The following is a 144,179-nucleotide window of genomic DNA, read 5'->3' on the forward strand; positions in this document are numbered from 1 at the left end:
ACACAGGCCGTTCCCCATTCACAGGCCGGCATCTGGAGCTCCTACAAGAGCCTTTGTCCCCACCGTACAGCTCCTTTGGGCCTTCGAGCCCATTTGCTTCCATAAAGAGAAAGCCCATCTGCACACCAGGAGTCTTTTGCAGAAAACACAGACAGTTCAGTCCGTTTGGAATGGGATGTATCCGTCACTGCCGTGTGCACAGCTCCCTTGAAGCTCAGCTCATGTACTCCTTTCTTGGTACTATGGCCTCCTGTGGCTGCCGCAGGAGAGACCAAGCTGATAATAAATCGTCAGCTCAGCACTTGAAGGAGCATGTGAGATGAGATCTGACAGCTGGACCTCACATTTCACATGGAAGAGGCTGTACAAGCTCCTGGGTCTGGAGCAGTGCTTTGGCCACAGTGAATCAACAGGCTTTTTCATGGCTGAAGCCTTCTGGCCATAGTGGGGGTGTGAGTAGTGATGTCCCTCAGGTGTCCTGAAGACCCATTATGTGCAGGCTCAGAGTGCACAGAGCAGAAAAGGCAGAGGCCTGCCCCACAGGTGGTCACAGACCAAAGACGAACAAGCCAGCCAGAGCACTACAGCTCATGAGCTGCTTTGATGGATGAAGGGTGGGGGGACAGGGGCAGAGACCCAGTTCTGCTGGGGAACTAGTGAAGGACAGAAGATTTTCCACTAACACTTGAAGGGTATATCATTCAGATGTGGGTTTGGCTGAAGTTACAGGAAACCCGGCCAGGAGAGGCTTAATCTATTACAAAGGCATCTCTCACTCAGTGTTTACAGATGTGAGATATGGGAGGTCCAGAGGTGGTCTGGTGGCCCAAACATGTCTTCAGTGACTCAGATGCCACCATCTCTGCACGTCACCATTCATGGAATGTTGGTGTCACTCCCTCAAGGTTGCATGATGGCTGCCTCCACTCCAGCCATCACATCTGCATAGTTAGAACTCAAGTGGAAAGCAAGGGGCTGACAATTTCAGACAGCTGTGGTTCTTGGAGCAGACTGACCCAAGGGAACCACACAGAAAAGTCCCCTTCAAGACTACTGTCCTGGTTAAGACAAGGCTCAGTTTGTATAACAAAGTTTCCCACCTGAGAGTGGCAGACAGAAGTTTGCATCTCTCTCCCGCTCACTCTGGAGGCAGACAGTCCAGGGCTGGTCTGGCAGGGCTGCCCCAGGAAGCTCCTCTCCCTGATGCCCTGTCGTCCAGGGGAGTTGCCCTCATCCACACCGTCCAGCATGGAGGTCCAGCCACATGTTTACATTCCCAGCAGCAAGGCAGAGGGAGAAGCAGAAGGAAAGCCTCCTTCTCTCTCCTAGGAAGTATCCCAGAAGTTGTACAGATTGCTTTCCTTCCCATCCTGGAGGGAGAGGGTGGTCGCACTCCCAGCCTAGCTGCAGAACAGGCTGGGAATTCTGTAGAGATGGGCAGTCACTTTCCCACCTCTAAGTCTGCTGATAGTTTGCTCTGAGAGAGAAGAGGGCGAGGTCATGGGGAGCCAGCTGGATGTCTCTGCCACACCCCTTTTAATGTTCCCTCCTACCACCCACCACTTCCTATCCTGAGTTCTTGCTTGATGAGAGATTGTCCATGACAAAATTGCATCAAGTAATTCCTGCTTCAGGAAGCAGCTGAAAATCGTGGGCCAGTGAGTGATTTTCAGCAGATTTGCTGGCAAGTCGCTGGTGGGACCCCGTTACTGACTCTGAGCCTCTCTCTCTCCCACCGCGAGCCCACTGTGCACAAGCAGTCAGAGGCGTCTTGTCCAATGGCAGTTGATCATGGCCCTCCCTGCTGGGGATCCCCTGCTCTTCAGAACAAAATCCAAAGCCCTTCCTGTGGCACTGAGCTGGGATCCTGAGGGAGATCAGAGGCAGCCACTGGGCCAGCCAGCCAGCCAAGGTCAGGGAAGAAGAAAGTCTCCTGAGCAGAGCGTTGTCACTGGAGGGAGGCGACTGCTGTCCAGGCCCTGAGCTGGGGGATGTTTAAGTTTGAAGGCTTAGAGCAAAATGCATCAGTGCGGGTGGTCCTGGGCACAAGGGGTTTCCTCAGCCTCGCCCCCCACCTCTGTCCTGTATGCCCTAACACTCCAGCTTCCTCCTGCCCTCATGCCTCCTCTCCATTTCACTGGTCAAATCAGAGATTGGGGCCCCATCCTGATGGGGAAACGGGAAGTCCCAACTCCTGCCTTAGTCAGGAAACTCAACTGCTCAGCTAAGGGCTGCTTTGGGGCCCACACCCCAGCCACTTCTATGACACCCCACACAGGCTGGTTCATGGGACTTTGCTATCCTACATCGGACCTCTTGGTTCTAATTAACACAGGCCATAGGACCAAAAGTCCCCCTCGGTCCTTCTGAAAACGCTAGGTAATGTGAGTGTAGGAAGGGAAGACACAATTTCTGCCTTTCTGCCTTGCAGTCCGGCTCACAACCTGTTCCCTTTGGAACCACATTCCTTGCTGTTGGGAGTTGCCGGGATCATTGTCTTCAGTCATCTTTCCATTAGTTGTCCTGATTAAGTCCCAGCATGACATCACTACACGCTTCTCAACCTGGAGGATGTATAGCCCCAATTCTATGCAGGGAGGTGCACAACAGAGCATCTGAGACATCTTTCTGGAGCATCAGTTTATTACAAGATTTGGAAGAACCCAGTACTTTAATAAGAACCACTCACACCCCACAACCATGGAAGAAAAGAGCAGGGGTGGGGAGAATGGCCCCTGGTCTCTGACAGTCCAGTCTCTGAAGTTTCACCCGGCGGAGGGTGAGAGGTGGACCTGCAGTGAGGGCGGCTTCTCCTCTAGTCCCCCCAGGGGCTCCAGGTCGTCCTCCAGGCTCACCAGGTATTTTGGGTATGATGCTTCTTAAGGCCACATAGACATGCCAGGTACCATCCTGATTTGAATCCTGAGAAGAAGGCTTGGGCAGGTGGCACTCCTCCATCGTCCGCCAGACCCAGTCCTTTACACGCCGTGTAGTTCTTGCACTGCTCCCAGCCGCAGCCGTTTGCGTCCAGCCTCTGGCCAATCTCCCGCACCATGTGGCCGGCCTCCCTGGTGCTCTGCATTTTCTGATTCAGCGTTTACTATGCAGGGAGAGCGGCTAGAACTTCCCTGAGTACTTGACTGTGGCCCTGCTTTGGCCGTCCACAATGTAAACATTATATTGGTTTGACTTGGTTTCGTTTGACATGTTGTTTCTTGGTGGATGGCCAACAGCATAGGTTTCTTAAAATAAAAGTCAAGAACCTCCTAGCCACCCGCTTCAGCCCTGCCGTTGGCCCGAGGAAGAGCCTGGGGTCACACCATCAGGATGCCCAGTACGGCGAGAGTTTTCCAAATTTGTTCCTTCTGGGGCCCCACTACTGGTGCTGCTACTGTTGCTGTGGGTGGAGTGGGACCCCTAAGGGCCACGCTGGGGATCTAAGCAGGGTGTGGCAGGTCTCGACTCTGGTCTGGGCTTCAGAGTGCTGGGCCTGGGCTTCGGGCTGGACTGAGGTGCACTGGTCCCAAAATCTATGTGAATTTGAGGAGCACTGGTCCTCAAATCCATGTGTGGTGGGGAGTGCTGGTCCGAGAGTCCAGGCTGGGTTGGGGAATACTGGTGCTGGATTCCCGGCTGTATTTGGGAGTCACGTTTGTCGACTGCACACTGACTGGTGAACTGGCTGGCTCTTTGGCCTTCTGGCTTGATGGTTGAACCTTGCGGGTTGGAGAAGGCTCAGGGCTGCTCAACTCCGAGGAATGGTAGGTCTTTACTTTGATTATGTGTCCCTTTGCCTCACGTTTTGTGGTACTGAGAATTAGATACGTGGCCATCAGTGGGTCATAACTACTGTGTGTCACTGACTCCTCAATCTGCTCCCGTTCAAACCCCATTTGTATCATCCTCTGGGTCACCCAGGTGTCCTTGTTGTCCCAGGGTGGCGCAGTAGAAGGCCTGAGTTCGTCCTTTTGGCCCAGGTTTAGCCATCTCTCCTTCATCACATTTTCCAGTGTTCCTCTGTCACTGTGGTTGACTGTCATTAATTTCTTCAACATCCTTATGCAGTCCAAAGATAGGTAGGAGGGGACTTGGAAATGCCCTGTCAGCATCCCCTCCCATAGCTGATAGAAGCTCGTTCCCAAGAACGGTAGGGTCCCAGTGACCATCTGATAGAGCAGCACTCCCAGGCTCCACACGTCTAATTTTGGGCCATCAGAGCCTTGGCCCAGGAAGAGCTCTGGGGCAATATAAGGCACGGTGCCACAAAATGAGCTCAGCTGATAGCCGATGAATTCTTTGCTCAGGCCAAAGTCTATAAGTTTTGGGTTCCGTTCTGCATCCAGGAGGACGTTCTCTGGCTTCAGGTCCCTGTGTACAATGCCCCTCTGGTGGCAGGGCTCCACGGCGGATACCAGCTGCCTGGAAATACCTTGGGCCTCGTTCTCGTTCAGGCAGCCGTGGATCGTCAGGTAAGTGTGCATGTCCAATCAGTGCACACGCTCCAGAACAAGGTCCATTGTGGTCTGGGTTTCAATAACCTCAGATAACTTCACAATGTTAGGGTGGTTCAATACCCTCAGGCAGTGAAATTCTGAATATTTAAAGTAGCCCTGCTGTTGAATGACTTTCACAGCCACCTCTGACCCCGTCAGAATGTGCTGGGCCAACCTCACCTTGGCAAAGCTTCCCTGGCCAATGGTGTTCAGGAGCTTGTAGTGGCCAATATCGGGCTCCTCGTTGGTAGAGATGGCTGTCAGTTCATGCGACATGGGGACGATAACTAGCTGATACACTAGCTGATGATACTAACTATCATTGCTAACTATGCTAACAAATAGTACTAACTATGCTAAGTATGTGAACTAGTACTAACACTGCTAACTATGCTTACTATGATGCCAATAAACTATACTAACTATACTCTCCTGATTCTAATACAAAGAATGCTAACTGTGCTTACTAACGATGCTAATAAAAGTGAACAATGCTAATTGTGCTAAATGTAATAACAATGCTAACTGTATAACTAAAAATCTTTTAATCAAATATATGGTGATGGAAGGAGAACTGACTCTGGGTGGTGAACACACAATGGGATTTATAGATGATGTAATACAGAATTGTACACCTGAAATCTATGTAATTTTACTAACAATTGTCACTCCAATAAATTTAAAAAATAAAAAAATAAAATAAATCTTTTAAAGAAATAACAACAAAAAGAAACAACAACAACAACAAAACAAAAACACAAGAAAAAGAACAAGTAAAATAAAAAATAGAGAACAATGAGAAAAGAACCAAGAAAGCAAATTAAGTAAAAGAAAAGGAAAAAAGAAGACTGGAAAGAAAAAAAAGAAGACTGAGAAAAGGGAACAAAGAAAAATAAGAATATGGAAAGTTGTAAAAAAAAAAAAATGAAAATGAGGGAAAGTGTAAAGATAAAAGAAAAAAACTAAACAGAATAAAAATAAAACAAGAGAAAACAAGCTAACTGGTCCAGTCCAACAGGTCACCACAAATCAGCTTCCTGGGCTATTAACAGGCAAAACCTCAGCCCAGCCAGGACCTTATATAGGTTTTGTAATTCCATCACAGTGGTACCTGATGATGTCAGAGCAAGATATGAACACTCATGGCTGGGCATGAGCCACAGTGGTTTTCTCACTTACTGGTATTAAAGCCCTTTTCCTCTGAATAAAAAGCAAGACAGTACCCTAAAGAGCTTTTTGTTTCTGTGGAATATTGAGGGCTGATATTTACTTCATTAGAAATTAAAATTTGTGGGATGCTCCAGTGACCTTTTATTTATAATTTGAAAATCTTGTATCCTTTAATATCCTTTATAATGAACTGGTAATCTAGCAGTCTGGTGTCCTGAGTCCCGTGAGCTGCTATAGCAAATTAGTGAAACGCAAAGAGGCAGGGGATGGGGGGGTGGGGGGTGGGGCGTGGTAACCTATGATTGACAGCCAGTCAGTCAGTAGCAAGGTGACACCCTGGACTTGTGATTGGACTGAACCTTTAACCTTATCTCCTGGTAGACAATCTGATCAAAGCCATGGACCTCACATCCTCCACTGCAAACCCAGTCATGGAACCCCTGTGCGCTGGCCTCAAAGGAACAAACCACAGACAATGGTGTTTGGGACAGCTTGGCCTGGCTTTCACATCTTTTGTGTGCTTTTGCCAAGTGTCTGAACTATTTGGGGGTTGTGTTAGCTTGGAGAAAGAGCTCGCCAATGTGTTTCAAGGGTGAGGAGCTATATATAGCCTAGGAGATGGTGCCAATCCTAAAAGGTGACAATGTTTATTGCCACCCCTGGCTGAAAGTAGATGAGGTCTGTGTGGTCACCAAGGCCCGGGAAGTGGGAGAAATGGGAAGATGCTGGTCAAAGGGTACAAAGTTATACTTATGTAGGATAAATAAGTCTAGAGATCTAACGTACAGCATGGTGACTCTAGCTAACAATACTGTAGTATATAGTGGAAATCTGCTGAGACTAGAGTTCAGGTCACACACACACACACACACACACACACACACACAGAGTTACATGTCAGGAGATGGATGTGTGAATTAGCTTGACTGTAGTAATCATTTCGCTGTGTTTGCAAACACCGTATTTCCCCAAAAATAAGACCTAGCCAGACAGTCAGCTCGAATGCGTCTTTGAAGCAAAAATTAATATAAAACCTGGGCTTATTTTACTATAATATAAGACCAGGTCTTATATAATATAATGTAATGTAATATAATACCCGGTCTTATTTTACTATAAGACTGGGTCTTATACTAATTTTTGCTCCAAAAGATGCATTAGAGCTGATTGTCCGGCTAGGTCTTATTTTCAGAGAAACACAGTATATTGTGTTGCACACCTTAAATATATATAATTTTTATTAAAAAAAAAAAAAAAAGAAAACCCACCCAGGTAGCTGTACCTGGGCTCTGTCACCTCTACAATGGCAGGAATGACACTCCCACTAAGGCCTGGTCTAACCTTTAAATCACTGGCAATTGTTGATTTGTTCATCTTCTAAACAAGCCACCACTCTGAGAGGAAGAAGCCCACACAGCCCCATAAAGGCGGACCCAGGCCCCTGGCCATCACTGAGCTGAGCTCCCAGTGTCAGCCATTGTGAGCAGGGCCTCAGCTGATGTCACATGGGGCAGAGAGGGGCAGTCCCCTGGGTTCTGCCCAAACTGAAATCTTGAGTAAATAAATGAAGGTCGTTGTTTTAGAGCACTAAATGTCAGGGTGGCTTCTCCCTCAACAGATGACCCAGACGCTGCCTAACCGCTCTCCCCACACTTGCTCCAGTTTCTCAAATGCCCCCATGTCCTGTTGGAGACTGAACATTTGTCTCCTCCAATTGAGATATCGAAGCCCTAACCCGCAGTGTGGCTGTACTTGGAGATGGCGCCTGGGAAGAGGTGCTCCAGTGAAATGAGGTCATAGGGGTGGGGCCCTGATCCAGTAGGGCTAGTGCCCTTACAAGAGGAAGAGACACCTGTGCTCGCTGATGTGCAGCCTCCAGAACTGTGAGAAAGCAACTTCTGTTGTTTAAGCTGCCCCTCTGTGGTACTTTGATCCTGTAGCCAGAGCGACTGATACACCCTTTCCAGCCTCAGAGTCTTTGCACACACTCTTCCTCCTGCCTAGAGTGTTTCACACAGTTAACACCACCTGCCCAGCATTCACTCTCAGCAGTTGTCCCTAACGAGAGGGGCGTCTCTGACCACCCTCCACAAACTCAGCCAGGCCTCCCCACTTCATCCCTCTCACGGCAGCCTGCCCTTCCCCCACGGCCCGCTCCAGGCTGGGCCTTAGATTTCTTTGAATCATGCTTTGATTACTGCTGCCCCCACCCAGCTTCAGCTCAGCACAGGGCCTGCCACACAACAGTGCACCGTGTTACAAAAGATGGTGGCTTTGCCCAGGAAGGTGAGAGCACCCTTAACTCAGGAGTTCTGCTCTGAGGTACAAACACCAGTGACCAGGGAAACATGTGACACAGCCCAGGCCGTGAGCTCCCAGAGCCCTGAGCTGAAATGGGCCTCCTGTGTCTAACAGGAGAATGGATGAACATGGCCCACGCACACAACGCTAAACAGCCATGGGAATGCATGAGCCCCGGCAGCTCCCAGGAGCAGGGTGAGTCGCCCAGGCAACCAGTCCCCAAAGAGGGCACACATCATAATCCATCTGAATCCGTTAAAAGAGGCAAAATCAATGCCTCAGCTAAGAGGTGCCCACCTGGGAGTTACACTCTGAGACTTAGTAGGACACGATTGTCATAAAAGTTAGGGTACCGGTCACCCTGGGGAGAGGGCTTGTTGTCAGAAGGACACCAGTGGCTTCTGGGCTGCTGACAATGTCCCATTTACTGACTAGGGTGGTGAATACAGGGGTCCATACTACAGAGGTCTTTCAACTGTGTACATGCACATACATACACATATGTAGGCATATATATTTTGCATGTATCTTCTGTGTGTGTGTAAGCTCAGGGGTGGGGTAGTGTGTGTGTGTACAAAGAGAAAAGGAATGGATGGCCATCTTTGAAAATGAGTCACCAGAAACATTCCACAATGGCAGCTATAGCAATTCTGGTCCTGGGTGCTGAGCCCCAGCACAGTCTCGCTGTGCTCTGGGAGTTCCTGGTCCAGCAACGACTGGTCACCGTGAGACACTGTAGCTCTTGCTATAGTTAGTGCTGTCCCTGGAATCCCAGCCTGCAACATGACTGTGCTTGGGGAATGCCTGGAAGGAGCAGTGCATACTGAGTAAGAGAAGACGGGCATTGCTGGGGCAGCATTGAAATACAGGAGTCTTGACTTTCCTCCTAGCACTTCCAGCTGTTCTGGGCAGGGATGCCACTGGCCACACTCCCGAGTGTGCACAAATTCCTGGGAACTCAGAAGGTGCAGCCTGCTGGCTTGGCCTGCAGAGCCCTGGACGATGGGTCAGGAGAGCCTGTCCATAGGAGGCTGGGGACCCACTGTGCCGCAGCCTGCTGGTGAATGGAGCCTGGAGTGGCAGGGCCGTGCACCAGGGCTTCTGGGTTAACCGGCCTCAGCTGCCAAGGGCTGTGATCACAGGACAACCCTAAAGGGCCTTGTCACTTCTGATCTCAGAAGCTAAACAGGGCTGGACCCAGTACCAGGAGGTGTAGGCTTTTGCCGCTCACCTCTCCTTTTCTCCCTCTCCCTGTGTCTCTCTCCTTTGCACTCTCCCTCACCCCTCTGGACCCCCACAGTTGCCCCCTTTTTTGGCCACTGCTGGGGTTGCCCAGGGGTGGACTCCTCCTCGGTGGTGTATGGTGTTCCAGGGAATGGGAGTCTCAGGGATGATGCTGAGATGTTGCCTTCTGGGCCTGGTGGTGGGACAAGTTGGGGATCAGAAGGAGAACAGTAATTAATGCCATGAAACAGGATTCTTAAAATGGTATAATGGCAATTTCTATATGCTGTGTAGTGTCTACATTTAAAAGTAAAACTATATGTAGATCTACCTATGTATCTATTGTCTATCTAGGTAGCTATGTATGTGTCTACAGACACACACACATGCACATATATGCTCCTGATATATATGAGTTCTGACCATTAAGTTCACGAAATTGTTGCAACGGTGTTGCTAACCTTTTTTTTTGAGATCAGAAGGATTATTCATTATGAATTTGTACCAACAGGTAACCAAGTTTACTATTTGGAAGTGCTGAAAAGGCTCTTGAAAACTTAGACGACATGAACTTTTCACCAATTCATGGCTCTTGCATCACGACAATGCACCAGCTCACACGGCACTGTCTGTGAGGGAGATTTTAGCCAGTAAACAAATAACTGTATATGAACACCCTCCCTACTCACATGATCCGGCCCCCAATGATTTCTTTTTTTACCTGAAGATGAAAGAAATATTAAAGGAAGACACTTTGATGACACTCAGGACATCAAGTGTAATACAATGACATCTCTGATGACCATTCCTGAAGAGTTCCAAAATTGCTTTGAAGGGTGGACTAGGTGCTGGCTTTGGCGCATAGCTTCCCAAGGTGAGTACTGCGAAGGTGACCGGAGCAATATTCAGCAGTGAGGTATGTAGCACTTTTCATAGGATGAGTTCGTGTACTTAATTGCCACACCTCGTATATTGCTTAGAATGAAAAATTCTTAAATCAAACAAAGCAATGAATCGTAGGTGAGCCTTGAAACCACGAATCTAAGTGTAAGAAGCCAGATATAAAGGCTATATATTGTACGACTGTATTTCCATGAAATATTCAGAATAGGTAAATCCATAGACACAGAAAGCACATTGGTGCTTGCCAGGGGTGGGGCTAGGATGGAATAGAAGTGACTGTTTAATGGATATCGGGTTTCTTTTTGAGATGGTAAAAATGTTGTTGAATTAGATAGTGGCGATGGTTGCACAACTTTGTGAATAGACTCTAAGTCACTGAATTGAACTCTTTAAAAGGGGTAATTTTGTGGCATGTGAATTATATCTCATCTAAAAATCTGTGCTGAATGAATAAATACACATATATATAAATATGTTTTGTAAAAGAGCGAACGCAGGCATGCCTATTATTTGGAGTGCTTTCTTTGCTTCCTGCACTGTTAACCTCTGTGGAGATGGAGGAAGACCTCCCAAAGGAAGACAGCACTTGGAGAGCTTGCCCTGTGTAGCAAGGGAGTCGGCCACCACCGCCTGCCTTTGGCAGAGACCGAAAGGCAGGGGAAGGAGTGAGAAAGCTCCCTGGTGTAGACAAAGGAAGGCACACGGTGATAAGAGGTCATTGGCATGGCTAAGCTGGAGGTGGGCTGCCTAGAAGATGGGCATCCTACCTGACTGCTAAGGGGAACATACCTGGCTTTCCTCCATGTGGTTCTAAGTTGGAAGCAGGATTCAAAATGAGGAAGCTGTCAGTCATTGGCTGAGTCCTGAGCAGCTGGGCTGATTGCTGTGGAGACTGTGGTCTGGCCCTCTGGGCTGATGGCTGCATGCAGGCTGTGGTTCAGGTGCTCACCTGCTGGAGCGAGTGGTTCCCCGGCTCCCGGGCAGATTTAGGAAACACCATGGACTGAAACCCTTCCTTTGTCACTTCCATAGTCAGAGACTTGTTTGTGGATAAACTTCATTCAGTTATTTAGTAAAAACAATTAAGTGCAAAAAATGGTAATGATTACAATAATGTGTAACAGTGGTGGTTTTTATTATCACTATAAACCTTCGGAGTTTTTTCCTCATTAACTTTCAAACTGCAATAAATGAACCCTACAACTCCCAACTAATTAATTCATTTCATTCTTTTCTCACCCCCACCGACGCCTGGCCATCTCATCTATCTTCCTGGATTGACCTAAAAGCCGCCAGTCCAGGTGAGACCCGGCAACTGCTGAGAAGGTCAAGGAGAAGATGAGATAATAGCAAAAGCACACCGCTCCTGCAGGCTGCACAGCCCCGTCCGGTCCAGCGCTTCTCACGATTATTGGCCTTGTCATGTTTCTTGGCCTCTGGCATCCTCCGAGGCCATCCACAGGTGCAGAGACCATTCGTTTCCCTGTCTCCTGAGTCAGAGAGACATCTAAAGCTTCCCTGGAGGAGCCTCTGACCACCAGACCCTACATGGGGCCACGGCCAGGTTTGGGTTGTCCTCCCTGTTCCTCACAGGATGTCCCATGCCAGTCCTCTTTCCCAGAATGATTTTCCGTGAGTGCCTACAAGACCAGCCCCGCAAACCATGGCCAGACCCTTTGCTCCCAACTGGCTTGGCCCCGATAGTATGGGTCTGTCCGCTGCATTGAAGGAGACCCTTGTGTGTTTGTCAACCCGCAAGAGCCACGCCCAGGAGGGGACCAGAGGATCCTCAGTATGGCTATGAGTCCCCTCCGCGGGGAGTCAATCACTCATTACAACAGCTCTCCTTAAACAGCACTCACTATTATGTATGATTGCTGTGGGCCGAATCTCAGTTAGCTGGGTTTTCTGCTGCAGGGTCTCCCATGAGGCTGCATTGCAGGTGTCAGTCATGGCCACACTCACCCTCCCAGCTCCCTCACACAGTGTAAGTGAGGACTCGGCTCCTGGCAGGTTTGGACTGAGGGCATCTGTTGTCTCCTGCTATTGCCCACAGGCCATCCTCAGTTCTTTCCCCAGCTGGCAGCTTGCTGGCCTGAGGAGAAAATTGAGTCTGTTACCGTAGCAAGACTCATCATTCTATTGTAAGCTAATCAGAGGAGTGACGTCTTTGCTTCTCGTGGCTTGAAGCCAGTCACTGAGTCCAGCCCACACGTGAGGGGAAGGGATTCCACAGTCCAGGAGGCAGGGATCATTGGGGCCCTCGTCACGGGCGGCCTGCCATGTCCCTGGTAGTGGGATTCGCATTTCTTACCATGAGTGAGTGAGATGAATATCTTTGGATATTTCTGTTTATGTTCTTTGCCCATATTTCTATGCAGCAGGTCCTTTTTCTTATTCATACTAAGGGCTCTTAATATGTTAGGGAAATTGGACCTTTAATTATAATATGGATCGTAAATATATTTCCCATTTTTCTATTTGTCTTTTGACTTTACTTTTGATGGATATATATATATATATATATATATATATATATATATATATATACATATATATATATATTATGAAAGAGTGAACAGGAACGAGCTTGGGATGAGAGGTAAAGAGTTAGCAGGAGCGAACTTGTGAGTTAACAGGAATGAGCTTACAATTAACTGCTTGGCTCTGGACCCCTGGCTAGCTGTGGGAACAGAACGGTTCCCAGAAGAAGCCAATTGTAAAGCAACCCCTTGCAAGCTGACAGGAACCCTACATCCTTCATAGAAAAATACAAAACCCAACATTCTTTCTTATGGGCACAGCTGTCTACTCCAGACTCTGCCCCGGCATCTCCTCTGCTGATGTTTCCTCTCTTAAATTTTCTGACTTTTACCCCTCTGTCTGGGCACAGCTGTCTACTCTAGACACTGCCCAGCTGACTCTCCCTCCTGATTTATTTTAATAAATCTTTCTCCTGTATTTCTACATGCCTTGTGAATTTTCACAACCTGTGAGCGACCACTACATTTTTGGTGGCCCATACGGGGACACTCTCTCCTGTCCCCACCAGACTTCCTTCCTGGTGGCTCTATCCCCTCTGAGACCCACTCTCCAATGTGTTGGCAGGTCGTCCAGAGAGAACCCACAAGTGCTAGTAGGTTCTCTCTCTCTGTCTCCTCTTGTTTCCACGAGTCTCTCGCGGATCCCCTGTGAATTTTGTGGGAATGACATCTCCTGGCAGGTTCTACTCTCCAAGGAACTCTAAAGCCCTTCCTATTCACCAAGGGCAACTCCCACAGCCAAACTTGGTGTGGACTCTCTTTTTCTGTTGTGTGTCTCTCTCTCCCTATCTCCTCCATTTCATATTTTTCCGTCTTCTGGGGAAGTGCTGCTATACCACCTCCAGTGGCTTGCCAGGGCGTCAGTAGGTAAGTGGATATGCCTGGGGACCTCTGTGGGGCACCGGGAATTCCACAGGCTGGTCCATGACCCTTGACTTTAGTCATGCAGGGGATGCCCTACTAGCTTAACAGTCAGTTTCACTTACTGGGCTCCTTCTCTTGGGTACGTGTTAAGGTGCCTGCTAAATCCGAAACCTATAGTCAGAGAATCATTGTTTGGAAACTCAGGGGGAGGCCCCTTGATATCCTACCCAGCTATTGTGAACCACTTCCCTCACAGTCAAGGGAGATGGCCTCGCTATTCTCTAAGTTTCTCTTCTCGGCTTTCTTCTTAAGAATTGGGCTAAATTTGACCTCTCTCCTCTCAAAAAGACAGATTTTTCCAACTCTCAGTAACTTTCAAGATCTTGCAGATAACCAGAAATGTAAACACAGCCACTACTGCCTGAGGTTGAGGTAACTTGAAAAATAGACGTATCTTTTAAGGTTATTAACATTAAATATGGTATCTTTTGTTTTACCTGGGTTTACCAAAATAAATTCATGTTATCTCTGTTACACAATTTGTCAAGAAAATAACTTGGGTAGTAATTAACTTTAAAATCTTATAGAGTTAAGAACTAGGAAGAAGCAACTAAAATAAGGTTTTAGATGAAACTTTTCAGTAATAATTTTATGATTTGGATGCTTGGACATAGATTCCCAGCATCTATTAGTAACTTAAGATTTTAGTTTTGGTAAGTTGTGTTAACTGATAAAAATTATTGAATATCTAGGGATTTCAAAATAATGAAATGCTGAAGTATTAATTATTAGATGGGTCTGATTTCATCTATTTCTGGCTTCTTGTCACAGGAACGTTAAAAGATCAATTAAGATCTGTTAGTAAATATATCTTGCATTTTATTACCCAAGCCTATGCGTTTGAAGTTTGCAAAATATGTTCCTGTATTTGCCAATGGAAATGCTAATTGTTTGCTTTTAGTTATCAGTAAAAATTCAGGGTCTAAAGATTATGAATTAAGTAAATAAATTTGAATATCAAAAGTAAGCTTGTACAAAATTATAGTTTTCTCTTTCTGGTAAGTAAGACAAAGTTTGTTAGACATTGTTATACTACTAATATTTAAAAAGTTCTTTTTCCCTAATTAGCAAAGATTATGTGTTATCAGAATAATCTGTTTTATATTATCTTAATCAGGTCCTTAGTTACTTAAAGAAACAATCTCCACAATAGTAAGAGCTAAGTTTTGCTAATGCTTATATAAACTTCTGTATTTGGGGACTGTTCATATGCCCTCCTTGGTGTCAGATATAGGCCAATATAAGGAAGCTTGGCTTGAGGTTTTTTCTATCTGGCAGGGTATTATAATAGTTCTGGCCCAGGGTTGCCTTCCTGACAAAGGGCTCAGATCCTAAAAGGCCAGTGACTTTATTTAAATGTCCTTAACAACTGAGAGAGGCAAAGCGAGGAAAGGAACAACAAGGCCAGAGGTAGGCCAGACTTTTGGCTGCCATTATAGACAGCCCAAGGCCCAGGCCACCACAGGGCCACCCTGCCAACCCCAGAAGAGGAACACCAGGTAAAGGAGCCTGCTTTGGATGTGAAAGCCAAGACCACTGGAGTAAGGAGTGTCCTAATCCTGCAAAGCAGGTGTGCCCCCTGTGCAAACTAAAAGGGCTTTGGAGGAGGGATTGACCCTGCTCTGAAGGGAGTGGGGACCAACTCCTTCCTCACAGATTGTTGTAATGGACTGATGGGCCTGAGGCTTCCAGAGGCTCCCAAGAAGAAAGAGGCTGTTATCGTCACAGGAGTGGAACTGTGGGTGTTCCTTGTCGTGGCAGGTAAGCCTGTTAATTTCCTGATTGGTATGGGAGCCACTTAGTCTGTCTTAACCGCTCACTCTGGACCTATTTCCTCTGAAACCTGCTTGGTTGTAGGGGTAAATACAGCACCTAGATTTGGGCTCAGCCCAGCCTATTTCTTGCTAATATGAGGGGTGATTAAAAACTATGGTGACTGTTGTGATCACAAAATATGGTGAATGATGCTCCTGAGTGCCATCCACCGGAAAGGTAGGGATCTACAATACGGGAAGTGGCGAGTTGAACCTTAGTAACAGTGTGTGACAAGTTTCAACTTGTTTCGTGCAGTCAGGTGTGAGCTATGGTTGACAGGTGTGTTTTAAAGTGTGCCCTAAATCATCCATCATGACTACACTCTGTGTCATACATCACGTCTGGTATACAGCAATTTCTGTTAAGTAAAAACATCAGGTCTGTCCTCACCACCTTATTCACTGGATCTGGCACCATGCAACTTCTGGCTCTTCCCCAAAGTCAAAATGATTCAGGACATCGAGGCAGCGCAACTAAAGACACTCATGAAAGAGGACTTCAGGAACTGCTTCAGAAAGTGGCAAGAATGAGGGGTTGTTTTTGAAGCGAGGGCAAGTACTTTGAGGGGATTAATGGCAACATGTCTTTTACTGCAATAAATTTTTTAAATGTAAACAGTCACCATATTATGTGATCACACCTTGTAGCCTGTATCTTGGAGGAAAACGATCCAATCAGACTTTAAACAGGACTCTAGAAAGTTTTGTCAGGAGACCTGAGCCTTGGCTCTAACTGCTGCCCATTACTTCAGATTCCAACCTCAGTTCTGTTATTTCCTATACTGTTAACTTGGGAGAGGTTCAGCAGGCACTCAGGAAATATGGGAACCAGCACCTCCCATAGGCCGGCCCCGCTCCCTCTTATAGTCCCGTAAAACGAAGGGACCAGGAATTATTAAAAGCCTTGGAAAGAGGGGTCCCTAACAGACATGAACTCCTAAATAGTAGGGACCTTATACAGTTCTCCAGAGCATCCCAACTATTGTTGGGCTGCAGTCAGTGGCTGGATCCCCTTCCCTCCATTGAAACCTGTTTAAGTCTCCACAGGACTCTCCCAGAAAGAAGACTGTTGCACCTGTTTCTGTGAACCAATTGAAGATCTTAAACTCTTCTTCAGAAGTAAGTCAATCTCCCAACACTGATAAGTATTAATAACTAACCTGATTCCTGGAGCTGCTCTTTATGACCTTTCTCTTAAGAGCTTGTTTTCCCCTTTACTTGCACCCCACATGGGATCGCCTTTTTTCTCTTGGGGATCCTAGTTACGGTGCCTTCTCTCACCTTTACTAGTTCCCCTCCCTATTATTCTTGGGTGACTACTATTCAGATCATGCCTCTTTAACCTTCTGGTTAAATTTGTCTCTTCCAGAACCGAGTCCACTGAATTACATATGGTGCTCATCACGCAGGGCTTCCAGCCCATCCCCACTTGCAGCCCTGAAACTACTCAGCCCTGTAGATCAGAGCTCCAACTCCTAGTCTGGGGCCCCCAGCTCGGTCCAGTCCCTAGATAACACTGCCTGGATTTTCTGAGGCCCAGTCACTACACCATCCTCGATCAGCAATCTTGTAGGTAGGGACAGCTCTAGGCCCCTACCCAGCTCTGAAGTAGCTACAGAAGACAGGCACTTGTCCCAATCCCCAAAGATTTTTCATTGCCGATCAGAGTAAAGAGTTAACAGGAATGAGCTTGTGATGAGACAGGTAAAGACTTAACAGGGGCGAGCTTGTGAGTTAGCAAGAACGAGCTTAAAAGTGAGCCGCATGGCTCTGACTACCTGACTAACACTGTATCTGCAAGCTGACAAGCACCTTACATCCTGCACAGAAAAATATAAAACCCCAACACTCCTGCTCATTGGTGCAGCTGTCTACTCTAGACTTTGCCCATGGCAATTCCTCTGCCCGTGCTTCTCTTCTTAAATACATTTTCTGACTTGTGAATCCTTTCACAACCCCCGAGTGACCACGACACTGTTTAAGCCACGCAGTCTTTATACTTTGTTATTAGCAGCCAAAAGTGACAACATGGTCCATTTCCATAACCTTATCACTAAACTACCTCTAGCTTTGAAAGTTAAATATTTCACAAGTTTTCATATGTAAAACATGAAATAATTTTTTTTATTTTTATCTGTCATAAAATTTAATTTTTGGTTATGACAAGGCCTATCTAAATTTATGAATGAATGTACTAATCATTTCCAGGCTTAAAATTTTTGAGCTCTTCCAGGCATGACAGCCATATGGTATCATCAATGTAAAAGTTACATTCCTGACAGCTTTCATTTTGAACTAGAATTCGAAGTCTAAAATAAATAAGTGGTTATTTTCATATTTCTGATTCCTAAGGCTGGCTGAGATTTACTATTTCACCATGAAATATATAAATATACCTATCATAAAATTTTAATTAAACTCTTAGAAATTATTTTATAGAACATCAACATTTTCTGGGTAGGTGAAAGCTTTTATATTACATTTTTATTTTGCAAGAAAATAAATTATACAACTTAAAAAATAAAATCCAAAAATTAAGCAGTTCATCAAAATATTTCAGCCGACTGCATACAGAACCTGTTACCACTTAAAATTGTACAGCATTATCATCTCAGCATGTAGTGGCACACATTCAAATTCGTATATACCATACGAGGATAGATTACAACTTAAGAACTCAAATTTGTTCAGCACTCCAGACGACATATATGTGTAGATGACAGGAAAGCTCTCATGTAATGTTTATTTCACAAACATGACCTTGGAAGAACTTATAAGACAGCATCCCAGTCATTTACGTGAAAATAGAAAAACCAGCTTGAGTTTAAGATAGCAAATCTTTCTGGAAAACTAGCAAATCTTTCACCCAAATTGAATTTTTAAAATTTGCCCTTTGAGAAAAGGGCTAATGAACTACTGCAAATAATGCAAAATACTTGTAAACTACCCCAGTCATATTTTGTGTTACATTTTAATAAAAAGCAAAATTTAGAAAACTAACATTTCATTTTTGGAAATGTTAACATTTATGCACAAAATAAGAGACTTATGTAGGTTGACAGAATGCAGGGACCTCTCCAATAAACGTAAAAATTGGAAGACTTCAGAATTTATTTCAAGATCCTCATTAAATCACTGGAACAGTAATGGTCTAATATTCATTTTGTTGTAAGCATTAAAGTTGCTCTATAGTTTTAGTTTGTAAATTGTTTCATGTCTTTTTACTCTGTCGATGAGATGGCAACAAAAGCTAACATTTTCCAGATGGCTCCATCTTTAAACTAGAAGATAATTGCTGGAAGCTTAAATTAACCTCTGAAGAGTCATATTGCCATGCTACTCATGAAAAAAAAAGTAAGTATTTTTTCCCCTTAACTATGTCAGGTTTCCACCCTGTTCAGATAGCACTAATTTTAAGTGCACATTATAGAAACGGGATCTGACAAAGGATACTAATTGTGATTCTGCCTTTAGCAAATTGCTGGTACTTTTTTTTTTTTCAATTTAAATTAGGAAATCTACTGTGAAAACATATTCAAAGAAAATTCAATAATGGTATAGGCACCTTATGAACTAAATGATTTCCATAAACACCAAAAAGTATTAAACTTTTGTGTCCATGACGGAAAAAATGATGAAAACTTTGAATCTACTGTATTTACTGCTGTTCTATCCCCCCAAATACAATTAGGACATACTTAGCTATTAAAAAGTTTATAAAATTTAATAGAAAACTTTGTTATGGATTTAGAGTTATCCACTTTTTGTTAAATTTGCCTTTATAAATCAAAACATTATGGCTCTCATTCGTAAATTAAGTGACCCAAATGATTACAAGTTCCAAAAAAGTTCTGAGAACAATTATGATTTAAAACAAGTCTTAAACTTTAAAAAATGGCCTGTAATATTCCCTTCCATTGTTTCTTACTTTGGCATTCTTGTATTGGATAAGCAAATATGCCAATACCAAACTATCTGTTAAACATAAGGACAATTATTACAAAATTTTAAAAAATTTATCCACTGTTAGCATTAGAGAAAATGGTGAGCACTAATTGAGTTTAATTCTTCCCAATATGCTCGGTCTAATAATTGACGTATTCTACCTTAGAGCTCAAGTGTAAGATTTTAAATTATTAAGAAAATTCCAATTTCCTATGAGTTTCAGAACAGGTGTTTGACTATGACCAGCAAAACCTTACGTGTTTTAAATTTGCTTTCCTCTCTTTCAGCAGACGGCTCACAGCACCTCTTGAGATTGGGGACAGATTACTTGGAATTACTGTATGTTAATCAAGTATGACTTTCAATGCTCCAGCACTGCATTTCCTACTATCTTCAAAATCATATGTTTAAAATTTTACTTAATATCAAACAAAATATAAAGTAATTTGCAAGAAAATTTGAAATGTGCACCGTAATAAAAATCCACGTTGAGCCATTCTTTCCCAATGGGGAATAAGTTTTTCTCTTTGAAGTTGTCACGTCCTTAAATCCTAAAATCTACCCTACTCAGGGTATTCAGTCACCAGCAACTAGGAAATTGCTACTTTAGATTGACTACTAAAGGAACAAGGTAAGTGTTGCCTTCTGAACATTTTAAAAATGTTTATTTTTAAAATATATAAATATGTATGTACATATATTTGGCAAGCTTACTGCTCGTATTAAAACTGCAACAATTTTGTTTATGCTTTTCAGGTCTTACATTGTAGTTTTTCTCTTCCTCCTAGGTCACCAATACTTATTACTTTTAAAAACAGAATGTCTTCCTTTCCAAAAACCTGAGGCTACAAATCTCTAATCAAGAGACTTTAAAATACCAAAATATTTCTATGCTACAAATTAAGAGATCAGTTACATAACTGTATTATATGAGAGCAAGAGATTTCTGCCTTGTTTTAATAAATTTGGGTATAGCATAATAAATATTAGGTATTAAGTATATTAAGTGTGTTTATTAACATACTTAATGTTTCCTTTGCTATTTTGACTCTGCAATCAAAATGACCTATCTCCATACATTTTCTTAAACAACTGAAGCAACAATTAATATAGGCTTCACTTTTTCAAAACAAGCTCTCCAGACATATAAGATAAAAAACTCATTATCATTTAACAACCAACAACTAAAACAGCAGTTTCCTGCTTAAAGAAAGCCAACATTTTTAAGTTGGTAAAATTTAATACCATTTTTAGGTCACCATTAAAATCCAGTTATACTGAAGCAGTATTTGAACAAATAATTTGATACTTACTAAATACTTATCTTCTCACCTAACCTGCCCTTTCCCAATCTTGTGTAGACCAGCTCACTCCTTTGATCAAAAGAAACCAAGAGTGCTATTTCTAGTTTTAATTGCATTTTTAAAACAAAACATAACAGCATTTTTCAGTGCACAAACATAACAGCACTTTTCAGTGCACAAATTCAGTGAAGATCCTTCGTTGTGCAAGTACATTTTTGTAAGAGAGGAAAAAAAGAGAAAAGCAATAAGAACCCCGCCTTCACCCTTCCCAACTGTATTGCTTCTGGTGGGTATAAATCAAATTTACTTTTAAAAGTTCATAAAGGGCTCTTCATGAATGCAAGTTTCTCCACAAAACAGCATGCCGTCAGAGTTTGCAACATGAAGGTATAATGCCGTCATGCTAACTAATGTGATTGGTAAAATATAGTTGTTTTGTTAGGTAAGGCAGAGATTTTAACAGTTATGTAATCAAAGTCCAAATAAACCTTCCTCCAGCACAAACTGTTACAACTTACTGCCCAAGCACTCCAAAATTTGGGTTCTTAATATTGTTCATGATGTTCAAAATTATGCCATATATATGAAAGTGTTGATATCAGATTCATCTCTTCTGATGTATTTGTGCTCTATTAGCCATTCTATTTGCTCTTTAATCATTTTCTTTTGTGGCAAGAACATGTTTTTCAAAATTTCTACTAATTCAGTCTGCAGCTGAGCATTACTAATTTTCTTTCTCATCTTCATTATTTGTATGATAGCTTCCTAAAAGAAAAAATAAAAATGAAAAAGTATTACTATATTGTTTTAAGTAAAACAAAACAAAAAGTGACTTTTATGTATTTCATCCTCTATCTAATATCCATCCAAAATTATTAGAAATCATCAGGAAATTAATCTTGAGACTAATATCTTTTACTAAACAGAAATAGTTTTTTTCTCACTATAAAAGAAAACCTGATTATAGAGATTTAATAAATGAGGAGAAGCAAAATTATAACCTCTGTGCTATAACTAATGTTTTGGCCAATTCCTTTCATTCCTTTTTCCATACCATGTGCATTGAAAAATTTTATCTTACCTGTGAACACCATATGTATATAAACTGGTAATGTGTTAAAAAACCAATTAAAATACAACAAACCCCTTACACATACTTACCCCTTGTACTCAGTTATTTGTGTAGGAGGCTGATAGTGTCTGCTTTAAAAATCAGTCATTACTACTCTCTATATATTTACCAGATAAATAAATTGTACTTGTTATAAATATTATCTTCAGTGTGTACTGATTCAATGAAATGTTTTAACTTTTTTCAGGAGTAAGCATTTTTTCATCTAAGTCAATTTTATCAATATTTTTCCTTGATGGTTTCTTAATTAATTACTATTAAGCTTGTAATAGTAATAATTAGAAAATTATTAAATATTCTTTTCTCTTTTGCCTTTTGCAGTACAAGCTCTCTCCTTAGCCAACAAAAGGCATCTATCTGCCTTGCTGGAGATTAGACTTATTTATAAAGGAAATGTGAAAACAGAAAATAAGGTAAGAATTACTTTTAACATTCAAAATGGAGTTTTGTAGCAAAGCATTAAGGCTTGGAAGGCAGGCACTACTGAGTCAGCATAATTCAACTTCCCTTGTCTAGACACGAGGATTCCTTCACTGTCACTAGGAGGTCAGGGGAACACCTCCCATTCTCAATATATCCAGATGCCAAGATCTTGATCACGGGGGTTATGTCAAGAGTGCAAATAGAAAGAACAGGGAAAGACTATCCCTTCAGGCGCTTGAATATTACAGGACCCAGGGAGAAGGAGAGGAACCATTGTAAATGTCCCAATTTCTCCTCTTCTAGATTTGCTAGAGGTTAAGATCACAGGTTGTGTTAAAGAAGTCAAGAGGAAAAAACAAAGCGCAGGGGCTCTAGCTCTGTCCCTATTTAATATACTGGAGGTCACTTGAATAGTGGAATGTGACAGAAACAATTAGCACTCCTGAATCTCTCAGTTCCCACACGACACAGAGTTTAGAGCTGATGGACCTGCCATGGGTCCTTTAGTGGCAGGAAAGGGTGATCCTGCAGCAGCAGATGATAATGCCAGTGTTCCATGTAGGCCAAGGGCGCCACACAGAAGAGCTGGCATAGTCTCAGAGAGCTCAAGAGCCCAGTAAGAGCAGAGGACAGGCAGTCAGAGTAGGGAAGAGACTATGTGGTCCTTACCAACTGGAAAAAGAATAAATCATGGTTCATCTGCTACACACATCAGCAGGAGATAGCAACAGAAAGTCAAAATCCGATAGGTGACAGATAAAGCACTCCATTGCTGCCAAGAGCAAGAACCCAGGACACTGTCACCATTGTGTAAATATGATGATCCCTTTACTGCCACTATGAGGTTAAATGAATTCCTCTCACTCTCAACACATCCAGAAGCTTTCTGTGAAAACAGCCAAGAATGGGGATGGGTGGAGTGGGATAAGGGAGAAATAAGCAAGTCTCAGTATTACCTAAAGGGACAGCTTGGGTTACTGGATTGGGCATAACTATGGATCAGTTTAAGACAAAACAAAAAAACCATTTTCTCTGCACACCTTACAATGTAACTATACTTGCCATCCCATTATACATCTGGGATTTATACAATTCTAATCCAACTGAAATTTACCCTGGTGCAGCCATAAATTAGGAATATATCCTGATTTCCCCCCACAAGAGTACAATTTCCCAAAACTTCTTATTGAATAATCCATTCCCTTTTCATGGGCCGTGGAAATGATTTCCTTTATTGTAAAGTTTGTCTAAACTTAGATATAAGGTTTAACTCTGAGTTATTGTCAATCTGCTTGTCACATTGTTGTCTTTTTGTAGATATTTTAATAAATTTTAATATTGGGCGAGGCAAGTTCCGCCACCACCACCACCTTATTTATATTTTTGAAGGTTTTCAATCACTCTCAACTATTTATTCCTTCTGATAAAACTGAGAATCAATCTGTGAAATTCCAAAAACATTCCTAGTTGAATTTGTAAATGAAATTCAGTCAACTTGATAGTAATATGAGAAAAATTCACTCATTAAGTTATTTGGCCTCATCATTAAAGACTGTTGAGCAAAAGAAGCCAGATACCAAGAGAACATACACTGTCTGATTCCATTTATAGGAAGATGAGAACAGGCAAAACTAAGCAGTGATGGGGCCAGCCCGGTGGCTCAGGCGGTTAGAGCTCCGTGCTCCTAACTCTGAAGGCTGCCGGTTCGATTCCCACATGGGCCAGTGGGCTCTCAACCACAAGGTTGCCAGTTCAATTCCTCAACTCCCGCAAAGGATGGTGGGTTGTGCCCCCTGCAACTAAAGATTGAACATGGCACCTTGAGCTGAACTGCCGCTGAGCTCCTGGATGGCTCAGTTGGTTGGAGCGCATCCTCTCAACCACAAGGTTGCTGGTTCGACTCCCACAAGGGATGGTGGGCTGTGCCCCCTGCCACTAGAAACAGCAACTAGAAACGGCAACTGGATCTGGAGCTGAGCTGTGCCCTCCACAACTAAGACTGAAAGGACAACAACTTGAAGCTAAACGGCACCCTCCACAACTAAGATTGAAAGGACAACAACTTGACTTGGGAAAAAAAAAAAAAAGTCCTGGAAGTACACACTGTTCCCCAATAAAGTCCTGTTCCCCTTCCCCAATAAAACAAACAAACAAACAAACAAACAAACAAACAAAAACTAAGCAGTGGTGACAGGCATCAGATAGGTTGGAAGTAGGCAGATTGGTTGGATGGAAGGCATGGGGAAATTACTGGCGTGACAGGTATGTTCTGTATCTTAATTGATCTGATGGTCACATAGATATATGCATTTATCAAAACTCACTGAAAACTATACTTTGAATTCTATGCTTTCTTCTGTTATTTTCCTCTTAAGTTTTAAGCTTTGTATATTCCTAATTAGAAAAGCAATTTTTATGTATTCATATTTTCTCTGCTCCTTTGTCGTATTATATGATCTATAAATAATAAAAAATTTAGTCTTTTCCTCTTATGTGTTTCGTATTTCATTGCATTGGCCAGTAGTTTCAAATAATATTAAATAAAAATAGTAAAAGTGGGAAAACTTGATTTTAGTAAGACTGTTTCTAAAGTTAAAGTTGTCATATATTAGCTTACAATAGGTATTCTTTATCACGTTCAGAAGGTATCACAATTCTAGCTTTAAAATGTTTTTAAAAAGTTTCTCAATTTCACATTACAATGGAATTACAAGTCTTAAATAAAATTAAAAATATGTCAATCCTAGAAATGTAATTTGTTGCTGAGTTACATTTATTCAGGTGTGGTCAAAGGAAGACATAACCTAAAACCAAGGTTTTGCCCAGCCAACAGAACCTACCAGAGTCCACCAAGCCATACAGACAACATCTCTTTCAGCAGCTAAGAGAATGCTGTCAATACAATTTTTAAATTCCAGTAAAATGAATATTAGATCTTCCTTACAAAATGTCTGAATACCTACATGCTTTTAAATTCAAAAAAGGTTTGAAGATTAAAAAAAAAAATCAACAAAGTCAAATTTTTTCAAAATTTAGACATTCTGTCTTAATATTACAAACCTGGGTTCTTAGTATTCTTAGTTGAACTATTCCTTCATTCTCTTCTTCTCTCATTCTTTCTGTAGTGAGCTGCAAGCGTCCAATCAAGTTGATTTTACCCCTTTTCTGAACTTTTGCATTTTTTCTAGAAAAAACATTTAATCAAATATTTTACAGTGAAAGGCCTTTTAAACATATTATAGAAACAATGTCTGAGATAAGAGTTAGAAATATTCTAAAAAATAATATCCAGAACTGTTTAAAGGAAAAGTAACAAATGAACAACACATAGCTTTATTTAAAATGAACCCTACGATTTTCCTAAAACACAAAAAGGTTCTGTTAATAAAATATGGGTGACTATACTCCCTGTAATAACAAACTTAACATAATTTATACTGCCATGAAATCGATTAGATAATTGAAGATATACGGGTTGTAATTCAGCATTATCTTCTAACTAGATGTTAAGGACAAAAAATGCTTTGCGTGGATAACACTGCTTTAAAATGCAATAGGATGGTTTACTTTAAAGATGAAAAGCATTATAGTAGAATGTCAGACACCAAAATGTATTCATGAAAAATATGTAAAGAAGTAAACATCTCCAGTTCATTAATATGTTTGACAACTAAATGGCATCAATCTAGAGTGATGACAGTATATGGATGTGTTTTAAATATCACGTAAGGAAAATAATTATTTTGCTAAAAATGAAGCACTAAAATTCAAACAAGGTAGTTTTATTTTAGATCAACCAACGTAAAACTTACATTAAACTGAACTCCTGGTTCACTGAGAAGAGTGTACCTTCTGTAAAGTCTTTGGGTGAGTTGACTTGAGGTTCGTACAATAAAACTTGCCGTTTGAGCTTTGGGAAAGCTACTAAAGACTATGAAGAATAAAGAGGAAACAATTAGCATCTATAAATACCACTAAATACAAAGATCAATTCTCCAACATGACCAATATAGGCGAGAAAGGATTATAAGCACAAATTCAGAATTCAAACTTTTATTCGGTACCTCCATGAATATAACAAAGTAAGTGCACAATAAGGAGGGAATGAGGAGAAAAGAGCTGGTTATAAGGAAGCTATAAATGTTCTCTTTACAATATAAGACAAGAAACTAGAGGAACTGATCACGTATGACCCACAGCAAACACCACCTGCCAGTTATGTACCAGCTGTTTATCTCTAGGTAATCATTTATGCTGAGAATGTAGGTATGAACAAGGAGGCTAATGAAGACATTTTACGAGACTTCAAAACGACCACAGTTGTCTTAGATTTTTGGTCGTCTTAAAATCTTTGAACACATTCTCATTACGAAATCTTTCATCACACTCCTCACCGGTAACCAACGCAATTTCACCCCACCCTTTTTTGGCCTGTCTCCATCTTAGTAACTTGCTTGTTTTCAATTTCCTTTTTTCCATAAATACCTCATTAGTGTATTTTTCTTAATTAAAAGTCACTTGAGTGTGTAATGAATTCATAAATTAATTATAAGCAAGCCAACACGATTTCCTGTTATGTGAGAGGATACACTTTAAAAAACAAAACACATAAAACAAACCCATAAAGTCCTTCTTAGCTCAGCATCAGGGAGTTCAGTTGCAAGTTTTAGATTTTCAAAGCTGATTTTCTCTCTGGGTCTTTGGTTCCATGCAAACAACACAGCCAGCTGAAACGTTGTTACCTCCAAATCATACTGACCTACTTCATTCTTAAATGTTATCTATGATAGATAAAATAATTAAAAAACCAGTAAGAATCTCTTCATAATGATGATCATCTATCTACCATCATTATCTCTTACATGAGCTTATATATGGCAAAGACTGGTAGCTGTCTTCCAATATCCATTCATTCTTTTTTACATGGTAATAAAATTTTTAGCAGACCTTAATGATTGCTCAAAATAATGACTCATCTCCCAGAGATTCCTGGAGCAAAATTTAGCCATGTGACTAAATTCTGGCCAATGAGATATAAGTGGAAATATTGGAGGAAACTTCCAGAAGTTGCCCTTAAAGGAAATATACCCTCATCTTTCTTTTGTACTGGAAGACAGACATAGTGAGGGTCATATTGGATTCTGCAAACAAGGACAATGCCTGAAGAATGGTGATATAACCAGAAGCCTATGTCCCTAACAAGTTCAAGGTCCAAGGCTACTGGACCTGCTCAAACTTTTACATTTGAGAGAAGCAAAGATCTATCTTGTTTAAGCAGCTCTTATCTGGAGTTCTGCTACTTTCAGCCAAACCAATAGCTGAACTAACACAATCTACTTACAATTCCATTTGACATGAGATGATGCCAATGCAATTTTCTACCACTATGATTTTTTTTGTAGAATTCTTCTACTTCAGGTATCAAATCCTCTAGTTCAGTAGGAAGTGAGACAAAGACTTTCTCAGAACTTCTTGACCAGGCACCAGCATTCAAAATTTTTATATTAACTGAATCAGCTATAGGCAAGAATATTAGAAAAAAAGTAGATAATGTTAACAATGGATAAAACTCAAAATAAATATACATACACACAGGGTAAGCTTTTGGTGAAAAATAAATATGACTATAAAGTTTTGTTAAAAAGTGTCCTTTTGTTTCCATAATAAGAATTAGCAAATCTAAATTGTTTTGCAAGATGTCTTCAAGGAATACGGTCTTTGTAACATCTTTGTATGTATTACTGCCAAGATTTATTTTCAATTTATTGGAAAATAAAGATACTCTTTTTTAAAGTTTAAATATATATATATATATATATATATATATGTATTATATACATAAATTATGAAATAATACCTGGTAAAGCCAATTTATTATTTTTGTGCATTTCCTTAAAAGCTTGATTCAAATCTTCAGATACTTTTATGTCCTGAAACATTCTAGCAAGCTTGTTTACATAATCTGCTGGCATACCAACTTCCTATGAAAACCAAAAACAGAAGATTTAATAAATAATATACAATCTGATATACTACTAGTAAAAATTTTAAAGGAAAACTACATCTTAGATGCTTTAATACAAAATTCTTCCTCTCTCTTTTATTACAATGTTTGTAGTCTAATATCTATTAAATTTCACTCTTAATACCAATAGGGTAGTACAAGCAAGCCTGGTTTTCTTTGCATGATTGAAATATGCATGAATTTCAGTTACCACAGAATAGATAAATAGCACCAGTCAATTCACTCACAATACAGTTCAACTCTCAGTACCACTATATGTTAAATGTCAGTAATGCGTAAAGTACAAACTTCATCTCTAGCTCCTCAATCTACAAATCACTATACAAATAACAAAGCACATCATATCAATGATCAATCACAATACTTCTTTCAACAATCTGTTAGTCTTCTGTTGATTCAGTTTACCCAGACGGCAAAGCATATAGTTTTATTGTATCCTTGTCTTTCAGTGATAAATCCATATGACATTAACAAAAATGGCCAACAAAAATGATAAACTTGTACCAATGAAAATAATCCTGGAAGTTAAAATAAAACAGAACAGAGCTGACTGTGGTTGTAATGTTGATACTGCCAACGTTGAAGACTATAGCAATTTAATGAAGGTAAATTGTCAACATAAATGAGAAAAAGATAAGTGACAAAAAAAGATAAGATGCCCCAGAGAAAGTGACACCAGCAAAAACTTTCATGACATTGAAAGACCAAAAGACCAAGGGCTGAAAGCTGATCCAAACTTATAGAGAGTATGACAACTCCCCAAGGCATACAAAAGATGCTCGTTCTGTATTGCAAATTACATGACAAGAAGGCAATTGCTAGTCAATCTATTCTTCATTTTAATAGTGTTATTGAGATATAATTCATCTACCACAAAACTCACCCTTTTAAAGTGTACAATTAAGTGGATCTTTGTACAGTATTTATGGAGTTATGCAACTGTCACTGTTGGACATATATATCACCCCAAAAAGAATCTTTATACTTATCAGCAGTCACTCCCCTGATCCCCTCCCCTAGCTCCTTGGGAACCACTAATTTACTTTCTGTATCTACAGAATTGGCTATTTTGGACATTTTGTATAGGTGGAATCATACATTATGTGTTTTTTGTGTGACTGGGTTGTCAGCATAATGTTTTCGAAGTTCATCCTTGTTGTAGCATGTATCAGGACTTTATTTCTTTTGATTGCCAAATAATAGTCCATTGTATTTATAGACCACATTTTATCTTTTCATCAGCTGACTGACATTTTGGGTTTTTTCCACTTTTCGGCTATTATGAATAATGCTGCTATAAACATTCATTGTACAAGTTTTTGCGTGGTCATATTCATTTCTCTTGAGTGGAATTACCTAGGAGTACAACTGCTGGGTCAACTCTATGTTTAACTTGTTGAGGAACTACATAAGAGTTTTTCAGTGTGGTTGCACCATTTTATACTCTCACCAGCAATGCATGAAAATTCCAATTTCTCCACTTTCTCATCAACATTAGTGTGTCTTTTTTATTTTAGCTATCTTAGTGGGAGTAAAGTGGTACCTCATTTTGGCTTTGATTTGCATCTCCCTAATGATCAATGATGTTGAGCATCTTTGCATATACTTGTTGGCCATTTGTTATCCTCTGGGAAGAAATGTCTATTCTAATCCTTTGCCCATTTTTAATTGAGTTGTCTTTTTACTGTTGAGTTGTAAGAGTTCTTTATATATTCTAGATGCACTATCAGAAATATGAATTGCAAACATTTCCCTAACTACTCTTATCTTTTACAAGGAAATAAAATACTTTAACTCTGAAAGTTTATGTTTTAAATTAGTGTACTAAATACATACTAATTTTACTAGTTTTTTTCTTTCTCCTATATAGTTATAACAGAAAGACAGTTTAATATTTTGACAAAAATTTCTGAAATCAGTCACAAAACTATTATCCCCACTGACTGTTAATATTAAGATCTATCTGCATGGTTTCAGTCTGCAAAGTAATTTTTACTATCCCACAGTACGAAGAAACATCTGTAATTTGAAATATAAATATAAATGAAAGACATATTTTAATGTAACTTAAATTCCATTAAAACAAACTGAAAAGAAAAGACAACATATGGGAATTTTGGGAATGTAGTCACAATTAGCAATGATTACCCTAAATAAGCCATCACCTTTACCTGCTGGTTCTTTTTGCTATGTAGAAGTATTTATTTACAAACATCTCTATAGTACAGAAAATAGTTTAAAAATGAAATTATTTTTCCTGTAACCTATTTAATAAGGTCAGTTCTAATGAGAGCAAAGGTACTTCACTAAAAGCCTTTATTAAGAAACTATACTTTATTAGATATCATTTTATTTTATATAACAGATGCTATATGCTTATAAAATGTTCCCTATTTCTTCGACATTAAAGATATCACCAAAATGTATTACTTAAGGTTATATATGAACCATATTAAGCAAACCAAATATTTTAAAAAAGTACTTACTCTTAGCCACTCAACCATATTCTCTTCAATTTCACTATCAGCAGAGATGTCCAATATAAGACGTCGTGTCAAGTGAGCTTTGTGATATCTCATAAAAACATCTTTGTTTTGTACGTATTTGAGTACCAAGAGCTGTACAGAAAACAATGTTACTGTCAATTTACATATATGTTTAGCCATCTCTCTCATTTACACCTCTCTATATCTCCCAATTGTCAAAATTCAGAAATTTATATAAGCATATACAGAGAGAGGCCTACTAAATTGCCCATCTCTGAAAAGTAACCAGTCCTGATACACTATGTTTTACTTCTAAAGTTAGCAAATTTTGAAACTATAACCAAATAACTCGTTCCTAGAGTTCCTAGAAACATCAAGTTCTCGTTCCTAGAAACATCAAGTTTTCAAATTTTATATAAAACATGGTAAAATTTTACATGAAAAGCAATGGTTCCTCCCAACTTTCTCTTCTACAGATCTTCTTCACCTTTTTCTGACACTAATCGTCTAGGCCTTTTAGTCTATACTTTCTCTATATCTTTATTATTTTCCTCTTTGTATTCCTAGACTTATATGACATTACACTAACAACCAGGAGACAAACAAAAATGAAAGCATCTACTCTCACTCATACCTGGTTATATATTTTGGACTCTCACAAAAACAGAAGTAAAAACTCCCAGTCTTTCAATAATCATTCCAAACACCATCAGCACCATACTCCCTGCCCTCCCACCCTTTTTTTTTGGTCCTTTAATAGGTACTAGAACTTAATTACCCAAAAAGAATTGATCAAGGGGAAGAATTAAATGCTGTTTCCCTTTCTGGAAGCTATAGAATAAAAATTTTCAGTGGGAGGTGGCCAGTTAGCTCAGTTGGTTAGAGTGTGACGCTCTTAACAACACATTTGCTGGTTTGATCCCCACATAGGCCACTGTGAGCTGTGCCCTCCACAACTAGATTGAAACAACTACTTGACTTGGAGCTGATGAATCCTGGAAAAACACACTTAAATACATAAAAAATTAAAAAAAATTTTTTTTCCAGGAAGAAAAATAACTGCCTTATAGAGACCTTGCACTGTAAAACTTCATATTAGTTACACATTTTTAAAAACTTGATACTATCACAGAGAGTCTTATGAGCAAAACACGAATTCAAAGTAAGGTAATTAAAACTTTTGAAATTAAGAAAAAAGATTTCTGTACCACTTCTTTAAGTTTTGCTTCAATCTCTTCAGAGGTTAGTTTTTTGCTTAATGGTGTTTTTCTTAGCAACATGTCACAGTAATTGGCAAGCAGTTCAGGGCATTTTGATTCAGGCTGAGTTTTTAATCCCACCCTAAAAAAACAAAAGCAGTTAATGAAAAATGATTGATATTTGCAAATATTTTTTTACACAGCCAATTTTTCACAAATTTATTATGTGATCAGGGTTGGGACTAGGATGAACAAGAAGACACCTAGGGTGCATGATTTAAGGAGGCACACACTCAAGAGTCTCATAAGCATGCTTGTAGGACCCTGAGGGTGAGACCTCGTTATATTTTGTACCCGAAGTGTCTCCTTGCCTCATTCTACTGGTGGCCATGCCAATGATCTTTAAAAGATTTTATTCAGACACTTGCTAAAATACTTTTGAAAACTGTGCAAATCCATGCATATTTATAAGTTAAAAATTAAAACTTTTCATTATTAATGTTAAATCTGTGACTTCACTCTTTGAAATGTTTCCAATGTAACCTAAATTCTATGGTGATGTGATAGCGACCATCACCCATTTTGAAAAACTGTAAACAAATTTTTCTTAAACAATGAAGAACTTGTTATCTTTCAGTTAATCAACAAAAATCTACGACCAATGTATGGTACCTTTATGCTTGAAAGTCTTGTATTTCTCCTTTATCCTACTTCTTTAAAATATGTATACGTACGTTCAACATTTAAAAATTGTTTGTTTATATAAAATTCAAGGGTTATTTTACCAGAGTTGAGTTATCCAAATTATTTTAAGCATAAAACTTACCAAAACAACATAAAAAACATATGAATATGTAAAATTTTACTGTATGTGAAACTCTTAATGAGTGGATGAAACTTTTTCCCTTCCAATTATAAATCACAATCCATTTTATTTTTACTTTTTATTTTTCTAAATTTATGTCTTTGCCCTGAAAAATCTTACTCAGGTAAGTAGATAAAACTGGAGGAAGTTTTTCTTATGTTACTCATTTCCTTGAGTACCTCCTGAGTTATTTCCTAAAAAAATACATCATAATCTAACAAAAAGTTATTTTTAATAATGCATCAAACTAGTCATCAATTATGTCGATGGCAAAGAATTGGAAACGATCTGACTTGCAAAAGAATCTGATACCTAGTCATTAGAATTTTATTTTTTGTACATCAATACCAATGTTTCAAAAAATATTCCTTTCTTATGCAATTTGGAGGCTTTTAAAAATATTCTGAGGCAACGTATCTCAAGAGAGGTATGCCTTTATTAGCAAATGGAGGAAGAGTAATTGTAGAAAGAAGTGGACATGAGAAATGGCAATGCTTCCACCAGAGGGCTCAATTTTAGAAAAGAGTAGATGTGGAAGTTGAGGATTTAGAGAGAAATTATTTCCTTGAAAGTATCCGCACTGGCATACTCTAGGCAAGTCTTTCTGTGTCTCGCCAGGTAGACACATGCCAGTCTGAACCACTAACTTACTTCACAAGAATCTATCCATCTCTTCCAATTTATTCGCACTGCCAATGCCTAGCTCCTGCGTGAACTACTGTCAGCTGCAGTGGTCTAGCTCCCTTCCTCCAATTCAACCTGTTGGGAAGACAGCTGTCAGGCTTTTTGTTGTTTCTTTGAAGGCACTGTGTAATTTTACCCATCTCTGACTGTTTCAGGTTTTTTTGTTGTTTTCAGTTTTGAGCTGTTTTACTATGATGTACCCAGGAATGCTTTACTTTGTGTTTACCCTGCTTGGGATTCAGAGAGATGCCTGAATCTAAGAGTTGGTATCTTAATCAATTTTGGAAAATTTTGGTAAACAACTAAATCTTCAGTTATTGCTTATGCCTTCCTTTCTGTTTTCTATGATCCAATTCCATATTATACCTATTTCACCTTTACTCGGGTAACAATTTTCACCTGTTTGTCCATTAATATTAATACTTAAGATTATTATTGAGATGGCATTATTCACATACCATCCATTTAAAATGTGTAATTCAATGGCTTTTAAGTATACTCATTTATAAGGTTGTGCAACCATCATCATAATAAAATTTAAAACATTTTCATTAGTTCATTTCTTTCTAAAAATATTTATCTTTTTACTGTAGTAAAATATATTAAGCATTTTAACAATTTTTAAGTGTACAATTTAGTGGCATTAAGTACATTCACAATATTCTGCAAATATCACCACTATCTATGTCCAGAACTTTTTCATTATCCCAAACAGAAACCCTATATCCATTAAACGATAACTTCTACACCCTGCCCATACCCCTTCCCTGGTATCATCTATTCTACTTTCTCTATCAATGAATTTGACTATTCTGGATACCTCATATAAGTGGCATTATACAAAATTTGTCCTTTTGTGTCTAGCTTATTCTATTTAACATAATAGTCTCAAGGTTTTATTCATACTGTACCATATATCAGAGTTTCATTCCTTTTTAAGGCTGAATAGTATTTTGTTGTATGGATATACATACTATATTTTGTTTATCCATTCATCAAATAATGATTATTTGGATTATTTCCATTTCTTTGGCTACTAAGAATAATGCTGCTATAAACATTCACGTACAAGTTTTTGAGTGGATGTATGTTTTCATTTCTCTTGGGTATACACCCAAAAGTGGAACTGCTGGGTTATATAGTAACTCTATACTGAACTTCTTGAAGAACTATCCAACTGTTTCCAAAATAGCTGCACACCAGCTATATATGATTCCAATCTCTCCAAATCCTTACCAACACTTGCTAACATCTTTTTAATTCTAGCCTTTCCAGTGGGTGTGAGTGGTCTACTGCTGTAGTTAAGCGACTAGGCTTAATTATTTTAAAGAACTTATCTGTTAACTCAATATTCGGCTCATCTGAGAATCTGCTTCTAAAATGATTTTTCTCTTAGTTGATGAGAAGTTTCTCTGCTTTCACAGGACTAGTAATGTCTGAATTATCAGGACTGAATACTGGGCACTGCATAGAAAAGCATCTCTCACTAAGAGTGGGTTCATCCTTTTTTCTGCTATGAAAGAGGCTGATAACTCTAATCCAATTAAGAGTGGAGTTGGTTCAATCAATCTACTTCTGTCTGGTTAGCCACTGAATCTAAGGAGTGTCTCTCCTGGGTTTTCAATTACGAGACTAGTGGGTTTTGTCATTCTAGTCATGTGTGACCACCAAAAGCTCTACTGTCACTCAGCAGTATTCCTCAGCCTTAGACAAACCTAATTCTTAGCTGCTTCTTTTCAGGAAAACACAACTCCAAACCTCAGCTAACTCTGAAAGGTTCTCTCACTTCCAGAAGTTTCAAATCTTTTGTCCTAGTTGCTTCTGTAGCTCTTTGCTAATATTAAAATTACTGTTTTCTAAATTTACCTGATTTTTCTGGTAGTCCTCAATGAAAACATTGGTTGTTCTGAATGGAAAACCTTTTTCATTCCTCCTCAGAAGTAAGTCTCCCAAATAACTGTACACTACTATCAGTTTTATTTCTCTAAAACATTACCTCCACCACTTCCAAGAACCACAACATCCATGTCCTGATGCCTGGACCAGCTAGTAATAGTCCTTTTATGCCACAGAAATTTTCTACTTTAATCTGGAGCTAAAGGTAGGAGGACATGGTAACAGAATCAGAAAGTAAAGAGAAATCAGCAATCTCCACTTGTGGGAATCTAGATTGTAGAGACTCTTTCACGTGTGTAAAATGACAAATATACAATACTATTCTCTAGAGCACTATCAGTAATAGCAAATATCAGAATCTACCTAGTGTGGCAATAAAGGATCAATTAAATAAACTACGCTAAATCTACCAGGCCGAATGCCATGCTACTGTTAAGAAAAGTGAAGGTACGAAAAACCCGCTGCGAACACACAGTGGTGAAAGACTGAGAGTGTTCTCCCTAAATTCAGGAACAATACAAGGCTGTCCACATTTCCCACTGCTGTTCAGAAGTTCTAGTTGAGCAATCAGGCAAGAAAAAGAAATAAAAGGCAGCCAAATTAGAAAGGAAGAAGTATCTCTATTTGCAGATGTCATAATCTTGCTCATACAAAGTATGAAAGAATTCACAAAAAAGCTATTAGAGCTAATGAATGAATTTTAGCAAAGCAGCAGGGTACAAGATGAACACACAAGGATTAGTTGTTTTTTTATACACCGCCACTGAACAATCCAAAAGAAAATAAGAAAATAATTCCATTTAAAAAGGCATCCCAAAGAAAAACATACCTAGGAATAAATTTAACGAAGGACATGAAAGCCCAAGCAGAGTGAAAGAGCCATCCATGTAGGATTAATTACTTGGGGTGTCAGAGCGTAGGCTAGGTAAATTAGACATTGTCTAGAAAGGCTTAGCATCGGGTGTCAAAGCCCAAACAGCTAAAGGGTGTCATTGACATGGAGCGGCCAGGTATGGCGTATGAGAGACCAACAGGTAAGGAGGCTGGCTGTTCACATAAGGGGCAGGCACTACGGTTTCAGCAGGATGAGGAAGGCAATCGTGCAGGGGGTGACTCTGCTTGGGGAGTCAGAGCCTCGGCAGGGTGAGGAATGGATCCACAAGGAAACAGGGCCACGCACTGTAGTTATAAAGGTGTATGTGTATCTTGAAATTCGTCCACTGAGAGGGCCTAGAAGCAGTGACATCCCAATAGCAATGAATATACCTAGCCCAGATCTTGTCCACTAAATATCATTGCCTACTAAAAGGAACTGGGGCTTTGTGAAAGAATGGCTGATTCCAAGACTAGGCAAGGGAATGCACCAAATGAGTAGAATTCCTCACATGCCAAAAGGAAAGGAAGAGTGTACTGTTAAAAGGACATGAAATCAGCTCCCATTAGTGAAATCTAGGATCATTTCAAAACTAAAGTAAAGAATGATAAATTATAACCTAATGTTAAACTAGAAAACCATGAGTCCAAACTGATATGATAAATAAATGTATAAACTGAAAACATGATGAACAATGAGATCTTTACGTAGTTTTAAAGCAACAATCACAAGATAGTTATAAAGAGAAAAACAATAGCTTTGCAATGGAGAAGTCTGCAGACACCAACTAAATCAAGTGATCAAACTACACAAGATCAGTAATGGGATAAATCAAAATCATATACCCTCGGATAAGGTACAAGGACAAGAACAAAGCTTCACTTCTGCCAAAGATACAAAGCTGATTCTAATTAAAAGGAAACATCAGATTAACTCCATTTCAAAAAGGGACATTCTACAAAATAATTGGCCTGCAATTTTCAAAAGCGTCAAGTTCTTGAGAATCAAAGAAAGTCTGAGAATGGTTCCAGACCAAAGAGAACCAAAGAAATATAATGACTAAATGTAACACACGGTTCTGTACTGGATCCTTTCCCTATATAAAAAACAGTATATAGTCAATCAATGAAACTTAAAAGGGTTTGCGGAATAATAGATGGTAGTATGCATCAAAATCAATTTCCTGATTTTGATAGTTATATTGTGATGATATTTGTAGAAAACACACTAATGTACTTGGAATGAGAACGACTTACTATCAAATGGTTCTAGAAAAAAACTGTTTTAATGTATTTCCAAAGAGAAGAGAGTAATAAGAAACAGTACTTACAACTATCTCTACATAAATCCAACAACTTAGAGGAAATGAACAAATACCTCGAAAAACATAACTTATCAAAACTAAAACTAGATTAAATAAAAAATCTGAAGAGCCCTGTAATGATTAAAGAAATTAAATTTGTGATCAAAATGTTCCCATAAAGAAAACTCCAGAGATGTTATCAAAATGGCGGCATGAGGTGAGCCTCTGGAAATCTCCACTGGAATTTACAACAAATTGAAAAACTATAACTCCACAAAGGACTCCCTGCACAGCAGACAGGTAAGACGAAGAGACTCACTACTGAATTCACCTAAAGGTGGGCAAACTGCGCGAGAGGGGGAGGAGGGAAGGGAGAAGTGCGGAGATGGAGCCACGGGGGCACAGGACGCAGACATAGCTCAGTGCTCTGAGCTCGCTGCATCCCGGAAGTAACGCAGCTGCAGGACAGAGAGGAACTCGGACTGCTAGGGTTCTGTTTATGGCCCACAGGGCTGAGGGGACAACATACAACACGGCTGAACCCAACGCTCATGGCAGAGACCTCGGAGCAAAGACTGAGGGAAGGAGGCTGAAAATGGTGGTTTAAGCCCTCACTGTCCCAGAGAATGGAAGCCTTAGGCACTGAGACTTGCTGCCCCGTCCCTACCCTCCTAGAGCTCACCCCGCCCCCAGCTGCCCGGTGCTAGAAGGCGAACAGTAGCAGTGTCAGATCAAAAGAACAATATTTGCAGTTCTGAGAACTGTGGACGGCAGACACAGATTCGCAGCCCAACTAGTTCCGGCAAAGGGGAGGGAGCTGTGGAAGCAGGACCAGCTATGGTGATGGTCGCCACCACTGCTCTGGGCCAGTTCTCACAACTCACCCTGCCCCTGTCCCCACCTATCTGGGTGGATCCCTGCAGGAGTAAACAGAACTGCTGAAACACACGGGCTCTGAATCTGGTGTAGGAAGAGATATGGAACTTCAAAGGCTCTCCACATCCCCACACAGAGGCGGTGCCCTATGACCCAGGCAAACTGTTAACAGAGGAGAAGCTGGCCTAGTGCAGAGAAAACATAACACTACAGTGTGAGAGAGATAAAAAGGCTGCAGTCGGAGAGAAAATAAAACATTCTACCAACACGCACTGGAAAACAAAAGAAAGACCTCTTCCTGTCACCCTGTTGCAGAACACACTCCTGTAGATGTTTAGGAAGAGAAATAATAAATCAGTAATTGCCATGAATAACCAAGGCAACAAGACAGCTCAGAAAGAAAGTGAAAAGTCTCCAGAAAAGGAACTTAAAGGTATGGAAATATGTGACTTAAATGACAGAGAATTCAAGATTGCAAGATGCAAGGAAACACAGAAAGGCAGCTTAATGAACTCAGAAACACAATCAAAGAACAACATGAACATTTTAAAAAAAGAGATTGAAATTTTAAACAATAACCAAATAGAATTTCTGGAGATTAAGAACTCAATAGAAGAAATTAAGAATGAAATAGCCAGCTTAGGTAGTAGAGTTGACCAGATGGAGGAAAAAACCAGTGACATCGAAGATAGAAACCTGGAAATGACACGGATGGAAGAAAAAAGAGACTTGAGACTTAAAAGAAATGAAAGAACTCTACAAGAACTTTCTGACTCCATCAGAAAGAGCAATATAAGAATAATGGGCATAGCAGAAGGAGAAGAAAGAGAGAAAGGAACAGAGAATATATTCAAACAAATAGTCAATGAGAACTTCCCAAACTTGTGGAAAAAACTGGATCCTTGAATCCAAGAAGCAAATAGAACACCTAATTATCTCAACTCCAACAGGCCTTCTCCAAGGCACATTGTACTGAAGCTGTCAAAAATCAATGACAAAGAAAGAATCCTCAAGGCAGCCAGGGAAAAGCACATGGTAACCTACAAAGGAAAGCCCATTAGATTATCATCAGATTTCTCAGCAGAAACTCTGCAAGCCAAGGAGGGAGTGAAATCAAATATTCAAAATATTGAAAGAGAGAAATTATGAGCCAAGAATAATATACCCAGCAAAGACATCCTTTAGATATGAAGGAGGAATAAAGACCTTTCCAGGCATACAGAAGCTGAGGGAATTTTCTAATACATGACCTGCTCTACAAGAAATACTAAAGAAGGCTATTCGACCACCATCAACAGGGACAATTTGTGGCAACCAAAACATAAAAAGGGGGAGAATAAAGGCCTGAAATGGAATATGGGAATGGAGAAAGTAAGCATGCTGAAGAAAATGGAATACTCTAAATGTCAAACTTTCTTTTACATAAACTTAAGGGTAACCACTCAAAAAAAATCCAGAACTGAAATATGTACTGTAATAAAAGAACAAAGAGAGGGAAACATCATAGAATACCACCACACAGCAATAATATACAACAACAAAAAGGCAAAGAAATAATGGGATACAGTCTTACTAGAAAACTAAAGATAGAATGATAAGAAATCCTCACATATCAATAATCACCCTAAATGTAAATGGACTGAACTCACCAATAAAAAGGCACAGAGTAGCAGATTGGATGAAAAAACTAAACCCAACAATATGCTGTTGCAAAGAGACGCATCTCAGCTACAAAGACAACCACAGACTCAAAGTGAAAGGGTGGAAATTGACACTCCAAGCAAATGGTATCCAGAGAAAATCAGGAGTAGCTACAGTGATATCAGATGAAATAGACTTCAGGGTGAAAAAGGTAACAAGAGACAAAGATGGACATTGCATAATGGTAAAGGGGACTATGCAACAAGAAGACATTAACAGTCATCAATATTTATGCCCCCAATCAGGGAGCACCGAAATATACCAAGCAACTATTAACATAACTAAAGGGAGAAATTGACCAAAACACAATTATACTAGGGGACTTAAATACATCATTGACAGCTATGGATAGATCATCCAAACAGAAAATAAATAATGAAATAGCAGCCCTAAATGACACATTAGATGAAATGGACATAATTGACATTTATAGAGCACTTCATCCTAAAACATCATACTATACATTTTTCTAGTGTACATGGAACATTCTCAAGGATAGACCATATATTGGGACATAAAACTAACCTCAGCACATTTGAGAAGATTGAAATCATACCAAGCACATTCGCTGATCACAAGGCTTTGAAATTGGGTATCAACTGCAAAAAGAAAGCACGACCGGGTCAAAGAAGAAATTAGAGGAGAGATCAATAGATACATAGAAACAAGTAAGAATGAAAATACATCCTACCAAAATTTTTAGGATGCAGCGAAAGCAGTTTTAAGAGGGAAATTTATATCATTATACAGGCCTATCTCAAGAAACAAGAAAAATCTGAAACAAATAACCTCACATCACACCTTAAAGAACTAGAAAAAGAAGAACAAATGAAACCCAAGGTCAGGAGAAGAAAGGAAATAATAAAAATCAGAGCAGAACTAAATGAAATAGAGAACAAAAAGACAATAGAAAAAATTAATGTGACAAAGAGCTGGTTCTTTGAAAAGATTAACAAAATTGACAAACCCTTAGCTAGGCTAAGATAAAAAGAGAGAAGCACTAATAAACAAAACCAAAAATGAAAAAGGGGAAGTTATCACGGATGCCACAGAAATACAAAGGATCATCCAAGAATTCTATGAAGGACTATATGCCACCAAATTCGATAACCTAGAAGAAATGGACAAGGTCTTAGAAACATATAGCCTCCAAGGCTGAACCATGAAGAACTGGAAAATCTAAACAGACCGATCACCAGTAACGAAATTGAATCAGTCATCCAAAACCTTCCCAAAAGCAAAAGTCCGGGACCAGATGGCTTCACTAGTGAATTCTACCGAACCTTCAAAAAGGATCTAATACCCATCCTGCTCAAACTCTTCCAAAACATTGAAGAAGAGACAGTAAGTACTCCCTAACTCATTTTATGAGGCCAACATTACCCTGATACCAAAACCTGGTAAAGACACCACCAAAAAAGAGAACTACAGACCAGTATCTCTGATGAATACAGATGCAAAAATCCTAAACAAAATTCTAGCAAATTGAATGCAACAATGCACTGAAAAGATTATTCATCACAACCAAGTGGGTTTCATCCCAGGGGCACACGGATGGTTCAACATACGCAAAGGCATCAATGTGATACATCACATAAACAAAATAAAGGACAAAAATCACATGATTACATCAATTGATGCAGAAAAAGCATTTGACAAGATACAACATCCATTTATGATTAAAAAACTTAGTAAAATAGGTTTAGAAGGAAAATACTTTAACATAATAAAGCCCATATATGACAAACCCTCAGCTAACATCATAATTAATGGTGAAAAACTTAAGCCCTTTGCTCTACATTCAGGAACACGACAGGGCTGTCCCCTATCACCTCTGCTTATCAACATAGTGTTGGAAGTCCTCGCCAGAGCAATCGGGCAAGAGAAAGAAATAAAAGGCATTCAAACTGGGAATGAAGAAGTTAAATTGTCACTCTTTGCAGATGACATGATGCTATATATAGAAAACCCTAAAAACTCCACCAAAAAGCTATTAGAAACAATGAATGAATACAGTAAAATTGCCAGCTACAAAATCAACGTACAAAAGTCCATTTCATTCCTATATACTAACAATGAAATCTCAGAAAAAGAAATAAAAACAATTCCTTTTGCAATTGCAGCAAAAAGAGTAAAATACCTAGGAATAAACTTAACCAAGGATGTGAAGGCCTATATGCTGAAAACTACAAGACATTTTTAAAAGAAACTGAAGAAGACACAAAGAAATGAAAAGACATTCCGTGCTCATGGATTGGAAAAATCAACATAGTTAAAATGGCCACATTACCTAAAGCAATATACAGATTTAATGCAATCCCCACCAAAATCCCAATGGCATTTTTTAAAGTAATAGTACAAAAAATCATCAGATTTGTTTGGAACCACAAAAGACCCCGAATAGCCAAAGCAATCTTAAGAAAAAAGAACAATGCTGGAGGTATCACACTCCCTGATTTTAGCTTGTACTACAGGGCTACAATAATCAAAACAGCATGGTAGTGGCAGAAAAACAGACACATAGACCAATGGAATAGAATTGAGCACCCAGAAATAAAACCACATAAATATGACAGATAATTTTTGACAAAGAAGCTAAAAACATACAATGAAGGAAAGACAGCCTCTTCAATGAATGGTGCTGGGAGAATTGGATAGCCACGTGCAAAAGAATGAAACTGGACTGCTATCTGTCACCATGTACCAAAATTAATTCAAAATGGATGGTAGATGAGGGTAAGGGGGATCAAATATATGGTGATGGAAGGAGAACTGACTCTCGGTGGTGAACACACAATGGGATTTATAAATGATGTAATACAGAATTGTACACCTGAAATCTAAGTAACTTTACTAACAATTGCCACCCCAATAAACTTTAATTAAAAAAAAAAAAAAGAAAAGAAAAAGAAAACTCCAGGCCCAGATGGTTTTACTTATGAATTCTATCAATCATATAAGGAAGAAGTTAATACCAATCACACTAATTCTTTTAGAACACACAAAGGAGTGAATAGCTCTCAGTCCTTATTATGACACTAGCATAATCCTGATACCAGAAAATGTCAAAGACATCATAAAGATGAAAATTGCACAAGGCACAAAGACCAGAAAGGAAGAGATAAATCCTTCACGAACACAAATGAAAAGTAATTTAAGAAAACATTAGTGAATTGAATTTAGGAATATATAAAAAGAACAATACATCATGACCAAGCAGAGTTTATCCCAGGAATTCAAACTGGGTTAAATGTTTAAAACAAACAAACAAACAAACAAACAAACAATGTATTTCACCACATCAAGAGAATAAGGGAAACTTATGATCATTTCAACACAGAGAAAGCATTTAATAAAAGTCAACATCCATTCAGTAGGGAATGGAAAGTATTTCCAACAAACGGTGATAAAACCACTTGCTATTCATATGGAAAACAAACAAATCAACAAACGACCAAAATTTAAACCGTAACTTACACTATACACAAACATTAAGACGGATATTAGACTTAAATGTGAAATGCAAAATTATAAAGTTTCTAGAAGAAAACAAAAGATCATCTTCATGACCTAAGAGCAGAAGTAGATGAAGGTTTTCTACATAAAACATAGGAAGCAAAAAAACAGAAAAGAAAAACATATATCTTACAAAAGACCTGTAGACAGAATACGTAAGAACTCTTGATAGTTCACTAATAAAAAGGAGCCAATACTAAAAAAAAACCAAACAGGCCAAAGATTTGAATACTTTATAAAGGAAGATACAAGAATGCGAAAAATACATGAAAAAGTGATGAACATGAGCAGTCGCGAGGGAAATGAGAATTAAAATTACATACAATGAGGTATCACTACTTACATCCAGAATGACTAACATTAAAATGACAGTATTAAACATGGGCAAGAATGAGGTCCTTTCATACTTTGTTGGTGGGAGTGTAGAACAGTACACCACTTTGGAAAATAAACCACTGTGATATGCAAAAACATGAAGCTTAAGACCACTACGCTGAACTGAAAGCTTTGCACAAAAAAGGACATATTGCATAATTCCATTCATATGAAGTCCTAGATCAGGCAAAATTAATCTGTGTTGAAATAATCAGAATAACAGCTGCCTCTGGAAGGAGGTGGAAGTGGAGGTGGGACTGACTGAGAATGGGCATGAGGTAACCCAAGGATGACGAAGATACTGCATATATCTTAAGAGAGGTGTAGGCATTTGTGAAATCTCACAAAACTGTAGACGTAAGATTTTTGCATGACTATAGGAAAATTTTATTTCAAAACATAAACACCAAATTCAATTATGACTGCATGCTGAACTATTTAGGGAGTAAACCTTATTTATGCCTGAAACTTCTTTTGAAATGTACCGTATTTTGCCATGTATAATGTGCTCCCCTGTATAATGTGCACCCACGTTTTTGGCCCAAACTTTCAAGGGAAAAAATCTTTCGTTTTAATTTTTTAATTCAAATTTTATTTGTTGATATTTAGGTACTTAGTTTTTTGTATTATAAAGGAAATTTCGCATTTATTTTGTAACATATTATGGTACTAGAAATTTTATGTTAACAAATAATTACAAAACAGAAGAACAGATACAAGGTACAAAAAATTTTATGTACTGGTAACAAATTCACGATATTTACACATCATAGAAGGCCAACAACTCTTCGTCACTGCAAGTTCAACAAAACCAATTATCGCATGCCAAGGTATTATTTTATATATAATATACAGGTATCATTATTGATTTCTAGCATTACACTTTTAACTCATAAGCATAAATAAAAGAATTAAAAACATTTATATAGATACTGAATCAGTCCTACCCATGTATAACGAGCATCCTTATTTTTCCCTCACAAATTTGGGCAAAAAAAGTGTGCATTATACACGGCAAAATACAGTATTTAAAAAGTTGACTAATGGATCTATATAGAGATACATACTTGATAAAGCAATAGAGTAGCTTTACTGTAAGTGTGAAAATTTTCATTAATATTGGGGCAGTGGAGAATGAGGAAAACCTTTATGTATTAATATGAAGAGATCTCCAAGATGCAGTGTTATGTTTCATATAGTTCGCAATTTATAAATAACACAATAAATGCCCTTTTAAACTATGTCAAAAAGTAAATACTGTATGATCCACTTGTCTTCCACTGTAATATCACTCCAATAACTTACATAGCTTTTAAAAAGCAACTAAAAATAATTAAAATAAAATTTTAAAATCGTGAACTTTTCCTTAAAAAATGCTTCTTTCAAATATTTCAGCATTATGTATAAAATTTGTTTTATAAGAAACAATTCTCAGCTAGAAATTACATCCAAATATTTTTCCAATTAACCTTTAGTGCTATTTAGCACTACTGTGAAGATACCATTACTAGCTCAGATTTATTACTATTTCACTAAATCTTGACTTCAGATTTTTCTATAATATGTATTAGTACAGATAAATTCATCCCACTAATGAGAGATCCATTTTTAAAAACGGTAAATAAAAGTTTACGTTAAAATTTATTTCCATTTTGCATCCTTATGGTAAATTGAGTCTATTCTATGTATTACAGGTAGTAACTTCAGTGACTAATGAAGAGGAAAAAAACAATGAGAGATTGTAAAAGATTAAGGAAAAAATATTTTTTCTACTTAAAAAAATAAAGTCAACATTTGTTTTGGTTATAAATGGCGATAATATAAATTTTAAAATCAAGACAGAGTTTTTAATAATCAAAGGCTGCAAAAATCATAAAAGTAAAACAAAAAACAAGAAAATAAAACTAATAGGATTAGGAAAATAGGACACCTTTGCATATCCAATAACACTCCAAAAAATTTAAGAATTCTAAATGTATCCTTTTTAAAAAACTTACCCTTTCTGCTTCAAAGGTAATTCAAGTTTAAATATGGTAGCATCATTAACAACTGCTTTATATGCCTGCAAATAATAATTTAAAATAAAATATGAGCATTCTTTTTCATATTTGAAATACAGTTAGACAAATTGTTACAATTCCAAAAATACATAAAAATATAAATGAGTTTTTATTTTTAATGGTATATTTGACATTAAATAGAATTTTTCAAGTCATTAATTTCAGCACAATCTATCATGTATGATTATCATTATTCTTAACTGGGGTCTTAATGCTGCCTGACAATCATACCATTTTCTCTCATCCACACATTATCCTACAAAACATTTTTATACTATCTCTTTTCTTCAAACCTGCAATATTTCCTCCTCCATGTACACTCTCAGCTGATAATTTGCCTTCCTATTTCACTGAAAAAACTTTAATAATCAGAATTCCCGTCTATTCCTCTTGCATCACCAACTTTTTCCCTCTCCATTGTTCCTGTAGCCTCAGCATACAAACATATTATTCTTTAAATATTAAAAATTCTCTCGTCTTTGGCCACCTTCAGCTACTGCCCCGTTTCTCTCTCTAAGTTAAACTCCTGGAGGAACTACCTTACTCTCTCCCATTTCCCTACTGCTATTTCTTGTTGAAAACCATTCTCACCAGGCTTTCACACCACTACTCTGCCTAATTGTTTTTGTCAGTCACTCCCAAACTCCACGTTGCTGAAGACAGTGATGAATCCCCATCTTATGTGACCTATCAGCAGCACTTTAGAACAGCACAACATGCCCTCTACCTGAAAGTGTTTTTCCCCCTTCCACCATACTTTCCTGGTCATGCCACTCATTCTCCTCTCCCCTCCTGAGAGATTGTTCCTCATCATTCTGATAACAAAATTTAGAATGCCCCAGGCCGGTGCTTGGATCTCTTCTCTATCCTCACTCATTACCTTGGTGATCATAGTCAGTGTCAGTGCTTTAAATACCATCTACATGCTGAAGCTCCCAAATTCATTTTTTTTAGGGCCATTTCTTCCTTTAAACTCCATTTCTTCCTTTAAACTTCCTGTGACTTTGCTACACAGATGCTCAGTAAACATTTCAAAGTTAACTTGTCTACAACTGAGTTCCCAGGGTCTCTGCAACCAGTCTCTCTTCCTTAAACGTGCTTCTTCCAAAGTCTAACCCATCTCAGCAAGCATGTGCTTATAAATTGATCAGAACAAAAATCTGAGTGTTATCCTTGACTGGTCTCTATCACATTCCACATCTGATCCATTACCAAATCCTATATAGTCTATTTTTATAATGTAATCAGAATTCAACTACTTTTGACTACCTCTATCTATTATTGTACTGGGCCAAGCTTCCATCACTACTTAATTGAATTTCTAAGTAGGTTAACTGATAGTCTTGCTTCTTCTCTTGCCCCCTTTAGTCTATTCTTTTCCCAGCAGCCAGGTTATGCTGTCAAAACATAAGTCAGGTCCGGCGGTTCTGTTCCAAACCTTTCAATGACTTTCCACGCTACTCAGAGTAAACACCAAACTCTCTGCCATGGCTTACGGAGTCTCACATGACCTGGCTTCCTGTCACCCCTTTGACTTCATTTCTTATAATTTTCCCCCTTACTCAATCCACTGTGGCCACAAGGGCCTCTTCCTTTGTTCCTGGAACATAAGTATATTCCTGCCTTAGAGCCATTGCATCTGCTGCCCCCTCTGGCTGGAACACTCTTCCCTCAGATAGCCACATGATTTATTCTTAATCACCTTCAATCTTGATTCAATTGTCACCTCAATGAAGCCTTTGTAGGCCATTCAATTTCAAATATTTCAAATCACCTCATTACCTCCTTTAACCCCTTTCCTACTCTGTCTGTCTGTCTGTCTATCTAGCTATCTAAAAACAGAAACACAGAATGAGAAAAAAAACCTACTGCAAGAAGCTGATAGTCTTTTTAGAGTCATAGAAAAAAAAAACTAACTTGGGAAGTAAAGAAAAGTAGTTGAAGGGAGAAAAACACTAATGGTTACTTCTAGTAATGGGATTATGATATTTAAAAAGATACAAGTCTAAGGACAACACTGTCTTTCATTATCATTATGACCTACTAGTGAGGATGGGAGAAAAGCGTGTGGAAAGCAAGGATAAGTCTAACAGAACTCTCACAGAAGTCCTAGGGGAGGACAGAGGACTCAACTCTGCTTGGGCTAGAAAGTGGGGAGAGGCAGGGTACCAAAGAAGTTCCAGGACATAGGTACTTTGAGCTGGGTCATAAAGGAAAGATGAATAGGAATTCAATAATCAGTAATATGAGAAAACAGAAAAACGTTCTGGGAAAAATGAGGAAGAGAGCAACTTTCTGGCTAAATTATAGTTCACAAGCCTACCCAATGCTTACAAAAACATAACAAACCAAATATAAAAAATATGGTTGCCCTCCATTGATGAAAAAATCAGAATTGCTGGGTTTTTTGGTTTGTAATTTAATAGCATAATGATGCAAATTTCCTATTAAAAGTAAATTATTACAGTAGTGTTAATATATAGGAATATATACCTTATCTCTTGCAGTAAGAAATCGTGGATCATCTTGAAATGCTTCTTTGACGAGTTTACTAAATCTATTAAATAGTGTAAGTAACTGCTCAACATATTTCTCAGAGTCCTAAAAATAAAATGTTTTATATTTGAGTTTTTAAAAAGAAAAGAATATTAAAAAGTGAGAAAACATAAACATAATTTTAGCAAAACACTATAGCTTTAAAATTTGGGAAATTTTCCAAAAAATTTTTTCTTTAAAATTAAAAGGTATTCCAACATCAGTTTTGTCATCATTACTATTTTAAATACCCAAACCTCCATTTAAAACAGTAAACTTGTTATACATCTATCATTGCCATTGTGGAAAACTTACTGTAGTAATTGTTTCAGCAGCTGCTACCATATCTGCCAGGCCAGCACTAATGATATGTTCTTCCAAGTCTTTCAGCATTGGCTCTATCCCATTAGGAACTTTGTCCATCAATGAAAACATTAAGTGTAATTCTGAAAGGATAGAACACACTCATGCAATCATTTCATCCATCAGAACAAATTTTCTCATTGATTTGTATCATGAGTCTAGAATGCCTATGATAGAAAGACTCTGGAGAAATATTAGGTGGAAGTTGACAGTATTTTGTGGATACAATTAGTTCAGGAGTTGTTATAAGTACTATAACTTCCTGAGCCACCTTCTCAATCCAACAAAAAGTATTTTTAAAAGAAACTCTTAATTACAAGTGATCATACAGTGCAAAACCCAACTCTTTTTTAAAACATGAATCACTTGACCTTGAATGCAATGGAATATTTTTTTATTCTAAGAAGTACAAAAGTTTATTAAAACATTAGTACATTTCATGAAGTAGATGCAATATTTATATGACAATACAAGGCCACATCATTATGGGGCAAAACAATCATATCATCAGATTTTGAGAGTAATGATTATTTTAAAAAAGTATATTAGAGATAATATAAAACTGTATTCACAAAAAATTTTTCACTGCTCAAAAGTACTTTCTCATGTTATACCATTTAACTGACCTTCACAAAAATCTTACCTCACAGAACTGGTTACTACTAAATAAATCCTTTTGAAGGTAGTCCAACATAGTCATATATAACTCTACTTAGCCTGGCATATAGAAATTCAAATATTTCATTTATGCCAATAAGCAGCTTGCAATTTACTACAAAATTACTTGTAAAAAGTGTATGACCTTAAGTGAATTAAAATACGTACTTTAAATGCAACTAGAGATTAAATAGGACCTTGCAATTGTACAAAATGAAATCTGGATAGTAATACATCAAAATGTTAAAAGTGGTTTATCTTCGGGTAGTTAGGGATATGAGTAATTTATAGTGTGGTTTGCAATGTACTTATTACCCACCCAAATACATCTTTATTAAGAAAACATTTAAGTTATAGATAAATCACTTTCAAAATCTTAAATTGTAAAATATTTTGGGGGAGAGGGATGAAGACCAACATGGAGTGTTTTATTGTTTTCTAAAACTATTTGCTGCGAGGTTCCACACAAAAGTCAGATACCTAGTTCTATCCGATATCATAAGTTTACCATTTAGCCTGTAAAAGCAGAATTCTCCTTCGGAGAACAAACTGAAATTCACAAATATACATGCACGCATGCACATATTGATACCTAAGGGCGATGAATTACTTAAAATAGAAGTTTATGATCTTGTTTACAGTGCTTCTAACTGTGCTGAATATTTTATCATTTTCTTTAAGCACAGTTTACTGTAACAAATGCACCTATGTATAAAAGAATGATCTAACAGCAATTTATTAAAAGTGATCTGCTTCAAAGATACCCTCTTAAAGTTATGAGAACTTTAAGTGATGTTTTACCTACTTTCAGTTTCATTTCGCTTGATCATGCCTTGGCACTCTGCTAAGATTGTCTCTTTAAAGGATGTCACCAGGGCATTTACACAGCATTCCATGAGCTGAAATATATGAAAAACTGGTCAAGGCTATTAAAAGCACAAATAAGCACAAATTTATTCCACTCCATTTTGCTTTATAGCTGCATAAAACTATATTTTTCAACAACAGAAACAAGTTAAGTATACTAAAAGTAGATTTTACTTACCTTTACTACAGGAATATTGAAGATAGAGATTCTACACTAGTTTACCAAAGTGTATTTCCCCCTAATGAAAAGGCTGTAAAACATAGATTCTCTTTAGAAGTTTTAATAAAAGTCCCCAAAGGAGGGGAGAGGAAAAAAACGACACATATACAAAACAAAATAAAAAAATAAACTTTGACAAACTCTTCTGGAGAGAACCTGTGTTGAAATTAGAGTCTAAAATTCTGAAATTATTCATACATTCATTCAATAAACCATCATTAGATGCCTACGATGTATGGGCACCAAAGAAGTGGTTAGGAGACTAAGAAGAATAAAATATAAGCCCTGCTTTGGAAGAGATCACTGTCTAATTAAGGGTGAGGAGAGAGGCAAACATAAACTAATAAATACAACTCAGTTAAGTGGCAAAACACACACACACACACACACACACACACACACACACACACACCCCAAACAAAAATAATCAAAGGAATTATGTACTTCTTTCGGGGTAGTTAAAAAGTTGTCACCCACAAGATGAAACTTAAGTTGGATCTGGAAAAATAAGAGCAAGTCCTTCAAATAAATTGAGTATTCTAAGCATAACGAGACACTGAATGGGGTAGGGAAGACACAGATAGTGGAAGAGAAAGCTAGAAAGGTAGGCTGGTGCCAGATTATGAAAGGTAGGCTGGAGTCAGACTATGAATGGGGTAGGGAAGGAAGACTCAAAGGCTTTAAACAGAGAATACATTGATGAGCTTCTACTTCCTCCGCATCATTTTTAAAAGATCGGTCTAATGGCAGCAAGGCAGGTGGTACTGAGTGGTAGTGGGGGCACTGGCAATGAGACTGTTGAAGTGTTCCAGGTAAGATGGCCAGTGTTCTCCCTGGTCCTCAGGAAAATCCCTGGCCCTCATGAAAATCCACTCTATCCCACCACTGCTCCCTTGTGTCACATTGTTATTTACTTTCCTTGCAGGTATCAAACAAAACGAATGGATTGTAAGGACTAAAGCAAGGTACACTAAAGATGATATATCTCTTCTGAGAAACAGATCATCTATATTAAGAAAGGGAATTATGTGTGCCTTACAAGTTTTGTTAAAAATTCCTCTTGGAATGGACATAATGTTGATAATTACCGAAGTTGAATTTAAGTAATGGAAATTCACTACACTATTTTTTTCTACTTTCAAAATTATGAAAAGTTTTACATACTGAAAAGATTTTTTTCATGGACCTCTTTAGAAATGCTAATGATTTTAAAATCCACGTATGTCAATTTCTGTCATAAGAAAAACAATACACATATGAAGCATACGAAGTGGTTGAGAAGTTTCTGCCCTGCCAAAGTGCGAAGCTCTGCCCCAATTTTTGAGTAATCTCATTCTATACCATTCTATATGTGGAATATGCACAACTAAACACTCCCACCTTCATCAGCAAAACCAGACGACAATAGGTAAATTTAAGTAGCGCTAATAGAGAAAAAAGAGAAAGTTCAACTGAAATAAGCTCAAAGCCCCTGTCACTTCATCTCTGTTTTACATTTCATTGGTAATTTATATTTGAACATAACCAGTTCAGTAGTAGCCCAAATTTTGCAGATTCCAAAAATCTACACCAGTGTTTTTCAAATGGTTGTGAAATCAGTTTTAATGGCTGTGTAAGCTTTTTAAAATAACATAGAACAACAACGAAAATCAGAGTGCATCACAAGTAATAACAATTAATATTATTTCATAAAACTTTTCTTTCAAATATGTGAAAACAAACATAGCATGTACTAAGCCACAATATAAAATGTATTTCTTATTGCGGGTTACGATGAGATTAAAAGGAGAGGCTAATTTAACAAGACAATTGAAGTAAACTGCAGAATTTGGTCTAATTGCTTAGATGAAAGGAGTTAGGGACATTAAAGGTTGTTGAAGCAGTTTCTAGCTTAAGAGCTTTAACAACTCATTATAATAACAGTTATCTTTTAATGAGCACTTACTCTGTACCAAGCATTGTGCTAAATGCTTTACATACATTCTGTCATTTAACCCGCATGAAAACCTTATGAAGCAGACATTTAACATATAAGAAAACAAGCTTAGAGAGGCTAAGTAACTTGCAAATGTTGTACAGTTACTTCATAAGGTCTTATGTAATATGAGTAATATGAGCTGTAATATGAGGCCTGGTAATATGACTCCACAGCCTACAACTTTCATTACTACATTAACAGAGCAAGATAATATGTAGTAATGGCTACATGCTCAGGACTGAGTTAAGTGTTGTAAGGAATAGAGAAGTATAAAACAGGTTTATACCATCAGTGATTTTACTACAATCCAGTTGGAACCATATAATTGTATACCTAAAAATGTGCGCATATTTTACATATAACAAAGGTATATGAAAAGAAGTTCATTCATGGTGGCTGGATGGCTCAGTTGGTTAGAGCGGGAGCCCTGTTCAGTTGCCTGTTCGATTCCCACATAGGCCAGTTAGCTGCGCCTTCCACAACTAGATTGAAGACAAGGAGCTGCTGCTGAGCTTCCGGAGGGGTGGCCAGATGGCTCAGTTTATTAGAGTGTGAGCTCTCAACAACAAAGTTGCAGGTTCAATTCCCACATGGGATGGTGGGCTGCGCTCCCTGCAACTAAAGATTGAAAGCTGCAATTGGATTTGGGGCTAAGCTGCGCCCTCCACAACTAGATTGAAGGACAACAATTTGGAGCTGATAGGCCCTGGAGAAACACACTGTTCCCCAATGTTCCCCAGTAAAATTAAAAAAAAAAAAAGTTCAAACTGACCAATAAAGCAAAGAAGTGGAAATAAATCCACATTATAAACTTCATAAGAACAGAGACTGCTTTGTCCATAGCTATGTATTCATGCAACCATTCATGGTTGGTGCTTGATAAATAACAAACACAACAAAGCAGTCTGTAATATGCTATTAAATCAAGTGGCAGAAACAATAAATAGGTACAGGGGGATATCAATTAAGAGGAAACTGATGAAAGCTAGAGATAATGTGAGACAATTCTGTTGCACAGCGGGCTATAAGGAATCTGGAGGATTGTGATAGGCAGAATAAAATAAAACTAGTAAGTAAAACAGTAAGAAAGGTAAAATATTACTCAGAAATAAATCTGAGAAAAAAAAATCAATAGAATGAGAAAATACTCCTTATTGAAGTAGAATGACTCTTATAGGACAGTATTAAGAAAAATAGGATAGGGCCAAAGTATGAGGGTCTTTAAAATCAGAGATGGGAAATAATGATACTATGGTTTTTCAATAAAGAGTAAAATAATGAAAGTGCTTACAAAAGATTAGCCTGAACACACAAAAGAAGAAATACAAATAGTCCAAATTAAGAATAAAGACGGCCAGCCTCATTTATAATTTACACATAACCATTAAAAAAATGTCTTTAAAAATCTATTATACTAGTAGATTGGCCAAATTAATAGACTGACAAAACGCAGATCAACAAAGATTAAACAGGGACACTGTTGAAGGAAGTAAGAATTACTACAACATTTCTGAAAATCAGTTTGGTGTTATGTAGCAATTTGCAAAAGGTGTATACCCTTTGCTTCAGCAATCTCACTTCCAGGAAATTCCATTCCAAGAGAATGCCACATGTGAGTAAGATGTATGCACAAAAATGTTAAAAAGATATAAGCATATAAGGATGTTCCAGGAAGTATAATTTATAAGAAATAAACTATAATAATAATGAATAATTAAAACGCCCAACATTAGCGGATTAGTTAGGTATATAATATTATGTGTGTGTATATATATGTATATATGTATATATACATATATACATATATATATATATATGATGAAATAGAAACAGGCCTTAAAAATGTTATAATATAGAAAGATTTAGGGTAAAAATGCATGATGTCATTTCTTTTAAAATGTTAGGGAAAAAAGAAAAGAAGGAAAGGAAGGAGGGAGGAAGAAAAGAAAAAAGAGAACCACCAAGCTAGTATGACAAAATGATGGTCATTGTTAACTTTGGGGGTGGGTATGGCGGGTTGGGTTCATTATACTATTTTCTCTACTTTTGTAAATATTTGAAAACTTTCATAACAAAGTTGTTTGTTTTTTTTTCCAAAAAAATAATAACTGATATAGATCCCTGTGTGTTGACAAATCCTTTAGACAATGATTTTAAGGTAAGCAAAAAGAAGGGAGATTGCTTGATAGAGTTCTCTCACTTCAAATGAGTCTTGTCTTAACGAGAGCGTCAATTCTTTGAGGGCAGAGACCACCTTATTCCTGTTTTGTATTTCTTCCCCATCATTTACCAAAGTACTACATACAGTCAACTCTAAATACCTTCTTGTTATTTGAAAAGTACATCTTGAATGGAAAGGATAGTGATAAACCATCTGTCTCACCTTGTATTCCCCTTTCTGTCTCCTTTTGCTAGCTTCCGTGAAGAAAAAAACTTTTTGCCATATGCTGTATTTTGCCTGAGATGAGCACAACGTCTAAATCAATCAATCCATAGCAATCTCTCCCCAGAGGTCTGCAAGGTGAAACACTTTAACTATCAATGTGCTTGATGTTTTACCTTCCTCTATAGCAAAACTCTTCAAAGATGATGCCTGACATAAAACACAACGGGCACTCAGTATTTGTTGAATGAATGAATGCATAGGTCTATGAAGATGAAAGGTGGGATAGGGAGGCTAAGTGATGGAGTAGTCTCCTTTTACTTATATTCAACTTGAACAATTAGTTCTACATCACTGAAATTTAGTAAAAAGCAACAAGAACAGTTCTGGTTTCGTTAATTGTATAATTCTGTGTAAGCAATAATTTGCTTTGTCTCAGCTATAACATAGAAGTTGAACTAAAAATTATCCTAGGTTTCTCCATTTTCAGATTCTACTTTATCGTTATCAGCTAGGTTGTTCACCATGTATGGACATCTGTAATGTATTCAAGAATCAATTCACTCCATGTGTGGTAGGTTATTTCAAACATTCATTTCTCTTGGCCTTTCCAGCTTGGTTTAGTTTTGTTGTTGTTGTTTGCTTGTTTAACCATTATAACCAGTGGTACTTGTTTCATTTCTAAATTAGTTACACAATTAACTCTTTACAGGGAACAATGAAGAGTCAGGCCAATTCACCTTGACATTTTGGATACCACCCTTAGTACTGAAATGCTAAAGGCTAACCAGTACTTACTTTACAGTTAATAATTTATGACTTGTGACCAGGTTCTAATTCAGTTTTATCAGTATTTTGTAGAGGCAGCAAATTAGTTCCTACCTGTCTTAGAACCAGTAAGCAACTTTCTCCAAACCAGAGCCCTAACAGTAAAACGATCATGCCACGCACAGTACTTAAGTATTTTCTATATAGTACTTCGTTAAACTCTGACAACATAAGTGGGTATTATCCCATTTTATAGTGGAGAAAACAAGGATTACAGAGGTTGACTAACTTGCCAAAGGGCCAATAGCTGGTAAAATGACAATGGAAATCAAATCCCCGTCTAGTTCCAATAGTATGCCCTAACCACTGTAATACACTGCCTCCCTATCAGTGCCCTAATTACTGTGACGAGATGAAGGCTTGCCATCACCGATTCCCTCTCTATTCCATTACTCTGTTGTATAAACAATGCATTTTATTCCAGTGTCGCTCTGAAGGCAGGGACCAGATCTGTCCCCTTATTCCCAACATCCACAAGGCCTGACATATTTTAGGTGCATAATAAATACTAATTGCCCCCAGGGATTACCAAGGTATGTTGGACTATTACCTAAAATACTAATAGCCATAGAAAAACGTTATTTTGGTTTAAACTTTTTTTCCTTACTCTTTTCTTACTGTTATGTATCACTTTTTGCTGTCAATAGTGCCTCTTCGGCAGCATAGCTCTGAAATCTCTTACTTGGTTTTACTAATATAGTGCTGTTCTCTGCTACAGGCCTATCAATGGTAACCAAGCTTATTAGAATTGTGTATATAATTGGATCTGAGTGGGGCTAAGGTGCTCTCCTATAAATAAAAGTAGAAACGCAGGCCTGATAATACTCTTTAATAAAACAAGAATAAGTGAATACTCTCTTAACATAATAAAATGCAATCATCAGGCCAAAAAATAGCACCATACTTAATGGTGAAAATTTAGAAGCATTCCCATCAAAGACGAAGACAACAAGGATCCCCAATGTTATTAACATTTTTCTAAAATTAACCATTTAATTATAGGTGGATTTAGTCCATTGAAGGAAAGAGGAGATGTTAACATTAGAAAGGAAGAAGCATCATTATTTGCAAATGATATAGTCAGATGCTTGGAATACCCTAAAGAATGAAATAGAACTCTTATAAACAACTGAAATTTTCAGTAAGCTGCTAAGCACTATATGAACATTACTTGAAATGAACATCTGACCTTCATAAGGCCTCGCCTCACAACTGGGTACTACCTAGGTGAGATGTGCTCTATTAACCGTCCAGAAACTTGTTCTCCTGCATATACTGAACACCAACCAGGTTTAAGATCTTAACTGACTCATACTAACTAAATTCAAAGACAGTAATTGATAAACCATAATAATTTGTTAATTTTCAGAGGAAAATTTAAGTGCCAAAAACGTACATATTTTAATCTTAAATTCAGGTGTGCATTATTGTATAGCCCCATATGAACTGATATGTAATTTTCCTCCATTAATAAGAATAGCCTAATAGGTAAGTACAGACTAAAGCATTAAGATATAGTTGTGATAGATAGATGATGTACTATACAACTGTACACTTGAAACCTGCATAATTTTACTAACCATTGTCACCCCAATACATTTAATAATAATAAAAAGATACAGCATAGCATATTTCAATGCCTGATAATTCCTCTAAGAGAGAATTTAGGACAGTAAATCTGTTTTGAATAGTTTTAGTGTGGAAAGTGATTTGTTTCTTACTAGGTATTCAAATAATAGTGTTTACATTTTATTCATATTAAATTAGAACCCAGGATTTGGTGATGTTTTTGTTTACTGTTCCTTCCATTACAACATACTTCATTTTTACGCATGATTCTCTTTGGAAACAAACACTGTATATTACAAATATATAATAAATATTATGTATATAATGGCCTTAGCTCAGTAAGGTATATAATATAGAAACGCATCTGCATTAAGCCTTAAATTCCCAGTGTCATAATTAATTCTACAGTTTTGTTGCTTGATGTTTCTTCTGCTGTATAAACTATACAGTAGTCACTGATTAATATTAATCTTTGTTAAGTTAGGAAAGTGACAAGCTTTGAAGAAAAAGATGGTTAATTATCCTTGTGGGGGGTTATGACAGAAGGTTTTTGAATTGCTGTTAATTCTTTTTTTCTGATGATTTCATGGGTATGTTCACTTTGTGATAATTCTCATAATTACATACTTGAGATTTCTGTGCACTTTTCAGTATGTATGTCATACTTCAATCAGAATGAGCACAAAATCAAAACAAAATAAAAACAAACCTATATCCCGATAAAGTAAAAATTCTTTGGAATCATGCTGTATTGCACATAGGGTCTTTGTTGAAAAATAACAAAACAAAAACTTATTTTTAAATTCTAGAATCACTCAGCTTATGTACTTGATCTCTCTGTAGCAGTACAATTCTCCCAAGCCAAAACCTCAGAAACATTATTGACTCAATTCTCTCCAATATCTAGCCCCATCCATATGAGACACTGTTCTACCTCTGGAAGTCTTTCTCTCTATCCTGTCCTTTCCATTCCCATTAATGTAATCCTTCTTGGTACTCCTAACATGTGCTTGAATCACTGCAAAAACCCCTACTTCCTATTTCCAGCTCTTCCCCACTCCAATTAAACTTTGTCACTGTCACTAGATTAGTATTTCTGAGGGATAACTGAGCATGATACACTTGTTTAACATTCAATTGCCTCCACTGCTACTGAAAGAAGCCCAAGCCTGGCTTTAAATTTCTATAGAGAGCTTCTATCAACAACCACTAAATTAGCCCCGTTTTCTGGCCAATATCAAAGTTATATTAATCTTTGAAAGAGGAAATATACTGCACATTATGAAAAGCAACACAAAACAAAACAAAAACATGGGAAAAAAGGCCCAACCCAACCTGACTCCTGAACAAAGGATAAACATGACTACCACATTCAAGATGGAAGATGCAAAAGAAAAGTGAAAAAAAAAAAGAAACATAAAACAAAAAAGAAAATTAGTTGGTTGTAGGTGAACTAAAATGTTACTTCTTTAAATGTAAATCTAAATTTACGTCCTAGGCTCCAAAGACTGAAGGGAACTGGAGGAAAAATTATTGCTATGTTTTCCTTACTAAAGCACACAGGTTATTTTCCATGTAAAAGAAAACACCCGGGACAGACATTGTAGCATGGCTACTACCTCTGATCAGTTTGTGCTTTGAACAAGGAACTTAACAATATAAAACAAACAAAACAATATGAAGACTGATGTTGTCTTATCAAATAGTATTTGATCTCACGACAAGATGAACTTTGAAAACATCCTCCCGTGAGAAGAAATACCCTCTAGTAGTAATGGTCGGTACTCACTAATTCAGTGTTCACAGCCACTTTATAGAACATAATCACTGTGAATAGTGAGAACCAACTATCTCTAGGGAGCATATTTTTCTTGCCATAGGAAAGTCACTGAAATTATTAACTTTAGATATGCAGAACACATAATAAAAGGAGACTGATTAAAAATTAAGAACAATAAATATAGTAACGCCTAGAGCAGGGATGGCAAATAGATTTTATCTTCCACGTCAGGTCTGTAAAACAATGATTTCTGAGTAAGATGCCTTTGAAAGCTGTGCTTTGGTTCATTGGGAAAGAGTACTATAATCAATTAGTAATGTTGGTCAGACATGAGAAAAGATGAATAAAGTTACTTGCATTATGTATTTGCAAGTATTTATTTGTCACCCCTGGGCTACTGTACATCAAATAATCCCATAGAATAAACAATTAAAAAATTACTTACTGCTTCGACAGAGTTACATTCTCGTCTTGTTTCTAAATAACGCAGTGCTCGTTTTTCTTCTTCTTTTAATTTAGCATCTGCCTGTCCAGAAGCAAAATAGCAATCATTTTAAGAACATCAAGAGAATAGCTCAAATTATCACATGTACTAAGTTCTGACTTACATATTTCATATAATTCTGTACACCATTTTGTTGTAAATACGAGGGTGCCTGTGTTCTATAAAATCTCTCTGTTGAATCCAAGTATGCCTTCTCAAAATTGTCCCTATAAATTTGAAGCTTATCCTCAGGATTAGAACAAAGGTTAACTGAAAAACAGAAAATAAAATTTTACTCTAATTATGATTCAAATCAGTATTTTGAGGACAATATATGAAATAACAGATACTGAGGAGTCATTATGTGCACGGGTTTGTGACAATGCTCAAGAAAACATAAAAACATGTAAGACAAAAAAATCTCCTCTATAAAAAATGTAAAAGATAACAGCACAAAGCATTAAAGTGACAAACAGTATAGATTATGTGGACTATTTTAATTTTGAGTAAGAAAGATGCTGACTTTTAACTACATCAAGAAACCATTCACCTAAGAGATGGGATTTGAAATGAGCCTTAAGGAATAAACCAGGGTTTACATAGATTAGTAAAGCAAGTAAATATTCAGAAGTAGAAAAGCACAAGGCCAAGTCAAGATATAATGATTAGGTTGTCTGAGTGGATTATAAAGTTAATAGAAGATAAAGTAGGATGGAAAGTTAGGAATGGCTGTGGAGTGCGTCAAATCTCAGGCTAAATAATCAGAATTTAGCATGGTGTACCACTAAATGGGTAAGAAAAATGCCCACAAAATAGTAGCTGAAAATTAATCTTGTGAACAGTATGTGGGTAAAATGATAGCAATATGATCACTATAAGAAGACTGTTTCAAAATTCAGAAATAGAGTTTAAAGAAGTCTAACCTGGTGGCAGTTGAAATAAAAATAAATTTCAGGGACATGGCTAATGAAAATCTAGACTTGATACCTAAAGAAATATGAAGGCAATGGAGAAAGCAAGTCAAAGATAACTAAAGGTTCATGAATATAAAAATTCTTATCGGCATAGATTTTGTGCCAGGCATTCCATATTCAGTAAAGACACAGTGTCAACAACACAGTTAATTACACTAAAGTATTATGACAGGGAGGCACAGGTACTACAGAGCACCATGAGAGGACCTAACCTAGTCTGAGAATTAGGGAAGGCCTCCAAAGGAAATAGAGGATGAGGATGAGTTAGAAGATAAAAAGGGAAGAGGAAGAATATTCTAGTCAGAGGGAACAATATATCTGTTTGAAAAACAAATAAGAATGTCATTGTCAGAAACAGAAAAGTTCAGAGAGAGAAATGTACACATGGAATTAACTTTTGTCCTAAAAATATAAGTACAACACCAGTTACCTTTCATAAGCTATAGATTCAAATTTACATTTGTCTAATTGAAATTGCTAAAAAGATTCACCAGCCAAGAAATGAGATAGAGAAAATAAATATTAACCACATGAATATGAATTTTCTACGTTTCCTAAAGCAGAATTTGTACCTTTTATGTATTCGTAAAAGCATCTACAAGTTGATGTGACTATATGCTAATAAACATAACTTTGATAGTACTACTCTGTTGTCTTAGAATTTGCATGAAAAGAAAATTATGACCATGTAAGTTCAGAACATACCATAGGATTCTCTTACTCCAATGACCAGCTGAGAATCAAAAGCTTCTCCTAATCTTTCAGCATGTACCAGCTTCATTGCACTATCTTGGAGTCTATTTTTTATATTTGAAAAGATCGATTCATTCCATGTATCAAGCATGAGCTAGGAAAAAAGAACAAAATATGCAATAATTTCAATTATTAGTATACCAAGTACCACATATACAATAAAAAATTTTAAGTACAAACACTGAAAAATGAAATCAATTTCTCAGGCCTACATTCACTTGAATACTTCAGGGAAGCAGTATATTTAAATGTGGTAAACAATTGTGAAGAACATGTGTTTCAGAATCAAACATAACTGAATTCAAATTCCAGCTCTGTTACTTATTTACCTGATTTCTCATCTGTAAACTAATGAAAATAAAAGCACAAATTTCAAGTGGTTGTTGTAAAAATTAAATATGGTAATACATGGAAAATGTTACTTCCTCTATAATTCAAAGGTTCAATTTCAAAACTAGTGGAATGTGTTTGGAATGCTCACGTGCACTTATGTTTGTGCAAAGACATAACAAATATGAAAAGAACCAATTGTAAATCTACTGGATCTTAAAAATATATATATATAAATCCATCTTACAGATATTTTCCATTTAAATGATGAAATGATAATATATATACATATTCCTGAGTATGTATTACCACTCCAAGTAACTTGGTCAGCTACAGGAAATATATTAGTAACAACAGCAGCAACATCAATAATAACAAGAAGAACAGTTATTAACATTCACCATGTTCCTAGCACTGCCCTAAGTACTTTTCACATATAACTCATTTAATCCTCACAACCTAGACATAGGTACTATTATCTCCCTTTTAGATATGTGGAAGCTGGGGCACAGAGAGGAAAGCTAACTTTGCCAAACTGACACAGTTCATATGTGGCAACACTGGAACTTGCATCCAACTACTGCAGTCCGAGAAGCTACAGAGGGTGCCAAAAAAATGTACACACATTTTAAGGAAAGGAAAACTGTATTAAAATTGTAATACTCAACATATACCGATAACAGAAGAAGTCATGTTTGACTTCTGTAATTACAAGAGGTACTCAAAATGGTTACCATCAGCGTCCAGACACTTCTGATTACGGTGAACTACTGCTTGAGCAATATTGACCGAAGAATCAACAGGTAGTGGTAAAAATTAAAGGAATAATAGAAAAACAAGAGAGGATAAAATCATGGAACTGCAAATTAAAAAGCATTCAGACATTTTTCTTTTTTGGGGGGTGAGGTAATTTCTCATATTGCAATTATTTCTACCACTGAAGAACCATTGGGTATCTAAATGTACAGTAACCTGTCAGCATTAGTACAAATTTTAAGGCTGGGGCAATAATGCCCAGGTCACTATTTGAATGTGTGAATGTCTGAGTTTGTTGCTAAAACCATCACAGCAAGTAATGAGTTGTTTAAAGTTCAAATGGCATTTTTTTTTGTTTTCAAATCTGTGGTTCTATTTGATTCTCACAAATAGGAAAATATATGATAAATGAGGACAGAGAAGTTAGGTCATTACTGATGAAGAGTTGAAAGGGAAACCTTGGACTCTAATTTCAGATCTGAGCTTTTTCCATTAAATCATCAGTTGCTACTGAGCAAAGAGCTTTAAACTAGAAACTATGCAAAATATGAAAATAAACACAGTACATACTGAATTTTAATAACTAGAATCAAGTAAAAAATTATCAAGATGACAGTAATTTAGACACAAACACAAAGATACCAGAAGGTAACCTAATAAAATGAGAGATTTTTGAAACAGAATAAAAGTAATTAGTTTACAGGAAGGTAAAAGTACAAAGAAAGAATACAGAAATAAAATATTGAAGATAAAAACTAGAAAAAGGAGAAAGTAAAAAGGAAAAACAAAGAAAGTAATGTTAGAAGGCACAGATCTACAGATTAAAACCACATAAAGAGATGAAAGAATTGAAGCTAAAAATGGATGAAAGAAAATTAATTATTAATCAATAAAATCCAGCAAGAACTAAAAAGAAATTTACATGTGAAGTAGAAAAACCCATTTAAAATCTAAATTACTTTCAAATGTTTTTAAATCACCAGCTTTCTGAAAAATATTAGGAAAAAAATGGGAAAACTGACATACCTTACGAACAATACTGTCTTCTACATTTGATTTTTTATTGCTGCCCTGTTTACCCATTAAAGTAATCTCTAGTTGACAAAAAGGCTTCGGTAAAATATCACATTGTGTAAAGAATTTTCGCCATTCAACAATATACGCTTTCAGCAAAGCTGTATCATCTTGATGGCTCAGTACTCGCTGAAAAAAAAGAATTGTACCAGTTTGAAATAAATACAGATGCTTTTAAGAGAATACTAGAACATATTCATGCCATAAACTTCAAATATTTTAGTTACTGTAAAAACTATATTATACCCAAAAGAAATTAAAATATGTTCACATAGACTTATTGTGATTATTTCACAATACATACACATATCAAATCATTGTTGTACACCTGAAACTAATAAAATGCTATGTCAATTATATCTCAATTAACAGAAACCCTGTATCTGTTAGCTATCACCTTCTTATCCTCCCCTCTAACTCCTCTTTTCCCCACCCCCTAAGCAACCACTAATTTACTTTCTGTGGCTATATATTTGCCTGTTGTAGTATACATCAGTATTTTGTTCCTTTTTATGGCTGCATACTATTTCATTTTATGGATATACCATATTTTGTTTATCTGGTTGTCCACTGACAGACATTTGAGTTGTTTTCACCTTTTGGCTATTGTGTATAATGCTGTTATAAATATCTGTATACAAAAAATGTTCACAAAAACTTGTGCACACTCACCAAGAATAACAGAAAGAGGACTCAAACAAATAAAATCAGAAATTAAAGAGGAGACATTTTAATTGATACCACAGATATACAAAGAATCATAGCAAACTGCTATGAACATTATGCGCCAATAAATTTGATAACCTAGAATAAATAAATATGTAAAAACACACACTCTACCAAGACTGAATAATAAAGAAATAAAAAATCTAAACAGACCAATTACTAGTAAGGAGGCTGAATCAGTAATCAAAAACTTCAACAAAGAAAAGTCCAGGACCAGATAGATTCACTGGTGAATTTTATCAAGCATTTAAGGAAGAATTAATAACAATCCTTAACGTCTTCTAAAAAATAGAAGAGGAGGAAACACTTCCTTATTAATTTTATGAGGCCAGCATTACCCTGATTCCCAAATCAGATAAGGATGCCACAAGAAAAGAAAATTACAGGTCAATATCCCTGGTAAATGTACATGCAATATTCCTGAACCAAGTATTAGCAAACCAAATTCTACAGCACATTAAAAGGATAATACACCATGGTGAAGTGGCATTTATTCCAATACCACAAGAATGGCACTTTGGCAAATCAATGTGATACACCACATTAACAAAATGAAGGATAAAAATCATATGATCATCTTGATAGATGCTGAAAAATCATTTGACAAAATTCAACATCCTTATATGATAAAAACTCTCAACAAAGTGGGTATAAGAGGAATGTAGTTCAACATAATAAAATCCATATGTGACAAACCCTCAGCTAACATCAACAGTGAAAAGCTGAAAGCCTTTACTCTAAGGTCAGGAACAAGACAAGGAGGCCCACTCTTACCACACCTATTCAACACAATACTGGAAGTCCTAGCCAACCAATAGGAAGAAAAAAAGAAATACAAGGTATCCAAATTGGAACGAAAGATGTAAAACTGTTACTATTTGCAGATGACAAGATATACACAGAAAATCTTAGAGAGAAACTCTACAAAAAACTGTCAGGACTAAGAAACAAATTAAGTAAAGTTGCAGGATACACAATCAAAACACAAAAATCTGTTGTGTTTCTATACACTAATAACAAACTATCAGAAAAAGAAACTACATCAAAAGAATTAAGTAACTATCAGGGAGGTGAAAGACCTACAATGAAAACTAAGACATTGATGAAAGAAAATGAAGAAGACAAAAAAATGAAAAGACATTCTGTGCTCAGGGGTTGGAAGAATTAAAATTGTTAAAGTTTCCATACACCCCAGAGTGATCCTTATCAAAATGGCGTTTTTCAAAGAAATAGAACAAACAATTCTAAAATTTGTAAGGAACCACAAAAGACCCCGAATAGCCAAAGAAATCTTGAAGAAGAACAAAGCTGGAGGCATTATGCTGCCTGATTTCACACTATTACAAAGCTCTAGTAATCAAAACAGTATGGCATTGGCATAAAAACAAACACACAGATCAATGGAACAGAATGGAGCCCAGAAACAAACCCACACATATATGGTCAATTTATTTATGATAAAAAAGTCAAGACAGGGAAAGGACAATAGGGAAAGGACAGTCTCTTCAATAAATGGTGTTGGGAAAACTGGACAGCCACATACAAAAGAATGAAACTCGACCACTGTCTTACACCATACACAAAAATTAACTTGAAATAAAAGACTTAAATTTAAGACCTGAAACCATAAAACTCCTAGAAGAAAATATAGGTCGTAAGCTACTTGATATCAGTGTTGACAGTGATTTTTTTGGATTTGACACCAAAAACAAACAAGTAGACCATCAAACTCAAAAGCTTCAGCACACCAAAGGAAACCATCAACAAAATGAAAAGGCAACCTACTAACAGGAGAAAATATTTGCAAATCATACCTGATAAGAGGTTAATATCCAAGTATATAAATAATGCATACAACTCAATAGCAAAAACAAACAAACAAAAAGAAACAATTGAAAAATGGGCAGAGGATCTACACGGACCTTTCTCCAAAGAAGACATACAGATGACCAACAGGTACATGAAAAGATGTCCAATATCACTAATCATCAGGGAAGTGCAAATCGAAATCATAATGAGCTCAAACCTCAAACCTATTAGCATGTTTATTATTAAAAAGACAAGAAATAACAAGTATTAGCAAGGATGTGGAGAAAAGGGAACTTTTGCACTGTTGGTGGGAATGTAAATTGGTGCAACCACTATGGAAAACAGCATGAAGGTTCCTCAAAAAATGATAAATAGAACTACCATATGACCCAGAAATTCTACTTATAGATATCTACCCAAAGAAAACAAAAACACTAATTCAAAAAACATACAGTTGGCCCTCCATATTCATGGGTTCTTCATCTGTGGTTAGCTGAATCTGCAGATGCAGCCCATAGATACAAAGGGCCAACTAAGGGACTTGAGAATCTGTGGATTTTGGTATCTGGGGGTGGGAAGGCGGGTGCAGAACAGTCCTGGAATCCCCCCATATATACCGAGGGATGGCTATATGTACCCCCATGTTCACTGCAATATTATTTACAATAGCCAAGAATATAGAAACAACCTAAATGTCCATCAATGGAGGAATAAAGAAAACGTGGTATATATACAAAATGGAACATTATTTGGTCATAAAAAATGTCCAAAAAATGCCATTTGGAACAACATGGATGGACCTTGAGGGGATTATGCTAAGTGAAATAAGTAACACAGAGAAAGACAAATACCATATGATCTCACTTATATGTAGAATCTAAAAGAAGAAAAACACACAAAACAGGCTCATAGATACAGAGAACACACTGGTGGTTGCCATTCCAGAGGGAGGGGGCAAAATGAAGGAAGGGGATCAAAAGGTACAAACTTCCAGTTATAAAATAAATAAGTCATGGGAATGTAATGTACAGCATAGTGATTGTAGTTAATACTATATTGCATATTTGAAAGTTACTAACGTCTTAAAATCTCATCACAAGAAAAAAATTTTTGTAACTATGTGATGTATGTTAACTAGACTTATTGTTGTGATCATTTTGCAATAATACAAATATTGAATCATTATGTTGTACACTTCAAACTAATATTATATCAATTACACCTCAAAAAACCCCAACAAAAACAAAACTTATACACAAATGTTTATAGTAGCATTACGCAAGAGCCAAAAAGAGGTAACAACCCAAATGTCCATCAGTGATGAACAGATAAACAAAATGTGGCACAGCCGTGGAATGGAATATTATTCCGCCATAAAAAGAAATGAAATACTGGCCAATGGTACAACACAGATGACCCTTGAAAACATTATCGTAAGTGAAAGATGCTAGTCATATTGTATGATTGTATGATTCTAGTTATATGAAATGTCCAGAAGAAACAAATCCATATGGACAGAAAGGAGATTAGTCATTGTGCGAATCTAGTGATTGTGCTAATTAGTGATTATACAGAGTTTCTATCTGGGTTGATGAAAATGTTCTAGAATTAGTGGGTGATGGTGTACAGCTTTATGAATATCCCCAAACCCACCAAACTGTATATTTTAAGAGGGTGAATTTTCTGGTATATGAATTATATCTTTTTTTATTTTCCATATGGTGGAGCCTGTCTCTCCACCACTGGAGTTTGGGCTAGTCCTATGACTTGCTCTGACCAACAGAATGCAGCAGATGTGACACTGTGACACTTCTGAGCCAAGACCTGAAAAGGTCTTGTAGAGCCACTATCACCTCAAAGACTGGTTTCCTTGAACATAAGAAACCACATGAGGGGAGAGAGGCCCAGATGGAAGCCAGGACCAAACACCAAGTATGTGAGAAAAGCTTTCTTGAACCATCCAGTCCTTGCAGTTCACTGCTGCCACATTAGTAAACTTAGGTGAAATCAAGTGAGCTGGTCCCAAAGTGTGAAACCACAAAATTATGAGTAAATAAGTTATGTTAATCTAAAAAAAAAAAAAAAAAAATTCAATATCCGAATAACTTCCCAAGCACTGTATCTTTATTTTTACTTCACTTTGTTATTTTAAAAAATGCTATAATAAACATTTTAATGCATATTGTCTTTCCTGTTTGGGAGATTTGGCCCATTCTAACACGGTGAGCTCACTTGGTCTAGTAAATTGACTAGTAAAATAACTAATGCACTAGATTTTCTTAAAAGTTCAAAAATCTTTTAAAATTATACACCTGTCTCTGGCACTGCTATTCTATAATTTAACTGCTCTGAATTAGTGGCACTAAATCTCATCCTCAGGTTGTTACCGAGGTCTACATTCCAAACTTTACTGGGTCACGTTACCAGTGAAACCCTTAACATATTTTCTTCACGCTAACATATTAGTGTGAAGTATATTTTTAAACATTTGTTAACAATATCTAAGATTACTCTTTATGAGCCCATTTCTAGAAACTGAAGAATAAAGCTCTATCAATTTGAAACAATTTATCTTCACCAAACGTCATGAACAGATAAGCTGATATGCTTTCCAATGCAAGTGGAAATTGCATTTCTAAATCAGCTTTGGAAAAACACAGTTTTGATTAAATTTGACGCTGAAACATTTAATTTTTCTAGGCAGATCTGAAAAAATGATTTATTTTCATTAAAATATAATTTCCTCTAAAGCTATAATTTTTAAAAATGATTAAGACTGCAGAATTAATGGTGTTATCAATAAAGCATTTCATTTCATAAATAATCCCTAACATGACATCATATTGCATCATGATAGTGGCCGCACATTAGCAGAATTAAATATATACCAATCATGTACTTAATTTCAGTATCTTCCTTTAAGTCATGGATAAAACTCAATTTCAATTTCCAACTGCTAAGCAACTAGTTTTTAACAAAATTTCTAACAGACAACTTTTACTAAAGTTGTACAAGAGACACTAACACAAAAATTCAACTAAAGAATAATAAATTCTAGCTCTCCAGTTTTCAAACTTCATTCTTTAGAAAGTTAAATAATTATGTCCTTAGGCTCTCCTTCTAAGGGATGTATTAGTGATGCCAGAATTGATTCAAAATAACACTTTATCTTTGCATTAATTTCCCCCCCAAAAAAGGTGTTAATAAAGACAAAACAAACAAAACAAGCTCTTGAATAACTGACCTAATGCCTAAATGAACATTGTCTTCATTTCAGTAATTTTAAATACTTATAAATATTATCAACTCAAGAACACTCAATTTCAATTCAGCAGCAGAAATGCAAAGGACAGTCCAAAGACTGCACTGTGAGTTTTGTTTCTTCATTTGTTTGTTTTGTTCCTTTGTTGTTTTTAGTTTTATATACCACATATCAGTGAAATCATATGGTACTCGACTTCTTCTGTCTGATTTATTTCGCTTAGCATAATAATCTCAAGATCCATCCATGTTGTCACAAATGGCATTATTTCATCTTTTCTTGTGGCAGAATAGTATTTCATTGTGTATATATACCATATTTTCTTTATCCAATCATCTATCGTAGACACAGACAATAGTTTAGTGCTTACCAGAGGGTAAGGGGGTAGATGAGGGTAAAAAGAGATCAAATACATGGTGATGGAAGGAGAACCGACTCTGGGTGGTGAACACACAATGTGATATATAGATGATGTATTACAGAATTGTACACCTGAAACTTATGTAACTTTACTAACAATTGTCACCTCAATAAACTTTAATTAAAAAAAAAAAGAAAAGATTACACTGTTAAAGAAGTATCTGGAATTGAAGAAAATTACTATTATCTTAAGAACAGGTATTAGTTGTGAGGAAAAAATAGATTTATGTGGACTGACATATGGCCAAAAATTATGGTGGTGGGGACGTCTAAAAACATATAAAAAACTGAATTTCTTATAGCACCTTTTAATTGAGGATAATAATGTACTTTCTTGAAAGAAATGTCACTGGGGGAGGGGAATAACAAATAACAATCACTTCATTAAAAAATTTATTTAACAAATATGTCAAGAGTCAATGTGATATTTGAAATTACTTCAGAAGTCCTACATTCAAAATAAAAAAAAACATTCTTTGAGTAAAGTCTTAAATAAATCTTAATATAAAGAACTTACTGCCTGTGCTTGCTTAATAAACTCAAGAATATCTTCTTTTAAAGCCTGATGAATTTTCGCTGGGCCTTTATCATCCCAGAGACAGACTGCATGCACATCCCTGTAAAAATGAAGCAGGTAAACAAATATTAACACTGGAAAAGAACAAAGACAAAACTCATGTTAAGTTTTGTTTTAATAGTTTCCATGGACCTTGCTAGAACAAGCTAAGGGTGCCTGAATCCACTCATATGAACCAAGCATTCTTTTTGTAAGTTGCCTCATAAATGCAGAGGGTGCCAAAAAAAATGTATACACATTTGAAGAAAGGAAAAAAACTATTAAAATTGTAACACTCAATATATACTGATAACAAAAGATGAATACAAATCACGTTTGACTTCTGCAATTACAAGAGGTACTCAAAGTGGTTACCATCAGCGTCCAGACACTTCTGATTACGGTGAACTACTGCTTGAGCAACACTGACCAAAGTGCCTACTTGTATATATTTTTTTGGCACCCTCAGTATATTTGTGTCTATCTTTATTTTCTTTGTCATTGTTTTCTTTAAATGTCTGCTACTTACTGCATAAAATATTTTTAATTATAAAAGTATACTCCTGTCACTTAATCCCACTCACCAAAGTGAACTATTATTAATGTTTTCTTGTGTAAAAACAAGTATAAATCCTTTTAAGTCTTTAACACAATATATACAAACTACTCTTTTTAAAAAAAATTAGTAATTTAAATCCCATTATGGAGACTATCCTAGCTTCCCCCATACATTTATTACATTTACATATCAATTACGACTGTGCCTCCTTTATTAAAAAAATAAAAATAAAAACAAAAGTCCTCAGAAACTGGTATACAAAAGCTCTGAACTTACAAGGCTGACATATTTTACCCAAAAGTCATTCATTATGGAAATATATTTAATATTAATAAATATTCAGAGTTAATTTCTTAATTACCAACTTGTATGAGAACAGAGAAACATAACAAAAGGAGTCTTATATCAGCGACTTTTTTATTCAAAGAATTTTCACAGTGATTTATTTAGTACCTTATGGAGCCCGTTACAAAAAATATCAAAGAAGTCTAAATAAAACATCTCCAACACTCATAACAAAGGCCAAATAGTTCAGTTTATATTCAGATTCTTAGGGACATCATTAATATGTCTGAGTATTACTTTGAACTTGCTTTTATCATTTGTGAAATTCAGTTTAATAGTGGTATGTTGGGCCAGTGCCTACGATGCAGTAAGCACATAGATATTTGTTAAATAATATAATAGGTAACATCTGACTGCTTACTATGTGCCAGATTCTATTCTAAATGTTTTAACTCATTTAACCTTCACAGCAACTCTGAAGGAGTGCTATATTTATCTCCATTTTACGGGTGTGGAAACTGACGCAAAGAAAGGTTATATAACATTCCAAGATTACATAGCTTAGTATATAGTGGATCCAGGCAATTGGGCTCCAAAGCCTACACCAAACCACCTCCCCAAATTTATTCTTGTAGTCCTCCAATCCACCCAACAAACAGTAGCCCAAGTGATCTTTGTAAAACTCAAAAATCACATCCAATTACTTCTGTATTTAAAAACCTCCAATGGTTTTCCATTGCTTTTTGAATACAGTACCAAATGGTTAATTGACCCCTATAATACCTCTGTAATCTCACCTCATGACTAAAGGAATCTAGAGTCTAAAAGAAGAAACTGATACAAAAATAGATTGGTTATAACTCAATATAGACAACTACTACGAGGCATATAAACACAAGATGATTTTGGAACCCAAGGAGAAGGTGAAGGTAGAAATGAGAGGAAGACAGGAAAAGGGAAGTTTCCCTGGAAGAGTTGATTCCTGAGCTTAATCTCAAAGAACAGGTAGGAATTTACCAGGAAAAGATGTAAGAGGGAGGGGGAAAATATTTATGTAGATGTTAACAATATGAGTAAAGAACTGTGGATCATTCTGGGGTTTGCACTGAATTATAAACAAATCAATGTGGTTAGCAGGTGAACTGGGGAGTGATAAGCAAGAAACTGGGCAGACTAACCCCATTATTCACCCTGTGTTCAATCACAGTCCTACTGTATCCATCACCTAAATGTGTCTCTCCAATTAGGACATTTCCTACTATCATCATGACCATAATCAAAATCACCATCATATCTTACTTAGTTTATTGTAACAAAAACTAACATGAATTAACTGCTTACTATGTGCCAGGCACTTTACATATATTGACTCATGTGTTAGTTTAGGTTTTCCGAGAAGCAGATGTGTAAGAAATTAACTGAGGGAAATGCTTCTGAGGAAAAATGGGAAATGAGCTACAGGAAGCTGTGCGGTGATGAGCCTACAATGCTGGTCTGATCCCTATAGGGAAGAGTGGAAAGGAAGGTTGGGTAGCAAGAGTCTTAGACTGCAGTGTAGTTCTAAGGAAGTTTGATAAAGCTGTTGGAGAGTTTCGGAGCAAAAGTCACTCATCAGAGGAGATACAGGTCTCCCCGAAATAGGACTACCTTAGTATCCCTGCCACACTCAAACCACTGCTGGGATAAGTCAGAAGGGCTCAAATGTGACTTGCATCTCATAAGGCAACAGGGAATAGTGTGGTAAAGGATGTAGGGTTTGGAAACTCAAAAAAAATCAAACTTGGTATTAATTTATTAGTATGTCTTCTCTAGCTCCCTTTTCTCAACCTCCAGGTATTCCCAGGTGTTGCTATATGAGGGATGAATGTCCTCAATGTGGGGAGCCATGGTTACAGGAAACTCTGAGCTTTGCAGAATGGCTTGGTTTATGCTACCTGTTTCCTCCCCCTGAGGCAATTGTCTCTGCCTGCACCTGAGGGGAGCTTGAGCTTGTAAAGCTGCTGAGGAATTTGGTGGGAGCGGCCAGTTCCCGGACACAGAAGGCTGATGCCTATCAGGGCAATTGATAAGATAATTACTTGTGAGTTTCGGTGAATTTTGTATCCTCTATGTGAAAGCTAAAGAATTTACATTTGTTATGTTAATACATACTTGCACGTGCTCAAACTGCTTATATGGGTGCAGTAAAATAAACTTAGTGTCTTCAGGATCACTGAAGTCCGCGATCGCCATCATATGTGAGAGTGTCTTTTATTCATTCCCACTCCCCCATTCGGGAACCCATCGACTCGTGGCGGCTGGCCCGTCGCACCTCAATACACTTTCTTATTCAAAACACAATACTACTCATACAACAGAACATGGGGCATCTCCCGGTCAACTTTCATACACATCTTGAGGAATGTATTATGATAATGCCCTTAAAGGCCGCTATGCTCCACTCCCTAATCCTACTCTCTTCCATCCCAGAAGTAACCAAGCCTGAATTTGTTCTTTTTTCAAGTTTTATAACAGACTATAAAGATTTCTGAACTTTATAGATATTTTACCAAATAATGATTTTTTTTCTGATTTTTTCATCCACTTATAGCTGCATACAGTTCTAGTTCATGCACTTTATCTGTTATATCAAATGGCACTTCAACATAAAGGGAAGGAGCAACAGTGGGCAATAAATATATGAAATTAAGTCTGAATGGGTAAGAACACATTCTCTTGGAATATATAACCAAGATGCTTTTTTAAAAAAAAAAGACATGCTGTAGGGGAAATGCTTTTAAATACTTAACTATGTTAGGAAAAATCAGGGAGTGGGAGAATGACAATGTTCAAAGATTTCAAGAGAAAAGGGATGGAACAAGAAGCATGAAGTAAGAAGTATCCCAAAGGTTTTAACTTCCTTGGATAGAATGGAAGTAAAAGGGCAATATTGTGAGTTTGGTATAAAAAATAGGTATTTTGCTTTTAATTAATAGTAATATCATAACGCCTTTGACTGAGAGTGAGAAATAGAAAAGTAACCATTAATGGAAGTGAACTTTCAAATTAACAAAAATAAGGAAAAAGAAAAATGAGGAAAAAAATAGCATCTAATAATAAGTGATAAATTTATAGAAGTAAAAAGAATATCAGTTATAACATTAAATCTAAGTTGAATAAATTATCCTATTAGAAGACAGAATGCCCTTCAAAATGACAAACATTATATAATTATATGATTAATTACATGAAGTACCTCATGTAATAGGCAAGTTTATAAGACAAAAAAAAAGTAGAATGGAGGATACCAAGCGCTGGGGGTGGGGGTACAGGGAATGACTGTTGAATGGATATAGAACTTCTGTTTGGGATAAAGTTCTAAAATTGGACAGTGTTGATGCTTGCACAACATTGTGAATGTGTTTGCACACCAATACCACTGAATCATATACTTTAAAATGGCTAAAATGATAATTTTTATGTATGTTTTACCAAAAAAATTTTTTAAACTACCGTGTGTTTTTAAAATTACTAGGCAAACACAAACCAAGAGAAAGCAGGATGGCAATATTAATATCATCCAAAGAGGAATTTATGGTTAAAAGAAGTAGAGAGAAGAAACATTCTGTATGTAATGATAAAAAGCATTATTTATGAAGATATGTCAGTCTAATTACACGAGAAAACGTATACCTCAAAATGTAAAACAAAAATAATTAGATATGCCAGAACTCGATACAAATGCATTAGAATACTTTAAGACATCCTTATATCAGTTAGGATTCACTCAGCTGAAAACAGCATTAAACTCAATTAACAGTGGCTTATATAATAATGATAATTAGGTATTTTTTCTTATATAAAAGTCTATAGAGGTAGCAATTGCTGGTGTTTGTTCAGAGACTCACCAAGATCTTTCTCTCTCCACTCTGTTATCTTAGCATGTTAGCCTCTTATCCCTGTGACTGTTATAGGGGGAGGGGAGGATAGTGCCAGGCACACTAGTTTAACTCATCTGGAGAGCGAAAACTTTCTTAGAAGCCCTCCTGTAGACCCATTTGCCAGAATTGTGTCACATGGCCACCCTAGCAGTAAGGGAGTCCACAAAAGTGAATATTAAATTATCCAGCCTCTATAATGGAAGATACACAAGGCAGAGAGAACTAAGAATGAGTAGTTCTTAGCTAATCAATAGTGTCGATCACAAAATCTCTCAACACTTGAAAATCTAGAAGAAAAAAGTTAAGGACATAGAAGAATTAAAAAAAAAACCCAACAATTAACAGGTACAGTTTATTAGCGATTCTTGCAACTCTCAAAAAAATCATTTTTTCCTAAGAGCACATGCATACGTACAAAATTTTTAAAATATATTTTTATAGGTGGTTTCTCTGATCATAATCTATAGATAAATCGGTAAGTGACAACAACTTCACTATTTAGAAATTAAATTCCTAGATAATACATGCATTAAAGAAAAACAACAACAAATTTACAATAATCAAGAAAGCAATAAAAAGGAAAACACTTCATACCGCAGAACCTATGATAATAAAAGCAATATTAAGAAAAAAATGTATGGGTCGGCTGGTTGGCTCAGTTGGTTAGAGAGCAGTGCTCATAACACCAACGTTGCAGGTTCGATTCCAACATGGGCCAGTGAGGTACGCCCTCCACAACTAGATTGAAAAACAACTTGACTTGAAGCTGATGGGTCCTGGAAAACACACTACTCCCCAATATTCCCCAATTAAAAAAAAAAAAAATTAAGAAAAAAATTTATAGCCTTGAACGCTTTTATTTTAAATTATAAAAAATAAAAGAAATAAGAATTCAATAAAAGGACTAAACCAGAAAAAGAACAAAATAAATCAAAGAAACCATAAAAAGGACAATAAAGAAGCAAATCATAAATTTTATAATGAGCATAAATGGAATAAATATTCTTTCCAAAGAATTTTTGCTTTTTTTCCTCTATTGTACAATTACTTTATAGTTCATTAATTTTGGCTTTTGGCTTTCTGTCCTTCTACTTTCTTTAATTTGCTGTTTTCTTTTTTCTCATTTCTTGAAATGAAAAATTAGCTCACTGACTTTTAGCCTTTTTTTCCAATAACATGCATTCTAGGCTATAAACTCTTTACCACTTAAGCATTGCTTAGGTGGATACAACAAGTTTTGATATGATGTATCACATCAAAGATATTTTTATAACTTGGTTACGTGAAAAGACCTATAACACAGATCAACTCCTTAAGAGCCAAGTAAAAGAAAAATATGTAGGATTAAGGATGAAAAATGAGATTTAACCACATATACAGGATAAGCATACTACTTAAAATTCTATGGCAACAAATTTCTAAACCTAGAGGAAATTGAAACGAAGTATACAAATAGATACTTTGTCTTACTCCCAATTTTAAGTAAATACTTCCAACCTATCAATATTGGGATGCTTGTTGATAGTATATTTACAGATGACCTTTATCAGATTAAAGAATAATCTTATTTTCCTATTTTATTTTGGAAAGATTATTTATCTTTTTGTCTTTTCTTCATCTACTCAGATTACTGATTTCTGACATGATTGTGTCTTTTTCTATTTGTTTTTTGAGTTCAGTTTTCATTTCATTTCCTCCGCTTTTTTTTTATCTTGTTAGCTTTTGAATCTTGGATTCAAGATTTAGTTTTATAACCCCAAATGGTTGTATAAGGATACTAAATTCAGTTTGGAGAGTTGCGTTTGTGTTCTGCTTCACAGTTGGTTTCTCCAGGACAGTTTTTATCAACTAAAATGTTTTGATTTGTACTTTTTTGTACTTTTGGATGGATGTCTGCTTTTTTTCTATTTATATTCATTTTATGGTCAGGATTTCTAGTTCAAGAGCACCTCTTTCTGTTTAGTTTAATAAAGCTCAATTTGTTTAATGGCTGATATTGTTAATGGTAGAGGAAAGGGTACCTGTTTCATTTCTGCAGATCCTTAAATCCTCTATATCCTTACCTGCTGAAAATATGTCCATTTTGTCATAAACTTGATTAAAAACTTGAGTAGGGACAGAATACTAGGTTCAAAATAATTTCCCTTCAAATATTTAAAGAATATGTTCCATTAATCTGCATACCATTTGACTGATAAAAAGAGTGGGGACAGTCTGTTTTGTGTGAAAGATAACTTTTTTTCTCTGCAAAAGTTATAGTTATTTTCTTTATCCTCGGAATTCTGAAATTCCTTAAGGATATGTCTACGCATGATGTTCAGCACTTCCAATATGCAGACTTGTAGGGATGGCTGGGAAGGGACAAGAGTGTTCAGTCCTGGGAAATTTTATTCTTATACTTTCAGACTATATCCTCTCCTCTATTGTTTCTCTCCTTCTGGAACTCTTTGTAAGTAGAAGTTAACCTCATTCTAGATCTAGCTTCCATTTTTCTTAATTTTTATTTAATTTTCTGTCCTTTGCCTTTGCTCTACATTCAGGGAGAAGTCTTTGGTTTTATTTTTCAAATTGCTGACTTGGCCTTTTTTTATTTTTCAGCTCTTTTATTTTTTATTTTGAAGATCTTTATTTGCTTATTTCATTTTCCAAAGTAATCTTTCTTTTCATACCTCTCTAATGATATAAACTACATTTTTTTTCTTTTTTTTGGGGGTAGTTTTCTAAACCTTGCATCATCTACTTCCTCTAACTTGGAGGTACAGTCTCTAAGGCGGCCTCCAGTGATCCCAGGCTCCTGATGTTCATACCTGTGTATAGTTTTCTCCTAGAGTGTATAAACATTTGTCTGCATGATCAATAGCATACCGCAGAAGTGATGGTTTGTCACTTCCAAAATTATGTTATAAAACATCATGACTTCTATCTTGGGAGCACTGTCTCCCGCTCTGGGGAAAACAAGCTGCTACACTGTAAATGGCCACATAGTGAGAAACTGAGCAGCTAGTGAAGAACTGAGACCTGCCAACACTCATGTGAGTGAATCTAGAAGCTCATTCAGCCCTAGTTCAATATAGGCCTGTATTTTTTGTAGAGCTTGACTGCAACCTCATGAGAGACCCTGAGCCCAAACAACCCAATTAAACTGCTGTCAGATTCTGGACCCTCAGAAACTGTAAGATAATAAATGTTTACTGTTTTAAGCTGATACATTTTAGTGAAATTTGTTTTGCAGGAATAGATAACTAATATACAGAGATATGACAAAGAAAGCAGGGAGATGGAGGACTACTGTAATCATTCAGATGAGACAGTGGAAAAAAAGGCAGCTGGAATGGAAAGAAGTTCAAGAGATATGTAATAAACATCTATGAAACCTAGTAATAAACTCAGTATGAAAAGTAAAAAAACACAGGAAGTTCCCAGTAGCTGTCAGGTTTTTTGGCTTGAGACTATGAATGACACAAAAGGCCACGTGAGGTCTGGAAGTTCAACTCAGAAAAAATGATCTGAATTGCTTATATGGAGATAAGAATACAAGTAAAAGAAAAGGAAATATTGGAACTCCTGAGGAAACCAACATTGAAGTGGCAGGTAAGGATAAGACAGCTAAGGTGACTGAGATGAGGCAGACGACAGAGGAGAAAAACCAGGAGAAAGTGGTATTATAAAAACCAACTTAGGAACAACAGCAAAAAAATCTTTAAAAAAATTATTTATAGTAAAGAGGAATTTTCTTAAAAATAAGGCCTCACAAGTTGAAAATAATCAATTACTTATTTTGGTTTCAATTTCACACACCAGAGTTAAACCAAACAACATATATCTAAAGCAGCAGTTCTCAACTGAGGGAGGTACAGCCCTGTCAGGACATTTAGAAACATATGAGGGCTTTTTGTTTGTTTGTTTCATTCTCAATAATGGGGGGGGGGGGGGACACACAGGGAGTGTCCACTACTAGATTTTATGAGGGTGAAGGACAGAGATGATAAACATCCCACAATATACAGGACAACCTTGTAGAACCACCCAAATGCCAACAGCACTCCTACTAAGAAATCATGACATAGATTGTGAGAAAAGGGGAGCATATAGTCAATATAGTTTAATAGCAATGCATTATTTTAGTACTTCAGATTTAGCTATAAGTAACCTGAATGTTACTTATATGGTTAAATAAGCTACAATTTAGAAAGGTTTCAATTAATGTATGTTTTGCAATTTTGGTGATGGCATCCTTTAACCTATAAAGACTACATATTGAGCAACCTTGGGTAACTCTCCCAAGAGATATGAGAAAAAGCACTGGCTGGGTGACACCTTTGGTTTTTGTTCTCGCCTCCAAGTAGGAGGAGAAAAGGCCCGAAAGTTCCCAAAGGTAAGCTTTAGGTGGACCAAAAATGTTAAATGTTTGTGTTGCTCTTTCCTCCAAGCATGAAGAAATAAAAATAAGAGTTAAATGAGATCCCAGGACTGGAGAAAGCTTTAGATAAACCAAGGGAGAGGGAAACCACAGGCATCAACCTCCCCAGACCCCTTGCACACCAGGCAGGATCTCCCAGAGCTACAATGTTACTATTACAAATGCTGGCTTTTACTGCTGGCGTTTGAATACATTTGTAACAGAAAAAAGGCCCAAGAGAGGTTTAAAAGATGGCTTTGTATTTTGTGGCTATTGCATCTGGATATATAATAAAGATATAAAACACAAGTTTGTACTTTCATAAATGCTAGAGGAATCATATCAATCAGGAAAAGGTGCAAAATAAAAAGTAACACACAACTTCCTTGCTTTTTACTGCTGGTGAGGGGACTGGAATTGAAACTGTTTAAATATTGGAAACCGAAAAGTCTCTGTAATGCATGTTATTTACGATTATTTTTACCTATTGGCATTTCTGAGAAAAGGGAGACAGGATGAAAACTAAGAAAATATCTAGGAAGCTACAAATGTTTTGAGTTTTAACAAGCAGTTTTTTAGTTGCTACTGAGCTCTTTTGAAATCAGATGCCTGACCCTTAGAGGCTGATGATCTTCCAGCCTGATGTGCAAATTTTTGAGTAGCTCGATTTAGACTCTAAGATCGACAAGATAAAATGAGCTTAGAAAAGTCTTGCTCGTCACTTGGACTTGGAATATGACTGCCTGTTTTTGCCACACATTGGCTTTGTTGATGCTGAAGAAAAAAAGTCACTGGCTTTTTTGGAAACCAGAATTCACAGATCCTCTCTCACTGGATCTGACTCTAAGCTGAAACCTATACTGTCTGATATTGGGCTGTTTAAACCTCACTGCAAGCTGTACTGAAGTTAAAGCAGGCATATGCTCAATGAACAGGACTCACTCCAGGCTGCTGAAGATTTAAGACACCCTCTGTGCAGCCATAAACTGGAAACATCATGCATTCTGGTTGGCCCATCAGAATCACTTGCAGATACCCACAGAAAAGGGCTTAATCTCTAATGGGGCCATCTGAAATCAAGCAGCTGATTGGTTCTCATATAGAGGTTAAGTACATCCCTAACTTGTGCTTACTGCCAAAAGCTGCAGGCTGGGAGAGGGCACTCTACTCACTCCTTATAGACTGGAAGCTAGATCCCTTCTCATGGATGTCTCACTGCTACTGACTTGTGTTTAGCTTTTTTTCAACCATGTATTAATAGCCTGATTCTATTTCCCTCACCTTCATGTCACCCCTCCTATACACACACCTTAGTAAGGAAACTTGGTTATTAAACACAGTTGTCTTCAGAAAGGAACGGATCTTTTCTAGGTTGCTCACTAGATAAAGAGCTGGATGAAAGAGGTGGGCGGTGACATAAACCTATTCTGAAAATGTTTTAAAAGTTGAGATTTCATCTAGACCAATTCCTAAGCACAACGTGTCTTTCTACTTAGGTTGTACAAAAATGTCTTTCTGTAAAAATGCTTTTGTTCCTCTTGCAGATCTGGATAATTGGCAAAAAATGAATAGTTTTCATTACTGAATTGGACACACTAATTTTATAAAAGAGAAAAACAAAACTCAGCACCAGAAGAGGACGGCATTAATATTTGTTTTTCAGAACTATTCTTGAAAGCTTTCCCCTTTTCCTGAAGAAAGTCTGCTGGCGCTGGCTTTCCATGCTGTTGTGAGTGCTCTGAATTTAAACTGACTGCCGAGCTTCCAATCCCACCTACCAGTGCTCTGAGAGAGCAGGAAGCAGCCCCAGTTCCTACACTTTCCATACAGAACACCTCTAAATGTCATCCACACTAGCAAGGCAAATGAACTGGTGCCACGGATAAATGAAACCATGTGGAACTACCTGCCTCCAGACAGTCCATCTGAAATCAAGGCCCAAACTGAAATGACTGGACTGGGAACGCAAGAGCGTAAAGCCCCAGTGCTCTTGGCAGCTTGTGCCTGTTTTTCTTCAGGGGAGGAGGGCACTGGGGGCCTTGTTAACCTACACTACCTGACTCATGTATGTCTTATTTGAGGGATATCCTAAAAATTGTAAACTTGTTGTTCACAGGGGTACCACATGTATCCTCTGAAATTATGCTTCTTTACGTGGGTACCTTGACTATCATCACACTGCTTCAACAAAGCCCTCAGGTATGCTTAAACTTATGGGCCAGCGTTGTACTTTGCCTGAACTGATACCTCAAGGCATGTTAAAAAAGATCCATGTAGTAACTGAAGGAGAAAGCCATCTAGTTTTCTAAGATAAACCCCATGGTTGATGGGATTTATTAATTAGCTACCATACTTTGCGATGTATAATGCACTCCTGTGTATAATGCACACCCACGTTTTTGGCTCAAACTTTCAGGGGAAAAAAATAATTCATTTTAATTTTATAATTCAAATTTTTATTTGTTTACATTTAGGTACTTGTTTTTTATATTATAAAGGAATCATTCATTTTTTTAACGTATTATGGTACAAGAAATTTTATGTAAGAAATAATTACAAAACACAAGAACAGATAAAAGGTACAAGAAATTTTATGTACCAGTAACAAATTTGCGATAGTTATGCATCATAGAAGGCCAGGAACTCTTCATCGTTGTAAGTTCATCATAAGTTCAACAAAACTGATAATCGTATTCCAGGGTATTATTTTACATATGGATATCGTTACTGATTTCTAGAGTTACACTTTTAACTCATAAGTATAAATAAAAGAATTTAAAAATTTTATATAGATATGGATTAGTACTACCCATGTATAATGTGCATCCTTATTTTTCCCTCACAAATTTGGACAAAAAAGTGCTCATTATACACGGCAAAATACGGTAAACCCAGGACCTCTAAAAGGTACAACTGAGATCAGTATTACAGGTTGGTCTTGCCTTCCTGTGTGGAGCCCTACTGATAACAGTTTTTCTGTAAAGACATTTGACCAAAGGCCAACAGTTAACATAGCAGAAGTGAGACTGTATTCCTTAGGAAAGGCTTCTTGGCCTTGGCTGGCATCTGAGAACTTGAATGGTCCACAGTTGCCTTCACTGACATAAAACTTTCCTGAAATGATTAGAATGGCTCACTGTGCCTAAACTCTTTGTATAAACAATATGGTTTACACTGAATACCTGCTCTTTTTCTGAGGGTCTGGAATTTTGGTACATGCCAGGCAGAGTCTGCCTATGTAACCAGCCCCCAGTAAAAACCCCAAGTACTGAGTCTCCAACGAGCTTCCCTTGTAGACAACAAAACACATACGCTGTCAATCCTGTTGCTGGGAAAATTAAGCGTGTCCTGTGTGACTCCACTGGGAGAGTGCTCTTGGCAGCTTGTGCCTGTTTTTCTTCAGACTGTATCCCCATGTGCCTTTTTCCCTTTGCTGATTTTGCTTTGTATCATTTTGCTGTAATAAATCATAGCTGTGAGTATGACATGTTGAGTCCTGAGAGTCCTAGCAAATCACTGAACCAAGGGGTGGTCTTGGGGACCCCCAATACAACTAGTAATAATTTTAAACAGGTAACCAGACCAATCTAGAGTAAACATTCCATTTGGATACAGAAGAACATCACCAAAATTTCCTTTATGTTAGCAAAAAGTTAGAATTAATAGATTACTTACGAAAACAGATCAAACCACTGCTGTTTTGTAACAGATTCCTGGCGTAAAAGCTTCAAAACAATTGGACGCATGAAATCCCATTTGTCTTCAAACTGAAGAGAACCTTTATTCTTTAATAAAAAGAAGGATAAACAGTAGTTTAATTTAAATGCAGTTAAATCAAAACTGTCTGTTATTTTTATCTTTTAAGAGATAGATAAATTTAAAAGAATCAGTTTTCCATAATGAAATTCCTATAAACTTAAGCTGGTATCAAGGAATCAGAGGAAGAGAAACATAGAAAAGAAAATTAACTATACAAAAGTGTATAAAGAATTTGGTCTTGCCCAAAGAGGTCTGGCTTTTGCCCTTGGCTCCTAGCAGGTAATGTCTGGGCCCTTGGAATGCTGTATCATTATTTGCTTGGGAACATTGGGTCATACTGGATAATCTAACAAGGTAATTTAGGGAGGGGGCTGCCATACACATCTAGTCTTACAGTGAAGGCTGGGCAATCTAGAAATACCAACAGTGTGACTTAGGATGGGAGTTTTGGGTCAACCAACCTGGAGACTGAGATTACCCATGTGAACAATCAATCAATCATGCCTACATGACAAAGCCCCAATAAAAATTCTGGACGCCAAAGGCTGGGTGAGCTGCTCTAGCTGGCAGTACTCCATATGCTCTGTCACACATTGGGGCAAGGAGTGAAATGTGACCTGACTATACAGAAGAGGACAAGGGAAGTGTATGAAAAGCTCCTGGACTCTGCCCTGTATGTCTCTTCCTTTGGCTAATCTTAATTTGTCTCCTTTCCCTGTAATAAACCATTACCCCGAGTAGAACAGCTTTCACTAAGATCTGTAAGTCTTTCTCATGAATTATGGAAACTCAGGCTGGTTTTGGGAGACCCCAAACATGCAGCTGTTGTCAGAAATGAGGGTGGTTTTATGTGTGGAGACTGTGCCCTCTAATTTTATAGTTGTCCTGACCTCACAAAAAAAGAATACTAAAAATCTATATCAACTCTGAAAACTAAGACAAAAAAAAAAACATAGAAAGATACCCATCTCATTTTATAATGCTAACAAAAGCCTGATACCAAACTGATGAAAAGAGAACCAGAAATGGAAACTCTAGACCAATCTAATCAGAGAAAATAGATGTAAAAATCTTAAATAAATATGAAAAAATTAAACAAGTGGCATATCAACAGAATGATACCTCATAATCATGCACGGTTTATCCCAGGAATGTGGAAGTTGCTCAATATTAGAAAAAAAGATCAACTCATTACATTACTATAATAAAAAGAGAAAAGGGAGACCCCCACATGTTTATCATTTGTACTGTTCCTTTTCAAGTTAAGTATGGCCATGTGACTTGCTTTTGCCAATAAATGTCAACAAAATCATTAGTTTTCTAAAATACCAGCACCATACACTCCTGGGAAACTCATTATTGTTTTTACTATATGATTGTTGTTGAGCAAGTTGCTCCCCTGTATCAGATAAAGTTCATGTACTGACTGCACGGAATCTGCAAACTCCCGGAAATTATAACCCAGAAGCAGTTTCTAAACATACGGTCTGACAAGAACCTACATCAGAATTATCTAGGGTGGTGTTTACACATACAGATTTCTAAAATCTACCTCAGACCTGCTGGATCAGAATCTCTTGAGGTTGAGTTTAGAATTTGCATGTTTCATAAATTCATGATAAAATTATGTTAAAATGTTATGACCCAAGAAAGGTTAAGAACCACTGAATAACATTAACTCTTGTGAGAGCAAATGATGCTTCTTACATCTACAAACACAGTTGATCCTAAAAGTTATGTACTGTCTTGCTCTAGGTACCTGCTTTTATCACACAGTAGTATTCTTATTACTAGGACTCGCAGAAGATTTTCACTCAAAATTTAGTATCAGGATTAGCATGCTTCTCCCTTGAACAACTAGTTTATTTTTACCTTATGGACTTAAGTGAATTATGTAGGTAACTTTGCTCTCCTTAGTGTTGGCTAATGAAAAATCCAGTCAGATTTCTGATCCTATATACTTTGTGTATTAACTTTTTTATAGTTATTATTTTCCTGTAACTCTCATTTCTTCATTTACTCTGAGTAAAGGGTGTATAAGCAAACAAATATGAAGGAACCATAGAAAGAACATACAAATCTTTTCTTGACTATGACACAGAGAATCATAATTCCTTCTTAATAAGAGGGTACTTTATAAGGTCAAATAAGTCTATTTCCATAAGCAATTTCGGCAATTTATAAAATTAAATGCAGTATAAATCCTTCAATTAAAAAAGTACAGAGGACTAAACAGGTATTTGAGATAAATTAAATACTGGTTAGGCTCTAAAATCTATCAGATATGACAAAATGATAGGAAACACATTTTGGTTCTCCTGTTTGATGATAACATGTAAGATTAACTACAGAAACATTTCTCCCAGTACTCAAAGGAGGAATTTAATAATTACACGTTTTCTATTAAGCTTTTATAATAGACTCTAAAATCAGTAACTCAAGCAGTTCTTCTGACCTATTCTCTGTTAAACTGAAGAACACATCATTAAATCATAACTAAGCAGCAGGATACCAAATCTACTACCTACAAAACACAATATCTTATTCATAAGTGAAGGTACCTTCAAATTATGAACTAGGATTTATGAGTTTTTCCAATGGCTAACTTAAAGCTGCCTCATCTTTGTTAATGTGCTACAAAGTCTCTTCTGCTTTAATTCTTTCATTATTACTCAGAATAGCAATGACTTTCTTACTCAGAACTCACCAAGTGCTAGTAAGTCTAGGATTATTTCACCCACTGGCTCTTTTTGACCAAGAGAATCTCAACATTTGCCATGCCCCTGCCCCTCTATCATTCACGCCTTACGGCACAACTAATTCCTTCACAGGCACTCCTCAAACAGACAAATGGGCCATGGGGAAGCCAATGGAGAGTTGGCTGTGAAGATATGTGGGGGAAAGAGTATTCCAGGCAGAGGAAGCAGCCATTGCAAAGACCCTAATCTAGACATAATAGAAGGATGTTTGATGCATTCAAGGTAGAGCCATGTAAGGACAGAGGAAAAGCAGAGGTGGTCGGAAAAAAACAGAGGTTGGATCGTGTAGGGCCCTGAAGGCCACTGTAAAGACTTCGACTTCAATCTAAGTGAGATGGGGAACCATTAAACATATTTAAACAACAGACATGATCTGATTTCCATTTTAAAATCTCCCTGAATGCTGTGCTGAGAATGCATTACCAGGTGCCAGGGTTAAAGCTGGGTACAGGGTTAGGAGGCAGGTGAGAGATGATAATGACTTGGCAATGGAGTTAGTGAGCAGTTGTTAGATTTTATGTTTTAAAGGTGGCACTAACAGGATTTCCTGACAGTATGCATCTCAAATGAGAGAAAGGAATAAAGCACGACTCTAAGGCTTTTGTCTGATAAAGTTCATTCGTATATTGGGACTGTCATGCGGGAGACCCGGCGGGGTCTCTGCTCCCGCTCCCCACAAGAGAACGCAGAATATGGTGAGGCCAAAAAGGAACACCCACGGAGCCATAGGTAGGGGAGTCATACCACTATATTCTCTCTAGCGGCACTATACTCTCACTGGAGGCTGGATCCACACTGTCCGCAAACCGCCATCCACGCTTGCCAGCCCAGCTGCCATCTTCTTGCTAGCCCTCATTCTTTTCTTTCTGCTAGCGTACCCACAGCAGTTATATTAGTGGCCAATGGCTCACTGGTTACAGCTGACGGCCAACTAGCCACAGCTGATGGCCATCCAATCACAGTTGATGGCCATTTACTACCTGAGCCAACACCTGTCTATGTGAGGCCGAGAGCCTGAAAACTTCTTTCTGGGGCTCTGCCCCCACAGGGACCCACAAAATGGAGGCTACCCCAGTGGCCAGCCCACATCCCAAACCTAAACTTAAGTGAGGCTCCACATACGGGAAATGCCTCACTGTCAAGGACACCTAACACTAATCACAATCCTCCCACTCAGCGTTAGCTAGTTAACCTTAACTAAAAACATAGGGCCTGCTTACCTTACAAGGAAATCCCTGACCTCCTAGCCACTCCTAGCCCTATTTCCGCATCGTCTCCTCTAACATTCTACGAAACTCGCTCTGACTCAAAATCCATCATGAAGAATGCTCCAGTGCTTGTTAGGCACTGTACGCCGCCAATCCATGGATTATTTTCCCCTGAATAGAGAACATCAAACTCATTACTAAATTGTTTTAGTTTTGTGATTTGACAAGTCCAAAAACTACAGATGTAACAGGCTTAAGAAGGAAAGCTCAGGAATTTGTCTCAGACAGGTTACATTTGGAACATCTATTAAACAGCCATTTGAAGGTGTTGAATAGGCAATTTGATAAGCAAATCTAGAATTTAAATGAAAGGTCTGACCAGGAAATAACAATTTGAAAGTCATCAGAGTACAGAAGGGCTTAAAATTTGTTACTGGATGTGATCACTAAGGGAGTGAATATAAATAGACAAGAAGACCCAGGCCTGAGTCCTTAGGTATCCAACATAAAGAAGTGGGGAGAAGAGCAGGAACTAGAAAAGAAGACAGAAAAAGCAACCAGAGAGGTGGCAAGAAAATCAAGAGTACAGCATTCTGGAAACCAAGTGAATAAATCATATCAAGAAAGAGGGGGTTGACTAACTTTAGCAAATGCTCCTCAGAGAACATGTTAAGACGACCACTAAAATAGCAACATGGATGTCCCTCAGCAGTTTTTTTTAGGATGGTCAGGACAAAAGCCAGATTGTAGAGGGAGGGAGGGAGGGAGGGAGGGAGGGAGGGAGGGAGGGAGGGAGGGAGGGAGGGAGGGAGGGAGGAAGGAAGGAAGGAAGGAAGGAAGGAAGGAAGGAAGGGGAAAAATAAAAGTACAGACAATTCTTGACAATTTTTGCTGTAAAAGGGAGCACAGAAATGGCATCATAACTAGTAAGGTGAGAAGGAGTCAATGTTTTGTTTTGTTTTGTTTTTAGATACATATGTTTGTATACTGATAGTCATGTGCCGGGACATAATGCTGAGGATATAGGAGAAAAAGGCAGAAACTGCCGTAGAATTTAAATCGCCCTCGGTAGGCAGCAGGGCATGGGGTCTAATGCACTGGTGGGGAAACTGGCTGCATGTAAGAGGGGAAGGCAGACATGCACATGCAGACGCTGGTAGGGGGACAGATGTGGTACCATGCTGAGAAGTTCATGTATTACTGTTTCAATTTCTCAGCGATGTGGAAACAGGGAAAATGCCCTGGAAGATAGAAGAGGAGATGCTGGAATTTTGAGAAAAAAGATGTGAAACAGACATCTAAGAAAGTGGAAGAGTGCTATGTAAGTGTAGTGTGACTGCGCTCAATTATAGTTTGTGGTCATAAATTTAAAGTGAAAATAGTGTAAGTGTACCATCTTCTTCCGCAACATTCCACTATACAGGTGTTGGCACTGAAAGGTGAAGAGATAGATTTAACCAGGGCTGTGGTTTTCCTCAGTGAAACAAAAAAAGGAGCGAGGAAGTCGAAGTGTATTCAAGAGAGTGATTATAATGATTGAATAGAGAATTATGCTGGGTAAGGAAGAGAGAAAGGACATCAGGATGACGAGAGACAGAGACTCCTGCTTCCAACCATGATGGAATAACAGGGGCCAGATTTCCCCAACTGCCTAAATAATCAGAAAGCCAAAGGACAGTACAGGGCAGTGCTTCCTGAGAAAAGGAAAACAAATGAGGTGAGCCCTACATATGCCCAAGCATACTGCCTAGAGAGTTTCCAGGCCTCAGCACAAGCAGGGGAAACTGAAATAGCCTGGTGCTTTCACTAAGTTTAGAAGAAGGATTTCGGAGTTTGAGGAGGCCAAAGCAATGAAAATTTGTGGCATAAGAATATCAGAAAAAAGTGAGCTGCACAGAGAGGGAGCTCTGGAGATATGGAGAGGGGTCCCCTTGAGCCTTTGACTGCATATTGACCTAGACAAGTGTGTGAGAAAACTGTCAGACACTGGGGAAAGAACCATTAGAAAAGAGTAGACAGAACAATCACCAGAGTCCACACAGGGCTAGCAATACTTTGTATTCCCACCAGCCAGCGTGGAAATGTTCCTCAATATGCTAGGCGTTGGCTGAGTCCTCAGAAAGGTACTGTATCTATAGTGAAGCCAAAGTAGCCCTACCCTGAATGTTGCTCCAGTCTCACTGTAACAGAACTTAAAAGCAAGCTTCAAAAGATCACATGGATTCCAAGCACTTAAGTGTCACAGCCAAACCCAAAAATATTTAAAGGAAATTTAAAAATTCCAGTCCCCAAAATATAAAACTTACCATGTCTGGCATCCAATCAAAAATTACCAAGCAGGCAAAGAAGCAGGAAAATATAACCCATCAAGAAAAAAAACCCATCAATAGAAACTGACCCAGAAATGACAGACAGTTTTAGCAAAGATGTTAAACCAGCTATTGTAAATATCTCCCCCCCCCCCCCACAGTGAAGAACACAGAGGAAAGCATGAACATCACAGAAACAAAAGATTTTTTTAAGAAGTATCAGTGAGCTGTGGGACAACATCAAATGACCCTACCTACACATAACTTGAGTCTTGGGGTGGGGGAAATATTTGAAGAAATAAAGGCTAAAATGTTTCCTAATTTGATGAAAAGTATAAACTCACAGATCTAAGACATTAAACAATATAGTGGTAGAATCAATGACCTGCAGGCCATAGCAGAGGTAGATTATCGGAGTGAGAGCACTAGAGTGAGTTAGGAAGACAGGACAGGATAATCAAAGTAGGATGCTTGAAATTGAAGTTGTGGAAGGGAGGAATTTTAAATAATTTCTCATTGTATTTTTACTGTTTATTTATTGCAAGATTTTCTATTTCTTTCACTGTAAATATATGGCATTTGGCTAATTTTGGGTTATAGAATCCAACCAATTTTGTACATGTGGTATCTGTGGTAGAAAAGAGCATTTCCTTTTGTTTATCTCCAAATAGTTTCCTTTATATTTCCATGCGTAATTCAAATATCTGATATCTGTAAATAAAATTGAGTTCAGTTATTTATACCCTTTATTATTTAACTTCAGTATAATCTTCAGTACAGATCACGCCATCACATTGATCATTTTACTTTATATTATCTAATTGCTGACTATGTATCAGGTACAAGTGCATTAATTTATTTAATCTTTACAACTCCTATGTGTAAGGTGATGTTATTATCATTTTATAGACAAAAAAACTGTACACTTGAACCTGAGATTAGGTTAGGTTATTTCCCTAAAGTTACAGGCAGTAAGTGGCAGTGCAGGGATTCAAATCCAAACAATTTAGTTCTGTTGGAGATACATTCTTAACTACTCCCTGGATCTTTCCTGGATGAGAAATTAAGGAACTTTTAACCTGTAGGCCAGATCCAGGCTTTGGCTTAATTTCATCAGGTCTGTAAATTGCAAAAATCTATTATTATAAAAAATTTGTGGCAATTATCTAGAAGCCATAAGGTGGAAGCATCACTACATGAAAGACATGTCTGTTACATACCTTTTTCCACTGAAATAAAAAATATCACAATACATTTCCCTTTTATAAAGGAAAAAAAAAAATTAAACAAATTCTGAAAAATGCTTGCATTTTAGACACACAAACTGATTTTAAGAAAAAAAAAGAAGCAAAAATAACAGTACTGCTAAGAGTTTATTTTAGGGTGTTTCTTCATCATTCACTTGTTACATTTATTCATTCAAGAAATATGTAAGTGCCTACAGTTCAAGAATTATGCCAGTTGTTAGAAAACATAAATGAAAGGTCTTCAAGGAATTCATTCTAGTATAGTGTTTCATAAACTGTGGTTCATAGACTCCTAAAGGGTTCCACGATGTATTCTTGAGGCTCAAAACTATAAGAATAAATGTTTAGTTTTATTTTTGTTTTATAAAATTAAATAAGATATCAATACAAGTAGAGTCTGGATCATTTGTATGACCTTATGTATAAGCAAGCACTAACCATAAAGGGAAAAAAAGACAAATTGTACTATGTTAAAATTAAGAACTTTACTTCCTTAAAAAATACCATTAAGGGAGTGAAAGAAAGCAAATCAAAGAGTGGAAGAAGATATTTCTAATAGACATATCAGAGGCTCTTATCCAGAATATGTAAAGATTCCTAACAATCATTAAGAAAAGAAAGACAATCTAATTTAAAAACTGGCTAGCCATTTGAGTAAACCCTTCATAAAGACATCTAAACAGCCAAAAACCTTTTGAAAAGGTACCTATCATTAATTGTTAGGGAAATACATATTAAAACCACAATGAAATATCACTACACTCCACCAAAAAGGCTAAAATAGAAAAGAATGACAATATCAAGTGTTGAAGACACTTTAGAGAAACCAGGACTCTCATCATGCTGATGAGACTGTAAAATGGTACAATGATTTCAGAAAATTATTTACCGTGTTTCCCCAAGAATAAGACCCAGCTGGACCATCAGCTCTAATGTGTCTTTTGGAGCAAACATTAATATAAGACCCGGTCTTATTTTACTATAATATAACACCGGGAACATAACATAACATAACATAACATAACATAACATAACATAACATAACATAACATAACATAACATATAACATAACAATACCGGGTCTTATATTAATTTTTGCTCCAAAAGACACATTAGAGCTGCTGGTCCGGCTAGTCTCATTTTTGGGTCAATACGGAAGCAGTATCTATGAACGACAAACATATGTGTACTATATAACCCAGCAACTTCACTTCCAATAGAGCTGCATATATATGTCTACCAAAAGACTTGTAAAAGAAAGTATACAGCATCTTCATTCTCAATGAAAAACTGGAAACACTCCAATGTCCATCAACAATTGGATGGGTAAATTGTGGAACAGTCATAACAACGAAATATAATACAGCAACAAAAATTTAACAAGTAACAATAGAAATGATTCTCCTAATGTTGAGCAATGAAGTCAGACACAAGAGTACTTACTGTGTTTATGAACAGGCAAAACACATCTACAGTTATAAGAAGTCAGAACAGTGATTACCTTGGGGAGGGGATTGAAAGTTAGAGACTAGGGCAGGGCAAGAGAGGGGCTTGCAGGGGTACTGTTACTATTCTAGATCTGGGTGCTGATTATACGGGTATGTTTACTTTATGAAAACTGCATCCAGTTGTACACTAATGATTTATATACATTTCTGTACATAATTCAATCGTTTACTTTAAAAATAGTCATGCTAGTGTTGTTCATTTGAATCTTGAGTTTTTAGTATTGTATTTATTATAATTGGTAAATCTTTTGTTTTTAATTGCTAAAGAATTCTAAACTTAAGAAATTTATAGCTAGTTTTACATCTATACATATTAACGATGTTATAATAGCATCCTTCTTCCCTCCCGAAATAATTCAGTTCAAAAGCCAGATTTCTCACTGTCAGAGAAGGAAGTTACATCCACGGAAAGGGAAAAGGATTAAATTGAATTTATTGGAATTGGAGGGATTGGGGTGAACTCATGAGTTTTGATAATATAGATATAGAAATAAGTACGAGGTCTGACAATTAAGTTTGCAAACTTGTTGCCACGATGTTGCTAAACTTTTCTTGATATCAGAGGGATTATTCATTATGAATTTGCAGCAACTGAACAAAAAGTAACCAAGTTTACTATTTGGAAGTGCTGAAAAGGCTGCGTGAAAAGTTCGACAACCTGAACTTTTCAACAACAATTCATGGTCCTTGCATCACGAAAATGCACCAGCTCACACGGCACTATCTGTGAGGGAGTTTTTAGCCCGTAAACAACTAACTGTATTGGAACACCCTCTCTACTCACCTGATCTGGCTCCTAATGACTTCTTTCTTTACCCAAAGATAAAGGAAATATTGAAAGGAAGACATTTTGGTGACATTCAGGACATCAAGGGTAATACAACAACAGTTCTGATGGCCATTCCAGAAAAAGAGTTCCAAAATTGCTTTGAAGGGTGGACCAGGCACAGGCGTTGGTGCATAGTTTCCCAAGGGGAGTACTTTGAAGGTGACCGTTGTGATATTCAGCAATTAGGTATGTAGCCCTTTTTCTAGGATGAGTTCGCAAACTTAATCGTCAGACCTCGTATAGTACAGATGTGTGTTTGTGTGTGTGTCTTAGTTCAGTCCACAGAGAGGGCCTGAAATGAGTGACACCCCAGTAACAATTAGCATACCTAGTATCCAGATCTTGATTTGTCAATACCATATGCCACAAAAAGGAGCCTTAGAAAAAAATGCTAATGTTAAGGTTGGGGCAGGGATGATCCTGGAATACATTTTTGTTCCTGAAAGTAGTCAATCTAAGCAAAATAAATGATAGTAACAGATTATAACACATTAAATAATTCTTTAGATGGAGGAGAGAGTGGTAGCCATTGGCTACTGACATGATAATATTTAATTTCTAGAAAGATCATCTGTAAATTCATTGAAGGAAAATTCATTGAAGGAAAATTCATTGAAAGAGAATCTGACAGGAAGCTACCGCAATAGTTCATATGAGCAATAAATGATTAAACCCTAAACTGAGGCAATGAAACAGAAAGGTGCTAATGGTGAGATGTTCATGAAGCTGACTTTATAAAATTAAAATTATGACTTAGCCACTTACCAAATATGCGACCTTAAGTTATTTAAACTTTTTTTGCTCTAGTTTCATCTATGTAAAATGGATTTAATAAGTTATTTGAAAGGGCTGATATAAAGATATATATGGGGGCTGGCCCAGTGGCTCAGGCAGTTAGAGCTCCATGCTCCTAACTCCGAAGGCTGCTGGTTCGATTCCCACATGGGCCAGTGGGCTCTCAACCACAAGGTTGCCAGTTCGATTCCTTGACTCCCGCAAGGGATGGTGGGCAGCGCCCCCTGCAACTAAAATTGAACACGGCACCTTGAGCTGAGCTGCCTCCCGGATGGCTCAGTTGGTTGGAGTGCATCCTCTCAACCACAAGGTTGCCGGTTCAACTCCCATAAGGGATGGTGGGCTGCGCCCCCTGCAACTAGCAACGGTAACTGGACGACCTGGAGCTGAGCTGCGCCCTCCACAACTAAGATTGAAAGGACAACAGCTTGACTTGGAAAAAAGTCCTGGAAGTACACACTGTTCCCCAATAAAAAATCCTGTTCCCCTTCCCCAATTAAAAAAAAAAAAAAAATGGGCAGAGGAACTGCATAGACATTTTTAAAAAAAGAGAGAAAAAAAAGATATATATGTACAATGTTGAGAAAAGTGGTTGGCATAAGTAAACATTATATAGATGCTGGCTATCATTATTATAATATTAGAACTACTACTTCTAATTCTCCTACAATAACAGGATTTGGTGATAATTAGATGTGGAAAGGAGAGAAAGAATATTGAAAATGACTCAACTGAAGCAGGATTAAGGCTCTAAGCTCTCAAATGGCTAAGTATATAGTCCCTCCCATGACCAAACCTCCCCAGTATAATTCAAAATACAAAGGATACTAAATTCTAAAATATATATTAACTGTCCAAAATTTTTCTTTAAAAAAAAGTCAAAAATAACCCCCACACACATTTTTTTCCTTGTTTTTCTGTGGGGGATAGGGTATACTAAACATGTGCTTGTTCTGCCTATTTGGTAATACAACATGGCTCTCAGATTTCTGACTTGAGAATGGTTGGTGGAATCACTGACCATAGAAGAAATGCATGTAAAGGAATACATTGGAGTTGGATGGTGTAGGAGAGGATATGAGCACAGTTTTGGATGTATTGTCGGATAAAAGCAAATGTTGAAGTTATAACTCTTGGCCTTCATTTCTTTTTCCTTGTGTCCTTTCTTTCTTTCTGTATTTTAAATAAAATAAACGTTTATTTACTACTAAATTGCTTTCTACTTAATGTCTCCCCTACAGAGCTGAGGGGGGAAAAATCAGTGTCAAGTTTCTCAAAACAATTAGAGATAGAATTAAAATAGAAAGAAAACAAAAGATGATAGAGAAACAGGTGAACAAAGTTTCAGCTCCCTTTTCCTGCTCTTATTTAGTATAAAAAAAAAATCAGATCTCATATTAATTAATATAACATGTCAGTTGCCCAGGCCCAAATAAAATACATTCAGCTTTTTGGGAAAAGTATTGCCTAATGGAAGAATCAGTTCTAAAACAGATGGACAGTAAAGTCCCACAGTGTCTTATCTATAGCCATGGTGGTTATTTCAAAGAAAAACAAACACACATTAGGAAGAAAGTAAATTACAGAAAAAGTTTAACTTTTTGTAATGTGTTTGGAGTGGGGTGAGGTGTTCCAGACCAGTACTGTAAGATGCTATAGATCTTTCTAGAATACATTATCACTTTAAAAAATCTGCACAATTCCCACTGAAATTCAAGAGTGTTTTAAATAATCCAATTAAAAAATGGGCAGAGGACCTGAACAGACATTTCTCCCAAGACATACAAATGGCCAACAGATATATGAAAAAATGCTCAACTTCACTAGCTATTAGGGAACTGCAAATCAAAACCACAATGCGGTATCATCTCGCACCTGTTACGGTGGTTCCCCAAAAATAAGACCGAGATGGGCCATCAGCTCTAATGCGTCTTTTGGAGCAAAAATTAATGTAAGATCCAGTATTATATTATATTATATTATATTATATTATATTATATTATATTAATTATATTATATTATATTATATTATATTATATTATATTATATTAATTATATTATATTATATTGTATAATACTATACTATACTATATTATGTTATATTAAAGACCCGGTCTTATATTATAGTAAAATAAGACCAAGTCTTATATTAATTTTTGCTCCAAAAGATGCATTAGAGCTGATGGTCTGGCTAGGTCTTATTTTTGGGGAAACAGGATAGAGTGGCTATTATCAACAGGATAAATATTAACAAATATTGGAGAGGCTATGGAAAAAAAGGAACCCTCATACACTGTTGCAGGGAATGTACACTGGTATAACCACTATGGAAAACAATACGGAGATTCCTCAAAAAATGCAGAATAGAATTACCATATGACCTAGCAATCCCTCTCCTGGATATGTACCCCCAAAATCTGAAAACATTTATCCGTAAAGATGTATGTAAGATATATGTATTCCAATGTTCAGCATTATTTATGTTGGCCGAGACATGGAAACAACCGAAGTGTCCTTCGATAGATGATTGGATAAAGAAGATGTGGTATATATACACAATGAAATACTATTCTGTCATAAGAAAAGATGAAATACTACTGCCATTTGCGACAACATGAATAGATCTTGAGATTATTATGCTAAGCGAAATAAGGCAGAAAAAGTTGAGAACCATATGACTTCACTCATACGTGGGATGTAAAACTGAAAGCAACAAAGGAACAAGACAAAAAAACAAAAACCCATAGACATAGACAATAGGTTAGTGGTTACTAGAGGATAAGGGGAGGAGGGATGGTAGAAGAGGGTCAAATATATGGTGATAGAAGGAGAACTGACTCTGCATGGTGAACACACAATATGATATATAGATGATGTATTATAGAAATGCACACTTGAAACGTATGTAATTTTACTAACCATTTTCACCCCAATACATTAAAAAAAAAAAAGAAATTCATGAGTATTTGTTCAAGCAATGAGTTCATCTACAATAATTCCATGTTAATCCCAGGAAAAAGAGTAGACATATAATTGCTTATGTGCAAATACAAAATTCGGTATCACGTTAAAAAATAAGAATATTTAAATAAACACATAAAAGTAAACAAAAAAGAAAAGTCAACTGGCTTGCAAAATCTTTTAAAAGTAACAGAATCATTTTAAAATGACTCACTTAATTTGCAACAAGAATACAAATACTGATTTACTGGTTCACCTGAAACTCTCCAGAAATCCCTATATAATATATGGGACAAAACACAACCCATCAAATAGTAGGAGCAGTATTACTTTTACAATGATGTCAAACGTTGCATTTAAGAGAAAATAAAGGTTATTATTACAGTACATCTTCTTGCTATATCTTCTTCACGATGACAAAAGTGTAAGAAGAGTTAAGGTAAAAGGACAAGTTAAAGGCAGGACAAGAAATAATAAATTATGAGGCTATAAATAATATAAATAATATAAATTATGAGGTTAGCTATTTGAATGTGTGGGTTCCCATATTGTCTATGAACTGCCCGTGCTCCCAGTTATGGGATTTTAAAACCACATTTGCAATCCCCATTAACCAAAAGAACCACAAACTACAGTATATATTTAAATACTGGCAACTCTCACTAGGTTCCAGCCACACCACCATTTTAAAGGCTGTTTCTCTAATATGCCAGGTTCACCACTGCACCTCAAGACCTTTGCTTAAAATGCAGCTCATTCAGGTCTCAGCATCAGTGTCACCTCAGAGAGGCCTTCCCAAACCAATCTAAGAAAAATGCCCTTCGCCCTTTCTTCTCTGCATATCCAGAGCCAAAGTCTTGAGCTGGTGGAAGAGTTGCTTTGATTTGCTATGAGACTGAAATTTTAATTCAGACTAAACAGTACTTTTTAAGAAGACCAGAAAGTTTTGGGATCTGGCTGAAATGTCATTAAGTGCCAGGGAAGGAAAATTCAACAAAACATAGTTGTTTAAATAGATCTTAAACATACGAAACCATACTGTTCTGATGATAAATACTTTCTATGAAATAAAAAAACCAAAACCAAAAACATAGTTGAAAGCAATTATTTAAAAATAATTTTCCATTGTAAATAAGTAAACTAGTGCCCCATCTTCTGAACACTCTTGATTACACTGTTTTCATCACAGCCCTCATTATTACAAAAAGTACCCAATGTGTTGTTACTTATTTCTTTGGTATCAGTATTTACACATTAGAATGTAAGCTCCAAAGACGAGGGACCTTGCCTGTCATACTCACTACTGTTCCACTGACACTTAGACTAGTACCCAGCACAGAGCAGATGCTCACATATTTGTGGAATGAACAAACCCCAGTTATACAGATCAAATATCCTGATATTACCTGTATGTGCTCCATGTATTATGACCAATGCTTTAATCTGAGCTGTAACTTGTTTACTTGTTACACAGCCTGTCAGGCACCAATTTAGTCTACCTACTACTTGGGGAAAAGAGGCAGATGACTTTCTGTGACACACTGGGTTCACCAGGACCCTAGCAAAATATCTAATAAGAAACGCCTGTCTTTATTTACCTCTCTGCTCCACCTTTCTTTGTCCACCAGATAGATGCCTAGTGTCCTTTTGATACCGTCCTGCAGTCTAAAATTCTCCTCTTCTACGTTTATCTTAAACTGTCACTTCCTGTTAGCTTTAATTAACATACATCACCTCCAGATTATGGTAACTATTCACTCATATATTTTCACAGACCATGAAAAATTCTCACATTTACATTTATCACAGTTTTACAGGAAGTGATTTAGTCCATTATTCCCACTCTCACCCCTACCCACGGCCAACGTACATACCTCTGAATTTGTTTTCTCCCTAGATTGTGAGTGTCAAATGTAGCTATGTCTCTAGGACAGGACACAGGAGTGAGGGAAGGCAGCCCTAAGGATCACAGCCCTCTTAGATGCCCAGTCAAAAGGGCAAGTTCCTTCCACCCAGTGAAAATTGGCAAGTAAGGTTCTAAATAAATGAGGCTCTCATTTATGTTTAAATAAACATTGGAAAGAATTATCCAGTTGTGTATCTTAACTACACTGGCAACATTCAAATCTTGGTATCACGTCCATATTCCCTGCCAAGCACGTTCCTGACTCTATGCCTTTGCACTGGCTGTTCTGGTCCCTCTACCTGAGACGCTTCTCCTAACTAGGCACACGGCTTTTTTCCTTGCTTCATTCAGGTCTCGCCTCAAATGTCATCTCCTTAGAGGCCTTCCCTGATCATCCTATCAAAAATAATACCTATCACTCTCTATCTTTAACCCTGATTATTTTTCTTCATAACATTTATCACAACCTGACCTTATAGTACATATTTACCATGTTTTCCCAAGAATAAGACCTAGCCAGATCATCAGTTCTGATGCGTCTTTGGGAACAAAAATCACTATAAGACCCGGTATTACTTTAATATAAGACCGGGTAATATAATACAATACCGGGTCTTATATTAATTGTTGCTCCAAAAGATGCATTAGAGCTGATGGTTTGGCTAGATCTTATTTTTTGGGAAATGAGGTATTTGCATATATGTTTATTGCTTCTCTCCCCCACAAAAATGTAAGTTACATTAAGGGCAGGAATTTGCCTAGATCACCATTATCTAGCTGGAATTAGAGAATGTTAAACACTTGTTGAATGAATTTACTTTCCAGACTTGGTGACTCCTGTTATGGTTTTAATGAACACGGTTACATTACACAAAAACCCCTCATTTGTGGCCACCCCACAAATCAGAGTTTGAATACACACAAAATAGATGTAATGATAACAGGTTTTATGTGTGAGCCAAGAAAACACTGAAGGCTTAACAATATATTTGCTGACATATTTTTCAAATATTCATCATCTGTGGAACTATATTTCAAACTTCTTTGTTCAGCACTGAAGACCTTTTACAATCTGACCCTGACTTTCCTTTGTAGTCCTGTCTCCTACTGTTGCCCATATTCTGGGCTCCTATGATGCAACAATTCCAAGGAGCACAAGGTAACACAGCATGCAGTCCATCTCACACGTCAGCCATACTCATCTTGTCTCCATTCCTCACAAATTTTCTGCTAATCTCCACCTGCAAAAAGTCTCCCCATTCTTCAAAATCCAGCTCCATTAAACTTTCCCTGATCATCCCACCAGAAATGATCTCCTCGTCTGTGAGGGACCATACAGGATGTGGTAACACTTCTGAAGTTCTTGCCGTAGAGCAAATCATCAGTACTTTTTAATCTCCTTCAGTCTATGGTAAATTCCTAACAGGCTGGACACTGTTTTACACAGCTTTGTATTCTTCACGATGCCTTGCACACGTGCCCAACACAACTATTTTAATAATGAATAAATTCTACACACACTCTAAATCACTCCTTTGAATTTCTATTTTCTTTCCTCTCAAAGGATAGAAATGTTTCCACCAAGGAAAGCAGTGAGCTTCATATTTCAGTTTAAAGTGTGGATTTTCTTCTGGATTGGTTTTATATCTCTATCCCCTTCTTGCTGCCCCTCTCTACACCTAATTAAAAAATAAAAAATAAAACCAGAAATTCCTTCTTTTAACCAATCAACACTCACTCACTGAGCCTCTCCAGTACACAGCTACTGCACTGGACTAATCTTTCCAACCAATCATCACTCATTTCCGGAGCATGTACCATGAGTGATCACCACACTAGAGAGTTAAGGCATCAACAGAGTAATGAAATCCTGGCACTAATGGAGCTTACAACCCAGAAAAGGAGTTAAATATGTAGACATCCTGTAACTAATACACAAGGCATAAGGTAAGTGCTAGAAGAGACTGATGCAATCCTACGGTTGTGTGTGCAGAGTAGGCAACAATTAATTCCAAATAAGAGCACTCAGAAGAAAGGAGGCATCTGGGCTGGGTCTTGATGAATACATAAGATTTTAACAGGGGAGGGGGCATTCCTGACAGAAGAAATAGCAAACATATAAAGAGTCTTGAAGACTCTGGTATGCTAGTGAACCAACAAATAACCAGCCAGGTAGAGAGAGAGGTGCGGCGGGGTGGGGAGGGAATACGAATATAAATGTGTTATTAGGGAGAAGACCCAGCTTGGAAGGATCTCAAAGAATTTGAACCATCAAAGGTATCTCAGCAAGAAAGTGATATGGTTAGTACTGTTTTGGTCTAGAGCTCAGATCACAGTTAAGAGATAAAAATAGTGAAATCATGGGAGTTAAGACTGTCCCAGAAAAAAAAAAAAAAGTAAAAAGAAAAGGGCTGAAGACTAAATCCTAAGAAATAATTATACTGGGAAGGAGAGAAGGGAGGTCAATGAAAAATGCACGTGATTTGCGAGATATGAGACCAAGGAGAGAATGTCATAAACCAAAAGGGAAGTAGAGGTAGTAATCAACAATATCAGAAGGGAGGATAAGTGTATCAGAGAATAATCTCATTTGGCAATCAGGAAATTGCCAGAGCTCTTAAGACTAACAGCTTCAATATAACTGTGTGTGGGGGGAGAGAACAAAGTCACAGTAAGTTAAAAAAGGTAAAGAATTACAAAGGCAGCAAGTGGGTACTGCTTTTCTAAGAACTGTGATCATGAATGGAAAGAGAAAAGGGCAAAAGTTTGAGGCCAAAGCAGAGCACAAGTTTATATGAGGAGTTACATGAACGTTTATCCCCACCGAAGTGAGAATAAAGGAGACTGAAATAAAAATAACAGGAGGCATGCTGCCAAGACCTGGTGGAGAATGAAGGCAGAACAAGTGGAAGGAGGCAATACAACAGGTGCCTTGGAAAAGAGAACATAGGGGAAACTAGAAAAATCTGTGGTACTGACCCAGGAAGTTAAGGACACTCCAAACAGCTGGAAAAAATAATGTGCTAAGAATTAAACGGGGGTAATGCTCAGAAAAACAAGATTTAAACAATTGTTATTTGGAAAAAAATATTCAATTGGAAATAAAGAAAATGAGCACTGAGGGCCTAGATGATAACTGCAAAAGTAAAGAAACAAGTGGAACTATATGTTAAAACAAAGTTAAAGTAGTAATACTAAAAAGTTTTTGGAGATCTAAACCCCCCAAGCAGCTGATAATTGTATTTGTCAAAATGTACAACACAAATTTTTGTATATCCAAAAGATTCCCAAAATCCAGCAATAGTCCACTTGCTTTAAATGGAGAATACAATTATTACAAATTCCAAAATAAAAAAAGTAGATGGTTTTTATTACATTGGGTTCTGACTTATAAGTTCCACATCAAAGTTTTGAATCTTGTTATCTTTCATAACATATTGGCTTTCATATTAGCTTCTTGTTATCTTTCATAACACATTCCTCTGAACTCTGTCATCCACAAATTCAATAAACTTAACCTAATCCAAGTTACTGGTAAACAGGTAGAGGGCATTTTCTTTCAGCAGGACAGTAACGGCCTCCCTCCAGGCACAGTTGTTTAACTGATAATGAATCAAATTCTAATTGTATTCTCACCTCGCCCACATATCACCATTTTGGCCATAGGACATGATAGTTCTGTCAAATATGCTGTGGTGAAATCTAATTACACAATGTCTCAGGCATTTTTCTAAGGAACCAGTCTATGAATTCTGTCAAGAAAGGAAATGAGGCTAACTTGGCCACTTCCTAGCCAGCCCTGTCTCTGTTCAACGTAGCACTAGCCTTGAATTTAAATGACCCTATGGCTGTTATGGCTCTACCCTGGCAAGGTCACGTTACATTTCTCCAAGACAAACTTCCCAGTTTTTAATTAGTTAATTCTAGATACAAGAATTTAGGGCAATCCCCCCCCCCCCCCCCCCAATAAGGAGAGAAGAAAAGATTTCTGGCCAATTTAAACATGTAAACTTTTGGTGACATAAAGAATTAAACGTGTATTTATATTGTCCATTATATTCCATTAGTTGTACATATTTAAAATCACATACGATATAAAATAATATTTAAAAATTCTTCTTTCCCCTTTCAACATTTCATAAAACAGTTTTATTGAAATTTTCCCAGTGCATCTTTGGCATCTGTTTTCATGTTCACTAGAATGACTGAGTAATTTACCAGTTTTTTCAAAGCACTGCCATCTTCCTTTTATTTATAAAAGTTGTTTGAATTACAGAACTTCTGAATTCTTGTTATCCTTTTAACCTAAATACTAAGTATCCATTTTCTACATAATTCAGGCAGCTTTTTTATTCTATAGATGTGTGCTGTAGATGTAGATTCATAATCTCTACAAAGTAACCACTTAGTAGTATTGACTGATACAACTTCAGACTTGTATCTCCTCCAAACAATCTTTTGCAAAGCTTTTATGGGGTAGAATAAAGTAAAAGGCTCTTTTCTGAGATAATTGGGGGATGGGGAAAGACTGCTGTATATGCATGTAATCAAGTCAAAAATTCAAAGAATCAGGAACACAATTATTTTTTGCATGATTTCAATTAATAGCATAAGCTATTGCTTATGTAATCATGCAGATGCATTAATAGGAGTCTTTTGAAGTTAAACAAGTTTTCTTTCTGAACTAATATATTAAAATTTGCAATAATGTTACAAAAGAAGAGTCCAGTAGGATGGGTCACTCAATTCCCATTATTTAGTTTTCTTAGAGAAATAAGAGTAGTGATTCTAGTAATTTAGGTGTATTGTGTACTAATTAAGTCCCAGTCATGGTTTTAAGCATTTTATATACATTAACTCCATCTTCAAAATGCTCCTATGAAACATGTTCTATTAATAATTCCATTTCATTGATGAGGAAACCTAGGCAGAGATTAAGAAACTTGCCGGAAGTCACACAGCTTCTAAGTGGCCGAAATTCAGTCTAGTTCTAGGCCCCTCCCCCATTTAAAGGAAGATATATTATTGCCTCTTAAGTTAGTTAAAATACTTCTACATTTTATAGGACAGTCCCATCTATCAGGCAGTTAAAATCAGTAGTCTAAAAAAAGACATGAGTGAGGTTCCGGTATATTTTAACATATTTTCTATTCAATTATTTTCCACTATACATCCTCACTGCCTGAATGTATAATGATGGGTTCGAGGGGAGTATTTCATCCTCTGTATTTATGTTCCCTGAGCTAATTAGACCAATTCAGTAAACACGTTTAAGGCAAAACGTTCCTACTATAAACACAAACACAGAATAAGCAGATTAGTGCCTTTTCTTTTTCCTCCAAACGTTTTAATTGATAGTAGAGAATCTGCTCCTCTGACTCTAGATCTCCCTTGCTATCCCAAATATATAAAACTAACTAACCGTTTTCTTTGATAAGGTAACTTTCCTAAGCCCTAAAGCGATGGCAGCACTTCCTCAGTACCGTAGTCATCTGGTTGTGTGCTGTAGTGGGGCTGAGGAGCAGTTTCCTAAGGAAAAAAGGGTAAAATATGAACTCAAGAATGGGAGAGTAGGAGGGAAAGTACAGCGTGCAGGAAGGGAGGGAGGGAATGGAGTGGAAGGCAGTGCTTGCTGTCTGACTTAGAATTTCGTGCAGAGAATAAGAACAGAAATTAAGGAGGTGGGGGTAGTCACTGATCCCTATGTCAGGCAGCATTTTCTTGGATTTTCCTTTTATACGTCTTAGACTCTCGCTTCAGAACAAACCGAGACCCTAAGAGTACTAACTGCCCAATCGGTCACGGCAAAGCACCACCATTCATCTCCCGTCCGAGACCAGAGCTGGTCCATTGAGAGCAGCGCTACCCGCCATCCCTCAGCTGGGCCTTTCACACACCGGTCAACCGGCCCGAGGGACAACCAGAGCCTCTCAACCCCAAGGCCAGGGACCCGCGTTCCGGTCCTGGGCGGCAGCTTCCCCGGCCTCCCTTCCCGTAGACAACCCCTGAACACTCCTACAATTCGCCCCTAAACCCGTTCCGAACCTTTCCCGAAGAGCTGAGCCCAGCGGTCGCGAAGTAAAAGCCAAGCTAGCCTGAGGGTCTTACCTTTAACAGATGAGACGTCGCCATGTTCCTTCAACTTAGATTCTCGCGAGACGTAGCGAGATTTCGTGACGCCCCGGGCCAGGCCACAACCGGAGGCCGGAGTTGTCCCACCAGGGCCGACGGGCCCTCCGGCCCGCACCGGGGGTGTGGTGGGCGCCGGGCGGCGTGCAGACAGCGCTGACTTCGTCCCTGGCTTCCTCACTCTTTCCCCCTACATGGTCACCGGAGCTTCCACACATGCAAACGCTCAGGGAGACGGCGACGGTGAATGGTGAGAAGGTAACGGGAGCCGACCTGAATTGGAAGAGGAAGCATCGACTCCACGACCCTCCCCACTCCTTCGGATTAGCCTTTGTGGTTGCACCCGCAGCGGCCACCGGCAACGAATTTAGCTCGGCTTAGGCCCGGCAGCTCAGGTTCCACAGCCGCATCACGTGACGCGGCGGGCGGGGGCGCGCTCGGGAGCGAGCGTGGGAGCCTGGGCGCCTTGGTGGGCCGACAGGCTGCGAAGAGGGTGGGATCACGCCCTCTGCTGGCGGGACCAGGCATCTCCCTTTATCCCCCGCCCCAAATCCCGACTTGAGTGTTAAGGGAGGTAGCTTACCTCGAATGAAATGCTTGTAACAGCTGTCTTCCATGAGCACTGGCCATAGAAACCGCCCCATAAATATCTGTTGAATGAATACATGAATGAATGAATACATGAACGAATGAAATGTTAACTATTAATTATTTTTTAAATAGACAACAGAAACTTATTTCTCTGTTCTGGAGGCTGGAAGTCTGAGATCCAGCATGGTTGGGTGAGGGCCCTCTTTTAAGTTGCAGAGATCTTACATGGCAGAAAGGGCCTTAACTATTAATATTTCTATTCAAGAGTGTCTCGCACTAAAATAATCTATAAAAGATTGTTTGGGCAATGAACATTAACCTTGGATTTCCTGAAGGCGTTGTCCTAGAAGATCCTAAACCTTAAGCCCCCAAGCATTATCCCTTCAGACCACAAGGGACTGGCCAAAGGAAGAGAATATAATTTATATGTGCAACCGACAATATACCTGGTATTGTATTATACATTTTTACTAGCATTCGTAATATGTTGGAAATAAATAAGAGCTATGTAGTAAAATAAAATGGAAGGGAGGGATGAAGTTGGAAATTTTAAATACAGTGATTCAAGTAGTCCTCACTGAGAAGATCGTGTTTGAGCAAAGACTTGAAAGAGGGAAGGAAGAGGCCAAGTCATTTGTGGGAGAAGAGGATCCCAGACAGGGGAAGCACGGAGAGTAGGTTGCCAAGAGTGTCCGAGAAATAGTGAGAAGTTGGTGTGTTCAGGGCAGAGAATAAGGAGATCAGAAGATTATATAGGGCCTTGTAGACCACCATAAAGACTGGCTTTTACCTGAGGGAGATAGGGAATCATTGCAGGCTTTCGAACACAGGAATGGCATGATCAAACTCCCATTTTAACTCTCACTGCTGTGTAGTGAATAGAAGCAGAAAGGTAATTTGGAAAGCTTATGTAGTACTTCACTAAATCAACATAACAAGCACGCCATCTGGGTGTCTCCATTTTACAAATGACTTAGTAGAGAGCAATACACTATTAAACTATGAGTAAATGGTAGGATAAGGATTCAGAGCCACTATGCCTGTGTGTTCTGGCAGAATGTTAACACAGGGATGACTCTTACCATAGAGGTCATCTTTGTTCTACAGATGAGGAAACGAGGCTCAGAGAGGTTATCCTGCCAAAGTCACTCAACTGGGTCAGAGAAAAAGGCCTAGTCGAGAATAAACTTTATATAATCATGGTTCCCTTTTCCTGTGAAACTGGGTTATCTTCAACTGTAGTCCAACTCTACTGCTTAATTTAAAATGTAAGACTCTTGATTAAATTGTAATCAGTTTTTTGTACTCTAAAAAAAGTCCGATGACACTATGATGTAATAATTGAATAAATCAATTAATTAATGACCCTACTTAAAGAATCCAATTAAGTATTTAATATTTGTTTGAGTTCCCACTACAGGCATACCTCATTTTTTTGCTCTTCACTTTATTCCACTTCACACTTGTTTCATTTTTACAAATTTAAGGCAAGACTCCCACACATCTTTATTTTCACTCAGCTGTATGATATAAATTACTGAAAAGTATGTTTGTGCTTACTTTTTTCACACTTTCTTGTAGAAATGCAAACAATTACCAGCAGGCCCTAATGCGTCCCTTGTGTCCAGGATGTTTGGGATTATTACTTCCACAACAGGCTCTGGAAGTCTATTTTAAATACAACAGCTATAAAACAAAGCTTTTGATTTGTAAAAAGCAAAGCAAAAAACAAAAAGCTTTTTTACATGTAAAGATAGCATATAAAGTTTAATCAATACACTATATATTGATTAGAGAACTGGTGAAAAACTAGATGGGGCCCCAAGGGTTTACAAGATTTTGGAGTGGAAGAGGGAGGACAGAAACAGCCCCAAGAGATGGAGGAGAATGATTGTTGGGGTCTCCCAGATCTCTGTATACCACATGGAGAAAAAGAGTCTGTCTCAAAAGATTACCCAGGAAGACCCATGGGAGCCAATCCTAAGCCTAACCCTAACTGGAATCTAACCATATCCCTATATCAATTTCTATCCTTATTCCTAAGCCAGAAGATCCTTCTTTGCTGTGCCAGGAAATGCCACACATTGCCTGTGCTGAGAGGTGTGTTAGTTGTCTTTCTTGAGAGAGGGTATCTTGGAGACAGCTTTTTCTATATTCCCTGTAAGACAGTCACCTGTGCTTTAAGTCTACGCTCAGCCCATGAATCTACTCTGCTTGAATGACAGTCCCCCTCCATGGTCCAAAACACTTCTAAGCTCCACTCTCCCTTCTGGAAAGTGGGGCCCTGGACAAGGAAGTGAAAACCCCACTAGCAACTATGAAACTGAACAAAACCATCCTAAGATTTCCATGGGACCAGGTCCAGAGTGAAACTCTCACAGTCCAATTTGTACATACGAGTATATTACATAATCATTTTCTTACAAATGTCTTAAACAACAGATATTCTGAAGTTTAAGAAGAAATGAGAAAAGAATATAGAAGGGAGAGGGAAGAGATACAGGAAATGCATTCTGATTCCTGGGCAGTCCGAAGGACCCAATTGAGAGTAGTGGCCCTGAATTTTAGTTGAGACTACTTGGCATAGCTAAGGAAACTAAGACAGCAGGGTTAAGTAAGACACCTCAGATCTCACTGCTCTTGAGTAGCAGGACCTGTTTCGTTCTAAAGCCACATTCAGACACTTAGGTGCAGGCACTGAATTGATACAAACTAGGCTCTAATCCAGGTTAGGGTTTTGTTGACAGAGGATGTGGCAGTGAGCTGAGCATATAGGTAAGAGTATGATGATTGACCATGGGGTTAAAATTGAATCTGGAGGGTGAAAAACTGAAAATATAGTAGGATTAAAGTACTGTATGGGTGAGAGACGAAGGATTGTTGGAATGAAGATACCAGAGGGAGTAAGTTGGGAAGATAGGAGCAGGTGGCTGGAGGGTGACATTGAGCTTAGGCTGTTATCGGTTGCAGTTACTGGTAATGGCAAGGGCTAAGCTATGATCAGGGAGCTAGTAGTGAGGTAGGGTGGAGAACAGGATCACTGGGAAAGACAAGGCCAGGGAACTGAGAAGCCAGGCGTTCCAGATGGTGTCCTAGTCACATCCCCTTGACCTATTTCTGATTTCAGTAGCAGCTATGATGGACATTTCAGACTCCCCTGACAGCTTCCCACCTGAAAAGGGCACCTCTCCTTTCTTCTTTCACCTCAGGGTCTTCTCTGAAGGCCCAGCAGCCTGCTAGGTTCACAGGAAAGTACAGCAAAGTGTGGGGAAGATAAAGCTCCTGAGAACAACCCTTAACTAGTAGGTCAGAAGCCAGTGAATAAGTGCCTCCGCCTCTGGTCCTCACGCAAACAATTTTGTGGGGCACTCAGGATGCTTCGCAGAGGTCTCAGTGGACTCAAGTTTCTTTTGTTCATGGTAGTGACCTTAATGCCACACCTTTACAGAGGTTTTTCCTCCTTCCTTATCTTATTCTTCTTGCTCCCTGGTTCCTGCTTCCTGGGTTATCTCCCAAATAAACCATTTGTAACCCAAGTCCGTGTTTCAGGGTCTACTTTCAGGAGAAACCTTACTAAAACACCAGGGTATTAAAAATCTTCTGTGTGAATATTGAAATCACTAAGAATTATGACAGGAGTCATGTTGGAGAGAATGACAGTGAGTCAGTATCTAAATTAATTAAGGAATGAGGGAGTATGACCTGGGGGGGGTGGTGTCAGTACATGATTATGGCAAGGAGAGTTAATGGATGTATGGTCCATTGACACCAGACTCCAAGTGAGTGCTTCTAGGGAAGAGGAGAGAAGGATGATTTAAAAATGGCAGTGGGGAACAAAGAAGACCCTCACATGACCTCCAGGCCCAGTGGTACATTAGCCATCTCAAGATGCAGGAAAAGTAGTGACTTCAGGAAAGAATCAAGTTCCACTTAGAATAAGGAAGTAAAGGAACCACTAAGAGAAGAGTTTGAAGATACGAAGGATTTCACTGCTTGTACAGAGGTCAGAGGTTGGGGAAATGGAATCAGAAAGGGGTAAGTGATGAAGTGTACCCAGATGAGGGGTGACCTAGGTATAGGCGCTTCTTGCAGAGACTGACATAAAGCTAAAGGCATAATGATATTGGTTTTAATGGTGGAAGGGCAGATAGTGGGGGTGTGTCATGACTAGGCAGGGGTGGGGATCTTGCCAGAAACACACAGACCTCTAGGGTTTCCTCTTCTCTGCTGCAGCTGAAAGTGTAGAAGCTGGCGAGGGGCGTTCCTACTCCCTTCAAATGCACAGAGTTCTTGGGAATTCCCTTGACCCTTATAGGAGGAGGCAGGAAACCCAGGGAGAGACATAGGCTTATCTGCAACACAGAGAATTCTGGGGAATGATGTTTAATAACTAGTTTGGGACTAGTCTTGTCAAAAACAACAGGTGAATAGTCACCTGTTCACTTATTCACTATTATGCTTACCAAGTGTTAAACAATGCCTGAAGGTTACGCCTCAATTATGTTTTCTAGACAGGGATGGATTAACAAATATGGAACTTATTACATTACCTATAAGTCTATAATGCAAAATACCCCCCTGAAAAATAAGAAAAGTGTCTGAAGATTTAAGAATATTGCAAAACAACACTGTGAGGCCCTAGAATCATCAATTCTTGAAAAAACAGTGATTAGGTATATGATTTCTGGAACAAATAGATATTTTAACCAATTTGTTGGGTTGAGCAACTTGCAGCCTATGAATTTGCTTGGGGTCAATTGACAGAACTGGGACTAGATCCAAGTCCTCTGATTTGTGATTTAATACTCTTGTGTGAAGGATGGTTTCAGAGAAAAGCATCAAAGCAACAGACAAAAAGCTCAAGTAATAGTTCACTTGTCCTGTCAGGCAGAACCTTCACTTCTGGACCTGATACTTGTATCCTCCGAGGCTGCCTCACAAAAGACTCAGGCTCTAGTTCCTCTTCACCCTTGGTCCACAGGTGTGGATCTCTAGTGCCTTACTCTCACATTGTCCCATAATTCTCTACATATAGGAGAGTAGTAGTTAAACCTGAGATGGTGCCAAGTTTTCTGACCTTTGCTGCACCTGTTTGCACATCCTCTGGACCTGTTTGCGCCAATGCCCAAGTCAAGCTCACCCTTTCTCCCTTACTCGCCCACCAAATATATTCGCCAGCAGCTAGAAACTTTCCTCCATGGAGAGAAAAGTCAAAGGTTTAACTCGAAGCTCGTTAACCTTGCATTCCGGTACCCTCTAAGTGACCACTGCTGGGAATGCAGCCGCTGGGATAGGGCGTTCAAAACTCTATCTCACTAGCTCCGCCCAGTGGTGCAACAGTTAACGACAGTGGCAGGAGCTGCCATTCGAGATCGCGTTGACTGTTTGGCTTAAGGAGGATTTCAAAGACCTGGAAAGACGCACACACACACACACACACACACACACACACACACACACTCCTAATACTTGTTATTTGATTCATTATCTATAATTACACAAATAATTATTCACTTTCCCAATAATAACTTTATCTTGCCTAATAAGTAGAAGAAACCAAAAAATAGCAGTTGTTGGCCAATTATAACATTTTTATTCATGCTACCACTTGGAGACTTAATCTGATTAAAATTTTACCTTAAATTCTATAATACTTTTTTTTAAATTGGGGAATATTGGGGAACAGTGTGTTTCTCCAGGGCCCATCAGCTCCAAGTCATTGTCCTTCAATCTAGTTGTGGAGGGCACAGCTCAGCTCCAAGTCCAGGCGCAGTTTTCAATCTTAGTTGCAGGGGGCGCAGCCCACCATCCCATGTGGGAATTGAACCAGCAACCCTGTTAAGAGCTAACCAACTGAGCCATCCGGCCCCCCTTAAATTCTATAATACTTTTTATTCAAGCCACTATCATATAAAAACCTTATCTAATTTATTTTTAAGTTCTCTCAGTTTAGACAGTTTACAAGATAAGGATGGACTATGAAAATAATAATTTAGTAATAGAATTTAGGGTATTTTTAGATGAAACTCAATTTCTTAATTGATTAAATCTGAAGTAAATTGTCAGAGTATTTTTGCTGTACCAAAGCAATCTAGTAGTTGCAGCACAAAAGATAGGTTATGCTATATTTTTGCCTAGTGAATTACTTACTGCTTATAAAATTAAACTATCCCCAGGCTTCACAAATGTAGACAATGAGTCACATCAATATTAATACTTAAATTTTGCTACTTCTTCCACCAGCCTCTACTTTTTCCCCTTCACTTGTTTTGTTTTGTTTTGTTTTGTTAGTTTCCAGGGCATGCCTCAAAATGCTCAGGATCAATTCTCTTTGTATTCTTCAGTTCCATTCAGCTTCATCATTTAGTTGGCTATCGATGATGTATTGGTAATTTCAGAGAATATAATTAGATACGATGATTATGAGCCAATTAGGAACAAACATAAGGGAACAAACAGGGCTCAGAATATTTATATTATAGTAATAAAGCTATCCTGGAGAATGCGTCTTGAAAGTGACACTTGATCTGAGTGTCATTTTTTTCTCTCTTCTTTCTGAATAGAACTTGCCCACTAAGTTGTAGATGGGGCAGCTGGAGAAACACAGTCCTCCTTTAACTCCTGCAAGGAGGGACTATAGACGTGACTATAGCCTGGAATCTACCCACTAGACATACACAAGAATCAGCACAGACTAGATGATTTCCCCAAGTTAATTTCTATGTATGTTCAATAAAATACTGATAAAATATGTGATTTTTTTTTTTTTTACAGAAACTTGACAAGCCAAATAAGTGTATTTGGGAGATAAAATGTGGAAGAACAGCAAAAAATAATTTTAAAAGAAAGCAAAACGAGGACTTGCCCAACTATGTATCAACCCGTATTACATTTATTTTTTTCAATTCTGGTTTTCTGTTCTTTTTTTAAAAAAGTTTTATTATAGAAAATTTCACAAAAGTAGAAAAGATAATACAATGAAATTCTCATATGTCTACTGTATTAAATTTCTATTGCTGCTGTAATAAATTACCATAAATTTAGTGGCTTAAACAATACAAATTTATTCTCTTATCTACAGTACTGGAATTAGAAGTCTAAAATCAGAGTGTTGGCAAAGCTGCATTTCTTTTGAAGGTTTTGGGAAATAATGTTCCTTACCTATTCCATCTTCTAGTGGCTGCATTCATTCCTCGGCTGGTGACTCCTTTCTTCATCTTCTAAGCCAGCAACATACCATCCTCATTCTTTGATTCGGCTTCCCTCTGCTTCCACTCTCACATGGTCTTCTCCTTTTTTGGACTTTTTTTTTTTTTTTTTTTTTTTTTACTTGCTTCCCTTTTATTAGGACTAATGATTTCTGGGGATAATCCAGGGTAGTCTTGCCATCTGAAGATGCTTAATTTAATTACACCTGCAAAATCCTTTTTGCAATGTAACATGATGTATTCTAGAAATCAGACATGGACATCTTTGGGGAGTGGGACATTATTTTGTTTTCTATCCATACTAACAACTCATAGTTACTCTTGTCCCATGTATACTCTAACTTGCTTCCAACCTATTACTTTGAAACAAATCCAAGAAAGCCTACCATCTCATCCAAAAACATTTTAGTATGTATATCTAAAAGGTAACAGCTCATTTAAAAATCATGACTATAGATTTCTGGTCAAGATGGCAGAGTCATCTGTGCTTGCCTCCTCTCACGACCACATCAAAATTACAACTAAACTACAGAATAACCATCACTGAGTCCAGCCAAAGTCCAGGTGAACAGAAGTCCTACAATTAAGGACATGCAGAAGGAACCACCTGAGGCTAGTAGGGGGAGTTGAGACGTGGTATGGGCTAGTTCCATACCTGTTTGTGACTGAAAATTCGGGAGGAATACCTCAGATGCAGAGGTCCCATCCCCATACCAGGTTCCCATTCCAGGGTTCCAATGCTAGGAAGAGAATTGCCCATAATGTCTGGCAGTGAAAACCAGCAGAGATTGTAGCTGGGTGACACAATCCCAGGTGTTTTCCTTAAAGGGCTTGCACACGGACTTACTCACTGACAGACTCAATTGCTCTGAGCTCCAGTGCTGGGACATCAGCTCGAAAGGCATCAGGGACATACAGGGAGGAACTGAATTATCTGGCTTCAGAGCAAGGACTGGAGGGGCAGCTTTCTCCCAGACAGACGTGCTGGAAGAATCCATTGTTTCTTTGTTGAGCCCTCTCCACACCTGGCAGGCACTATATCTGAGTCTCCATCAATCTAGCTAACACCATTCATTTTCCCCTCCCTGGTGATTCCCCAAAGCCCCACCCTACCCAACATGTGGGCCCACCCAAGATGCTTCCAGTGGCTTTTCTATACAAATGGCCTGTTTGTGCTCATGCTGTGAACTTTCCTAAAATCTCTCAAAGGTTCACAAACCCCAAACAAGTTTGGCATGCCCTATATAGTTTACTGAACTGCCCTAAGCTTGTCACTCGTGGCAGCCAGCCTCAGTTCATGGCCTGGCTCCTAGAGGGACCTACAAGCATGGCACAGGAGGAGGCCATCTATGGATTGCTTCGTGGCTCACGCTAGATGGCCCTGGACAGGGCACAGGCTGTGGCTGAACTTGACCTGTGGTAGGGACCCTCCAAGAAGGTCCCCAGGGCTGGCACTCCTGGTAGCCAACTTCAGACCCGGCTGCAGCACCATCCAGCTGCCTCCAAGGATGACACACCCAAAGGGAAGACTTGGCAGGCACAAGAGCCCTGCTAAAGCAGATCCTGTTCCATAGGGTCAGCCCTTGCACAACAGCTCTTCCACTATTGTCACAGCCAGTCCTCACAACCTATTAGCCCAAGGGTCAATCCCTCCCACTGATGTGCAAATAGCAACTAAGGCTCAGCTACAACAGGAGGGCACACAAAACCCACACAAAGGACACACCTGGAGCACTTGGCTTTGGTGACCAGGTAGATTGCGCCACTGGGGCCTCCACGACGCCTACTAAATAAGGACATGCTATTAAGACCAGGAAGCATAACACCCTTACCTAGTCCAGAGAAGCAAACACAGAGAGGCAGCCAAAATGGGGAGACACAGAGACATGTCCCAAATAAAAGAACAGAACAAAGCTCCAGAAATAGAATGAAATGAAATGGAGACAAGCGATCTACCAGAAGCAGAATTCCAAACACTGATTATACGGATCTCAATGATCTCAGGGAGAACTTCAAGAAAATGATTGGAAACGTGAAAATGGAGATAGAAAACATAAAAAAGAACCAGTTAGAAACAAAGAATACAGTAACTGAAATGAACAATATGAGGTATGATCAAAAAATACGGTGAATATTTAAACTTTAAAAAATTTATTACAGCAAAAGACACATTGCCATTAATCCCCCCTCAAAATACTCTCCCCTGCTTTAAACACACTTATTGTGTCATTCTTGCCACATTCTGAAGCAGTTCTTGAAGTCTTCTTTTGTGGGTGTCTTTAGTTGTGCTGTCATGGCTTCTTCAATATCCTGAGTCATTTTGACATTGGGGGAGAACCAGAAGTCACATGGTGCCAGATCCGGTGAATAAGGTGGATGAGGACACACCGTAATGTTTTTACTTAACAGAAGTTGCTGTACCAGAAGCAATGTGTGACACGGAGTATTGTCATGATGGAGGATGATTTCCGGTACACTTTAAAACACACTTTTTCTTAACCATAGCTTACACCTGACTGACTGCACCAAGCAAGTTGAAACTTGTCACACACTGTTACTAAAGTTTGACACACCACTTTCCATACTGAAGATCCCTGCCTTTCTGTTGGATGACACTCAAGAACAACATCCACCATATATATAATTTTTTTTATCACAACAGAAAGGCTCCGTGTCACACATCACTTCTGGTATGGCAATTTCTGTCAAATAAAAACATTATGGTGTGTCCTTATCCACCTTACTCATTGAATGTATCCCTGTGTGACTTCTGGCTCTTCCCCAAAGTCAAAATGACCATGAAAGGTAAATGTTTTGAATCGATTCTGGACATGAAGGCAGCCACTGATCAAATCACTGATTTAGAAGATAAGGTTGTAGAAACCACCCAGTCAGAACAGCAAAAGGAAAAAAAAAATAAAAAAAATGAGGATAGTGTAGGGGTGTCTGAGACAACATGAAGTGTACAAGCATTCACATCATAAAGGTACCTTATGAAAAAGAATAGAGAGAACAAGGAATTGAAAACCTATTTGAAGAAATAGGATGGAGAACTTCCTTAACCTGGCAAAGAAAATAGACATACAAGCCCAGGAAGCACTGAGAGTCCCAAATACGATGAATCCAAAGAGGCCCATGTGAAAATACATATAATTAAAATGCCAAAGGTTAAAGACAAAGAAAGAATCTTAAAAGCAGCAAGAGAAAAGCAGTTAGTTACCTACAAGGAAGCTCCCATAATATTCAAAGTGATGAAAAGCAAGGACCTACAACTAAGACTACTCTGCCCAGCAAAGCTATCATTTAAAATTGAAGGACAGATAAAAGGCTTCCCAGACAAGAATCATCTAAAGGAGTTCATTATCACCAAACCAGGATACAAGGAATGCTAGAGGGATGTCTTTAAGATGAAAAAAAGGTCAAAAATATGAATAATAAAATGATAATAACTACATATCTATCAACAATTACTTCCAATGTAAATGGATTAAATGCTTCAATCAAAAGACACAGTATGGCTGAATAGATAAGAAAACAAGACCCTTACATATACTGTCTACAAGAGACACACTTCAGATCAAAAGACACACACAGACTAAAAGTAAAGGGATGAAAAAAGGTATTTCATGAAAATGGAATTGAAAAAAAAAAGTGGGGTAGAAATACTTAACCAGACAAAGTAGACTTTAAAACAAAGGCTATAAGAAGAGACAAAAAAGGACCCAGTTATCCCACTTCTAGGTATTTATCTGAAGAACCCCAAAACGTTGTTTTGAGGGGATGTGTGCATCCATATGTTCACTGCAGCATTGTCACAATGGCCAAGATGAGGAGGCAGCCTGGGTGTCCATCCATGGATGAATAAATAAAGAGGGGGTGGTAAATATATACAATGGAATATTGCTCGGCCATGGAAGGGAGTGGGTTCTTGCCATCTGGGTTGGCATAGATGGACCTGGAGGGTATTGTGCTGAGTGCAGTATGTCAGACTGAGAAAGACAGATGCAATGTAATTTTACTTATATGTGGAATCTAAAGAACAAAATAAACAAACAAAACAGAGACACACTCATAGATACAGAGAATATTTTGATGGTTGTCAGAAGAGAGTGGGGTTGGGGTAGGTGCAAAAGAGGAAGGGATTAAGAAGTACAAAGTGGTTGTTACACAATAGTCATGGGGATGTAAGGTATAGCATAAGGAATATAGTCAATAATATTGAATAACTATGTGTGGTGTCAGATGGATTCTATATTTATTGGGGTGATAGATGGGAGGGGTGTTGGGGGGCAGAGTCCAAAAGGTGAAGGGATTCAGAAGTACAAATTGGTATTTACAAAATAGTCATGGGGATTTAAAGCAAGGCATAAGGAATATAGTCAATAATATGGTGATAACTATAGTTCCAGGTGAGTACTAGATTATTCAGGAGGATTACTTCCTAAATTATATAAATGTGTAACCACTATGCTGTACACCTGAAATTAATATAAAATAATAATGAATGTCAACTGTAATTGAAAGATTAAGAAAGGGAGGGGGAAAGGTGAAGGGGAATAAGAGGTTCAAATTTCCAAGCTTAAAACAAATAAGTCATGAGGATGTAATGTACAGCATAGGGAATATAGTTAATAATATTGTCTTAGTGTGGTACGGTGTCAGATGGTTGCTGGACTTATCATGGTGATCACTTCTTTAGGTATGTAAATGTTGAATAACTATGGTGTATACCTGAAACTAGTATGATATTATATGTTACTATATTTTAATGAAAAAAACCTTTAAAAAAACATATGACATACTATTATCACTCCTAAAAAAATCAACATAATGTCTTATTATCATTGTTTAGTATTCAGTTTTCCCTGATTGTCACATAATTCTTTTTTACAGTTGAATCAGGATCATATGATCAATACAACACATATACTTGATATATCCCGTAAGTCTCTTTAATTTATAGGCTTCTCTGGTGGGCACTGACATACCCATGCTGATTCCGCTTGTATGAAAGACTTATGCTGCCATCTCTGCTGTCTGCAGTCCACATTCAGCTGTCGTTTGCTTCAGGGATTGTGTCTGCAGCTGAGAGGCACCTCACCTATTGCCACACTTCGTCTGGAAGTCCCATCTCCAACAACTTTTATCAACAGAAAGGAATAAAGGCCTGGCCATCTCAGCCAAACTCTGTCTCAGAGTTAGCTTCCTGGAAAATCCATCCTGTGACAGTTGTTACCAGGAGGGTTTTAGTAAAGAAGCAGTTATAAAATGAAATTTTGGAAATGCATCCCTTCTTACTAGTAGGATAAGGACAGATGGCAGATTGCTGAAACTTTCTCCAGGGGTGAATTGTTTGACACGTGGTGGAAGGGAATGCATTAGCTGGTGAGCTATGTAAGGCATTTGAAGATTGTAAACTAACTATGTGGGGGGGAGGGAACTATAGTAACTCTAAGGACAATGATATTGGGTGGTTATCACTAAGAACAAGAAAAAGATAATGAAAACCTGAGAACATTAATTGCCAGTTAGAAACTAAGTGTGAAATCCAGGCGGTCTCCCTGATAGCCTCCAAAGAGGTTTTCATCTCCTACAGTGGGAGGGTAGAGAAAGGCAAGGACCAGGCCCAAAACTTAATCATCAGAGTAGCCAAGCTCCAAAGAGAGTTAAACTCCCTACAAGACAGGTCTTCTATGCCAAGGTCAGGGTCCTAATTGAGAAAGAATGGGAACTGACATATAGAGTGAGGACATTTAGTCTGATAACCTAAAAGATCTTGAATCTCTGGATTCCCCCTGAACCTGCTAAGCCTGGGAAACCCGTATGTGGTAGTTGGTACAACACTACATTGGGTCATTAGACTGTGGGGTAAAAGCTAGCACAATGGGGAAGGCCAAGTTGTAGGCTCGGAACTAACACATCTGCCCTGGACAAGGGAATAAATGTTATATCCTGAGGGAGATGGTGGAAATTAAGGCTACTCAAAGATTTTAGAATTCAGGGGTGGTAATTCTCATCACGTTTCCATTTAATTCACCACTCTTGTCCTTGAAAATTCCAGACAGATCTTGGGGAATGACAACAGACTACCAAACTCAACCAACTGTAGCATCAAAACTACCACTTATAGCATTGTCCCAGATATGCTCTTTGCTGGAGAAGACCAACATGGTTCTAGGCACATGGCATATGTTTTTTGGTTTTGTGAATACATTCTTTCCTATCTACCTCAGAAAGAGGATCAGAAAGTTTGTACATGTTATGGACAACAGTAGAAATTTATAGTTTTGCCATAGGGCTCTGTTAACTCTCCTGTCCTTTGTCATACATACTATAGTCCAAAGAGATGTGGAGTATCTTAACATCATTTCATTGATAAATGACATCATTCATGATAAATGACTGGCTATTATGCTGGAAGCCTTTGTAACACACATGTGCCTCAGAGGAGGGAAATAGATCCTATAAAGATTCAGGAACCTGCCACAAGTGTAGATTTTTTTAAGGGTCAAGTGATCAGATACATGCTGAGATATTCTATCTAAAGAACAAATTATTGTATCTTACTACTCTTACCATGAAGAAGGAAGAGTGAATGGTAGACCTCTTGTGTTCTGAAGACAACTTAGTCCACAACAGAAAATACTGTACTGACCCATATACCAGGTTTCCAAAAAAGGCAGGGGTCCAGATTGTTGTGCAAGTGGCCCTACTGCTTGGACCAAAAGTCAGCGTATTCCGGATATGGTTTTACCTTCACTGCCTGCAATGCTTTTGTCTGCACTACTATCCTTGAACTTGCAGGATGCCTTATCCAGGTGATGGCATTCCCTCACAGCATTGTGTCTGATTAAGAAACTCATTTCATAGCAAAGAAAGTACAGTAGTGGGCTCATGCTTATGCAATTATGTGGTCTGACCACATACCTCATCACCCAGAAGCAGCTGGCCTAACTGAAAGGTAAAACAGCTTACTGAAGACTCAGTTACAGAACGATTTAGGAGAAAGATCTGAAAGCATGGGGTTCTGTCTTATACAATACGGTATACGCTTTGAATCAGAGATGGTTATGTACTATAGTTTCCCCTATAGCCTGAAATACGTGGGTCTGGGAATCATGGACTAGAAGTATGAGTAGCTTCTTTCATTATAGAATGAGTTTTCTTACCATCATTTTGAACTCATAGTTTCAAAAATATCTAATGTTATTTTTCTTCACTGTTATTCATTTTGATGCTCATGTAGTCCAAGTTTTGGCCTCTTCAGGTTTGCTTCTAAGTTTTTTTGGTATGTCTGTAGTGTTCTTTGATAACTTCCTTACTTTCTGGTGTGATAAGACGTCCAGGTTCAATTTTTCACTTCTTGCCTCAGACCAAGAATCAGACATTTTACCAAAGAGCCCTGGTTCCTTTTAGTGGGAAATAGTATATAGAGACCCCAGTCTGGGTGCTGGTGGGCATGGGAGGGACTTATAGCAACTGGGTTAGTCCTTGTGACACCATATTTTAAAACTTCAGTAAAGGAAAGTGTGGCATTAGCACAACATCAATAGACTAATTATCAGTGGAACTGAAGTCTGGAAACAGACTCTGTATAGGTAGAGATAGAGCTAAAATATAGATACGTAAATCTTGTGTGATAAAGATGGCAATTCAAATGTTTGGAGAAAGGAAGAAATGACATTGGAACAATGGTTTATTTATTCATAAAAACATCCCTATGTCATACCATGTACAAATATGTTCTGACATATAAAAGGGTAAATATAAAAAGAAAACATAAGAGTGTATTTTATAATTTTTGGCTAGGGAAGAAGACCCCAATCAAGACACAAATCCTAAAAGACAGGAAGGAAAATGAAAACTTTACAATAAAAGATAGCATAAACAAGCTATAACTGGCTAGAAGAAAATAATTTCAACATACGAAACAAAGCACTTCTGTCTATACTATAGAAAGTGTTACTAAAAAAATCAGTAAGAAAAATTCTAATGATCTAATAAAAAATTGGAAAAAGATGTAGACAATTCATCAAAATACCAATGATCAGTAAATTTGTGAAAGTTGCTCTGCCTCAGAACAAAAAATTGCAAATTAAAATGAGAATATTTTTGTCCATCATTTGTCGACATGTCAAAATTTTGCTATTATTTAGTATTAATGAGAATCTGAGAAATACAAATGTTCTTATAAACTCTTTGTGAATATTGTTGACTTACTCCTTTTAAAGGAAATTTGGCAATAGCTACTAAAAAATGTGTAATGTCCTTTGACCTAGGAATCCATCATACAAAATTACTTACACATTTGTCCAAAAATATGTTCAATAATGTTCATTGTAACATTGTATAGTAGCAAAAAATTGGAAACAGTCTGAATGTTTATTATTAAAAGTGGCTAAATAAATGATATTTACCTCTATATGATGGTACTTTATAAAGCTGTCAAAAGAAAATCATTATATATCAATATGGAAGAAATTTCCAAGGCCCTATTATGTCCAAAAAGCACATTACAGAATATTATAAACTGATCTCATTTATGTGGTTCTTCCTCCATTATATATGTGTGTATTGTATGTATAAATACACAGGAAGAAGACATGAGGGATATATATATATATATATATATATATATATATATATATATATACACACACACACACATATATATATGTATATATATATAAAATGATGAACAGTGATTTTTCTCTTGGAGGGAAATGGAAGTGAGGAGGGTAAAAGGAGGCTTTCATTTTCTACTTCATTGCTAGATTTTTGTTCTTTTTATAACATGGTTGTATTACTACTAGGAGGAAACATACTAAATATTAAAATAGTTGTTTTCAGGTGATGGGTCTAATGGTAATTTCCCCCTCATCTTTTTATGTTTTGAATTTTGTACAATGAGTTAGTATTTATTACATAATGGGTACACTTCTATTAAAATGATGGTACTACTTTAAAAGCATTATACTACATGAAAGAAACTAGTCAAACAAGACTGCTTATTATATGATTCCACTTATATGAAATGTCTGGTATAATAGGCAAATATGGAGACACAAAGAAGATTAATGGTTTTTTAGGACTCAGGTGGTGTGGGGTGGGGAGGGGTGTTGGGAATGATAGCTAAAGAGTATGGGGATTTCATTTGGAGGCGACAAAAATGTTTTAAAACAGACTGTGGTGATGGTTGCACTACACTGAGTATACGAAAAAATGAAAAATCATTTACTTATACATCTTAAATGGGTGAATTACATGGTATGTGAATTATATGTCAATAAAGCTGTTACCAAAAAATCTTTTAAAAACAATGCGACTGGTGATCATTTTATATGTAACAGACTGAGAAGCCCAATCCTTTGACCCACGGTCCTTATCACACTGCACATGCATTATTTTTCCTACTGATAACTGTTTCCAACACTGCTGCCAAGACATGATGGCCGTAAAGTCATTTGAGCACCTTTCCATCTGGTCAGATGCTGTTGGCAATTGCCAGCCATCCCAAGAGTTGTAACATCTTCTGTTTGTCCTCTTAAAGCATTTTTCCTTGACTCTAAGAATCAGACCATTTCACAGAGTTATGACCATGTACAATGAACTAGTCAGACAGCCATTATAAAAAATTAGTTTCTGGCACACCATGGGGATTAAAACTGCTTCTTGGCGATTTAGTGGTTGTAACAGCAATACTGAAAGTAAAACAAAATTAAAAGATCACATTTATCAAGTGTTTACTATGTGCCAAACACTGCTGGAAACATTTTACATATGTAACTTGTGCAGATATTATATGTGCAGATGTTATAAAAATTTTTTGCATGTTGTTTTAACAGCTCAATTCAAAAGCTAATAAGCTTCTATTGTGTGCAAGTCTGAAGCATGACAAAGATGAGCCAACTAGAAAAAAGTCACAAATTCTGAATTATCTGTTAAGGTATAGTACATGGCCATGATCCCTTTCGTACAATTTTGAAATCCATAAAGCTCTGAATACTTAAAAGTCTTTTGATAACTCCTTTGGCAGCAAAAATCTGACTTGAACTGATAACAGGTTATTTATAGATTTTGTCTTTTTTAGTGTGAATCTTCATACATTTTTCTGCATATATATAAATATTTGATTATTGGATTCGACCCCATGGTCCACTAGAGTATTATGTAATATATAAAAAATTTCAGTTCTTTAATTCTTATTTGCATTTCATTTGTGAATAAACACACACATCCATTTAATTGCAGTTAAATAGTTGCTTGTGTTTTAAAAGCACCACTAAAGATGGTTCACTAAAGGTGGATAATGTAACAATCCTTAGTTCTCATGACAATCATAGTTCTCAGTCTTGTTGTTTTTATTCATTATTTAAAACAAAATAACACTAATACCATACTTCAAAAAGTTTATACCATATCTTTCTTCCACTGGCTGTCATTCTAAAAAAAAAAAAGACAAGATATGATTATAACGAAACAAGTTTGTTCCATGAGATGGAATAGAATGTATAAAATAGAACCATATATATGGAACCCACATTTAATAGGCTTAATTCAACATAATAATCATCAATTAGTCGTCACTGAATGTCACATAGATAAGACAAAGTTTAGGCACTATTTTAGAAAAGACAAAAAATTTACCCAGAGAGATAACAATCAGGAACACTAAATTAAAAAATATCTTAAACTTTTTTATTTTCTCTTCATTTATTCCATACCATGATTATGTGTATTCAATGAACTAGATAGTGTAATGATTGATAAGAGATTGTCACAGCTCCTCACTCGTGTCTACTTTCATCTGTTATCAAGATTATAGAAATATCAAGTCATGCAGTAGTTCATTTAAGTTCAGAATAGTTTGTTAGTTATTTTAAGATGACGTAAAGATTGGTTTCTCAATGAAGTTTAGTGAAGACACTGGGATTTAGAAAGATTCTGAAGCAGAGATGGCTATTTATCAGCTGTAGAATTCCCAAGAGTTAGCTTCTGATTGGGAATGTATTCTATATTAAAATATAAACCATCTAAGTTTATTTTCTTAAAGATTATGTTTCTTTTGGATTTCCAACTAAATCTCTCCAGGCATTACTGGGAACAAATGAGCTAGCTTATGAAATGGGCCTTTAGTCTTTCAAATCCTTCTCACTAGGTCAGACCCAAGGAAATTATTCAAATATAGTGCACTCTTTGAAGTCAGTGGAAGTTCTGTACTTAATTGAACCAAGGGCAGTATAAAATCTGACAAAAGCACTCTTAAAATTATTTTATTAATCCATAGATTTGTTTTTTTAAATGATGTAAATTTGGATAAATAGATTGGTAAAGTTAACTTAATAATAAAAACTGCATTGGTTGCCACACACAAAAAAATCATGGAGTACTTTGAGGCTTTTGGAAACCTAAAGTAAATGCTCAAGATTCCAGGCTCAAGAAATCTTGTTTGCTACTATTATGAATATAAGGCCACATTTAAAAGCACTCTGATTACATAATCATTTTGGTTTAAGCTTACCATTTAATGAACCTTCATATCACCACATGCACTGAAAGTGTTACTGTAACTCAAGATGAGCAATTTCTGTCAGGGACAGATTCATCACATGATTGGATAGTTTTTCATTTTTTAATCATATTTATTTAAAATATTTAATACTGTAGCATCATTAGTTTTAAAATTTTTAAATAGATTCAAATTTAAATTAAATAAATTTCAAATTAAATAATTTCAATCATCTCTGATTCAAGTATATATTAATATAACTTCTAAGACACTTAGTTAACATGATGGTTTTGCCTGGAGCAAATATTTTTACTATTTAGGCATTATAATCCATATTCTCTATAACGATGTATAAGAAAATAGGTCAGTTATTTTATATATATATATATAATATCCATATGTATGTGTATACACTTGAATATATGGATAAAGATCATCTGGCTAAGCTTATACAGACATTTGGCAATCTTGTATAAGAATTCAGTTATTAAAATTTAAAAAAAACTAAAATAAAGAAAAAACTAAAGAAAATATATAAAAAAGACAATAAGAAAACAAAAAAAAAGAATTCAGTTCTTTGTAGTCACTGTTCATTTTAATATTGTCATACCACGAATAACTCCTCTATAATGTCAAAATGATTCAGCTCAATTTTAGTATTTTGTGGATTCAGTTAGATCACATTTCCCCTTTTCTTTACCACACACACAAACACCTACACACCCGATACAGAATGGTAATGGAAAGAACCCCGATGAAGGTGTAAGGAGAACCAGAGCTCTAGGCTTGCTTCTGCTTATGTGTGACCTTGGTAAGTATTAACTTTTTGGGGCTCTGCTTTCCTATTTGTTTCTTCCAATTCCTTAATTCTATTCTAAATGTTGGAATACATCATATCCGTTAGCCCAAATATTAGTCTTACTCTAGCATTAGTATTATGAAGAGTGTCCACTAGACGTTAATCACATTTCCTATTTTAGCTATTTAACTTTGTAAGCGAGCATAAGTGACTATATTTTAAACTGCTGTTAGATGTTCAGTTTTTGAGTTTATGCCATTTTGGACTGATGGAAAATTATAAGATTTAAAATTTTAACAGTAAAAATAGATTACTTCACATTTTGGGGGACAGGTATTTTCTTATCTGGTCAATTATAGTTTGAACTCATTCAAGTGAAATTAATCTAAGAATATCAAGAAAATATTCAAAATTTTTACGGTGATGTTATAATTTATATTCTTGTCTCCATAAGCACTATTAAAAATACTTACATGAACCTAGAAAATGTACAAGTACTTAAAAATATAATTAAATATCTATTTCAAAGATGCTCAAAAACTACATTTAAATGTGATTTTTGATTGAATTCAGTCTCCTGTCATTTCCCTATTGTTTCTACTTTGGAGGAGCAGTGTTTCAGGTTAAGAGGACAGAGGGTATACATCAAACCAAGAATTCCCCCAGGTCTGTGAGAACATGTACCTTCTTCTGCTCTCTCTACAGAAGGTGGGAGGGAATGCAGCAAAAGAACGTGAGAAAGCCAAATTCTCATCCATTGTAAAAAGTATGCCCATGAGCGGCTGATAACAATCTCACATTTGTATGCTGCTTTCTCTACTTACAAAGCTTTTTCACATGATTCACTTGATTTTCAAAATAAATCCATGAAACACAATAAATGGGGTTATTAACCTCATTTTATAGATGAGAAAACTGCTTAGAGAAGTGAAGTGACTTATGTACAAATATTGGTATAGCAAAGGCAAGCTTAGAACCTAGGTTTTCTGACTTCTTAAATATTCTTTCTACCATACCACTTTGGTTTTCAAACAAAATGAAGCTACTATAGTTTGACAGTAAAAACCTCGTGATTCCAAAAAGGCAGCTTCGTTTGGTGCCCCTTTGGGATTAGGAATGGTTTACAGAACAGAATAGAAATGTATGTTATGAAATATTTGACATTGTCATCAAAATGTTCCTTCCAGAAGGGGAATTTAACCAATAAGGAAACTCAAAAATCAGGAAACTCAAAAGTCATTTTAGAGCCTTAACTCATTATTTTATCTTTACTTTTACTGATGATATTGTAAAATACAATTTGATTGCTAAATACATCAAACATGTACCCACCCAATTTTCTTTGTCCAGAAAAATCTTTCTTATACTTTTTTTTGTATTCAAAGTGGGGAAATTTGGAAATTTACTTGGACAAAAAAGCTCTTACTAAAAACATTCTATATTTACCTATATTGGTAATTTTGACAGTAGTTCAAGGTAAATTGCATTTAGTTTAAGGTAAATTGCATTTACTTTTTGGAAAATGTCAGTATATAAATAAATTTGTTTTTCTTATCTAAATAAGGACAGTATACTATGACATCAAAACATTTGCTGATGAGTGCTCCTTTGTTTTAATTTTTACAAATATTTGTAATAAAATATTTTGCTTGAATCCTTAGGTAACTTCATAAAACATAAAAATTTTAGGAGCAACAAATCAGAAAACAAAAATGAGTATAAAACTTATTTTATGTTCCGGCAAAATTAAAGGAGGATAAATATTACAGAGAATAGTTAAAAACTTGGTACCTTAAGCAAGGAATTGTTATTTTAGTCCTAGTTGAGACTTCTGAGATTATTTAAATTCACTTTACCATTCAATTTTAATAAATTAACTCAAGAGAATGTAATTCCTCATAAAATCTTTTCAATCAGACAAAAAAAAACCCAAAACCCATTTCAAGCTGTCAAGAAAAATGAGTAATATTGACGTATTTGGACATTACGGCCAACAAAGTGAGAATGGGGGTAATTCTACTACAGTTTCAAGAAAAAGTTGTCTGTTTTGCTTGATATTTTAGCACAAGCATAGCGTTCTGAATCAAATACCTTACAAAATAGTGTTAACATGATTGACCATTTTTTTTAAATGCTTTCATTGTATCATTCTCCTGTTAATGTTAGTATTTATCCTGAAATGACACCCAATCTGTTCTTGTTAGTTCTTTGGCATGTCTGAAATCAGCAGAAGCACTCTTTCCTGGGCTTCACTGCTTCCTCAGAAGAATGTACAGTATTTGGAACAAAACCACTTTTAACCCCTTCCCAGCCATCCTGAATACAAATTTCTCCCCTTTTGATAAGTTCATATATGTCTCTTGTCAAGATCGTGAAGGATTCCTCAACATTTGTAGCATCTTTTGCTGAGGTTTCTATATACTTCATACCACAGTCTGCTGACAGTTTTTCAGCTTCTTCCCTTGTAACTTGACGTTGTGAAGCTAAATCACATTTATGTCCCACTAGAAGAAATATAATCTGAAATGGCTGCACGTGCATTTTTGCTTCTTCTAGCCAATCTTTCACATGTTCAAAAGATCGTCGGTTAGTAATGTCAAATACTAAAAATCCACCAACTGAGTTGCGGTAGTAAGATCGAGTTATTGATCTGAAAAAGAAAAAGAAAAAAAGGTTGTAAAAGAACAAGTTGTTTTTATTCCCCTTTCAAACAATGTAGCCCATAATAAAAATTTAAGATACCTCAATGTGATTTAATTGGAATTTGTAAATCAAGTATGAAGTGTCTTAAGTGACCAAAAATATTCTACGAGTCTAATATGCAAGCGAGTTTCATTCACTGACATTATTTTTAGATACACAAATGAGCACTTAAACAATATGTCATCTCATACTGTCTTAGGATTATTTGTTTTTATGTTTAAATATATGATAGAACAATTATTACATCACTGTAGTTAAAAATAGTCACAGAAAGATTTGGCAAAGGGCAGAGGTTGCATAGCAAACCAGATCTTAAGAATCTCTCCCTGTCATTTAATTCAACAAGCTCCTCTCTTCTTTATCAGTGAAGGAAGAAGAAACAAGGGCAAACTTGTTATAATGTTAATTACAGGTATAGTCAGACCTATGCTATACCTATTCAAGAAATAGGAAATTGTTTGGATATGGGATACGAATATGAGGTATGCTAATGATTGTTTGCTTCTCCAGATCTAGTCTTCAATTTCTGGGCTTCTGGAAGCTGACCTTTACAGAAAGCTTTCCCAAACTCCCTTGTCCTCTGGCTTGCCGTGGGGTTCAGCCAATGAGAGGCGCCTACGGGAGACTGGAGGAAAGAGAGGACACAGTATTTACCCCTCCCAGGCTGTGACTTGGCAGTGCTTGTGTTCCTCTGCTGCTGGCCAAGGTCCCTGTTAGGCAGTCCCTGTTTCATATCTATGGCTTTCACCAGGCTCTGGTGATCTCATTCCTTTTTCTTGCCCCTTCTGGCCAGGTGGTTAATGGCTTGCCACTGTTGCTATCCCTGAATACTTCACCATCCTTTGTTGTTGCCCTTGACCTTGCTCACATTTCTGAGAATAGTCACCTCTTTAAACCCTTTTCAGTTAATCTTTGAAGTGTGCCATTTGTTTCCTGACTGAATCATGAGGCAAGGTGGCAATGCCACACAGTCTTATACTTTTTGCCTTTACATAAGTTGTTTTCTCTACCTAAAATGTCTTCTACCTATTTTTGCCTAGCAAACTCCTATTTTTCCTTCAAGAGTCAGATCAAAAAGTATATATACATGAGTAGCCTTCCCTGCCATTGGCCTCTCCCCCACCCCCTCTTTTAGACACTCCTCTCATACTCCATTAAACTTTTGGCATACTGCCATTATGTCACTTTTCATAATGTGCTGATTGAATTTGCTAGTGTGTCTCCCACTCAATTCAAGGCTCCTTGAGGGTCAAATATTTTTTGTCTATGTACCCAACAATCATACTGCCTGGCAAATGATAGATGTCACTTAATATTTGTTACATTGGATTAATCAATCTTAATGGAGAGGGAAAATGCTAAATGTTATGTGAGCCAGAGAGTGCATGTGTCTCCGTTTCCAAGTTGTCAGTCTTGAGCACTGAGATCATCCTTAAGCAAACTCTTTTGTTGCTTGCCTGATGCACCAAAGATGTTTGTGGAGGACCAGTGGTTTATCGAGTACTCTCAACTTTTACATACCTTCATTAATCTGATTGCTGAAATTATAGCTCAGTCCTATGACCTGATACCACGAGTAACATTTGTTGTGGAAATGTGAAGAAAGTATTTTACCTCCCCTTTCTTTCCATTTCGTTTCTCCTCAGAATTCCCACCAGAGAGATTCTCAAGTGATTAGTTAAAATTTTTTTTTCTCAAAGATTACTATAATATATAGGCATTGACCATAAACAAAAAAATCTCCCACTATCTTTAGCTGGCTACAAATGACGCAGTTCATTTAACTTGTGGTTTTTGAGGGATAACTAATTTGTTATTGTTTTGTTACTCATCTTTATATGTGTGAATTTAGGCATATGTACAGTACCTTAAGAGAAACCTAATTAAGGCTATGTTATTAGACTGAAAGTTTTGATTTACTTAGCACTAAGTCTGCATTACTTTTATTCCCCCTCCTACTTAATACCATTAATATAATTTGAAAAAAAACATGCTTTTGTGGTTGAAAATTCAATGTTGAAATGCTTGCATATTAGGCAGAGGCATGTCTTACACAGTAAGAAATACCATGTTTTCTAGTGCCTTGTATTTAATTTTGAAACATTTGGAATACAGTTGGGAAATCATTCTACAAAATAAAATTACAGCAAAATATATAAAATTATGCCATAAAACAGGCTTTATTAATGATTAGTTGAAATAAAAGCTCTCTATGACATCTGCCATTTTCTATATAACTGGATCTCTGGTTTCTCTGTGTGGATATGGATATTAGGTTTAGAATTCTGACATGGTTAAGCTTCAGGTTCAGATATAGTTTTCCTAGGAGGTAGGCTTTCCCTAAAACAATTGGGCATCCCTGCTGTCAGTCATTGAGATGGAACAGGCCTTCAGGCTGAAAATTGGAACTTGAAAGGCAGGTCTTACAGAAGGGATGAGGGAGCATCTATCTTTCCTTGGATCTCCTCCTTTGGGTCAGAACACTTATATCTTTAGAAATTCTTGAAGGTATTATAGGAGGTACGGAACATGTCTTAAAAAAACTACCATGTTTCCCCGAAAATAAGACCTAGTCAGACCATCAGCTCTAATATGTCTTTTGGAGCAAAATTTAATATAAGATCCGGTCTTATTTTACTATAAGACTGGGTCTTTAATATAATAATGTAATATAATATAATATAATACCGGGTCTTATATTAATTTTTGCTCCAAAAGACGCATTAGAGCTGATTGTCTGGCTAGGTCTTATTTTCAGGGAAACACTGTAGGTGAGTAGGCCTCCCTGTAAAGAATTCAGGAGTTGATGATGAGTAACAATTCTTTATAAGCAACAACATCACGTTAATTTATATCTATTTTCCTTCTGGGCTTTGAAAGTCTCACTGAATGAATGGGTGATTTAAAGAAAAGAAAAAAATTAGGGGAGAAGATGGAGGGAAGGGATGAATAAGGAAGGAAGTGAGAATTCCAATCTGGTCTCGGATTTTTCATGGGAGAACTAAGAGTTACGAGACTATACTTTGGTAAGGCTGGTAAAGGGGATACAGCACCCCCTAAACCCAGTGTAATGGTATATTGGGGATGGTGAATTATGTAGGACAGGGGTCAGGGTTACAAGTTCTTAGCAGCACTTTGTCCCTCCCAAGTGGAAGATCTGGTTTTTATTATTAAAAAACCCCTACAGGTTCTTTTATACCTTGAAAACTATATTCTTAGCAGCTCTTATCCCATTTTTTTTTTTTTTTAAGATTTTATTGGGAAAGGGGAACAGGACTTTATTGGGGAACAGTGTGTACTTCCAGGCCTTTTTTCCAAGTCAAGCTGTTGTTCTTTCAGTCTTAGTTGTGGAGGGCGCAGCTCAGCTCCAGGTCCAGTTGCCCTCCAGGTCCAGTTGCCATTGCTAGTTGCAGGGGCCACAGCCCACCATCCTTGTGGGAGTCGAACCAGCAACCTTGTGGTTAAGAGCCCACTGGCCCATGTGGGAATTGAACCGGCAGCCTTCGGAGTTAGGAGCATGGAGCTCTAACTGCCTGAGCCACCGGGCCGGCCCCTTATCCCATTTTCAAAGACTAGTCTCCTCAGAATGTTTTCTCCTCCTCCTCTCCTTGACTGAAACCTTCTGGTCTCCCCCCACCCCCCATTACAGCACACTGTAATCACGAGTGGGGAAAAGAAACAGGAGGGACACACTCTAGAACGGGGCTAATTAATTATTTATTTAATATCTAATCAATTTATTTAACAATATACAATAACAAAAGACAAAGACAATTAATAGAACTATGTTAATGTCCGAAAATAAAGGTGGTTAAGACTAAACTATATACATTGATAACAGTGCCATGTCAAAGAAGTGCACATACATATAAGTTTAAGAGATCCCAACATATGTTTACTATTGATCAAAAATCACTTGGCTAAATACACAAATAACATCAGTAAGGAGTATCCAAAAGCAGTAGTAAGCTTTATATGATAGTAACTATTACAGTGGATGCCAAAAGCTCACCAAACTAGGGGAGAACAACACTGGAAAAGACGTAAATCAAAACCTTGCCAGGTCTGTAGCTGAGAGAAACTCAGGCGTCTCCCACACCGCTGCTTGCTAGTTCCCAAGAATGCTGCTGCTGTTGCCGTTGTTGTTGTTGTTGTTGTTGTTAGAAGTCAAAGCGTCTTCTGATGCTATAAGCTGCAAGCTGCATATAAGTTTTCAAGGTGTTAACAATCTGAAGAATGTTGCTGCTGGTGTCGTTGCTGTTGTTGTTAGAAGTTAAGACGTCTTCTGATGTTGTAAGCTGCAAGCTGCACACAAGTTTTCTAGATGCTAACAAGTTCTCAAGGAGGCTAACCACGGGGAACAACACTGGAGAGGTCCAGAACCAGCCAGCCCTCACCAGGTTCATGGCTGAAAGTCAGGACATCCCTGGTGCTGTGAGCTGCATGTTGCTGGAAGTCTTCAAAACGTTAGAATGATGAAGAAGCACCAATGACAAATGACGAAACGACGAAATAATAATAATAACTACACTGCCAACTGAGGTCTGTCTTATATATTTTCTCAGATGTACCTTAGAGCCAAATTTCTTGTTCCTGCCTCCCCCTTGGGGAATGGCCAGTTCCGGGAGGGTCTGGCAGTTACTGATATGAATGTTGCCCATCGGCCAAAGGGCCAATTCATCCCGATAAGCAACAAGGCCTGGTGATATGCCTGTCACATCATTCTGATATAACGTAGCTACTTCTTCACTTCATCTGCTGATGTGGGCGAAACAGACAGAACAAAGAGGGAATTCTCTCAACCCCTGATCAAGAATTTCTTTAACCCTAAGCTAACCATCACCTCACAACACGGACAGAACAACAAACATCATCTCATATCTCCCCTACTTGAGAGAATGAGACCAAAGGGGGACAGAAAAGCAACCTCATCCCATATCTCCCCTGCTCGGGAGAATGAGACCCAGAAAGCAACCTCATCCCATATCTCCCCTGCTCGGGAGAATGAGACCCAGAAAGCAACCTCATCCCATATCTCCCCTGCTCGGGAGAATGAGACCAAAGGGGGAATTTACTTAATCCTTGATCACAGCACAGAAATCACCTCACATGCAGGAACAGATAAAAGCTAATAGACCAAAGTTCACATCAACCAATGAAGGCAAATTTTCCTCAACATCTACCCTACACAAACTCATGCTGCTCATTCTAGAGGGTCAGGAGGAGGTGGCTTCTGCTTCCCCGAAGCCGCCTCCAGATAATTATTCTCTCCCAACCCTGTAGTAAAAAAAAACTCCTCTGCTCCTTTGAGGCTTATGCCATCTGGCTCTATCATCTGTTGTCATCTGCCAACTGCTTGGTCATTTTCCATGTCCTGAAGACTTGAGCACTTGGCTTTGTCTTTCTATCTCTCAGTTCTTGTCGTTCTGCTCACTGATTTCAACATCCGTATGGATGAGCTGTCTGATGCCACCTCTCAGTTTCCTAACTTCTCATTTCTCATGAACTTTCCCCTCTATTCTGCCTTTCTCATCCACTTCCTTTTCATCACCAGAAATACCTCCAACACTGCAAATTTACAGTCTACTTTTTGATCAAAATCTCATAGCCTGCCAGTATGTTTTTACTGTGATAATTCTTTAATTTCATCAAGATTTATAGTCCACTGACCAACTCTTATCTTTACTGCCTTCCATATCTTAGCTCTATGAAACACGACTATAATTTTTCCATTGGAACTATCTCAATTCCCAAGCCCCTCTCCCTCTGTCATGTTCATCTGGGAAAACTATATCTGGATCAGTTCAGCATGCAGCTGAATGCTTCTGGGGAAAAATCACTCAATCAGACCAGCTGCTGTCACTATGAATGAATTATAACCAATCCCAAGTGGATACTTGACAGTGCCAAGGAATACTGTTGGTATCAGGAGAAACTCCTCTCCCTCATCCCTCACATTTAGGCTTCTACCATAGGAAGAAATAAAATTTCCATCCAACCTTCATCTCCCTACAATAGAGAACTGGAGAACATTTTACTCTTCTTATTAGATTCCGCCACAGAAGGAAAAATGGCTGCTCTGTTTGGGCAGAATTGGTTTCTCACGTTGGTGGGCAGAACTGCTGCATGTTCAAGGTCAGTACTCCTGTGTAGCACCCTTTTCTTCTCCTTTCCACTTTCTGGATCCTCGATACTGGTTTGCTAATTGTGAGAGGTAGGCAAGTGCCATGTCTATGCTCATCACTGAATACTCAGTGGTTCTCAAGGGCCTGGCACACATTGGGCACTCAATACCTTCTTAGTAAGTGAATGGTTGATTTGGTAGAAGTGATGAACACAGCTGTTGGGGAAACAGAACAAATAGCACGAAAGTAAGGAAGTTTGAGGGAATGAGATAATAGCAATGCATAAAAAAGAAAGGTGCCTAATATTAGACCTATTAGTAGTGTGTTATGTTCTCACACCAAGGTCACTGAGTTGCTATGAGCATGTCAGTGTTGGAGGAGGGTGGATAAATTAAATATACATATATGCATCCCAAATTTGATGTGTGATCAAAAAATACAGTGAATGTTTAAATTTTTAAAAATTTATTACAGTAAAAGACACATTGCCATCAATCTCCCTCAAAATACTCCCCCTAGCTTCGAACACACTTATCTTTTCATTCTTGCCACTTTCTGAAGCAGTTCTGAACGTCCTCTTTCGTGAGTGTCTTTAGTTGCGCTATCATGGCTGCCTCGATGTCCTGAATCATTTTGACCTTGGGCAAGAGCCAGAAGTCACATGGTGCCAGATGCGGTGAATAAGGTGGATGAGGACACACTGTAATGTTTTTATTTGACAGAAATTGCTGTATCAGAAGCGACGTATGACACGGAGCATTGTCATGATGGAGGATGAAACCGTTTGCCCATTTCATGTTAATGTGCTGTCTGTGATCCATGGTTTATGGCACACTTTAAAACACACCTTTTCTCAACCGTAGCTCACACCCAACTGACTGCACTGAACAAGTTGAAACTTGTCACACACTGTTACTAAGGTTCAAAGTGCCACTTCCCATATTGAAAATCCCTGCCTTTCCGTTGGATAGCACTTGGAAGCAGCATTCACTGTATTTTTTGTTCACACCTCCCATGAAGTACATCCCATGAAAATACAGTAGTCCATATTCTCTGTGAAGTTTCTTGGGGGAGTGGTATCCCTTAATCCGGAGCATGCTGGTGAAACTTCTCCAAAAAAGACAAGTTGTGGTTATTTTATGCTTCCTACCAAGAACCAAAAAGTATAATACTTGGAACTTTTTGAATTTTGGAGGATACTGGCATAATATTTGGATGTACCTCTCTGACCCGTTAAATGGGAGACCAAAACGCTACCAGCTTTAATAGGGCTGAAAGCAAGAGAAGTCTCTTCAGCTGGTTCAAACCACAATGCAAACAGCTTTGCCATTTGGCCCATGGTCCATCAGAGCTAATGGTGCCTGGCTGAAGTGCCTAGGGCAATCTGGGATGCTGTATCAAGCCTGGGGAAGGGTCCACTGGACAATTACAAGAGTGGCGTTTTGGAATAAAGGCATGCCCTCCTTTTCAAGAGCTATTACACTTTCGAGAAATAGTTCGTGGCTTATAACCTGGCTTTGATAAGAGACTAACTGCCTGGCTGTGGAACATCAAGTGACTGTGCAATCTGAGTGCTCATCAAGAGCACTTTGTCACCAAGCAGAGGTCACAAATATGCCTGGAACTTTGTCACCAAGCAGAGGTCACAAATATAGGTAGGACTAGGGGTGGTACCGGAGGGGATCTACAGTAACAAGGCTCAAACACCCAGCATGCTACCCCTGTAGCACCTCTCAATATATGGCCTTACTGGATTTCTCTACAATTAAAGAGGAAAAAATTCAAGTCTGCCTTATGGATGGCTTGAAACAATATGCTGGCATCGGTCAGCCCAATGAAGGTCACTGGAAAACAGAAACCCGTCCATTTGTGGAACTTCTAGTTGTACTTCTTTCAGAGAAAGAGGTGGAGAGATGTAGATAAGAATCTATAACAATTCATGAGCAGAGGCTAAGGTTTGGCATGTTGGAAAAAACAAGATTGGAGGGCAGGTAATAAGGAGGTATTACAAAAGAGGTATGTTGATGGGTCTCGAGTATGTATCCTATGCGAATACTCACCCCAAATCCCCTCTATGAAGGAGTTCCTAATAATTGATGAAACAAAATGTCCTGTCCTATAATTAACAGTCAGTATGTTTGGACTCAAAGTGGTCCTGGTAGAGCGATGATGTCAGTGACTGGGCTCAACAGACTTTCTCGTACTTGGACGTCACTGCTTAATTCCCAATTTTCCAATAGCTACTGACACCTTGGATATGGTACTTAACTCTAGGGGGCAGGGGGTGCATTATGGAGGAGACACTGATATGTCCTGAATGTAACAGATGTTTAATCTTTATTTAAATGATACCAGCACCACCATCCATGAATTTATGGAGTGCCTTATACAGTCACAGTATCCTGTACTTTGTTGAGACCAAAACTTCACATAACAGAGGAAGGGATAGGGAAATGGGCTGAAGCCATGGAATTTATTGATCTTATCATGTCACTGTCACTTAGAGGGATATGGCCCTATAAAACTGTGGAATGGGTTAATAAGATTCAGTTATGCCCATGTCCAAATTTATAAGATTTTGGCATGATCCTTCAGGATGTATGTTCTAAACTGTGAGGAATAGAGTAGGTGGTGATTTCCCCCATTAATAGATACTGTGGTACAGGAAACACAGCGGGAAAGTGGAGTGTGGTGCCTCTCACCATTACACTAATGAGTCACTAAATATTTTTGTTGCTCCTAATCCCTGTGACTCTGAATTCTGCTGATATAAAGGTTTTCATATCCAAGGGAGAAAAGCTTTCAATAGAGAACCCTGTGATGCTTCTACTGAATTAGCTGAGACTGCCAACTGGACATTTCGGGATTCTTATGGCTGGGAGAAACCAGGCAGAAAAAAAGGGACGATAGTATTTTGGCGACCACACTGGCCTTCTGTGGTTCTTGCTGCCCAGAACTCCTGGGATCTTTTCCTTCATTCCAAGCCCGGTCTCTCCAGCTTCCTGTCAAGTCTCTGTGCCTCAGATATGCCTTCAGTTACTTTCATTTTTGATTAAGTTCCTTAAGTTGGCTGACCTAATTGATACAGTCTACATATATTTTTTAAGAAAAGGACATAAAACAAAGTCACAAATATTTCTGAACTCGCAACATACTTTCAAAGGCTAAAATTCATTTTTTTATTATGATGGTGAAAAACACATAATGTGAGATCTACCCTCTTAACAATTTTTAAGCATACAGTAGGGCAGTATTAACTATAAGCACAATATTGTACAGCAGATCTCCAGAACTTTCTCATCTTGCATGACTGAAACTCCATACCCATTGAACAGCAGCTCATTTTCTGCTCCTCCCACCCCTGGCCACCATAGGCACTACAATGCCCCAGATTATTTATACTAGATAGTTACTTATATAAAAAATTTTATCTGAAAGTGGCAAGATTATATATCTCTTACAGGCTGTTATTATGAACTTTGTTGGATGTACACAGGCCTCTTAAAAAAGTAACAAAACATAGAGCACTTGCTGACTTACTTAGGCAAAATGAAGCAGATGTTCCACCCTGGAAATGCCCTTCTGTGGCTTTGCCAATTGTAAGATAGGCATTTAGAGGACAGAAGTACTTTGATGCCAAAGGCTGTTGGCAGCAAGCAGACTATAAATGCATTAGTCTTGTGAGAGCCTCTGTTCACCATGACATTACATTCCTGTGGCCCTTCTGGGAATAGACCTTGTGTTGATGCTTTACGTACTTGCTTCACTTGCCTTGTAATCTGGACCCTTTGGAATGCTTGCAGGAGACTAAAACACAAGTCTCCCCGCTCCTTTTGTTTCTAAGGCTAACAGTCCCTGCCCCTGCCCTAGCCTAATATTCGGAAACTTGAAGCTTATGTCTTTCTTTATACATACAAACATTAAAATTTGTTTTCTTTTATAATTCCAGGGTCTTTCCATCGAAAATCAAATTTGTGGTGGTGGAGGCTACATACAGTATAATACTGACAAGACCTAAGAGGCCATATTCTCTTTTTGAATATATGCATTAATTCCCATGACCACCTTTTATTTTCCTTTTCTGAAAAATCATCATTTTATGACAGTGAAGCCTTCTTACCACGCAGCATGCTCTATTCACCTTTTATCCTCTATTTTCCTCTGTTGCAATTAACATGTTCTGATCTCCTATACAGTTTTTTCAGCTTATTTGGTTATCGCCTTTCTCCCCCCTTTAGAAGATAAGCTCCATGAGAGCAAGAGTTTTTGTCAGTTCTTTTGGAATGCTATATCCCTAAGTGTCTAAAACAGACTGGACATGCATAAGTCCTACCAGTATTTGCAAATTAATTAAGAACTAAATTAATAAGGTCAGATTCTGTCAGACTGTGCCCAGCCAGCATGCAAATGCTGAGCAAATGGGAGAATAACAGAGAAAAACAAAAATGCTTATTTCCTTTTGATATTTATAGTAGGAATTTGTGAAGTCAAAAGGGGAGAAGTTGAATAACTGTACACACTATAAGCATATAGGTGAAATCATCCACATTTTCCAAAAACCTACTGTATTTAAATTGGTAGTAATTCAAATTGTACTTTGCAGTGGATTCTGGAAGGTGAATAAGTTATGTGTTGTGAAAACTGAAATAGTTTATTTGGAAATTAATGAGAAATGTTTCTAGCTTCATTAATTGTCTGCAAGGTGGTAATGAAAGGATGCTTATTTTTTATTGGTATGTTACCAGAGCATTTAAAGACTTCAGCACTTACTCCAATGCTTTCTGGCATCCTTTTGCAGAACAAAAATGAGATGATGGGGCCGGCCCGGTGGCTCAGGTGGTTAGAGCTCCGTGCTCCTTACTCTGGGCTGCAGGTTCAATTCCCACATGGGCCAGTGGGCTCTCAACCACAGGGTTGCCAGTTCAATTCCTCGACTCCTGCAAGGGATGGTGGGCTCTGCCCCCTGAAACTAAGATTGAACACGGCACCTTGAGCTGAGCTGCCGCTGAGCTCCCGGAGGGCTCAGTTGGTTGGAGCGTGTCCTCTCAACCACAAGGTTGCCAGTTCGACTCCTGCAAGGGATGGTGGGCTGTGCCCCCTGCAACTAGCAACGGCAACTGGACCTGGAGCTGAGCTGCGCCCTCCACAACTAAGATTGAAAGGACAACAACTTGACTTGGAAAAAAGTCCTGGAAGTACACACTGTTCCCCAATAAAGTCCTGTTCCCCTTCCCCAATAAAATCTTTAAAAAAAAGAGAGATGATGACCAGTTTCTCGTGATTATTTTGTTTTCCATAGTGCATTATGTGGTCTCACACAATTAAAGAGTATTTTGTCTTGTGTCATCATTCTCTGACCATTTTTGTGACTTCTGTCTGTTCCCATTTGACTTCCTCTATACTGCTGTGCTTTTGTACATCTCTCCACATCTTGAAATTTATAATTGATGTTTATCTTTTCCTCATTTCATTCTATTTCTGAAATTATGCAGCTTTTATTTTCAAGTTCTTTAAATAGATTATGTTCTTTTCTTTGTTTCTTTCTTCTTTTTTTATTTTTATTGGGGAATATTGGGGAACAGTGTGTTTTTCCAGGACCCATCTGCTCCATCGTTGTTTTCAATCTAGTTGTTGGGGGTGGGGGGGCGCAGCTCAGCTCCAAGTCAAGTCGTTGTTTTCAATCCAGTTGTGGAGGGCACAGCTCACTGGCCCATATGGAAATCGAACCCGCGACCTGGGTATTATGAGCACTGTGCTCTAACCACTGAGCTAACCGGCCACCCTTCCTTGTTTTTCTAAGTTCATGTTTTTATCATTGTTACATGCGCACTTACCACACATCCTTAGTTTTCCCATTTCCCCATCTTGCCAATATCATTGTATCACAATTTTAGAAAGATCATTTCTTAGCACTTTTTATTCTAACCGTATAGATTCTTTTCATTGCTGACCCCTGGAGTAAACCATGACTTCTTTTCCTTAGAGTTAATAATTATCTTGCATATTGGTCAAGATAGGCCAGCTTATGGGCAGTAACAAGCAACCTACCTCTCCATAGGAAGAATGTTAAAGAATCTGGGCTCTATTTTAAGACCACCACAAGAGACTTCTGCTCAAATCCACTGGCCACAATTAGTTACATGATTCTGCTAAGTGCAGAGGGAATGGAAATATATTCCTCCCATATGTCCAGAAGAAGCATCAGATATTAATGAGCACAAAGTCTCTACCACACAGTTTTCTTCTAAGTTCATTTGTACATTAGTTTTTCTGTCAATTTCATTGTTATGAAGAGATCTCTTCCACACAACCTTTGGGCCAGCTCCAATCTGGCCTTGGTATCCTGCAGTGGAGATATCAGCCTAGGATTTCCCTTCACCATCTTCCTGGCATCTGCTTTGCTTTTTTTCACAGTTAGTTCCTCTTCATGCCTGGTTTCCTCCGTTATGTACGTGTGTGTGTGTGTGTGTGTGTGTGTGTGTGTGTGTAGCACATCAAGTTGCTTCCTAAAAAAGAGGCAAAAGGCAATATTTTGCAATCTTGCACATTTGGTTTCTGCTTTCACAGCTGAATGATAGTTTGGTCAGATACATAATTCCTTCAGAATTCTGAAATAATTTCTTCATTGTCTTCCAGCCTCCACTGTTGTTTTAGGGAAATCTGAGGCCAGTCTGATTCGTGATGTTTTTAATGTGACCTTCCTCCCGCCTCTCAGTCCTTGGAAGTTTTCAGGAACTTCTCTGTGACCTCAGTGTTCTAGAATTTCGTAACAATATGCCTTAGAATGTGTCTACTTTCGTTTATTGTACTGAAAACTTAGTCCCTAAATCTTGGAAAATTTTCTTGTATTGCTTCCCTGCTGATGTCTCCTCTCTGTTTTGTTTTTTTCTGTTTTATTTTTTTGAAATGCCTGCTACTTGTGTATTGAACCTTTTGGATGAGTCTTCTAATTTTCTAAAAAACTTTTTTCCCCCTATTTTTGAAATTTTTGCTTCTTTGTCCTACTTTTTGAGCGATTTCTTCAAGTTTACATTGTTCTATATTTTCTACTGTGTTTCCAAAAATCTTTTGTTCTCAGAATATTCTCTTTTTGTAGTCCTTTTATAGCTAAGAAATCTAAAATTACATAGTTCCACCCATTTGCTCCTTTATCATTCTTTCAGTTTTTCTAGTGATTCTAACTGGAAGGTGTTTTTGTTCAAAATAAGTGTTAATGATATTGTATGATCTGTGTAAGTGTGACAAGTCAGGCAGGAAGATAAACCTTTTTAAATTTTGATTGTACGGACAAAAATCAAGGGACTCTCTAGAGTCTATAGATTTGATTAGATCTCTCCCTAAAATATAGTAATCAAGTGTTTTAAAAGGGAGACTGATGAAATCATCCAGAAGCACCAGCAAAAGAGACATAGAGAATCATAAAAGAGAAGAAACCACGAGAGGTTCTCAAATACATTCCTAAAATTAAGGAATTGCTTATACTTTTTCTTTGAAGTTTCTGTTTCTAAAGTGCCCTATCATTTACCTGTCTATCCCTCTATCTGTCTATCTCTAAAATGCTCTATGTAAAAGGACTCTGGGTTGGGACTCTGGGTTGGGAAACACCGCATCTGCCTTGGAGATTCACAACGTGTATTAGCATATTAATATGTTAAAAGCTCTGAGAAATCCTGCAACAACCGAGCATTTCCAAAACTGTTTGATCAAGGAAACTGTTTCTCAAATTACACCTATTATTACCATTTTGAAAAACGCTACTCTGAAGAAAAATGATAGGCCATGCCTAGAATTTGAGAATCTATAACCTTTCTTCATAATGCCATCTCTTATATCAGGAAGTTCCTAATATTTACTAACTCCCATTTGCAGTATTCTCTCTTGATCTCTTCTCAGAGAACTGGGTTCAGCTTGGGCCACACACTATTCTTTTATATTTCTGAGGCAAAGGTCTGTTATGAAGGCTATCTATCCTTCAGCCTTATCTATTTGAGGCCAAATCACACGAACTCCTACAAAAAGGAAGTACACTTGGAAAGGACAACATGGATGGATCTTGAGAGAGTAATGCTGAGCGAAACAAGTCAGACAGAAAAAGCAGAGAACCATGTGATTTCACTGATATGTGGTATATAAACCAAAAACAACAAAAGAACAAGACAAACAAATGAGAAACAGAAACTCATAGACACAGATAATAGTTTAGTGGTTGCCAGAGGGTAAGGGGGGCGGGGGTGGGGGGTGGGAGAAGAGGGTAAGGGGGATCGAATATATGGTGATGGAAGGAGAACTGACTCTGGGTGGTGAACACACAATGGGATTTATAGATGATGTAGTACAGAATTATACACCTGAAATCTATGTAATTTTACTAACAATTGTCACCCCAATAAATTTAATAAAAAAAAAAAAAAAACAGAAGGAAAACCACTTTTAACCTACCTAGTCCAGGAAGATAATTTAAAAAGATACTATGACCAATCACACAAATAATAGAAAAAAATAGGCATAGAGAAGGATCACATTTTGTAAAGAAATGACACTGAAGACCTTTTGGGCGTAGCTCGATAAAGACCTTCCTCTTGTAACTTCTGATACACTCACCATTTCAGTGAAGTAGAAATGAGCCTAAGAGAGAAGTCTCTGTTCCCTTATCTCAATATTTTTTTGGCACTGAGATATTTTTGATGGCTTGTTTATATCCTAGATATTGATATCAGTGGATGGTCTTAAAGAATTACTGCCAGTAACATAATAATTTATCAAGGTGTTCCTAAACTAAAAATGAAAAAAATCATTAATATAGGAGGGAAAAAAAAAAAAATCATTACATTTCAAGAATGTTTAAGAGAACACAGATAAGATTTTAAACTAAACTAAAAAATATGCCAGCCAGCCATCAAAATTTATTCAGTCATGCTTACATACTGAACTATTATCTATATTTTGAAACTCTTCCATAGCTTAAACTAAAAATATACTTTTAAATTTAAAACAACTTTGACCTCTGTTTCACATTTTTCTGGAACTCCTATAGGTCAGAATAGTACTTTATTGCATAAAGTGTTTCCTTTCAGAAAACAATGGTTTTTACCGTAACAGATGTTTCAGGATAAGCCAGGTAGGTTGTGTGGGGTGGTGGTTTTTAAAGTGAACTTCTCTGAATTATATATTACATGAATTGATCAAAAGTTACTGACCTTTGGAGGCAGATTTATTAAAATCATAGAGTATTGGCTTTGCAGGTATTTTGCTTTAGAAAGAATAAAAATATCTTATTAAAGTAATATCTGATGTCCCTTGGTATATGTGTACGTGTGTGTGGGGGTGTGGACCTCAGTATCATTAAGTGGCTCACCTTTCTTTTCCACCGATTGACAGATAGGACAGACTGGAAGAAAGCAGATTCCTTATAATTCAGGGAGGATAAAAATAACTGGCTCTTAATACACCAAAATTAATATTCTCCAATCATTCTAAGATGTCCCTCTTATGAGATGAAAGGGGTAAAGGAAAAATAGAATAAGAAGCTGAAGAAGGGAACATAGGGAAGAAGAGACACATAGGGAAGAGACAGATACACCTTAGAAGAGGAGCTAAAGGAAAAGAGGAAGAGGCAGGCAGAGGGTGAGGGAAGGCCTAGTGTGCTCAGTGGTATCGATGGCCACCTTCAGATTTTTTTGGCGGGGGAGGGGCAGGATTTACAGCCTTTTGCTAAATTAATTAGCTGGTTAACTAACATCTGCAGGTCTTCCCATTGTTCCAAACCTCGAAAATTTAGTGTTTCTGCACAAAGAATGTGACTAAAGCAACTCATCAAGGGAATGTCTCCCAAATTATACTCCTTAGAACACTAGTTACCATTGATTTTCATATTTTAAAACTAGCCTCTCAAATAATTTTGGGAAATGTTGGTGTAACCAAAGTTAAACAGATTTCTTTGCCACAATACTTCTTAGAGCCTTAACAATATGAACTTCTAAGAGAGTGCTATATGGAATACAGGGATTTCCAAACTTATTTGATCACAGAATCCATCTTTAAAAAAGAATTCCAAGGGATGAGTGTTCTGCAGAATATGCTTTGAGGAGCATCACATTAGGAGGACATTATTCTCTGAGCTTTATAACCAATGGCTGTAACTATTATGTTGGTGCACAAGTAATTGCAGTTTTTGCAATTATTTTCAACCTTTTAAACCGCAATTACTTGTGCACCAACCTAATATAACATCCCAACGGTCAGACAACACGAATAAAAAGGCCAAATCTGGTTTGAAGCATCGAGGCGTCCTGTTCCTTACAACCAAAATTA

At 37.5% G+C, this 144,179-nt stretch overlaps 2 protein-coding genes and 2 pseudogenes across 4 annotated transcripts in view; all 4 read right to left on the minus strand.

Moving 5' to 3' along the window:
* Window positions 1–3,557: 3,557 nt before the first annotated feature.
* Window positions 3,558–4,481, minus strand: LOC148755800 (serine/threonine-protein kinase MARK2 pseudogene; annotated as a pseudogene).
* A 16,232-nt stretch (window positions 4,482–20,713) lies between these two features.
* CUL5 (cullin 5) lies at window positions 20,714–105,366 on the minus strand. 3 transcript variants are annotated; one of them, XM_019718721.3, is made up of 20 exons: window positions 104,913–105,344; window positions 104,227–104,333; window positions 83,199–83,308; window positions 70,322–70,421; window positions 63,540–63,716; window positions 61,380–61,521; window positions 59,825–59,970; window positions 59,662–59,742; window positions 50,397–50,490; window positions 48,887–49,017; window positions 48,530–48,637; window positions 45,974–46,038; window positions 31,896–32,028; window positions 30,688–30,819; window positions 28,034–28,157; window positions 27,518–27,693; window positions 26,796–26,957; window positions 25,989–26,107; window positions 25,237–25,360; window positions 20,714–21,386 (listed from the first exon to the last, which is right to left on the minus strand). In XM_019718721.3, the coding sequence occupies exons 3-20, from the start codon at window positions 83,267–83,269 to the stop codon at window positions 21,192–21,194; spliced, it is 2,280 nt and encodes a 759-aa protein (XP_019574280.1). In that variant the 5' UTR covers window positions 83,270–83,308; window positions 104,227–104,333; window positions 104,913–105,344; the 3' UTR covers window positions 20,714–21,191. The 3 variants fall into 3 exon arrangements, with proteins under 3 accessions (XP_019574280.1, XP_019574279.1, XP_074191630.1); XM_019718720.3 differs by lacking the exon at window positions 104,227–104,333 and having other exon boundaries at window positions 104,913–105,366; XM_074335529.2 differs by lacking the exons at window positions 83,199–83,308; window positions 104,227–104,333 and having other exon boundaries at window positions 21,049–21,386; window positions 104,913–105,366.
* LOC148755801 (small nucleolar RNA SNORD36) lies at window positions 45,949–46,025 on the minus strand (annotated as a pseudogene).
* Window positions 105,367–123,408: 18,042 nt separating the features above from the next.
* RAB39A (RAB39A, member RAS oncogene family) overlaps window positions 123,409–144,179 on the minus strand; it is a 24,408-nt gene continuing 3,637 nt past the window's right edge. The window contains exon 2 of the mRNA XM_019718713.3: window positions 123,409–127,690. Within this exon, the coding sequence (XP_019574272.1) occupies window positions 127,264–127,690 (427 nt within the window). The 3' untranslated portion in view covers window positions 123,409–127,263. The remainder of the gene's footprint in view (window positions 127,691–144,179) is intronic.

The sequence above is a fragment of the Rhinolophus sinicus genome, chromosome 14 (assembly GCF_057876585.1).
Source record: "Rhinolophus sinicus isolate RSI-liver-muscle chromosome 14, RSI-T2T, whole genome shotgun sequence".
Classification (NCBI taxonomy): domain Eukaryota; kingdom Metazoa; phylum Chordata; class Mammalia; order Chiroptera; family Rhinolophidae; genus Rhinolophus; species Rhinolophus sinicus.

Coding starts and splice junctions, on each gene's coding strand:
- CUL5 (XM_019718720.3), bottom strand. CDS start 104,936: ATGGCGACGTCTCATCTGTTAAAG. Junction 48,638..48,886: donor CTGCTGAAACAATTACTACA/GTAAGTTTTCCA, acceptor TTTTATTTTTAG/GACTCTGAGAAATATGTTGA. Junction 32,029..45,973: donor TTACCTTTGAAGCAGAAAGG/GTAAGTTTTTTA, acceptor TTGTTTTTTTAG/GGTGGGATTAAAAACTCAGC.